Consider the following 144,179-nt stretch of genomic DNA (forward strand, 5'->3'; position numbering starts at 1 on the left):
AATAGTTCCAAGTCAATCAAAAACTATGAGTTTTATTTACTCAAAACATAATGCGGTTTTCAGTCTGTATCTACTTAATTATCTTAAGTTGTACTTAAGTTATGCTTTTACATTATACTTACTTAATAAGTGAATAGTTCCAAGTCAATCAAAAACTATGAGTTTTATTTACTCAAAACATAATGCGGTTTACAGTCTGTATCTACTTAATTATCTTAAGTTGTACTTAAGTTATGCTTTTACATTATACTTACTTAATAAGTGAATAATTCCAAGTCAATCAAAAACTATGAGTTTTATTTACTCAAAACATAATGCGGTTTAGAGTCTGTATCTACTTAATTATCTTAAGTTGTACTTAAGTTATGCTTTTACATTATACTTACTTAATAAGTGAATAATTCCAAGTCAATCAAAAACTATGAGTTTTATTTACTCAAAACATAATGCGGTTTAGAGTCTGTATCTACTTAATTATCTTAAGTTGTACTTAAGTTATGCTTTTACATTATACTTACTTAATAAGTGAATAGTTCCAAGTCAATCAAAAAAGATGAGTTTTATTTACTCAAAACATAATGCGGTTTACACTCTGTATCTACTTAATTATCTTAAGTTGTACTTAAGTTATGCTTTTACATTATACTTACTTAATAAGTGAATAGTTCCAAGTCAATAAAAAACTATGAGTTTTATTTACTCAAAACATAATGCGGTTTACAGTCTGTATCTATTTAATTATCTTAAGTTGTACTTAAGTTATGCTTTTACATTATACTTAATTAATAAGTGAATAATTCCAAGTCAATCAAAAACTATGAGTTTTATTTACTCAAAACATAATGCGGTTTTCAGTCTGTATCTACTTAATTATCTTAAGTTGTACTTAAGTTATGCTTTTACATTATACTTACTTAATAAGTGAATAGTTCCAAGTCAATCAAAAACTATGAGTTTTATTTACTCAAAACATAATGCGGTTTACAGTCTGTATCTACTTAATTATCTTAAGTTGTACTTAAGTTATGCTTTTACATTATACTTACTTAATAAGTGAATAATTCCAAGTCAATCAAAAACTATGAGTTTTATTTACTCAAAACATAATGCGGTTTAGAGTCTGTATCTACTTAATTATCTTAAGTTGTACTTAAGTTATGCTTTTACATTATACTTACTTAAGGGGAGACACTGCAGGTGAATAGGGTAAAATAATTAACTAATAGATATCACAATGAAACTTCCCCAGTTGATTACTTATATTAAGACAAGACTTTTTTGTATTACAAGTTTTCTGAAATTGTATGTTTAAATATGCAAATGAGGCATGATCTACTTAAATATGCACTAATTTGCATATAATTCCAGGACAGAAATCTGAACATTGGATAAAGCCATTTTCAAAATTATAGTTTAATTTTGTTGACATATTAGAGCCAAAGGTTATTACAGAGGGGATTTTGGATATCTCTTTTTATCACTCCATAAATCAGAAAATACTCCATTCAGTCCATTTTTATGGTAAAATTCCATATTTCGCCATGTTTTTAGGAATAAAATGTGATATAAATCAGGGTATGCATGCGATATCAACAAACCCTTCTGTAAATACCTTCAGAACATAGATATGAATAGAACTGGAAGGTTTGGTGTATGTGAGTGCTACTGAAGTGGAGATTTCTGGCTCAGAGTATGAGGAAAAACTCTTAAAACTCATTTTTGGGAAAACGCCTTCAAAGTTCTGTATTGTAAAATGCCATACTTTTTTTTTTAAACAGATATTTACAAACACAATACCTAATCAAACCATTAGTAATAGACAACCTAAACACATGCCTGATAACTGAATAATAATAATAATAATGATGTTATTGAACTGAACAGAACTACACACAGGCTACAAACAGTGTAGTACAGTGTAGTACCCCCTAATAGGCAAAACATATTTGAATAGATATCACTATGAAACTTTCCCAATTTGTTATGTACATATAAACTAAGAAAAAATATATTGCAAGTTTTCTGAAATTTATGTTTATATATGCAAATGAGGCACTTCCCCATTAAATATGTGCACATTTATGGATGCAATAAGGCAAAATGATGTAAAATAAACAACTAAATGTGTGTTATTGATGTTTTATTGTCACTAGTTTCATAGAAGACATGTTTAGGAAGCAAAATATAACAAAATCTCAAAATCAACAAAAAAAGTATATTTGACTATTCACCTGCAGTGTCTCGCCTTAATAAGTGAATAGTTCCAAGTCAATCAAAAACTATGAGTTTTATTTACTCAAAACATAAGAACACGTCACACGAACTCAAGACATTCAAGTTAGTAGAACTTTCATAGAATATTGAGTATACCCTACTCAAACTAATTGATTATTTTGAACGTGCAGGTTTACAGTGAGGCGGAGTAATAGAAATTACAATAAAATATAGAGTAGAGGTAAAGAACAAGAGGAAATATTAATACAAAATAAAGGTGAGGGAATGAGTCTATGGCTGAACGTGCTCCTCATCTTGGCTAGCTCCTAACAATAAGAATTTGTTCTTAATTCACCTGCCTGGTTAAATAAAGGTTAGATACGAAAATAAAAGAATACACCTAGTCCAACAGGTGCTGGATGCAACCTGTATTCCAGCAAGAAGGATTCTGGAACACTTCCGATATCCCTTGCACAGGTATGGGAAGAACAACACAAAGATGCCAAGATTGAGACCATCTTTAAGGCTCTGGCAGAGGAAGGAAGTTCTGTGGAAAAGGACTAAGCAGTCCTGGAAGATAAGGTGTACCGAAAAACTCAAGGACAAGATGGACAGTTTCATTATCGGGTCCCTGCAACCCTGATTCCGCAAGTCCTCCAGGCTTACCATGAGAACCCGCTATGTGGACATGGGGGTATCTTCAAAACCTACAAGAGGCTTCAGGAAGTGGCATTCTGGCCAGGAATGTGGACAGATGTCAAGGCACATGTTAATTGCTGTGTGAAGTGTCAGAGCCTGAAGTCCGACAACAGGAAGCCTGCAGGAAGGATTCAGCAACACTCAGTAAGGGGACCAAATTAGTTGCTAGGAGTGGATATAATGGGACCTGTAGCTAAGGGGCTACACAACCCTGACTGTATTAAAGATTGTTTAGATTAAACCACTACTAAAGATTATTAATAGCCAGACAGTACAGTTAGAGAAAATGGCGGACAGTCAATTGACTGCGCGGGGACAGGGATACCAAGTTAACAGCATTTTAATAGTCATAGCAACATACATATTATTGATTACGGTTCTCCTTTAATAATAGAATGTCAGTGCAACAAAGTCAGCGGTAATGAATAGTTCCTAGATTACGGATACTCGACCGGAGCTCTGAAGGGAGTGAGACGAAACGAGGCGATACAGGGAAAAGCAAATGGTGGCTGGAGACGATGGTTTCTCTCTAGAGCTCCTGCTCCGGAGGAACTGTAGACTGGCCGGATAATCCTGTCGCCGCTGGAAGAAGGGGTCTCGTACGGAACCGGTCCTTGTAATCCTAGCGCCCGATGGCAGGGTTAATAGCTATTAATCCAAAAGCCTGTTGGCATAGATGGTAGCTAGCTAGCTTCGTTTGTACTTGAAGCTAACCCGCAGACGGTCTCCAATGAGTAGTTATATCCAAACGGCGCTGGGTTTAACTATAAGTCTCTCCACGTTACTTCGCTTACACGAGTCACTATACTGTGCCAATAATGGCTCGACAATATTATAGTCGTATCTAAGTAGCCATTAGCTCTCTATAACGATACACCGCTGTCGGTCTGTGTACAACTGTACCGGACGTCTTACACTCTCGCTCTGCTAGTTTTCCTGTTATGTTACTGCCGCTGCTGCCGCTTGCACCGTCTACACAATATACTCAAACTGATCCCTATTGGGCTCAGCCTATTCACCTGTACAGAATCAATGCGCTTGCTCTGGGCTTGTCTGAACGTGTCTGAACATGTCTAGAAACCATGTCTAGGGGGCGCGTCTCTGGCGCCTACAACGTCAAGGATGAGACCCAATAAGGCGAGCGAATAATACTGTTATGCAAACAGATGACGTAACGATATATATCTTATATATATAAACAATATATAAGTTATACAAAATAATAAACGCAGACTTTCAGTGTTAATCTGGACCTTCAGAACAGGACCCCTTCCACGCAGTCCAGGACAGAATGAGTATCTTCTTGTCCTAGTGGACTATTTCACAAAATGGGTGGAATTCTTCCCTATGCGACAAGCAAACTCACAGACCATCGCCCGCATCCTGAGGAAAGAAATCTTTACGAGATGGGGTGTGCCAGATTTTATACTGTCGGACAGAGGATCACAGTTTGTGTCATCTTTATTCAAGGAACTCTGTGAGAAATGGACAGTGACACCCAAACTTAACGGAACGTAGACCAATCTCGGTCACTCTCTTTGTCTGGGAATGCCCAAAACCAAATTCTGTCACGCCCGCTTTTTTTTACTGTCAGCATTTGGGAATTTCATGTCGACATAGGTGAAGTGAAATTATACTTATTTTAGAATATATATATCAAATTTCATGAGTATTCATCTATATTTAGTCATCTAAAGACTATTAGATATGAACGTATGTACCAGTAAAAAGTGGGAATCTCTAGAATGTGTTTTGCGACGGTGTTTACAAGTGCGGTGTAATCAACTTGACGTTATACACAACACTTTCTGTTGTCAGTAGATGGCAGCATTGGTTTAAAAGGTGAAAATGTTATGACTACAAAATGACTACAAATCCCAAGACTTTTAGCACCTAGTTCACAGGTCAGCACCGGATTAGGAAAACGTGATCTGAGGAGCGTTAAACTATTAATGCGACCTGAATATAGTGACTGAGAATGGTCACCTAATTATCTTAACAAAAGTGCATCATTAGCATTATGTTTGTTGTCTAAAGGGGTAACATAATGGTACAATTTAAGATTTTAATGTTATCCGCATATAAAGGACAAATAAAACATTGTTAATGTGTAAGAAACCTCAATGAAAACGGTGCAGGGTAAGTTATATTGGCTATTGTTATGAAAATGTGATAGAATCCTATAAAAATGTGGACGCATTTGGTCACCGTGACGCTACAGCCTATCACCCACAGACAAACATGACCGAATGGGTGAATCGCACTCTGAAGTGTATGATCTCCTCCTACGTGGAAGACAACCACAGGAAGTGGGACCAGTACTTATCGGAGTTCAGATTTGCCTTGAATTCGGCAGTTCAGGAAACCACAGGAGTTACCCCTGCAGAGTTGCAGCTTGGAAGGAAACTGAACAGTCCAATGGATAAGGTCCTGAGAGGCAAGACTCTTCCTCCTGATGCTCAAGCATATGATGTGGTTCATCAGCTGAAGACTCTCCACGCCAAAGCAGAGGAAAGTAGCAGGAAGGCTCGTGTGAGACAACTACGGAACTACAACAAGAACAGGAGGGATGTCAGTTTCAAGTTTCAAGTCCCAAGCAAGGGTGTGGGTAAGGACCTTTCCACAGTCCAGTGCAGCCAAGAACTTTGCTGCCAAGCTGGCCAGCAAGTGGAAAGGACCCTATTGCGTAGTAACACAAACTGGTCCCGTCAACTACCAAGTTGTACGAGAGGACACTGGTGAAGATGTGAGGACAGTACATGTCTGTAACCTCAAACCCTTCTACCCTACGGCCGAGGATTTGGAAGAACAGGGGAAAAAAAGTCCTGGAAATACTGAATGAAGATAGCTCGGAAGACGAGTTCCTAGGATTTGAGTAACTGATGGACAAAGGTGGTTTTTCACAATGGGGGGGGGGGGGGGGGGGGGGGGTGTAACAGAGCAGCTTTAACCTGCCTGGTAAAAGTGCGCGTGTCCCTTTATGGCTGTCAATTACTGATGCGCTCATATGGGCTCTGATAGCGGATAGGAGAGAGACGTGACGCTCGGAAGAGAGAGAGGCGAGTTTGGATGTTAAATGAAGGAAGACGTGCAGCCGAGATAGAGAATAGTGAGAAAGTGAACTGTGATCTAGATAATGTTGAAAACGCGTGTGGTAACCATATTCAGCTCGTCCCATGAAGTATAGTATTATATTAATTGTAGAGTACTTTGCCGTTGTTCTGTACCTATGTTGCTTGCTGTCTTACCCATAAGAGAATAGTGAGGTGATGGAAGAATCATCAAGCAGGATGCGGCGTCTCGTCAGAAGGGTTGCATTTATTGCATATAAACACAACGTATTTCTATACTAAAAGGGTTGAAATCTAACAAAGCTCAAGCATGAGTCTTTGTTGAAAAGAGTCTATATCCAAATCAATGATGTTCAGAACAGCGTTGAATATATCTAGCTAACTCAAGTTCTTTGTCTGCTGAAAACCAGGAAGTTCTGTATCGTATTAGCTCTCACTCGGCGTCACTCTCTGCACTGTCCTCGCACACGTGCACACGCACTGAATAAAGACCACAATGTACCTTTAATCCCAATATTTGTCTGACCACACCCCTATCAGCTTACCCATATACGCAGGGGTGGGGCCACCCACTCGCCTCCGAACCGCAACGTGACAGGAACCTTGAAGGACAGGGGGTTTAACACTGACAAACAGAAAAAAAGGGGGAGGAAAGGTTACCAGTTCACCCCTTTACGACCCCACACCCATGATACGATGTAATGACAAAAAGAGAGTATGACACAGTCATAGTCAGCTCCATGAAGTGTCTGACAGCTTCACACAGCGCATGAGCTAACCTGCTCTCTGATTTTTACTAAGGAAAAAACACAGAATAGAGAGGGCTCTTCAAGAGCCCCGGTACCAAACTTACACATGTGCTTCTGTGGCCAGTCCAACCCAGTTGTAGGTCACATGACACACACAACCCATCATCACCTACAAAAAATGGCAAAAACACTCTACAGAGGAACGTCGTTTTTCATAATGAGAGAATACATAATTCTCGATTAGTATCGGCCACAGGCCTTGCTAAGCACACACGAAAGCGACCAAACAATCTTTTCTTTTAGGAAAATAAAGTTTCTCCAGCAGTTGTAGCACAACCTCAGCAATCAAGCTAAGGGTTACATCGCATCCCTACCACACAGTGACACAATGTAGTGCAACAACATGTCTGATAGGAGGATGAAGAAGTCCCCAGGGAACCGGGGGGAAACACAATCCTCCTACTTTACCCTTAATACGGCCAGTTAAAACAGGAAAACCTGTTAATATGTGAACACACTGTTCATTGTCATTACAGGCTGAGAAAAGAATCATTCTTTACTCATTTGTCACTAAGCATAGCTTTATAGGTTAGTTAACCCCCTTAGTTGTGAGTACACGGTACATATAAACACACATGATGTTTCTCAACACAACAAACCAGATCATTTTCACATCTGTAACAACAACCCGATTTGCATGGAGAAGCTAAATACCAGTGACAAGACAATTCACACATAACTCGCGTCGTATCCTAAATGTAGTGCAACAACACTCGTTTTGGAAAACATCGTTATTTACAAAACATTTAGAAGGGAAAGCCAGAAGAAGTGTATACGGTCTGGCCAAACCTTGCCTACCCGGAGCGTAGATCAACGAAGTGCAGTCTCAAGGCACCGTAGTAAACACAGCCATTCTGTGTTGCCGACCCGGCCAGCGTCGCCGCTCCAACCCGTCGCTACGGTCCCCTTTGTTGACGCAATCCTTGCCGTCCTGGCTCAGGGCAGGGTCGACGAACATCCTCTGTCAAAGATGACGTCGTAGTCAAGAGTGTTAAAACATGTTATAATCAAAGCACGTTCAACAGAGTAGCATTAAGCTAACGGCCGCTCCAACCGTCGGTCGCTACGCTACGGCGCACGCGACCAGAGGGGAGCCGAATGCCCCCCGCCTCTCCCCGTGAGGGAGAGGGGAGTTGGGAACCACGGCGGCGCGCGAGGAGCCGGAGCCACCCCGCGCTGGGCCTCGGCCGATAGCAGCAAGCTAACGTTTCCTAGCCTAGCCAGGTAGGCCACCTACTCACCTAGTGATCACAGCAGGCTAGCGCCGCAGCTAACAGCTGACTGGCTAACAGTAGGCCACCACTAGCACGTAAGCTAAGCAGCGATAGCAGCAAGCTAACGTTTCCTAGCCTAACCTAGATAGGCCACCTAGTGATCACAGCAGGCTAGCGCCGCAGCTAACAGCTGACTGGCTAACAGTAGGCCACCATTAGCACGTAAGCTAAGCAGCTATCACCTGAACTTGTACACAATGATATAACACTCACCCAGACAGGCCGCCGTTCTGAAACCCTCCTCACTTTTTAAGAGAAAAGAGAAACAAGATGTTAACACAGTTTTACAACGGTGATTTTACCAACACCCGACGGAGCCAGCACAATACCCAACTGGCCTGTGTAGCTGACTTTGAACACAGATCTTCCGCTAATGAACATCTATGCCCATATCTCCTCGTGAGGGAATACTCTCATTTGGATATGAAAGATGGGGCCTAACACGGTGACAGAGAGACATCCACTCGTCCAGAAAACACAGGGATCACCAGTGTTAATGGTCGTGGCCCACTAGTTAAACTATAATGGGCTTCAGATCAAGGTCTTCCGCTGCTGCCTAAGAGGCTGAACAAAAGACCTTAATCTGGGGCCGGTGTTCGTAAACATTGTCAGTTAGCCCCCATAGCTCTAACAGACAAGTGGAGCCGCAAGCAAACAGTACTCACCCAACCTGAAACCCACCGCTTCTCACAACAGCGGCGTGTCCTACAGTTCAGCTGTGTCCTGAAAGGTTTCACCCCAACCAACACAGCAAGGAACTGCAGTTGAGAGGCATGCAGCGGCGTGCTCCCAATACGAAAACCGGTGGAGGATTTTAGAATGATCACCATCTTCCAAACACTCCAGTGACGAAGACAATATCGCCGTATTTTCTCGAAAATAGTGAGAGAGAAAATAAAGATATGATGTCAACGTATCTCCTTGTTCTTCCTTTCCTCGTAAACATTGCTCTTCCAGCCAATATTTTTCTCCACGTCAAGTGGGCATATGAGCAACACGTTGCTTGTGATGAAATTTGAGAAGGAGATAAGTGTGTGGCACCACCCCTGCTTATATAGGTAAGCGGATGGGGGTGTGGCCAGATGAATGCTGGCATTTAAAGGTACATTTTTTAAATGTATTCAGTGTATATATGCTGAAGCGAGATATATGCAATGAGACGCTGAGCGGGAGCTAGTGTGATACAGAACTCTCTCCCTCAGTCTCCTGCAGAGATCTGTGCTTTCTTGATCTCGCTTCAAAGTTTCCTCAATGGAAAATTGGCCAGGTTATTTTAGCCAGTTGATTGATAGTATGTGCAATGCAATTCTCGTGTGTCACAGTTCCGGTTCTCCATATGTTTCCATCCATACGTTCCCATGGCGATGGGAAATTGAATGGGTTACATAGAATCTCGTGGAGGTCTGACGTGCTTGTTTCTTTCACATAAAACCATGTGAAGTTGTGAACATAAAAAGAGAGATAGACATCTTACTATCAGACTGGATTTGTCAATGGATGAAACTATCGAAGATTTGGAATCGTATATTGACGTGTTTTATCATAATATGTCAGCCAAAAAGGGCGCTGGACGGGACAAAACTTAGCAGGAAACAGCTTGGCTCTAGCGCTACGGAGGACCCGCTTCTAAAAGAAATGTGTGAGTCTATGACAAACATGCTGGAGAAGTTAGATCTTTTGAAGAAGCTAAGTGACGACGTGGAGGAGTTAAAGCAATCGGTGGAATTCAACAACTAGCTGTTCGAAGTCTTAAAGAAGGACAATGCTTCTCTCAGGGCTGACGTTATCAGACTACAGCAAGTCACAGAGGAGGTCCAAGAAGACCACTTTAATCTACAGAACCAAAGCATGAGAGATAATATACTTATACATGGGCTTCATGAACAAGATGGTGACGCAAGGGGAGGTAAGGAAGCTCACTTAAAGACGGAGCAGATCGTTCGGTCTTTCTTGGTGGACAGTCTGAAGATAAAAACGCCGGACGCGGACGCAATCCGCTTCTGCAGAGTGCACCGTCTTGGGCAATACAAGCCAGGGGTCCAGAAGTCTCGTCCCATAGTGGCGAGGGTCAATGAGTCCAGCATGAAGCATGCCATCATGGAGAAAGACAGACAGTTGAAAGGCTCTGTCTTCTCGATGACGGATCAATATCCACCGGAGATCATGAGGAGACGGCGTCTACTCTATCCAATTATGACGGACCCCATCACCAGCAAGAAAAAGACCTGTCTGGTCCTAGATAAACTCTTCATTGATGGGCAGTTGTATCGCAACTCCGAAATTACATATTGGCTGACGGACGGTGATGAAAAAGCACAGGCAGTGGGGTCTGGCAGCTAATGTGTTTCTCACTGCAGTAAACAATGGCGCATGCTTGTGACACACATGGTTGCTATGGTAACTATCCTCATTGACAGTAACATCCAGTTCCTAGGAAATGTCTTTTGTGGCGTCTGTAACAGTATAAGTTGATTTATGTTCTGTATTTATTTGTATTATTGCTAATGTCAATATTACTGTTGTGGTATTGTGAGGTCTCGTTATTATTACTGTATTTGCCTTGTTTTGTGTATAAAATAAATAATAAATAAATAAAAAAAAGAATATAATCAATTTCTTTGGTTCCATCAATGACCATAGATGCATCTCACACCAACATGTGCACTCACCGGTAGATACGGTCCCTTGTGATGCTGCCAGCAGGTCCTCCAATCACATCGTAGGATGCAGACATGACGTCCTCGTACAACAGCGTCCCTTCATCCATCTGAAAATAAAAATCATTGTTACTTATGGGCCTTTATGCCACGCTTTATGCTGGTGGGGGTAACATCAACTCAAGGGACGACAACAAACTGAATAAGCTGGTGACGAAGGCTAGCTCCGTAATGGGAGTTGAGCGGATCAAACTAGGTGTATTCTTTTATTTTCTTATCTAACCTTTATTTAACCAGGCAGGTGAATTAAGAACAAATTCTTATTGTTAAGAGCTATAGCCAAGATGAGGAGCATGTTCAGCCATAGACTCATTCCCTCACCTTTATTTTGTATTCATATTTCCTCTTGTTCCATACCTCTACTCTATATTTTATTGTAATTTATATTACTCCGCCTGTACCGCTCCCCCATGCTGCCATGACACCCGAATTTCCCCAAGGGGATTAATTAAGGAATATCTTATCCCTCATCTTTTGCTCAACCTGTTAAAACAAGATCCTGATCTTGGATTATACGATTCTACCTGACATTGTGGTAAATAATTGTATTAAATTATTAAAACTGTCAAAGGTTTGTCATATCATGTATGTGTGTTTTTTTTTTTTTTTTATATTTAAGTAGGTTAAAATATTCAATAGCTTATTATGTTGTATGGGGTTAGAAAACTTTAAAAGCTCGCAGATTCACGGTGTTCCGACACACTGGACACTAGTGGACACAGCCAAAGTGGATTTAAAGCAGGGATCACCTGCACCCGAGTGCCACAGTCACTGACAGGGAACTGGTAGATGACATAGGTCTCTGTGGTGCCGACTGGAACACATGGCCCATCGGACCCGTCCAGGAGACTGATTCTGGACAGGTCCAGTCAAGGTTTGGTTACATCTCTGGCAGCCACCACCACAAACTCACCGCTCTTCGTACAATGAACGGCCACTGAGAGGAATGGGTTGAGGTGGTAAAACGGAAGACTTAGGGCTAGATCCACAAAGAATGGATTGCATGGTGCTAATTGCACCCTTACTTACAATTCATTATGAATTGAAAATGGGGGACCCTGATGTAAACAAGACGAAAGTCTTCTGGTCTGCATCCCCTTAACAATTGTGTGTATTGAGCTGTACTGTATTGTACCCATTCTGCAATCTGTTAATAAAACTTTCATTCAACCAATCACCTGCGCTGAGATTGATTGAATGAAAAATGTGACAATTTATCGCTTCATTGTTATTCATAGTATTCCTATGACGTGTTTTGCCACGATACAATATGGTACAATGCCACAGCGTATTGGCCACGGTTGTCATTTAATGATAATCACCTGTTGTTTGCAACCACAATTCTGTATTTGAATGCTATGCCAAATAATGTAGCAGAACATTTGAGAGCTCTTGTGAATTAGCTGTGCCAATATAGTCTGCCAATAAACAAGTCCAGAATAGTTTCATTATAATTTAGTCCAATCACAGTTATACACGAACGAGTACAAAACATTAGGATCGCCTGCTTTTTTTCACAAATCCTCATTGATTTTACTTTACTTTTATAAGTAAAATCATGTATTACTTATATTATGGCATGTACATATCTTAATATACCTGCATATAACCCACATAATACTGTATATATCCACATTTGTCTGTACATCTGTAGATAGTGATACTATATATCATTCTGTACATATCCCTTACTAACTGCTGACCAGTATGATTTACTACCAGTGTCTTCATACCTGTATCACTGTACATATTAATACAACTCTGTGTACCAGTGGAGGTTATTGCATGGCAACTAGTGAGGCAGTACTTCACTAGTATTTTAATATATATATTATTATTAATATACATATATTTTTTTTTTTTTTTTTTTTTTTTTTATTATTATTGGAAATGTTTTCATCTGTGAACAATGCCAGTGAATTTGAACAAAAACAATGCCAGTGAATTATTCTTTTCTTCAGAAATGTCCAAGTGACAGCTCTGAGCTCACTGACCTGACTGCAGTAATGGCCAGCTGTCAATCACTTACTGCTAAAATAGTTGCACAGGTTGGGCTTAAGAATATAATTATCCAATCAAAATAGGCTATTTGAGTTTAAAAAAGCCGGGTAAGTCAAGAGTTTTTATTTGTCACGGCATACAAGTACAGATGAAGCTTTTAGTATTCCTGGGCGCTTTGCCGCAACTCGCGCACGGTTATATCACGTCGTTTTAATTAATTGTGACCCAGGCTGCTGTTCTGTTTTATGCCGCCAGGAGGCGCAAAGTCGCCCGGCGCGGCGGCGGTCTATTGATTCCTCATTCAACACTGCCTTTGTGTCAATAACACGAGCCACTGTCAACGTTGGGACTGCGCGAGACAGAGAGACTTTATTGTGAATTTAAAATATGCTGGTAAAGTGGGGAGGGAGATTGTTCATTCAAGTAAGCTATAATATATTATGAAATTCGTATTTTTATGAAACATGAAACACCTCGAACTTATCTCACTACGATTCAACCTATTGCGTGGCACAACAGAGAGACGTGGTAGTATCCGCGTCTGTGATTTGCCTAAACGTTATTATTTTGGTAACGTTTATTTCTGACTACAGTACAGTATGTATTACTATCTATTACTACCTACTATGGGCCAGCCGTGTATAGGTGTAACAGAGTTATAATAGTTCAATGGTTGTGATGGCGGAGTTACTGTACAGTAGCGATGCGTCAGGTACTACTTTGTATCACAAACAGTACTGTATTTGCAAAACTGATATGTCATAAATGTATAGATGTACAGTAGCAGTACTGTCTACCTGTATGTCATGTATGTCATTATGAATTGAAAATGGGGGACCCTGATGTAAACAAGACGAAAGTATTTTGCACTGTACAGTATGTCACAGGTGAGCTTGCTAGCCATTTGATTGTTAACGTGATATAAAAAAAATAATCAATACTTGATTGATTGATTGAAAAGTTTATTAACAGATTGCAGAATGGGTACATTACAGTACAGCTCAATACATACAATTGTTAAGGGGATGCAGACCAGAGAAAGACTTTCGTCTTGTTTACATCAGGGTCCCCCATTTTCAATTCATCATAACATATATGACATACAGATAGACAGTACTGCTACATCTATACATTTATGACATATCAGATTTGCAAATACAGTACTGTTTGTGATACAAAAGTGTCCAGAAAAGGAGTGTATATACATTTGGTTGGGTAGGGGACACACACACATTTTACACTGTACATTGGAATACTGACAAAGCCTTACTTGGTCATTTACTGTACAACTAGGTTAGGACATTTGTAGGGTTTGTACATTACAAAATGCAATGGGCCTGGTCTACAAGATACACTACACGACCAAAGTACCCATGTACATGTCAAAATACTTCCCACTTTCAAAAACACTCTCAAAAAACACCTACGGGAGACTGCAATTCTAAACTGGCCCCTGTGAATGTCCTAACACACCCCCCCCCCCAATGTACAGTAAATTACCAAGTATAATAATAATAATAATAATAACTTCGTTTTATATAGCGCCTTTCAGAGGACCCAAGGTCGCTTTACATAGGGGGGGGGGGGGGAGATGACAAATTAACAACATAGTGGACAGACACAACATATACATATAAAGTGAGAAAGTTAGGGGTTGAAGGCCAAGTTGAAGAGGTGGGTTTTGAGCAGTTTTTTAAATTAGTCCAGAGTTGGGGCGGTGCAGAGTTCTGCTGGGAGGGAGTCAATATTCCAATGTACAGTTTTGCTTGTTCAGTTGTACAGTGTCCCCCACCCACTCTTCCTACCCAACCCCCCCCCCCAACATCCTCCAATGTACAGTTTCTATGTCAAATGTATATACTCTCTTTTCTGGACTCTTTTCGTATCACAAACAGTACTGTATTTGCAAATCTGGTATGTCATAGATGTAGCAGTACTGTCTATCTGTATGTCATGTATGTCATATATGTTATGATGAATTGAAAATGGGGGACCCTGATGTAAACAAGATGAAAGTCTTTCTCTGGTCTGCATCCCCTTAGCAATTGTATGTATTGAGCTGTACTGTACTGTACCCATTCTGCAATCTGTTAATAAAATGTTCAATCAATCAATCAATCTCCCCGTACTGTGGTTTCTTCTCAACCTTGGGGGGAATGGAAATGCCCCAACAATTAGCATTTCAATGGTGTGTTTGTGTGGGGGCCGCATTCCATGTCACACCTACAGTTCATACAGTATAGTCACTCTACTACCCCCACTACTAAAGCACTTTGGATAAAAGCTCTATATAAATGCTGTACTCTGTCGTCTACTCTAAGCCATCCTAGGTTGTCAAAGTGGGCAGGGGTGAGGTGGGTTCTAGGGGTAAGGTCAAGTAGAAGTTTGACCAGTTTGTTTTGTGATGTTTGTAATCTTGTTTTTAGCACCTTTGAGGTGCTTTGGTACCATGAGGTGCAAGCATAGTCGTAGTACCCTTGAATGAGTGCTCCTGCCAGAGTCTTCAGGGTATTCTTGTTTACCAGAGAGGAGATCCGGTACAAGAATCTAGTTCATTGGTTGACTTTTTGTATTACCTTGGATGCCATTTTGTCACAGGAAAGACGACAAGCACAACACCAGCCTCTGCCACAGCGAGTTATGTTATGTAAATGAGAGATATTGTTGTTAATGCTGCTATTTATGCAATTTTTATTGGTGTGTTTTGTTATTGTTATTAAACACAACGTTACATACAAAACTGTCTCTTCTGTTATTCAAGTGTTCTGATGGGAATGGTGTATTGTACCACACATAAAAATATGGAAACAATGTCCAGGCACGCACTCCAGGTTTTTCCAAATTTATTGGCAGCCTGAAATCATATCATGACGTAAAAAAAATTATTCTGATTGGACAAGAGATAACAATTATTTGCATCTTTATTGTAAGTACAGTAACAGCAGTTGTCAGTCAAGTCAAGAGTTCAGAATTGTATTAAAACACACACACACAAATTACAAGATACAAGGTTACACGTTAACTGGCTTATTTACCACTTTGACCTCCATTATTTGCTATGACTAGTGGCAACACTTTTGCCTGCCCTCTCGCTCCTTGTGCCACAGTGGACATGCAGCCTGTCCCGTCATTTGCAGTTGTAGTTGTCTTGGTTCCTCAAGATCAAAGCTCTGGATGTGCAGGCAGGGATGTTGTTGGGTTGGTCTGTGGTCGCTGCAACAGTGGGAGCTGCAGCGAAAGAAAAAAGAAATAGATTAGAAATAATTTGTCTCATTTCTTTCTCTCCCCCTCATCCCTCTCCCCTTATCCATCCAAACAATGAATAAAAAAAAATATATATTACAGAGGTGTTCCATAGACTCACAGGAATTGTGTAAAAGTGCCCAAATAGTGAAAGAAATAGTAAAATAGTTCCCCTTTAATATGATCTGTCTCTAATTCTCATATTGGCGCATTCTTCCAATTCTCCTCTCAAAATATTCACCCTCACTGAACTGAGTCATCTGAAAATGTGCTGATTTGTGATGTCAGAGACTCAGCTGCATGTTGAGACTCACACACTAAGCACAGTGAGCATTGACTGCATTCGGACTCGGAAGGTGCAGACAAGGACTTGTGAATTGATACAATTATTTTAGTTTTTATTTTGTTATTTATTTAGTTATTTTTTGGTAATAGGCCCTAATCATTTGTAATAAGATATTGATGGCTAGTGCATTTGTTTGGCTATTTACATTTACATTTAGTCATTTAGCTGACGCTTTTATCCAAAGCGACTTACAAGTTCTGTACGACAAGTCATCAGGAAGGGTACAACTCTATCAGCTGAGTAACAATGTTCATCAAAGTGTTGAGTGCTACAGTGTAGGTTAGTTTATTAGGACAAGTGCATGACAGTAAGGTTAGTTAGGGTTAGATTTCTTTATTGTGTATATTTATTGTGGCTATTGTGTCACAAAGTAAATAAACTCCATTTTAAATGGTGAACGCTGTGTCATTTATGTTTAATGTAAACCTTTTTTTATTTGTATGTCAGCTCTTCGACTGCCAGAGTGGAGTGGACTCAACCTTGATGACTTGGACTCGGACTCGGGTAATGGGGACTCGACTTGGGCTCTTCTTTGGTGACTTGGACTTGGACTCTGACTCAAACACTGGGGACTCGACACTCGACTCAGACTCGATATTTAGTGACTCGACTACAACACTGAAGTAGTGATGTACTGACTGTACACAGTACCAACGGAACAACATACTGTATGAAGTAGTGATGTTTTAATGATTACTCTACATAAAGCAACTTTGATATTTCAATTCTTACATTTTCCATCTCCTTACCTGCACAACCATAAATTCTTTCTTTTCAAAATCCAGCTCCAAGGGTTTTTGGACCATGAGTTGAACTTGAGTTGCGCTTTCTGCAACGGTAAACACAGGAACTACGGCGAACACATCCTTGTCGTCTCCAGCCAGGGTTAGCTTGATTTGTCCTCCCTGCACAATAAACATAATGATTCATACTTAATCACAAGTAACCACTCAGGTCTTGTTATGTGTCATACAGTTGGACAGTACAACAGGACAACATGGTCTCTGCTTTTTTCATTGAAGTGTTTTGAAACAGTGATAATAATTATATTATACAGTATATATATGCATCTATAATTTCGGACTTGACTGATATTTCTCCATTATCTTGGTTGATTTCAAAAAGGCATGTATTGTGTTCAATTACACTTGCTTGACTTGCTCACAATATAAATATGGACACATGGAACGTAAAAAACACTATTATTAGTACAATTAGTACAACACATAAGTACACACACACACAGATTGCTATCTGAGAAAGTAACGTAACGTTAGTCTAACAAAAACGTACTGCATATAAACGGCTGATGACTCATAACTTCCTATCACGTTTGAATAATGCTGTAAAGTTAAGTAAAAATGCATTTCAATAGTATATTAAGAGCTTACCGATTGAGAGCTAAATCCACTGCCAACAGACGAGACGCGATATTTATTTACTTCCTCTGCCTCTCTCTCAGTTTGCCGAGGGAGGGCGGAGCTCGTCCAGCACGTTGTCACCAGCTGTATGAGAGCGCCCCCGCTGGTCATTGTTAACATTAACCACACCAAAACGGCGACAAACCGGCCGGCAAACAGCTGTACCAGGACTTTTCCCGGCTGTATCTGTATACAATGAAATGCGGGTGGTCTTGCCCGCAACGATGTGCAATACAGTAGTACAACATATAATAGAATCCAATAAAACAACATTGTGCAATAAACAGGTAACATAGTAGGGCATATCGGTATTTGTACATTGCTATTTACAGAGCATGGAGGACATGCTAGGTCCTTTGGTAGTGCAATACACTGTTACTGTTGCTATACTATTTTTAAAGTGACCTTTCCTTTGTGGCCATAAGTGTGGGCGTGCGCAGCATGAGTGTGTGCCTGCTCATGTTAAAGTGGCTGCTAGTGTGCGGGCGTGTATGTTGTGTGTGTACTCATGTGTGCTTGTGTGTGGAGAGTTCAGTGTTCTGTGGCACTCAGTGTTCAAGGCTCTGATGGCCTGGGGGAAGAAGCTGAGCCAAAGCCTCTCTGTCCTAGTAGCTGGGGTTCGCAGGCGTCTGACTGACCTCAGCAGCTGGAACAGGCTGTTGTTGGGGTGGTGAGGGTCTTTCATTATTCTGCAGGCTCTGGATTTGCACCTCTTGTTGTATAGAACCTGCAGGGGAGGTAGTGCAATACCCGTGGTACGCTCGGCTGAGCGCACCACTCTCTGTAGGGCCTTCTTGTCCTGTGCCGTGCTGTTTCCATACCAGGCAGTGATGTTTCCAGTCAAGATGCTCTCTACAGCTCCGGAGTAGAAGGACTGGAGTATCTTCCCAGATACTCTGAACTTCCTTAACTGTCTCAGGTGGTAGAGGCGCTGCTTCGCCTTTTTTACGACTGAGTCTATGTGTGTTGACCATGTCAGATCCTCTGAGATGTGGACCCCCAGGTACTTAAAGCTGCTCACCCTGTCCACGGTAGCCCCGTTTATCCTCAGTGGTGTGTGTGTCTCCTGCTGTCCTCTCCTATAATTCACGATCAGCTCCTTGGTTTTACCAATGTTCAGGAGCAGGCTGTTGTCCTGGCACCAGCGTTCCAGTACCTCAACCTCCTCCCGGTAGACCTTCTCGTCGTTGTCCGAGATCAGCCCCACCACCACTGTGTCGTCTGCAAACTTCACTATGGAGTTGGAGCTGAACTTGGCCACACAATCGTGTGTGTAGAGTGAGTACAGCAGGGGGCTCAGAACACAGCCCTGGGGGGACCCGATGCTCAAGGTGATGGTGTTGGAGGTCTGACCCCCCACCCTCACCGCCTGGTAGTGAGACGGAGCGCACTTGATTGATTGGCGTTCACATCGTACCACATTGTGTTGACAGCCTAGAGATCCAATCAGAGAATGGTGCCAGCTAATGCTACGGAACTTGGAGCTAGACCCTATTGACTGTGGCGTCAATAGCCATCTAATGTTCTAGATTTTTCTGTCATCTCACCACTGAGACTGACTGTGTGCAATTTGCCTTGAAAGAGACTGACATCGAGAATAAGATCTGTATTCAATTGTTCATGAACTTATTGTGCATCGTTTTATGATATATATATATTTTTTTATCTCAGTTGAAGTAGTGTAATTGACATGAACGTGCCGTCTTGGACTCTGTAAGCTAACTTGAGCTAATAGCTAAGTCATTGAAACGTTCACCCAGAGGAAGAAGAAGATGGGATAGGTGCCCACAGCTTTGATGAGTGCACTGCTTTGGCAATCGCTTAGGTGACTGTCTGAGTGACCACCTGTCGGAGCCGGAGTCCCGAAAATGGAACGTGTGTCACGCATCAACAGAACAATGTTTAGTGGATTTCGACAGCATCCACACGCAAATGAAGGATCGATTAGATCACAGAAGACTGCCGTTTGTTGCATTGCCTGATTTGCAACTGTTTGCAAGCAGGCGAGGTCATTGAACGTTTCATAAGAAAATATCGAAGGATGGATTAAGTGATCAGATGGGAGGGACACTCCTCGTAAATAAGTACATCAAATGGTGAGTGGATTTAAAATATATATATATATATATTGGGCCACTGCGTCCAGTGTGTCAGTGACGTGTGTGTGGCTGAAATGCATGCGTTTACTTTCGAATTACCCACGTAATTGTCCTTGTGTTACATAAAACCCATCCTAAAATGCAGCCTCGTGCAGAGGAAGGTGGTAAATACATGTTAGATATTCCAATGTACAGTTTTGCTTGTACAGTTGTACAAGCATGTACCATTGACTCAGAATGGTCTGTTTTATTGATATCGTCACAGCAGTATAGTTTGTTTATACTTCAGAAGTATGATATTTAAACATGGCCCCAAAAATGAATGGAAGCGAATGAGGAGCCTGACACCTGGGAGGAATGGGGGAGTTGCAGCCTTGGGGATGTTTTCAAGTTCAAGTTCTTTAATAGTTGTCATACAGAAGTACAGAATACTTTCATACAAAATGCTTCTTACTGTTACGCTCCAGAGACTGTGCTAGACAAGATAGTATCAAATAACATAATAACATAATATAGCATGAATTTAGAAGAAGAAAATGAGGTCACAGTGTTCGGTATAGACATATGTACAATGTTCTGAGTTACCATATAATATACAATACACAATACTATGCAGTGTACTAATGTACAGTACTATCTAGTGCAAAGCAGAAATGGGATGAGGTACAATTTTAGGTACAATTTACAGTAAGGTGTACAAGTTGTAGTGCAATCCTTCATCCATAAATATAAAGTGTGGGGAGTGGGTGCTACAGTGTGTTTGTTTAAAGTGGGTGTGTGCTATAAGTGTGTGGAGTGGGTGCTACAGTGTGTTTGTTTAAAGTGAGTGTGTGCGTGTGGATGTGTGTGCTATGTGCGTTTGGTGGTTGTTGTTGTGTAGTGTTCATTCATTGTTCGTTTAGCAGCCTGATGGCCTGGGGATAGAAGCTTCTTCTGAGTCTTTCTGTGCTCGCCTTGAGACTCCTGTATCGCTTGCCTGACCGCAGCAGTTCAAAGAGGCAGTTGTTCGGGTGACTGGAGTCTTTAATGATTCTCTTAGCCTTGCCCTTGCAACGCTTGTAGTAAATGTTCTGGAGGGTGGGGAGCCCCCCTCCAATTGTGCGTTCGGCTGAACGTGTCACTCTTTGTAGTCTGCTTTGGTCTTGTGCAGTGCTATTCCCAAACCAGGAGGTGATGTTGCCGGTCAAGATGCTCTCTATTGTACATGAGTAGAAGTTCTTAAGGATCTTCTGGCTGACTTGGAACTTCCTTAGGCGCCTGAAAATATAATTGAATATATAATATAATAATTTGTGCTTCACCAAGAAATTTGGTCAGCAGCCGCCACTGCTGTGTACATACATCTGATTAGCACTATACTCAGTACTAATTTATATATTGTATACCCAGTTTAATCACCTGTACATTGTATGTTACTTTACTGTTACATTTGCACTCTGGTTGGATGCCAAACTTCTTTTCGTTGTACTGTACTTGTGTTGTATAATGCCAATACTTTTTCTTTGGTTTTTTTTATCCACTTTTTCTCCCATTTTCTATATTTTCTCCCATCCAAATTTCGTATCATCCAATTCAACCCTCCCCTGTTTCTTGCCTCCCACAAGCCGGCTGCAATGTGGACTAAGTCATACATAGCACAAGTCCCCTCCGGTACTTGAGGTAACAGCAGTCGCATCTTTTCACCTGCGCAGCTCGATCTCTCAGTGGCGAGGAGTAACGCGTGGGAGGCTCACGCTGCCCCCGACACTTCCTGATTCTACTGCGCAGGCGCACCAACCGACCTGTAGGAGTCGCTGTCCACAACGCCCGATCCCCACCCATCAGTTTCCCACCCCCTAATACGGCCAATGTGTATTAGTATGAACGACCAGCTAAACTGAAAGCAATGTGGAGCGCTGGGCTCGAACAGGCGAGCCCAGCGTCTCCGCATTCGTGGCGAGCGCCTTGCCCACTACGCCACGTAGCCGCCCTATAATGACAATACTTTTGAATCTAAGGGATTTTGATCAGTGTTTTATTGTGAAATAATAGTTAAATGCTGTGAAATCCCAAGGATACAGTCCTTTTTACATGTATTTGTTGGGATATTACAGGGAGCCTTGATTACAATATGTCACTGTAAGATAATACTGTTAAATGTTGTGAAATGCTGGTAATTGTTTACAGTGCTAAAAACTCACTTCAGTGCTGAAGAGGAAGTGTAGATTTTAATAGTGTATTTATTTATAGTTTAAATAAAAGTCTATTTCCTGTTGTAACATTTGCTAATTAATACAATAGCTGATCCAAACTGTTCCCTAGCAACATAATTCCAATGAAAACATCTATAGGTGTTCCTAATGATTTAGACACTTGAGTGTACAGTACTTCACAGCAGGATAATGCTTCTCAAAATAAACAAGCGTGAGCAAGTCAACACCATCTTTATTAAAACACCCATCACTTCAAAAGGTACGGAGATTGCCAGGGGAGAAATATGAACGGTCCCAGGGTGCTCTCTTTCTGGAACTCTGAAACGAGAGAAAATACATGTTTTAGGGCATCATTCTTTCCTAAAGCAAAGAGGCCTAGAAGCGTGGCTAACGCTAATGGCGCACATAACAGAGAGGCTAACTGCCTAAGAAAACAGGCACAGAGGCACTGAAAGAGGATTTCACCCATCTAATGAACACACTAGACTAGACAAATATCAAGATGTATCCCATCAGTGGACCAATTGCATGCTTTTGCAGAGGACAAGAAGCCTTCAGTTGACTCCTTCAGACATTAAGCACCCCCACAGCCCAAATAAAAAAATATAAATATTTTAATCTTTTTATTTTTTTGCATTGGGGGGGTAGTCGACTATCGGCAAATCAAAGTAGACTATACAAATCCTTAGTCGAGGTCAGCGCTGTTTATAATCTCACCAACTTGATTAAAAAGGTGCTATAGATAACATCCAGCCACTAGATGTCGCACTAGGGCACCAGCATTATTCAATCAGGTGTATTCCACAAGGGGAAATGGGAAGTAGAAGGGGGGGGGCAATACTTTTATTCCACGCCTTTCTAGAAGTTCTGTGGATATATTCTTTTTTAAGAATGATTACTCTACATATACATTTGAGCTATAGCACTTTTTTTTTTTATTGGTCTTTTTCCCCCTCCATTTTCCTCCGATTTTTCTCCCATCCCAATGTTAGTCGTATGCCAATTCCCAATCCCTTCCTGGTCGCTGCGCACTTACCCCCCACAGTCAGATCATCTGGGAGAGTGGAGGCTACCACGTGCTTCCTCCGACACACGTCCAGCCAATCACCGCTTATTTTCACCTGGCAGCGCAGATTCTCACTGAGAGGGCGTAGCGTGTGGGAGGATCACACTATCCCCCTCAGGTCCTATCCGCGCTTAGCAGGCGCCCCGACCGAACTGTAGGAGTCGCTGTTTACAACGACCCGGACCCACCCCGCCAGCTTCTCCCACCCTCTAATACAGCCAATTGTATTAGTGTGAACGGCCAGCCAAGCTGGTGACAACCCCGGAGCTCCAGCTCACAGCTCCGGGGTTGGTGACGAACGCAATCTCCGCTCGGCCACCTAACCGCCTAGCTATGGCACCTTTAACTGAAGCGCACAAATGATAATGTAACTACTTTAATAACGGAAAGCAACAGCTGTGATTGGAGGATCAAGAAAAGAGTGCAGGGTTCGAGATATGCAAATGTTCAAGTTATCTCAAATCACTCCTCAAATATAATAGTGCTGAATCAGAGTAGACCAAATTGAACATCTTATTACTCTCTGGAACCATTTGACAGGCCAAAAAGAATTATAAAAAATAAAAAGGTGCTCCAAGTGGCATTTTCTTTGTTAAAATAAGTGGTCTACATGTTAAAATAATAGCTGTACATTCTGACAGCCATCACTGATAGTGTTTGGTCAGTAACATGGGTCTCCCAGTCCCTCCGCTCTGCAGTAAATACATTTTCTGGTATCCCGTTCCTATTTTATCCAATCAGGAGAGAGAACTACACAGTGCAAAAATGGTCTGACGAAAATAAGAAATAAAAACAAATATGTTCTTGAAACAAGTAAAATAATCTGCCAGCACATTTAGCTTGACAAGATTTCTTGAAATAAGTTAAAAAATATATATATCTAGGGTTCCCTCTCCTGATTGGAAAAAGTGAGGACGGGATGCGTGTAGCCTTTTTACAACGCATCCGCGTTTCCGGCGCTCTGATTGGCCAGGTCATGTGACATGTGCGCCCAATAGCGTGTTTGCCCATTTCCGCGTCGAACAGCCTGCAAACTACCTGGCGTTCTATCGCCATGCTCTAAGACAAACTCTAACCTTAACCAACTTCGAAGAGTGCCTAAGCTTAACCAGTGTAGAAACTTGCCGTCCCACGATTGGCGCTCATGTCACATGACCTGGCCAATCAGAGCGCAAAACGGGAACCCGGAAGCGTTGTAAAAAGGCTTCAAGCAGATGGGATACCAGAAAATCTATTTTGCGTTTACTGCAGAGCAGAGGGACTACTCAACACTTAATTTAACAAGAAAATACCACTTACAGCACCTTTTAACACTTTGAGAGCCAGTCCGTGTTTTCCTTTTTACCCCCTTGAATGCCCAAATCCACTCCAATGTTAACGTTAATATCGCCTAATCTATGTTTTAAATTATGGCTATGTGTCTAATCTGCCCGTCGCTTATCAAAGACTCATTTTCCAGTCAACACTGTCAAAGCAGATTGTTTTATCGCTTCATTTCCGTTTGATAGCATTTTGAAAATCACTCGTTTGAGGAAAAAAACACCCCATTCTATGATAATCGCCTTTTACTGGAATATTCTAGAACGTTGTCATTTGTCAGCCTATTTATGAATCGTTTTCAAATAAACGCTAGATAATCGATAGTATATGTGTGCGCACGCACGCACGCACGCACGCTCGTGCCGCACGCTGATAATCGCTGCTCTTATTTCCTGATGGCTTTTACAGTCAAAACAGCTATATCACATATAGGGGAAACGCTTATATATCCGTGAAAACGAGTCTGATTATCCTAAGACTGATAACATAGATTCCTTACCTGAGATCAGATGGTATCCAAATGGATTATTCCAATTCCTGATCACCATTAGAAAAAATCGATCATTGTATTGATCAACCGTGTATACAGTAGAACACATAATCCCTGCTGCTCTTCAGGCTCCGGAGTGATGCCGGTCGATGCCGGCTGCGTGAGTGAGAAGTAAAATGTGGAGTCAGAAATCCTTTCTCCCATTCACTTTCATTGAGTCCAATCCAAAAGGGTGATTTACCATCTGGGAGACGATAGGGGGCGCTTTTTTCACATCCGAGAGCCTGGGGTGACTGGATCTCCAACGGTAGGCTCGCTTGATGCAATATGATTTCAGATCGCTAATAAAAAAAAAACGAATAAAACGAATATTCTCGTGATGGGCATTCAACCCGCGGGGGGTAAACCCGAGAAAAGCAGTGAGTGGCATTCAAAGTGTTAAGGGCCTAATTTGACCCCCTACTTTTGCCATCCCTGATTATATTCAATATGTTGAATTTCAGGTATAATACCGTTCCTCATATCATTGGTGTCGCTTCTAGATGTTCTCTTGTGGATACGGTGGTAGTCAGGCGGTTCAATGCTGCCGGTGGGAACGCCCTCTTCATCCTCCCCACAGCTCTGACACACATCGTCATCATCACCGTCCACCGAGCTCCATCTAGAAACATTCAGTATCATTGTCCGTATGACTTTCCAACATGTACACAGTATGCTTTTGTTTTGAACGTTTATTTTTATGGCACAAAAGGATCCACGAAAAACACGCGCCATCATTTAATGATCACTTGTTTGCAACCAAGATTCTGCATTTGAATACTATGCCAAATAATGTAGCAGGCCATTTGTGAATTAGCTGTGCCAATGTCGGCCAATAAACAAACACAACTCCAGAATATTCTTTACTTATATAAACCCACTTTAGTCCTGAAGAGGAAGTGCAGATTTTATAATAGTTCATTCATAGTTGAAATAAGTGTATTTCCTGTTGCAATGTTTGCTAATACAATAGGTTAATAACTCACTTCGGTTTAATTTTTTACTTTATGGCAAAGACCTTCTTCAGAGCATAATGTTTTCCATGGTGTTTCTACTTTATTGGACAGATCATGAGACGTGACTTGCATTGGCATCCGTTTCTGTATAACGCCATTATTGGTGATCTTCCACCATACATCACTTCATTGCTGGATTGGAGCTCTGGACCTTATCACACTCACTCTGGTGATTGACTTATACACTTAAAGTTCCTAGAGTTTGCACTGAATTAGGAAAATCTGCTTTTAGCTTCTGTGCCCCAGAAACATGAAATGTCTTGAAATGCACTTTAAAACTTAATTCATTAGTATCTATTGGTCAGTTAAAATCTTTAATAGCAAACCACTTCACCAGTCGATTAAAATTATTTTAAATGTTTAATTGATTTTTTTCTTTTTTCTACGTCGTTTTGTATTTATTATGAGTCGTATTTCTCTACGTCGTTGTAAATGAGCGCTCTCAATGATCCTTCCAGATTAAATAAAGGTTGACTGAACGAACAAGCCGGGGTTCAAACCTGTGGCGTTGCAGGTGCACGTTGCTCTACAGCTTCCCAGTTATTTGGTAAAAGATAAATAAAGTGGATAAACCTTGCATCATGAAACTCACCTCCCACTGATAAAAGAACAGGCCTTTTTCACTGGGCCCATCTTGGATATGGGCAATGCTTCCAGGTAACATGTTATATAGATCTAGAGAATGTAACAGATATAGAGTAGTGAGATCACAAAGAATCATATGACGTTACTGAAAAGTGTCTGCATGGACTAAAGAGTGTTGATTTTAACATATGACATTCATCATGTCCTTTCATTACACGGCCATGTGATATGTATATAAAAAGGTCAGGGGTTCAGGTAACTAACACATCATAATAGTCTAAATAGTGCGTCTAACTCGATTGTCTTAGAGCAGCATGCTGTGGTGAGCGGATCTACTTTTCCATCCCACCAACAACATAGAACTCTAAAGATGTTGGAAGATAAAAAGAATGTCTAGGCTAAAAACACTAAAGGTGATCAGGACTTTAAGAATCTACCTTGAGGAGAGAGATTTAAAACATGATAATGAACTCCAAATGCTCCGCTTCGGACAGCGGGAGATACTAGGAGCACATGCCCCAAACAGTTTTTTATGATTTAGATTTATTAAAAACAAGGGACACCGAGACGTGTTGAGAAGACCAGGGCCTCAGCCAACGCAGGAAGCTTGGCCCCGGAAACTGTTTATTGGAAGGTCGATACGTTGTGACTCAACTACTGAAATAACCATATTCACACGGCGGCCATTTTGCTTATTATGTTGTACTCAGGTTAGGATTCCTTTCCACATGGATCTTATCATGTCAAGATGGCCATGAATATGGCTAAGGCACCCTAGTTAAGTTGGAACGCCCTGCCAGGAGGAGTTCAGCCAAATCATCATCATGTTTTATTAAGTCTCTCCTTGGGTCATTTCTTTCGTTCCATTTCTGCTGTACTTTTGTTTTCACAAATGTGTAATTCGTCCAGAGCTCTTGCTCCCTTCTTGCTCGATTGTTGAACCACGATCCCCCCCCCCCCCCACTGGTCTTTTGAGTTTGTGACTACTTTCCTGAAGTGCTTTGTAAACCTTGTTTTGATAAATGCTATGCAAATACAGTTTAATTACTGACATTATCATCATTATTATTATTATAAGATAAAGAAAGCTCTGGAGCGGGTGCTGACAGCGTGTTAGCCCCTTTCGGGTCTGTGATGCACGCCAACAAGGTTGGACAATTGAATACACAGTCCCATATACCTTCATAGAAAAATCCCACAATTAACTCTGTCTCGCCTTTCTCTATCAAAATGCTGGTCGTACAAGTATCGCAGAGACATTTCAAAGGTACTCAGAGTTGCACGAGGGTTTTCGGACAGACAAACGGTAGGGTTTGAAAGCTCGGCATTGCTAATAAACATTTAAAATAATTTTTATAAACTGGTCAACGCGGCTGAAAACGGCTTTGGGTGCCTGATGCGCCTCCGCTGTGCTCTGGCGTGTCGACCACGTTTATAAAAATTTTAGTGCAGTCAATAGATTAAAAAAGATTAACTAATTAATCTCACAATTTTCTGTAATTAATCTGGATAAGAAAATCGCATTTTTCTACTTAAGACCGAAGCTTGTAACAGATATTTACTTGAGTAAAATCATGGAATTAATGTAAAAAACACAAAGAAAGTATATTTAGATTCAAATACTATTTTAATAGCTTTCTTTGAATACAGTTTCTCTCCTGTGAAATACAAATGTTCAACAAAACCATCAACATTGACTCAGCTTTAAAGACTGCATTCTTATATCCGCGGCGCTAACAGAAATAAAAACAACCCAGGCCTACTGTATGTTAAAGAGCAGATTATCTTAGAGCAGCGGTTAACAAACTTTTTTGGCCGTGCACCCCCTGTCACCTCCCGACCTAGCTGACGCACCCCCCAATGGGTTTCTGTTAGGAAAAATTGTTGCTGGTGTCCGTGCACAGATTTTATTTTTTATTTTATCTCTTCCTACGGCGACTATGGATAGGGATTTCTTTATTTAATTAAAATGTTCACGACAACATGGATGCATGTACTCTGCCAGCATGTTTAATATCCATAATACTAAAGGTTTGACTAAGATTTTTATGACATTTTATTGTTTATTTTTACCACCATTAGCCTTTTCATGTCACGCACCACCTAGAGGGCGCTCGCGCACCACAAGGGGTGCGCGCACCACAGTTTGAGAACCAATGGCTTAGAGGACTTGTATGAACTACCAGTAATATAAATCATATTAACAACAAAAATGTGTTTCCATCTTCATGTCAGATGATTTAAAAAAAGGTGCATGAGTCAATGCAAAAAAAGAACAAGCAAATATACTGCTGAAAGTTCAGAACGTTGAAAAATGTTCACTCCATAGATTAATCTAGATACATTTTTAAATAATTTAAATTAGGCGACTGGGTGGCGTAGCAGAGATTGCGCTCGTCACCAATGCAAGAGACTCCGGTCTCGACTCCCCAAGTCAGCATTGCCTGCGGCTTGGGCCAGTCGTCATACTATCTCAATTGACAGAGGTAGCGGGTGGAAAGTCGATGGGTGGGGATTGGACGTTGTGGACAGCGACTCCTACAGGTCGGTTGGGTGATGCCTGTACAGCAGAAACAGGAAGTATCGGGGGCAGCGTGAGCCTCCCACGCGTTACACCTCGCCACTGAGAGTCCGCGCTGTCTGGTGAAATGATGCGACAGGCTGCCTCCTCGTGTACCGGAGGGGACACGTGATGCAAGGCTTCTATCCTCACTACAGCCGACCAGTGGGAGGCATAGTCTAGCAACGTGAAAGACAGGGGAGAATTGAAGGGGAGAATTGGCAATGCGAAATTGGGATGGGAGAAAAATGAGAAAAAGTGGATACATTTTTTTTTTATTTTAATTAATCTCCAGAGTTAAAGCATTCATTTTGACAGCCCTAAAATGTTTTAAATGTTTATTAGCAACACCAAGCTTTCAAACCCCATCGTTGGTCTGTCCGAAACCCTCGTGCAACTGTGAGTACCTTTGAAATTTCTCTGCGATACTTGTACAAGGAGCATTTTGATAGTTAATTGTGGGATTTTTCTATGAAGGTATAAGGGACTGTGTATTCACTCGTCCAACCTTGTTGGCGTGCATCACAGACCCGAAAGGGGCCGACAGCGTGTCCGTTCTCCTGGTGGAAGAGGAAGGGCTGAAGCTGCATCTGCAGGAGACTGTCCTGTCTGCGGGGGAGGAAGCGGGAGCTGGAGCGGGTCAGCAGGGCGTCTGTAAAACACCTGGGAGGGGGGGGGGGGGGACACATGTGACATGCAGTATAAATATTATTAATAATGCTTAGATTCGACTCGTGTCCTGGACGTGCAGTGGGTCAGCAACGATTGGGTCGTCTACCGTGTGCGAACATAATTTTTTTTGGTAGATCACCGCCTTGTGTGATGTTTAGAGTGTGTACGCTCTCCTAGCAGACTATATGTAACGGATGATACCGTGAAGCGCAGTCACGAAGGACTGGGGTGAGTGCTATGGGTTAAACTCACTCTCATCCTCAAAAAGACACACGTTGCAAAGCAGTGAATTCACCTCTCGTTATAGCGGTCTGTGCTGTTGCCCGTGGCGTGGGAGACCCGGGTTCGAAACTCCCTTGGGGCATCGAAATTTAAGGTGACAATGTCACAACCGTTACATATATAGACAGGTTTATATGTAAAACCGACAGGAGAGAGATTTTTCCAGAGTTTTTCCACTGCCCCACTTTAAGTATTAAGAATCCCACTGCTAAACTGAATCCACGGAATATAAAAATGACTGTAGATTTGAAAGCATACAGGACAGGTTGGTGTAAGCAGCCCAGTATGGCAGCTGAACCAAGTAGTGATATAACTTTTATATATTTAAAAAAGGAACATTGTAACATTATGGGAAATATCCAGTCAGACAAGAAGATGGATACCAATTTCCTCTCTGTGCATTCAGTAGAAAGGCTACACGAAAGAATCTGGCTACAAGCTAGCCTAGCTTAGTACAAATTAATGGAAGCGGATGCGTAGCGGCTAGCCTAGGCCAAAAACACCTCTCCCGGAGTTTTAGGCTAGCCGCTAGTGCTACGCATCGGTTTCCATTCATTTGTGCTAAGCTAGGCTAGTGCACAGCCAAATAGCTTTCTACTGAATGCACAGAGAGGAAATTGGCATTTATTAATCTTCTTGTCTGACGCCATATAATGTGGGCGTGTTCCTTTAAGATCTATGAAGCTCTATACCTGCCAGGTGATTGTATTGTACTCACCCCTCCCGGTCTATGAATGGATATCTGGGCTGAGATCTTACGTCGGGCGTCAGAGTTGCCACACAGGTGTTCACATAAAGACGGAGAGGAGGAAGCTGATTGGCTACATCTACAGAGGCCTCGATGTTGATCATGTCACCCAGGAAGTAAACAGATGATTGTCGCTCATCCTCCCAGTCGTCTGAGAACAGATTGAAAACTTTATTAACAGATTGCAGAATGGGTACAATACAGTACAGCTCAATACAAACAACTGCTAAGAGGATGAAGACCAGAATAATACTTTTGTCTTGTTTACATAAGGGTCTTCCATTTTCAATTCATCAAGACATACAAATATAATGGTACTATGTAAGAAAGAGAGATCATAAACAATTTGAAATCAGAAGGGGAGGATAATGTACATTACGATTCCCACTCCTCCCGGGCAGCGTGTCGAAGTGTCCTTGAGTGAGACACTTAAAACCCGGCCTGAAATTAGCCCCTTTCGGGACTGTGATGCACCTACACAGTCCCTTTTGCCACCATGTAAAAATCCTACAATTAAGTCTGTCTCGCTATTCTCTATCAAAACGCTCGTTGTACAAGTATCGCAGAGAAATTTCAAAGGTACACAGTTGCACGAGGGTTTCGGACAGACAAGCGCTAGGGTTTGAAAGCTCGGTGTTACTAATAAACATTAAAAAAAATTATAAACTGGTCAACACAGCTTTATTTCCGGCTGTGGGTGCCTAATGGCAGTGCAGTGATCACAGCGCAGGCGCATCACTGCATCAGGCACCCACAGCCGGAAATAAAGCCGTTTTGAGCCGTGTTGACCAGTTTATGAAATTTATTTAAAATGTTTATTAGCAACGCCAAGCTTTCACACCCTAGCGTTCGTCTGTCCGAAACCCTCGTGCAACTGTGAGTACCTTTGAAATTTCTCTGCGATACTTGTACAACGAGCGTTTTGATAAGAGAAAAGCGAGACAGACTTAATTGTAGGATTTTTACATGGTGGCATAAGGGACTGTATTCACTCGGTGCATCAGTCCCGAAAGGGGCTATCGGATTTCAAGCTTTTGGCGAGAGCAGCGCGTGTTGTTTGCCGATAATATGAACCATCCTCGGGAGCGGGAATGACTTTGTAAACCAAATGACTTTGTAAACCAAATGACTTTGTAAACCCGGCCTGAAATGAACTCACTTGTCATGAGTTTGAGGCGGAATTCCAAGCGGAGGAGAGTGGACCGGGTGGAGAGGAGGGGGCTCCAGGTCGGCCTGAGGGCACCGGTGCTCACGCTGTACCTCCTGGAGGGGGAGAGAGGGGTCTCAACCTGGCAGCCCAGACCACCGCAGAGCAAGCACACTAGAACGCAACGAGAATCCATAATAGAATAGTGTAGATTCAACTGCAAAATACACAATAGAAAAAAATAAATGGGGCAATCGAATTGATTGCACTGTATTCCATCGCAGACATTTTGATGATCGTAATAAAATAAACAAACAGCTGATTACCCATCAATTACTGTGGCCAACAAATTGTGGCATAGACCACTGCACTTCCGCGCTACATTGAGCTCATGGAGGAGAGAGTGGGGGGAGAAAATGAATGAATGTGGATGAGAGCCTTGACATTAAGTGGTTGTAGCTACGGCTGTGGGGGTGCTGGAGACATGATCCAATAGACTTGTGTATACGCCTGCGTCTCCTGAACACGGCGCGACCAATCCCAAGTCGATCTGCACTTTCTCGGCCGAGCTATAGTCGCTTTTTCGCACCTACTCCCGAACTATGCATGCACAGATTGAATCTCTGTGGGCAATTTGAGTAGGTGCGGAAAAATGACTATAGCTCGGCAGAGAAAGTGCCGATCGACTTGGAATTGGTCCCTCCAATCAACTGTGTGTAGGTCTACTGGATTGGCAGCGCACGCAGCAAAACGACTTCACCTTTTATATTTACAAAGGATTAGAACGGCAACACCCTCCATTCGAAAGACGTCTCCGGGTGAAGCAGGTGGAGGAGTGTACACGAGCAGGTTACTGAAGACCACGGAATCCTCTGTCACCTGGGACGGGACACAAAAGCAATTATACAAATATGTCACTAGGTGGCAGCATTGGGCACTTATTGTATTCCATCACATAATATTAATAGATTTCATTTATATAGCACACTTTAAACTCTGAGCTCTCAAGGTGCTTCACAACAGAAGGAAAATAAAACAAAAGGTTTAAAACATGAACACATTGAACTGAATAAAATAAAAACATAAGAATAAAAAGGTTTAAAACATGAAAACATTTATGTCTCTCCCTTTATCACTCCATGCCTCATTAGACAGTGTAGGTCTACTAACTGGCCGTTACAACACTTTCAGAGTGTCTACTTTAGCATGTTGTACAAACAACTGGCAGGGTATTGTACAGTTAAAGGGGCACTTGACAATGCAGATTTATTTTGCATAATCTCACACAACTCTAAAGTATATGGCCACCGGTGATGTCATCGGGGACACAGAATCCTTGTGTTAATTACAGCACCATAAAATGATGTAAATGAAAGACATAGCAATACCTTGCCTTCTTATAGGGACTACTACCTGTTGTAATTAACACAACACAAGGATTCAGTGTCCCCGATGACATCACTGGTGGCCATATTCAAAGTAATCCACTCTCAATAACTGTCAAACAAAATTAATGTGTGCCAAACTGAGTTTTTGGATGTGTGCGAGATTACGTGCAAAATAAAACAGCGTTGTTTTTGTTGGTCAAGTGCCCCTTTAAGAAACCCCCACTAACCTTTAGCTTGGTTCCACACATGCTCAACGGGGCCACGATGGTGTACTCCCCGTGCCCAGACACCTGGGCCTTGCAGAGGAGATCTCCTGACGCACGGATAGGCCCAAGCCTCAGGTGTTCCGGCTCAACGGGCAAGCCGTGTCGAAAGAGATCGGCCTCCATCACCACCTCGATGGTGTCCTCGTGACATCTCACCACGACCGTCTCCACCGCATGCTCCCCGAGCACCCGTTCTCGGACAGGCTCAGGAGAAGCACCAAGGTCACCTGCTGGATGAGAGTTCAGTCCGTCCGTCTGATCCAGTGAGTTGGCTTCGAGGGCAGCCAAGTCAGAGAAAGACATAAAGAGAGGTTTGGATTGGTAGGTGTAACACCCAACGGACACTAATCTACACAATACGTAAAGAGGTAAGGCTAGTGAAATATAGGCCATTGTGGTGTTGCGTTGATAGGCGTTCCCCTGTAATCCTCTACCTCTATCAAGGGTTCCTTGACATGACTGTCAACCAAGGCTAATAAATGTAGGCTAACTCACCAGTCAGTCATCCAATGGGAGATGGGGGTATGGTGCGTGCTCAGATTGCGTCAATGGAGTGTTTGGGGATAACATTTATGAAAATGCAGCCGAATTGTAACCATGCATGTGTCATACTTCAATGTTTGACGCAAAGTGACATGTTTGGATCATCTCCTCGATTTTACTCTCCTTGCCGTCAACCGTGATACCTGAGCTGCGAGACCAAGGTGTCACATTAACAGATGACCAATGGGGTTCTTTCATTTGCTGAACACACCAGAGATGAATCACCTAATCCACCCCCTCTATGAGCACGTTCAGCCACTGACTCATAACCCCCCCGGACACTCCACTAACGCCTCTGCGAACCAACAGCTGCAGAACTGGAGAACTATTAGGAATGTCTGACTCTTAATGACTAAACACACTGCACAGACTACAACGTATGATGTACATCATGCCAGTTAGGGTACCTTGTGTATACTGCACCTTGTGTATACCCTTTACTTTACTCCTACTCATATATTCAGATTCAAATTATTTATTGCCTATATTTATTGTAACATATAATATAACCGATAGGGCATACAGACCCTCATCTGCACCTTTGTTTACGGTTTATCTTTCTCATATATTTATATTCAGAGTTTATATTGTTTACACTGTTTATTTTTTATAATATTTGTATTGCCTATATTTATGTCTTTCTACTATTACCCTGCCCATACTATCTCCCCTCCCCCATGCTGCTAGGACGGCAGAATTTTTCGCAAGGGGATCAATAAAGGAATATCTTATATGATCTATTCTATGATCCATCAGACATTGCATTATGTATGGTTTATTTTTTACAAGGTCAGATACAACCTCAATGACATATTTTGCACGCAGCTGCCCCTTGTGTTGTACAGTATTGAACTAATGTTACTATGTTAGCTAATATACTCGTTCCTTGGAGCAGGTTGGCAGGCGTATACATGGAAGGGGGGGGGGGGGGGGGGGGGTGTTAGGTGTCCTTGCTCAGGGGCACCTCGGTACCGTCGGCGGTGGGGATCAAAACAGCAACCCTTCCCACCATGCAAGGTGCCGACCTGCTCATCGGCAGTTAGGGGTTAAGTGTCTTTGCTCAAGGCACACTGCCGACACACTGCCGGGAGGAGCTGGAATCAAACCGGGAACCTTCCGATTAGGCGGCATCCTAACCGACCTGTCAAGAGAATACCACTGATCTTAGTGTCATAGAAAAGTATTTATTAAACATAAGATCTGTACATATTGCATTTTGGTACCATGGTTCAGGAAAACATGTTGATATGTGCCAGAAAATTACTGTGCATTTGTTATGTAAAAAGAGCCAAGGCACTCACAAATATAATACTGAAAATACATTTTCAATGGCAGTAACAGTTCATCCCTTTGTTTAGTATTTTTCAACAGCTTAGGTACTTTGTACAGTTGTAGTGTAGATTCAATGACCAATATTTTGTCAAAGGTGTGTGTGTGTGTATATATATATATATATATATATATATATATACATATATAAAAAGACCTTCATACAAAGTTTATACAAAGACATCTGACAATGACTTGTATAAAATGATTTGGGGGGGGGCTCGCTTCCATAAAGCATCATGGCACAAACATCACGTCATACGGGTCTCGATGTAATCTCTGCAGACACACTGCTAAGATTCGGCGGCCAAGAATAATGTAAACAGCACAAGTAACACTGTTCCGATCGTCCACGCGGAGAAAGATCCTTTCAGCTTTTATCCGTCGACAGACGACCCGACCCAGAGGTAGAAGAGAAGTCTCCCGTTCTCCCGGTGAGGTGTCCCTTTGTGCCCCCATGCCTCCTCACAGTTCCCCCGCGTCGTGTGTCCGTCCCCCGTCAGCGTTGTCCCTCGTAGCCTTGTCCTCCACCGCTCCCTTCGTCCCCGTGTCCCCCTTCCACACCTCCTTCAGACATTCTGAGACAGAGACAGAATCAATAGCGGGGACCCGAGGTACGTTCCGTAACACGACACCATATTTGAACTTGAACCCAATATGCCTAAGGTAGGTCTTCAGAGGAAGATGAGGTTAAGTTAAGGTTAACACATCACCCCCATCCTCCACGATCTCCACCGGCTCCCCATCATAATACAGGATTCAGTTCAAAATTCTACTCGTCACCTAGAAAGCCCTCAACAACCTGGCCCCCTCCTACCTCTCTGACCTCCTTCTCCACCACACGCCTACCCGCTGCCTCAGGTCCGCAGATGCTAACCTCCTCCAACCCATCAGGACTAAGCTCCGGACCTGGGGCGACAAGGCCTTCGCTGCAGCTGCCCCCACCCTCTGGAACGCCCCTTCCCAACCATATCCATCATGCAGACACTCTTTCATCATTCAAAACCCACCTTTTTACCCTTGCTTTCAACCCTTGAACCTTGAACTCCCTCCTCTCACACCTTTTTATATAATAAAAAAGAAAATGTCTACTAAAATTGTATTGTTTGTTTTATAAAGTGTCTTTGAGCATTAGGAAAAGGGCTATATAAATCTGATGTATTATTATTATTAAGTTTGGGAAGCCACATATTTTGCCTTTATTTACAGGTCGACTTAGCACACTTGCTTATCTTGCCCTGCTTCGCATTCATTCAGTTGGGCATCGACACCCGAGGCCTGCTCCAGTATGAGCCATTGTTGCTCAATGTGTAGATCCACTCCACTGAGCCACTGGGCTGTTACATGCCTTGCTCATGGGCACCTCGGCTGTAGCAATACCAAAGTCTGTCTAAAGAGAAGTCGGTCCACCCTGCCGCTATCTTGATAACTCATGAACTAACGAGACCTGACCCCTCTCTCCTTGAACGGGAGTGATCCGTATCTAAGAACCTGTCAGAACATTTAATTGTTTTTCTTTCATATTTGAAGTCACTTGCTGACAACACAGAATGGTTCATTTGGTCAAAAAGGACAATTTTGTGATAGAAAAATGCCATTTTCCCCCACTTAGACCAGCTTCTACACATGCGTCACCTGCCATACGTGACAAATAAAACAAAACTTGAACTTGAACTTGTGGACACTTTGCGATGTGCATCCTTGCAGATGCATATTTTGGAAGTGAGGTTTGGAAGCCAGAAGTAAGTATCTCTGGTCTTCGGATGAGATTGATTGAAGGATGAAGACAGGATAGGAAGAATACGCTTGACAATACTTTTCATTAGGGATGTCCGATATTATCGGCCTACCGATATTATCGGCCGATATCGGCATTAAAATGTGATATCGGAAAATATTGGTTTAAAAAAAATAATAAAAAAAATTAAACTTTATTTACCCAGGCAAGCAAGTAAGAACAAATTCTGATTTTATTTATTGTCAAAAGTATGCATAATGTTGTGTTAATTCCACAACAAGAGATATGTAATGTTAATTACATGCAGGGGGGGACCCTGCATATATCGGTATCGGTTGATATCGGTTGATATCGGTATCGGAAATTAAGAGTTGGACAATATCGGTATATCAGTATCGGTAAAAGCCAATATCGAGCATCCCTACTTTTCATATTCTGCAATGTAGTCTCTGGTTGTAGTTATTGGTTTAATTGGTTGTATTAATGCATTTGGGACGTTGGGCAGACAAAGTTAAACATCCAAAAACCCTAAACAGTTTTGCACACATTAATTTAGTTATTGAGTTACCGTAATTCCTCTAATAGTAACCGGGTCTCAAATACAAGCCGGGTCTCTATTAATGGCCGGGTGCGCTCTTGAGCTAAGCAATTATAAGCCGGCCTCCTAATACAAGCCGGGTTACGGCATACTGAGCTAGTTACTTGATTTCACTTTGAAAACGTTGAAATGACCAGTGACCACCTGTAATTGCACTGTTTACTATTTCATACAGTACTTGGTTTCAATAAATGAACCCAGTACATTTTACTGGGTTCAAACTGACACAAAATGTTGATTTATTCATTATGATCCGTTTGAAAATTTGAAATATAGGCCTCCCTCTTATACAGGCCTCCTCCTAATACAAGCCTGGTACCCGCTACAGTTGAAACAAATACAAGCCGGGGTTACTATTAGAGGAATTACGGTATTCATTATTGTGAGAGACTAAGATCCGCCAGTCACAAGACGGGGACGTCCAATATGGCACATCATTAGAGCTGTTGCTCCACTAAAGAAATTCTTATTCGACTAATAGTCATATTGTTGACTGATAGATTAGTTGATTTAATCAACAATCTGTAACATTTTATTTTCTACCAGGTGAGGTGAGTTGAGTAGGCTGTGTTGCGCTGCCTGTTTCCTCGACTGTAGTAGTAGTTTATAGACTGTGGATACAGCGCCACTGGTTAGAATTTATTTTTAAATGTATTCATTTTAATTATCCGCAATATCTAAAACAATACCGGTACTTGGCTCCATATTATTCCAATTATTATTTAAGGAATTCTAGCCAACTCTATTTTTCCATACCTACACTTTCAACTCCCTCAAAAGCAACAGCCAAGAAAGCCTTTTTGTTCAAAGCCCCTTCTGATTGGAATAACCTACCTGCAAATACTCGTTCCATTTAATCTTTTTATTTATTAAAAAATGCGCTGTCTTCTTACTATAAAAGTACATGTACATGTTTAGTTAATAATTTATATACTGCATACTATCATGACATTCATGACTGATCTCTTCCGAAGTAACGATCCATTCCTATCCTTGCTTGATTTGTGTTTAGTTTGTTTGTCGTATATTGGTTTACTTGTTTTGTATTGTTATTTCTTTTTGTTGTTGTAGATTATGTTTTGATGTCCAATGTTTGTTTGTTTGTTTTTTGAAAATGCGCATACATTGTATTGAGTTAGGAGCCCCTCGAAAACTAGATGCTACATCTCAAAAAGATAAAGAATTTCAATATAAAATAGTACAAAAGTGGGATGTCCGATATTATCGGCCTACCGATATTGGCATTAAAATGTGATATCGGAAAATATCGGTATCGGTTTAAAAAAAAAAATAATAATAAAAAAGATTGCATTTCTATAATCTTTATTTACCCAGGCATGCAAGTAAGAACAAATTCTGATTTTATTTATTGTCAAAAGTATGCATAATGTTGTGTTAATTCCACAACAAGAGATATGTAATGTTAATTACCTGAAATTACCCTGCATCGGTATCGGTTGATATCGGTATAGGAAATTAAGAGTTGGACAATATCGGAATATCGGTATCGGTAAAAAAGCCAATATCGAGCATCCCTATTTGAGACCATGCAAAGTTACCAATACTCCCGTCAAGGAAGTGCGGAATGTTATTATAGGCTGTAATTAGACATGCCACCTGTTAAGCTCTAGCCCTATTTTCAATCCGCCTGAAAGTACGTGCCCAAGTAAATGGAAGATTACTCCACTTCTACAAGGTCAATTAGCATGTTCTTGGTATCTAGGAACATCTATGGACCTCAGGGAATGTACTCCCATTGTCAGAAATATTGTGTACTATGCTTGAGTAAATTGTGATGAAACAGAGGAGAATATAAATTAGAATCTTTCTTTGCATCTTTGACGGTGAATAACACCAACATTTTTAAAACATCGGTAAACAAACGTAGTGCTGAAAATATACACTTTGACTGCTGTTTTGATAGGGTTATGGTCTTTACTCTTGGCTACATTTGAAAAAGAAACACAACAATAATTAATATGGCCTGTATTGATCGATTTAGGGTTAATTGGGGGACCCTAGGCCATAACAGGTTAACTGTAATAGAAAGATAAGCAACACCTAGGGATGCGCAAAACTCACAAAATTGCTATTCGATAGTCACTGGGACCTATTCAAATACTAATCAAAAACGCTACAATATAACATCTCCAGTCTCTCTTTCTTCATCTTTCTTTTCTGTTCTCCCAGCAACAGTTATGCTACCTGGCTAGTGAGCTATAGTGTAACAGTTAATAGGGTCCCCTCTCAATACAGTGTATTTTTTTTAAAAGATTTTGATCTGTATGTTTCTTCCATTTCATTGGTTGTTTTATAAATTTTAATTGTTTTTATTCATTTAATTTTTATCTTTATCTCCTGTAGCACGTTGAGATTGTCACAAATACAAATATAAATTTATTATTATTATTATTAAAAACGAAATAATTTTTTTTAGACTAAACAATATTTGGTCCAATTTAGTGTGTGTGTGTGTGTGTGTGTGTGTGTGTGTGTGTGTGTAGGTGTGTGTGTGTGTAGGTGTGTGTGTGTAGGTGTGTGTGTGTAGGTGTGTGTGTGTGTGTGTGTGTGTGTGTGTGTGTGTGTGTGTGTGTGTGTGTGTGTGTGTGTGTGTAGGTGTGTGTGTGTGTGTGTAGGTGTGTGTGTGTGTGTGTAGGTGTGTGTGTGTGTGTGTGTGTGTGTGTGTGTGTGTGTGTCCTACCTTGGTCTGAGTCCTTCAGGATGTGGGTTTCACAGAGGAACCTCTCCAGCCTCTGCTCCTGGTGATGGAAGTACCAGTCCTCCACCACCTCCTCATACTGCTCCAGCATGGTCTCACACTGCGCACACACACACGCACACGCACACACACACACACAGGTTAGTGTGTAGCCACATGGGTTGGACACATACTGTAGTCACAGTCCAACGCATCTCATTTCAGATGTGGTTTCCCTCGTGGAACAAGCGTCCGTCACGTAAACACACACTTAGATAATTAATCATACACCATCAGTAGGGTTGGGTACCGTTCATATTTGAACCGATACCGGTACCTTTTTTCTGTACTTTAGTCTAAAAAAAATTATCTACCCACCTCAGTTCACTTCAAATGATTTATTATCATTATTATTTTATTTAGAATAATTTGTTAATATATAATATTGCATCTAGCTTTGTAAAGTGTAACCACACTTGCGACCGTTTTCGGCTTGCCATTGCCCCGACTGCTTTGTTGTTGAATCAAGTCAAATCCTAGGTAAGCGTGTATTGTGCGTGTGTTACGACCCTGGCTCAAAGGCCCGCAACCTATGTGCAAACCAACACCAAAACCCTGTGCTCAAACTCAAAGTGCTACTATATCAAGGAATTACTAGTGTAAACTAAAGGATAAGGACTGGAAGAACGTGACTATCTATCTGTTAACCCACACTCTTCTAAACACAGACCCTGCATGTGTGTTACCAGGGCTGGTTTTAAAGCTCCCAGCAGGTAACCAATCAGCACTAATTAGCTAATTGGCAGCCCTCACCTGCATGCCCTGTGACACAGGAGTGATCAGCCTGCATGCACAGTGACCCAGGAGTGATCAGGCTCCTGGTACATAACACCTCCCCCACCAAACTGGTTGCCCCAGAGGCAACCACCACACAACAACCCATAAACAAAAACAAAAAAAACAACTGTGACCCATTAGTTGTCAGGGCCACTACCACAACAGCGATAGCGGGTCGGCCCCTGTCGAACACGACCACCAACCGTGTTGTATGCTCCCTTTCAACAGGCCCCTCCACCGATACCGACCTGTCAAAAATAGACTGCAAATCAACATCAATCTGAGAACTAATCTCACTGCGCTCAACAGAACAGAACACAGCAAAACAAAAACCATAGATCACTGATACCACCACCGCGCCCATATCCATCCCACCTGGCACTGGCAGTTCAGGATACTGCAACCTGTGAACATCCAGAGTAGGATGTACCGCCTCAGGTACAGCCCCACCATCCCTGGAACATGGCAGTACGTCAGTCACAAAAACGTCTGGAACACCATCTAAAATGGCGTCACCCAAAATAACATTGTCCTGATCAAAATCAAAATGGCTGCCACTCAACAGACCAGGTCGCGAAGACGCCTCCTGCTCCACAGGACACAGGTAACTAGGTTGACCATCACACCTAGTGCATGGCAGAGAATCAGTGTGGACATGTGGATCAATGTCAGAATCATCAACTGACATACTGGGACCATCCCTGCCCACAAGTGAAACATTAGGGACAAAAGAGCTACTGTGGGAAGGCTGGCAGCCTAAGTCAGGCTTAGTAGCCTCTCCAACTAGAACGGTGTCACATGAAACAACAGCACCTCTCATAGCATCCTTCCCACCCTCATCCTCCAATTCGTTCGTGGCCTCAGCCACCGTACAGGCTGGGAAGACCTTGAGACACTGCGCTGCCATATCATCTCCTGTCACATGCTTCTCCGGCACGCATGTCAACTCTGGTTTTACCACCGGGCCTAACACAAAGGCACAATCAAGAGAATCATTATGCAGAGGTACATCCACAGTGTGCTTTCCAAAATTCTCAACAGGTACACATTTTAATTCAACAAAGAATGTGTCACTAAGTGTAATGTCCCAAGTCGAAGTATCAGCAACATCACTTTTGTCCTTTGACATCTCCCGTGCCACAGCACACACAGGGAACACTCCTGGATGTTTCTGTGCCAGCTCATTAGGGACCTCAGAAACCACAGGAATGGGAGTTACAACCGGAGTAGCCAACACTTTGTCACCAGCCAAATAATTCCCTAGAATGAAGGACACCCCCTTTATGGGAATGTGAGAACATACCCCCACAACAACATTGCCTGATACTAAGGGAGAATTGAGCGTGACCTCATGCAAAGGTGCATCCACAAATCCACCCCCAAAGCCCCGAACAACGACACCGGAATGCAAAGAAGAGTTTTCTGAAAACGGCAAAACCCCCTCCAGAATGAGGGACTGAAAAGCACCGGTAGCTCTCCAAATTGTTATAGCCTGTTTGGACTCTAGTGCATTAGTCAGGGAAACAAATCCATCCATCATAAACCTTGAGGAACCCTCAATCTCTTTGTCCACACGTTTGATACTTCCCCCATCACCATCTAACGTTGGCATAGGCGTTCTGCATATGGTTTCTACCAGAGCCACGGTTCTGACATTTTTCTGCTCAAGCACCGGGCACCCAGCAACGATATGACCAGGTTCTTTACAATAGAAACAGATAATCCCTTCTGGGAATGCACCAGCAGAACCACCCCGCCTAGGAGGTGAAGTTAACTGACCAGCAGACACAGGTTTTGGGAAACGGCCCCCCTGAACAGGACGCCTATCCCCGGACTCAACACGGTAGTCCTCCAAAAACACGGACTTGTGTGTCAACACAAACTCATCAGCAAAGACAGCGGCGTCGCCTATCTTCGATACCTTACACTCATTTAGATGTGTGGAAACGGTATCAGGAACACATCTTTTAAATTCCTCTAGGAGAATCAACTGCCTAAGCTGCTCTCTTGACTCTGCCTTCTGAGAAGTGCACCACCTGTCAAACAGGTTCTCCTTCTCCCTTCCAAATTCAACATAAGACTGTCCCTCCGACCTGCGATAACCTCTAAAACGCTGACGACAGGCCTCGGGGACCAACTCATAAGCCCTCAATATGGAAGCTTTAACAAGCTCATAATCAGCGCTTTGTTCAAGGGACAGAGCAGTATAGGCTTCTTGTGCCCTACCAACTAAAACACATTGCAGCAGCAGTGTCCAGGCGGTATCAGGCCACTTCAATGTGGTTGCCACCCGTTCAAAAAGGGGAAAATATTTCTCCACGTCTTTCTCAAAAAATGGAGGCACCATCCTAATATTCCTGCCTACATCAAAACCGGAACGTGACTCTGAATGCAGAGCACCCGCCTGTAAGGCAGCATGCTTAAACTCAAGCTCCTTCTGCGCACGCTCGTGCACCAGCAACATTTGTCTCTCCTCCAGCAACATTTGTCTCTCCTTAAGCTCCCGCTCCTCTTTCCTCTCTTTAAGCTCACGCTCCTCTCTCCTCTCTCTCTCCTTAAGCTCATGCTCCTGTCCTCTCCTCACGCTCCCGCTTTAGCTGCCTTTCCCTAAACTCCAACTCCCTAATCCTCCACTCACCCTCTGCACCAGGTAATAGCGGAGACGCGTCAGACAAAGGAGGCTCCTCCACCCTCTCCTCAAGCACCTGCTCTCCAATGAGTAACACCCTTAAAGCACTCAAGGCAGTCGGCTTCAAACGTTTCTCACTTGCAGTAAGCTCTACCCTGTAGTGCACAGCAAGTTCTAGAAGTTGTTCCTTGGAAAACTTCCCCAACATATCATGAGACGGGTGATCAACAAAGTCCTTGATGGAAGCCATCGTTACTGTACCAGTCACCACAAGCTACTCACTATACTTTACAGTCACGAAGAACCACTAACGAACCACGAAGAACCACTAAAGAACCACTGAAAACCCCCCTAACGAACTACTGAAGAACCACGAAGAACCACTGAAGAACCATGAAGAACCACTGAAGAACCACTGAAGAATGCTAATGCCAATAAAAACAATAAAGGGACGCGGTGGAAATGTGTGCTCTACTAATGTGAGCGCACTTTTCTAATTTGCAAAAAAAAATAAAATAAAAAACAACCACCCTGAAATAAATAGACGTGTCATACACGCAGGGTGTCAGGTGCTAACAGGTATGTTAACCAAACACTCAAAACAAACAAAACAAATACAACAAACAAATTCAAACAGGTGGCCCTTCTAACCTGATATGACTACTTATGCTTCTACATCTAAACTGCAGTCACAACCGGCCCACCACATGTCTACCCTAAGAAACACCAAATCAGGCCCTACCACACTACCTGTGTTTTCTGGCCCCCTAATCTACCTACCCTTAAGCTAATGCCCTGTAGACCTAACCATCTTCAACCACACCTGCTACCAGCCAAAGATCATATTTGACCATCCACCCGTCCAGTACATGGTATGGTACCAGACAAGTAGATGGTGCTAATCCCTTCCCTGACTGCCCCAGGAGTATGTGGTGCACAGGAAGCTAACCAACAACCAGAAAATAATGTCCCTATCTACATGTGGTGCCCACTAAACTATATATTTTAACAGCATAAGTAGTCACATCAAATTACAAACAAATAAGGCATACTCACCTGTTTGATGAAACGGCTCAAGCCCCCACGTTACATAATATGTAACGAACACCACCCAAACCATAACACCATGACCCTGTGTAACACAAAAAAAAACACCAAACAAATTGCTAGGGGTAAATATCCCGGACGAGCCTCCAACTGTTACGACCCTGGCTCAAAAGCCCGCAACCTATGTGCAAACCAACACCAAAACCCCGTGCTCAAACTCAAAGTGCTACTATATCAAGGAATTACTAGTGTAAACTAAAGGATAAGGACTGGAAGAACGTGACTATCTGTTAACCCACACTCTTCTAAACACAGACCCTGCATGTGTGTTACCAGGGCTGGTTTTAAAGCTCCCAGCAGGTAACCAATCAGCACTAATTAGCTAATTGGCAGCCCTCACCTGCATGCCCCGTGACACAGGAGTGATCAGCCTGCATGCACAGTGACCCAGGAGTGATCAGGCTCCTGGTACATAACACGTGTGAACGTTGCCGTGAACGTGCGGCACACTTCATAGGTTTCATTTCGCGGTAAACAAAATGTTGATGTCATCGGAATAAAAAGAAATATATATATATTCTGTATATAATTTTTTATTTTTATTTTTTTAACAGTACAGAAATGTGGCACCGGTGGATCTCACGTGAATCGGTACTCTGTAGATTCGGTCGATACCCTTAAAAGTACCGGATTCTGTACCCATCCCTAACCGTCAGTCACAGAGACACACACATAGGACTGAGTGAAAGACGTCTTGTACAAATATCATAGCTCTTTTTATCCAAAGCGTGTTACAACTTATGACTCACATTCACCCATTCACTCACACACCGACGGCAGAAGCGACCATGCAAGGTGCCGACCTGCTCATCGGCGGTTAGGGGTTAAGTGTCTTTGCTCAAGGCACACTGGGGGAGGAGCTGAAATAGAACCGGGAACCTTCCGATTACCAGACGACCGCTCTACCTCCTGAGCCACTGTGCAGCACTCACTTGACATCCCGCCATGCGACACACAGGCACATAACATAAACACACACCTGCTTCTTCATGTCGGACACACAAACACACACCTGCTTCTTCATGTCGGACACACAAACACACACCTGCTTCTTCATGTCGGACACACAAACACACATCTGCTTCTTCATGTTGGACACACAAACACACACCTGCTTCTTCATGTCGGACACACAAACACACATCTGCTTCTTCATGTCGGACACACAAACACACATCTGCTTCTTCATGTCAGACACACAAACACACATCTGCTTCTTCATGTCGGACACATAAACGCACCTGCTTCTTCATGTCGGACACACAAACACACATCTGCTTCTTCATGTCAGACACACAAACACACACCTGCTTCTTCATGTCGGACACACAAACACACACCTGCTTCTTCATGTCAGACACACAAACACACACCTGCTTCTTCATGTCGGACACATAAACACACACCTGCTTCTTCATGTCGGACACATAAACACACACCTGCTTCTTCACGTCGGACACACAAACACACATCTGCTTCTTCATGTCGGACACATAAACACACACCTGCTTCTTCATGTCGGACACATAAACACACACCTGCTTCTTCATGTCGGACACATAAACACACACCTGCTTCTTCACGTCGGACACACAAACACACACCTGCTTCTTCATGTCGGACACATAAACACACACCTGCTTCTTCATGTCTGACACATAAACACACACCTGCTTCTTCATGTCTGACACACAAACACACACCTGCTTCTTCATGTCGGACACATAAACACACACCTGCTTCTTCATGTCGGACACACAAACACACATCTGCTTCTTCATGTCGGACACATAAACACACACCTGCTTCTTCATGTCTGACACATAAACACACACCTGCTTCTTCATGTCTGACACACAAACACACACCTGCTTCTTCATGTCGGACACACAAACACACACCTGCTTCTTTATGTCTGACACAAACACACACCTGCTTCTTCATGTTGGACACACAAACACACACCTGCTTCTTCATGTCGGACACACAAACACACACCTGCTTCTTCATGTCTGACACATAAACACACACCTGCTTCTTCATGTCTGACACACAAACACACACCTGCTTCTTCATGTTGGACACACACACAAACACACACCTGCTTCTTCATACCTGACACATAAACACACACCTGCTTCTTCATGTCGGACACATAAACACACACCTGCTTCTTCATGTCAGACACAAACACACACCTGCTTCTTCATGTCGGACACACAAACACACACCTGCTTCTTCATGTCAGACACATAAACACACACCTGCTTCTTCATGTCAGACACATAAACACACACCTGCTTCTTCATGTCGGACACCTCCACCGACGGCTCGTCCCACAGCTCGAAGGGCAGACCCAGCTCCACCTTCACCCCCTTCTGGACCAGGTCCTTCAGCGTGTTCATGGTCTGGCTGGTCCCCTGCAGCAGCAATTTACAAAGTAGTCGTTTAGCTGAACGTTTCTATTCAAAGCCACTTACAGATTAGATTGTGAACATTCACCTTCAACATTCACCTAGACACTTTCTAACACTACACCATATTTTATCTATTTATTACCAAAAGATTTGCACTGCATCTCTACCTCATTTCTGCATTTTGTACTGTCTTTAGTTTTGTATATTGTATATTTTGTATAGTGTTTGGTCTTTTAATTTTTTTTTGGTGTGAAGCACAATCTTAGAACATACAGAACATAAGGTAATGTACATGTATCTTATATGTGACAAATAAAACAAAACTTGAACTTGAACAACACGTCAGTGGCGTTGTTCAACAAATAGTGTCAAACTTGAGTGTTACACTCTGAGTGCATAGTAGTATAGACATATTAGCAAGATAGGTAATAGTATAAGTTTAGTAGCGTAGTATTATGGTACATAATAGTGAGAAGGAGGGTTAGTATATATCTTTTTTCCAGTCGTTTCAGCTGCCCTGACTGTGGTGGGGAGTTCGTTCCACCATTGTGGAACCCCCCCAGGAGTGGGTCTGAGAGTGTAGGGGTCTTGAGGGTGTGTAGTTAGAGCAGGGGTGGGCAATTATTTTTCCCAGGGGGCCAAATGAGCAACTGAAAATATTTTGGAGGGCCGGGCCAAAATTCCGAACTCAATTATGCATAATATACATTTTATTTCTATATAAAAAGCAGTAAATGGCATTTTTTGACCGCTGGTAAGAGTGTATGTTATTATTTGGCAATTAAAAGGCGAGGTTAGCTTTCAAAAATATCATTTATTCAAATAGAATTTCCAAAATTATAAACAAAATGTGAAACATTTAACTCATTTTCAGTCACATTAATAACAAAGGGCATTTTGAGTTTCATATACTATTGAAACAAGGATTTTCTTAGCTTTCTAAAGACATCACATCACCTTTGTAGCCAAAATAAACAAGACATGTGACTGAACTGTGTAACTGTGTAAAGAAAAGTGTCCCAGTTTTGTAGCCTTTTTGACTTTACATGCCTATATTAAACATTTAATGTTTTCAGAACTGTGCAAAAAAAAGTTAAAAATCATGTGTCCCATTTCACTTGTTATATTTCCACATTTTAGTGTTCTTCAGTTCTTTTCTTGAGGGTGTGTAGTTAGAGGATGCAGAGCGTAGGGGTCTTGAGGGTGTGTAGTTAGACAATGCAGAGGGTAGGGGTCTTGAGAGTGTGTAGTTAGAAGATGCAGAGGAGCGTAGGGGTCTTGAGGGTGTGTAGTTAGAGGATGCAGAGCGTAGTGGTCTTGAGGGTGTGTAGTTAGACAATGCAGAGGGTAGGGGTCTTGAGGGTGTGTAGTTAGAAGATGCAGATAGTAGGGGTCTTGAGAGTGTGTAGTTAGAAGATGCAGAGCATAGGGGTCTTGAGGGTGTGTAGTTAGAAGATGCAGAGCATAGGGGTCTTGAGGGTGTGTAGTTAGAAGATGCAGAGCGTAGGGGTCTTGAGGGTGTGTAGTTAGAAGATGCAGAGCATAGGGGTCTTGAGGGTGTGTAGTTAGACAATGCAGAGGGTAGGGGTCTTGAGGGTGTGTAGTTAGAAGATGCAGAGAGTAGGGGTCTTGAGGGTGTGTAGTTAGAAGATGCAGAGCGTAGGGGTCTTGAGGGTGTGTAGTTAGAAGATGCAGAGCGTAGGGGTCTTGAGAGTGCGTAGTTAGAAGATGCAGAGAGTAGGGGTCTTGAGAGTGTGTAGTTAGAAGATGCAGAGCATAGGGGTCTTGAGTGTGTGTAGTTAGACCATTGACGGTAGGTAGGAGGGAGCCATTCCCCTCCCTGCACAGTATGCCAGGTCAAGGATCTCGAAGTGGATTAGTGTGGCAGACATACTGTAAGTGGCTCTTCAGTCTATCATCATCATACATCACACACAGTTAAAAGTACCTTCAGATGGAACGCAGAGAGAAATACTGCCTCACTTTACTCACATCAAACATGGTGTGATGACATGCTGGTGCATTTTCATTTTTTTTTATAAACCGGTTTATTCAAATTGTTTTAATTGACAGACTATAGAAAATGTATAGAAAATTCAACATAAATTAAACACCCACAACACACAGGGCATTTGTAGCAGTCCAAGTCATATTCATCATGAAGATAGAACCACATTTGCTCCGTCATGGACTTGGCCGATAGAAGGAGCACATTCAGTGTCAGACTCCCAAGATGCAACACTGAACGTCACAGGAAGTCCTTCATTCCAACGGCCATCAGACTATATAACGCCTCACTGTGTCTCACTGAGCACAGAGTAACAGTATAAACTCTTATCTTCCTGGACATTTTAAATACAAATGTTTACTGTACATCTTACTGTATATTACTGTATATTTGTGGCTGCATATTTTAGAATGTATATACATATTTTAGAATGTATATCCTTAACTGTATTTTTATTCTAATTGTAGATTTTTTACTACCTTTTTGATTTGTTTATTATGAGTGATCTGTGGTGCTGAATTTCCCTCTGGATCAATAAAGTATGTCTATTCTATTCTAGTCATTCCTGGCGAATTTTTCCCTCGAGTTGAACATGTTTTCGTGCAGCATGTGTGTGCCTAGAGCGACGCTGCATCTGTTCGCCTGGTGGGCATCATATCTGTCACCAGTGATAAATCTGAGGGCTGAGTGATAGACAGAGTCCAGAGGTTCAAGAGTTGAAGTGGCAGCGTGTCTATAAATCACATCACCACATCTGAACATACTCAAAGGGGGTCTGCTAATGGACCGTTGCACCTGTCCATTTGATCTTACATTTTTATATTTAATTTTATCGTACTTCTTAGGGCTGTCCCCGACTATTTGGATAGTCTACTATGATTGCCCAAAATCCGGTATATAATTTGTTAAAAAAAATGTATAATTCCATTTGGGCTGTGGGGGGTGCTTAATGTCTGAAGGAGTCGACAGAAGGCTTCTTGTCCTCTGCAAAAGCATGCAATTGGTCCACTGATGGATACATCTTGATATTTGTCTAGTCTAGTGTGTTCATTAGATGGGTGAAATCCTCTTTCAGTGCCTCTGTGCCTGTTTTCTTAGGCAGTTAGCCTCTGGTATGCGTGCCATTAGTGTTAGCCACGCTTCTAGTCCTCTTTTCTTTTGGAAAGAATAATATATATATATATATTTTTTTTTTTATTATTATTTTTTTTATATTCGACTAAGAGGTTGGCAGTCGACTACAGCTCCTTTCGACCGATTAGTCGACTAATCGACTAATAGGGGTCAGCCCTAGTACTTCTACTACTTATTATTATTGGACACACACACACAAACACACACACACCCTGCACTGCACCTGAACATGCACATACACTACACGCAAGACACTTTCTGTAAATAATTGACTATTTTATCTTACCTCATCTTATATTTTATTTGATCTTCCTACTACTACTTATTGTTACCATTCTTATATTCATCGTTGTTGCACTCTTCTACCCGAGCGGTCCGCCGATGGACCGCAGATGACATCACTTCATAAATCTATCTCTACAGTGTATGAATCACAGTAGCGTTTTTCCCCCAAATGTATCTAAGAGTAAACACCCTAACCATGTCACAACAGCAGTCATAGTGTATATTTTCAGCAATACGTTTGTTTACCAAAAGGTTAAAGTGTTATTAATGAAATATCAGTTCAATAATAAACTAGCGTATTTTGCGTATTTTGACTGCGTTATTTTTTTCCGTAGCCGCAGAGGGCATCCAGAGCTCTCATTGAGCATTGAAATTTCGAAAAACTACATCTGCTAGCGATTTCCAGCTTCCTGCAAGCACTCATTGGAGCACAGTTAGTTTGTCTACCTTCTGTGAACATTTAGCAACCATCTGTGTTGAAATCCGTTACAAAATGGCGGACCTGTCGCAAGAATAAAAAGCTGACTAGTAGATTTCATTCTCGGTTCTTTATGCACGCCTGGTGATACTAAATCCAAATTGAACTCTGTCATTGGAACGAGTAGATTTGGCCCGATCCATAGATGTGCAACATGGCTATAATAAGGTAATTTATAGGCCTGCTATTCTATAATAATATTTCAAATTGCATGTGTCCGGATGGCAGAATTCAGTACTGTATCTACAAAACCTTCTGTTTAATCATCTTCCCTTTATTCATTTCCTTCGCTTTTTTGTACACGTGATCTCAAGAAGGTACTGAACAAGCTCAGTGGCATTTTTTCGCATTGGTGTTATTCACTGTCAAAGATGCAAAGAAAAATCATAATTCATATTCTCCTTTGTTTCATCACAATTTTCTACGCAAGCCTATGGTAAATGGTAAATAGCTGCTTTTTTATATAGTGCTTTATCCAAAGCACTTTACAATTTGTTACTCACATTTTACCCATACATGTATTCACTCATACATTCACATACCAATGGCGGAGGCAACCATGCAAGGTGCCAACCTGCTCATCGGGAGCAATTAGGGGTTAACTGTCTTGCTCAAGGACACGCTGCCCGGGAGGAGCGGGAATCGAACCGGGAACCTCCGGATTGCCAGACGACTGCTCTACCTCCCGAGCCACTGTCGAAAAAAAATGCTTCTGATGTACCGTTTGCCGGGAGATCTAAAGCATAGCGGTACACAATACCCTCGAGTATAGCACAACGACCACATCCCGTGACACACACGGGGGACTGGTATAACGACTCAATTGGGAGTTTTTATTTTTTTTTATTTGACTAATTTCTATTTCTTATTTCTGTCAGACTATTTTCGCAGGGTGGGGTTCTCTCTCTTAGGACATGTATTTATTTTCTGTTTACTGCAAAGCGGAGGCTGAACCCTTACCTTGGCGTAGCGGAGGCTGCCAGGCCTCTCTGCGTGGACGTGGTACTGCAGGATACCCTCACAGATGTTGTCTACCGCCTCCGTCAGCCGAGTCTCCCTGAAAGTAAGAACAGGGCTCTACGCTAACCTTTTTCACTAGGGGCACAGGTGCTCCTAAATGAAAAAATTTAGGAGCACACAAAGAAATTTAGGAGCACCCAAAAATATTTAGGAGCACAGTGAAAATATTTCAAGTACCGGTAACAGAGTTTATTTTTGTTTTCAAAAATAAATGTATATTTGTACTGTGCGTGCATGTGCAAACGGGAACGGGACACACATCTGTGCAATAGCACATACCACCAAAGTCACTGGCCCACTGTGTGCGTGTGTGTGTATCATCTGCGTGTGCAAACGGGAATGGGACACAGACATTTGAACTATTAATTAAGTGATTAATGCCTACTGTGGCAAAGTTGTAGCCAACAACTAGGCCTAATAAGAAAGGCAGTGACATTGAACAAAAGGGAGACACTGGCTTTACAACCAGGGCCATCAGTAGAGGGGGGAGCTAGTGTTGCTCTTCTAGAAAAATAATCCTTTCAGGGTTGCCTATTGAAATACTGTACACCTCCAGTACAGAAACATTGTTTATGAGTTTGCGTGTCAGGTAGACCATTGATTGACAGTCGATTCTGCCAATTACAACGTCACACTGCTTGCACTCTGGCCGTCCGGCGCTGCAGCTGGACCCTATTGCCACACCGCTTGCACTCTGGCCGTCCGGCGCTGCAGCTGGACCCTATTGCCACACCGCTTGCACTCTGGCCGTCCGGCGCTGCAGCTGGACCCTATTGCCCACCTCTGCGGTTGATAACGATAGCCAAGTTAGCTGTACACACACACAGTGGGCCAGTGGTAGGGGTGTAACAATGCATCGCAATGCATCGATCCTACTTTGCAATATTTACAAAACATGACATTGTTTTCGAACTCTAGCCATGGGAAAATGTTTAGCCAATTCACGTTAAATTTGTATGTCTTCCCTCCGGCTCCAGTGGGTGTAGCTTCGCTAGCTACAGTGGCTACATTGGGTGCTACAGTGGGGGTAGTAGTGGGTGTAGCCTCGCTAGCTTGGCCAACTTCGCTAGCATGCTGGCTAGCGTCAGTATCTTGGTTAACGTTAACTATCACCTCTGTAACATGAGCTGCCTCGCCTGACTTCTCATTCTCCGGTATCTTTCGCGCAAAATAAAAATGAATGGGCTTCGACATGGCTGTATTGTCTGACTCAAGGTGCTCCCATAGTCGAGCGGACCGTACACGGAGCAGACTCCCGCGGGCTCAAAGCTGACCCAAACGGTACTCAAAGTAGGGCTGGGCGATATGGATCTTTTCGATTTTCGATCTTTTGGCGCTTTTTTGGTGGACAAACCACCGCACATGTGCACTGTGACTCGTGACTGGAGTCTAGTTCTGCTAGCACACATAGCCTACTGTGTACAGACGGTTTCAAAATGTATTTTAAATTAGAAAGCAAACAAAATAAATGGATAAGAGAAAAAGAAATCTGAATTTGGTCAGTATTGTCATTTGGACAAGCAAAGCCATTACTTTAAGTTGCAGGCAAGAAAGACAAGTCTGTCCACTGTCTCTGGTTTTAAAACTGCCCTGTTGCAGGTAAAAAAAAAAAATTAAAAAAAAAAAAAAAAAAAAAAAAAAAACGATTTTTCGATTTTTTTTTATTTCGATATTCGATATCGATTATTAAAATATATCGCGATATTTATCGTTATCGTTATATCGCCCAGCCCTAACTCAAAGCGGACCCAAAGCAGAGTCCAAGTGCGAAGCTCCTATTTTCTGACGCGCGGACGTCCGCGGCGCCCACTTGGTGTCACACAAACTGGCGCGAGGTGTAAACTGGCGCGAGACATGTAGGAAATTGGTCCGCGGAGATCCGCTCGACTATGAAAGCTCAAAGAGTCCAGTGGACCTCCGCAGAGTCCAGTCCGTGTACAGTCCACTCGACTATGGGAGCACCTTCAGACAGTGACACTGATCGTTACTTTCAGTTTCCAGTCGCGTGACCACAGGAAACTCTTCTTCTTCTTGTAATTTCCGGCAGTCTAGACACCTTCCGGCGTATTGCTGCCTAACTGTTCGATCTTCTTCTTCTTTTTTTCCCCTTGGAAACATAATTATGACGGGTGTGCGACGGGTGTGCGACCCCAAAAGCCGCACACCGCCACCTACTGCACACACCATTCCACAATAACCTTCTTCTCCACTGGGTATAATGGCAGATTGCGACCACAAAAGGCGCATACCGCCACCTACTGTACAATCCATTCAACCCCATAACACACAAAACAACAAACCCATCCCTAACAACATCACCCTATCCAAACCTAATCTATGAGTCCCTCATTGCCTCCTGTGGCCTGACTCTGGACTACTCGATCACTCACACCCCCCTTCTCTAACTCTACTTGATCACCCACCCTCTTTAACTCCCTTATAACGTCCTCCACTGTCAACCCCTTCATACCCAAGTGTCCCACTGCTGCTTGAACTACCAACTTGGTCCTATCTGTCCTACCACTAACCATCGCCGTTGTAATCACTACTCCTGCAACAAAGGCCACTATATCCAACTTCTCCCCCCACACCCTCCTTTTCTCCTCCTGAACTTCATCTACTGTCAGATGCCTTTTTCTAAAACCCTGTTCCCTATCTTGCTTTCCCTGATCCTTCTGCACTATCCTCACTGCCAACTGCCCTTCCCTAAACCCCTGTCCCTTGCCTTGCTGTCCCTGTCCTACCTTCCTAGCTGCCTCCGCATATGAAATCCTACCTTCCCTTCTCACCTGCTGGACCACTACCTCTTGTTTCACCGCCTCACAACCCCAATACCCTACACTATGCTTCCCACCACAACTACAACACCTCGGCTCCACTCCCTGTTCACACTCCCCATACTTATGCTCCCCACTACATCTACCACATCTCTGTCCCTTCCTACACCACTTAGCTATATGTCCAAACTCCTGGCACCTGTAACACCTCAACGGATTCGGCACAAACTCCCTAACCCTATATGCCATAAACCCTAAAAATACCACTTTTGGACTAACCTCACCCTCAAACTGAATGACTATCGTCCCCGTCTCCTCCTTCTCTGCCCCTCTCTTCATCCTTTCTACACTCTTAACTTTCCCATTACGTTCGTCACTCCTCAAATCTCCTAACAGCTGATCCATACTAACCTTAATTGGAATTCCACTAATCACCCCCTTGCAACCACCATCCCTTTTCTCCCCTACTATCGCTACTTCACAGATAACCACTTTGCCAATGCTCTTCATTTCCCTTGCCCTCTCTACCTGCACTACACTTACACATCCTATAAACAAGTTCCCATCCTCCAACAACTTTCCGTACCTTACCTCTCCTAACTGCGCTTTAATGTGTCTCGACAGCTGTCTCGGCTCTATATCCCTAACTCCGTTTTCCCCCTCAAATCGCACCACTACATTCAACCCTACAAAACCCTTTCCTCTACCCTCAGCCTCTGACCCACTCAAGCTATCTCCCCTCTCTCTTCCTCCTACTCCCCCTCCCCTCACTTACCTCACTCTTTTCCTCCACCTTCGTCCACCCTTCCCCCCCACTCTCCTCCCCACTACACTCCATATCGTCACCACCCGACCCCTTACCCTTGCCCTGGCTATTCTCACCCCTATCGCCGTCGTTCTTCCCCTCCTTCAGAGTGCTCGCCATGGCGAATGCCAAGTTCCACTCCTCCACGCTCAAGTCCTCACTCCCCTTCATGTCACCGTCGCCAATCAATTCCTTCACTGACTCTGACTCTCTCGAATGAAGACTTCCTCTTCTTCTTAGTCATCTTGTTTGAGCAGATATTCCCCGATTCAATACGCTGGTTCCTGTCCATGTGTCAGCACCGTCGTTGCTCGTCCTCAGATTGGAAGCTCACTAGTGGAGCTCTCCACACAGGAAACTCTACTGTGATTGGAACGTTTATGTGGCTGTGAACTGTGGGACTTGTAGTTTTTTAACGATTCTCGCAGCTGAAAAAAAAAAAATAACGAATGAGGCTGTAATCTGCACTCGCACGCCGTGCGAGTAATTGATTTTTCAGGTTCGCACACACATATTTTTAGGGGCATATGCGAGCAATATGGTCACACTGTAGAGCCCTGAGAAGCGATTAGTGATGCACCGATGTGAAAATTGTGGCCGATACCGATAACCGATATTAATATTGCTGTTCTGGCCGATACCGATATTTACCGATGTCGATATCTCTGTATAGAAAACACTTTTTTATGATAATCAAATAAAGAGCTATTTTCCAAAACGCATTTTATTTTAACTTTTGTTACTTATTTTCAGAAATGACTGATAATTTGAAACTATTTAAGACTAAAACATGTAAAAAAGAAAATAAAAAAAAAACATTTAAATTTTTTACCGATGTGCAAAAAAATTACCATATCGGCTGGCGGCTAGGTGGTGTAGTGGGCAAGGCACTCGCCACCAGTGTGGAGACGCTAGGATTCGCGTGTTCGAATCCAGCTCTCCACATTGTTTTCAGTTTAGCTGGTCGTCCGCAGTAATACACATTGGCCGTATTACGGGGAGGGAAAACTGAAGGGTGGGGATCGAACGTTGTGAACAAGCGACTCCTACAAGTCGGTTGGTGCGCCTGCGCAGTAGAATCAGGAAGTGTCGGGGGCAGCGTGAGCCTCCCACGCGTTACTCCTCGACACTGAGAGATCGAGCTGCGCAGGTGAAAAGATGCGACTGCTGTTACCTCAAGTACCGGAGGGGACTTGTGCTATGTATGACTTAGTCCACATTGCAGCCGGCTTGTGGGAGGCAAGAAACAGCGTTCGTGACAGGGGAGGGTTGAATTGGATGATACGAAAAATTGGGATGGGAGAAAAATATAGAAAAATGGGAGAAAAAGTGGATCAAAAAAAAAAAAATTACCATATCGGCCGATATTATATCGGCAGCCAATATATCGTGCATCACTAGAAGCGATACATCAGCCTAGGGCTGGGCGATAAAACGATAACGATAACTATCGCGATAAATTATTTCCTCGAAATAAACATGAAACGTGGTCGCAAAGTTTCAATATCGATTTTCCAAGCTTGGCTCCGTTCAGCCTCGGCTCAGCACACTCACTAACAACAACCAACGTTACGTGATGACGTGCTTGCGCACAACAGCTAACAACCAATCAGGAGAAGGCCGAGAGCAAAGTACACCCGGAAGGAGGTAGGACTCACTCAACAACAAGGCTTGCTAGGCTAATTAGCTTGCACGGCGATGTTTTATATATTTACGTGCCGAGTATGTGTGTGGCGTGAATTCTGAGGCCACGTTTATAGTAGTGGGGGTATACAGTGGACGTCGTTTCAATATATTGTGGCGGAAGAGAGTATTTTCGTGTCATATTTAGCACATTGTCATGGAATACACTGCTTAGATACTACAGGCTTGCTAGGCTAATTAGCTTGCACGGCAATGTTTTATATATTTACGTGCCGAGTATGTGTGTGTTTTGAATTCTGAGGCCACGTTTATAGTAGTGTGGGGTATACAGTTCGTTTCAATATATTGTGGCGGAAGAGAGTATTTTAGTGTCATATTTATTGTCATGAGATACTCCGCTTGTCGGCTAACTGCTAACGTGCGCGGACTGATGACGACATCAACTCGACTTGAGACATTCGCAGCAGCATATTAAGAAGTTAATTAAACTTGACAGACATTATATCGACGATAATTATCGATATCGAATTATATGAAAATAATTTAATAATTTTATCGCGATAGCGTTTTTGGTCATATCGCCCAGCCCTACATCAGCCTGATACAAAACAGACTCAATGTAACACTAACCCATCCATCTACATTCATTGCACACACATCCACATGCACACACTCACTTTAAACAAACACTCACCTTAACACTCACTTAGACACTTTTAACACTACACCATATTTGATCTATTTATTACAAAAAGCACCACACACTACATTTGCACTACACCCATACCTCATTTCTGCATTTAGCAACAAAAAAAAAGGTTTTACGTTTGCATTTTTGTACCTCGTTGTCTGCCTTTTTTTTTACTTCATTGTACTTTAGTTTGTATATTTGTATAGTGTTGGCTGTTGGGACTTTATTCCTCTTTTAATGTACATGTATGAAGCACATTCTCAGGGGCTCATACAGAACCAAGCATTTCACTGTAATGTGCATGGAGAATCAACACCATGGCGATTGTGAAAAAAGGCACAGCAGAGACTCTACTTCCTGAGAATACTGAGACATTACCACCTCAGACAAGACCTGCTTGTGTCTTTTTACCGCTGCTCCGTGGAAAGCATCCTCACCTACTGTATCAACGTGTGGTTCCTCAGCTGCACAGCCGCAGAGAGGAAGGCGCTCCAGAGGGTCGTCAACTCGGCCCAGAAAATTATCGGTTGCCCTCTCCCCTCACTGGAAGGACTATACAACTCCCGCTGCCTTAAAAAAGCAGTAAAAATACTGAAAGACCCACACCACCCGGGCAACAAACACCTCGTACGGCTGCGCTCGGGCAGGCGTTTCAGCGTCATGCCCACGCGGACTAACAGACTGAAGTTTAGTTTTTATCCTAGGGCCATATGTGCACTAAACTCAGCTAAAATGTAAAACAACAGTCTCCCTTGCACCCCCCCCCCCCCCCCCCCCCCCACGCACACACAACATTAAGGGATAGTGCAATTCTCTTTTACACCCCCCTGTTTATGTTAATGTTATTTATGCCTTACTCCTGTTTTTATATTTAATACTGTGTTTAGGACTGTGTTTTTATATTTTTACTAGCACCTAGGGCTGCATTTTAAATTTCGTTGTAACAACTGTAACAATAACAATAAAGATCTATTCTATTCTATTCTATTCTATGTACTTTATTCTGTACATGACAAATATAACAAAACTTGAAACTTAAAACCAGAGACACTGCCAGCCTTGGTGATTCATTGCTCAGATCCGATTTTTTTGCTGTTCACATTTCTTGTTAAATGTGGCCAATTCCAGTGTGAACCGGTCACGCTCCTGAACTGACCCGCATGCGGAAATGAACAATAACTAAGATGGATGTAAACATGGAGAACACTGAAATAACAGTTTATGGTTTCATTTATAAGTTGAATTTAAAACAAATCAGACCTGTATCTGATTTAGGACCAGATCAGAATTTAAATGATCAGATTCCATGTGATTTGTGCTGTTCACACTGTCATGGAAATAAAACTGATCTGAGTCACATATTTGGGCCACTTTTGCCTGTTGTCTGAGCGTAGACTTTGGTGTAACCCAATACTCCTAAGGTAGGTCTTCAGAGGAAGATAAATAAATAAATGGCTGCATTTATGTAGCACTTTTATCCAATGCGCTTTACAATTTGTTCCTCACATTACCCATTCACTCACACACTGATGGCGGAGGCAACCATGCAAGGTGCCAACCTGCTCATCAGGAGCAGTTAGGGATTTAGTGTCTTGCTCAAGGACACTTTGACATGCTGCCCGGGAGGAGCGGGAATCGAACCGGGAACCTTCCGACTACCATATATATATATAATTTTTTTCTTCTTTCATATTTGAAGACACTGGTAAATGTACTGACATCACAGAATGGTTCATTTGGTCAAAAAGGACACTTTTGTGATAGAAAAATGCCCTTTTCCCCCACTTAGACCAGCTTCTAAACATGCACCTGCCACAGAGTCCTTAGTTACCATGGCAACAATTCCCTAGCAGAGATGGTGATTCATTTTAAGAAGTCACATTTAGCCTCAAGATTATGTAGATTATAGTTTTACTCCACATAAAATCGCATCACATTAAATTATTTTCTGAATATGTTAGTAGTTTCTTTAGTGTTATGGATTTCACCATTCAAAACCACCACACACTCTGTCTCCTCATCTAGGACTGTTTCACTGGAATTCCATTTCTAGGGCAACAGTTTGGACCCAAGTGTATTTCCTGTCAACCATTGCATTAGCAAACATTGCAATAGGAAATAAACATGGCTCCTTTTAGAATGTCATTGTTGTCACTATGGAACCACCTATAGACCGGTCTCTGGTCAATTCAGTAGGCCTACTGACTACATCATACCCGCCATGCAACTCCACTGAGTCATAACAACATAGACATATAAAGGCTAGATGACTCACCCGCGCTGCTGGCCAATGGAGACCGACAGTGCCACATGGCGGCCATCTTGCCACAGGCAGCATGCCCACTCATAAGATGAATGTCTATGGTGCATGTACTATTGAAATAACCATAGCTTGTTAAAATCAGTTGAAAATTGAGCAAGCTATGGTTATTTCAATAGTACATGCAGTCATGCACCATTAGGCGAGTCAATATATGGTTTAACCCCAAAAAAATTGATACAAAAGGTTTTTCAATGGATTCTGGTAGTATTGGGCGTGCTAAATAACATACTAAAAGTCGACCAAAATCGACCCCTCCGAAAACCGTCATTTCCAAGATGGCGTCCCAGATGGCGCCGGGGCGATTAAAATGGCTATATCTCAAATTAAGAAAATGGTGCAAAGGATTTCTCAACTGATTCTGGTACCTCTGGGCATGCTCACTAACATAATAAAAATCTAGGAAAATACACCTTCCAGAAAGGCTTCAGTTTCAAGATGGCGTCCAAAATTGCGGCTGGCCAAGCTTAAAATGGCTATATATATATATGTCAATATAAAAATTATATAAATGATTTTGTCATTTGATTCTGGTACCCCAAGTACCCCTAGACATACTTAGGAACATACTAAAGTTTTAGGGAAATACACCTTCCGAAGAGGCTTAATTTTCAAAATGGTGTCCAAAATGACGACTGGGAGCTTAGAATGCCTGTATCTCAAATGGGAAAACATTTCTAAAGGATTTATAAACTGATTCTGGCACCTCTATACATTAATAACGAGCAAAATATCTAGCTAAATATATCTGCTAGGAATGCATCATTTGCATCATCAAAATGGCTGCCTGTAGCTTATTTTGGCTAAAATTAAAATTGGTTATTATATTCAACTTAGAAAGCTGGCTTTGGTGTTGAACACAAAATAAATGACCCACTTATTGTGGTCTTTAGGCCTACTCATCATCATCTTCAGGATCCTCTGGGAGAAACTTGTTATGTGGATTGTCACATTCATGAAGTTGACATGGTCCACAGACAGTAGTACAAGGTAGTCCATATTTTCTGCATGAGCAGCGAAGTGTCTTGCAGGCAGTGGTACAGTTACAATGAATGACCTTCAAGAGACTGTCTGGAGCAGCATTCATTGTTGACATGAGTGGGACAAATCTATTGTCCTGCAGGTTCCAGCCCCAGTCTAGAGCATCTATACCATCATCTGTTCCCATCCAGACCATGACCTGGTAGTATGCTCTACGACAGTGGAATTTGGTAGCAGATTCAGTTGGTGGTAGACGTTCAGGCGTTACCGCTGATGAAGCTGAGACAACCTTCTTGCTGAAAATGTTATATCTCATTTTTGCAAGCGAATCTGTGCACTTTCCACCAAAAAAGACAGCCATTGCTTGGCACCCAAGGTCATCGATCACATCTGTTGTCTGGTTTGGTACAGTGAATGCATTGGCACAAGCCTGAAGGACAGGATCCCCTTTTACAAGTTTTTGGAACGCTGTCTTTTTGCCAACTCCGAAGATCCGGGAAGTTGTGTCACAGCCAGTCACAGCATGGATGAACAGCAACTGAGAACACACATCCTGTCCGAGTACTTCTTTCAAATGGTTTATGGCGTACACTTTAAAACTGCCATCAGCTTTCGACTTGTCTGATCTGAAATAAAGGCCCTTGCTATCTCTCTGTGCATAGTAAAGAAGTAAGACGAGGAGATCAGTATCTTCTCCAATCAGCGTCATGGTGTGAAGAAGAGATGATCCCACTGCGGCCCTTACTATGTCTACATCAGCATCTCCAAGTGAATTGACCACAGTGCAATCCCGTTCTTTCAGTTCATCACTTATCATGTGGATCAGTTTCTGTTTATTCAGATCTCCTGACAGGAACTCCTCCTTCTTACCTGAGAACTCTGTCTCAGCAGTGAAGTTGACAATGGGATGAATATTGTTTCCTCTTCTTTGATGTGTGTTGTCTTTAATGGATGGCCCATCCTCATAGCCATCAAACACAATGGTTGTAGCTGAGCCATAATGTTGGATGGTGAAGTCTGCATATGACTGTGCAATTTTACCATAGCTTTGTCCGTGCTTCCATTGTATTCGGTGAAGGAGTGAACCACCATCAAGAACATAATGCTCCGTTTCTGGTACAGAATCTAGGATTGCATCACTTGCATGATCACAGATCGCGTGCGCTAGTTGTAGTTTATCAGCTTTGCGGAAGACGTTTCCGGCTTCAAAGAGGGCAGGAGGGAAAGGACTGAGTTCGTAACGCATAACCTCCTCCAATGACAGCTCTCCAGTTTGGGAGACAATAAGGAAACGTTGAAAAAGAAGTGCAGAATCAATGATTCGATCAGGAGCAACCTTGATAGACGATTTTTGTCCAAGGGTTATGGCTTTATCCTTTCTACTAAATGAAAATGTGAATGCCGGCTGTCCAATCATTTTGTGCATGATGTTGCGTCCAACAGAGTCATAATCATGCACGTTCACTCCATCCTCAGCGACAACACCTGTAACAACATTCCTTAAAGAAGAGTCTGGAGAGAAAGGTGAACATATAGCAAGTTTTGAAGTGATCTTCTCCAGGTCAGCAGCATCCCTTTTCTTTTTTTAAAACGTTGACCAGTCAGCTGGTTCTTTTTGCGTTTATCGCTTTTTCTCTGGTCAAGTATGACTGACAGAAACAGGTTCAATGGGGGTACAGATGGGGGGAAAGACACTCTGAGAAAGTACGGCTTGTCCGGGAGTCGAACTCGCTACCCCAGATCCGTGACGTGCACGGTTGTCCCCGACGCCGAAATAGCGTTCGAGGTATGCGGTGAGCTACTGGAGCTCCCCTAGCAGCATCCCTTTTCATCCTTGCCTCTGTTGAATCCTTGTGCTGTTCTGATGTTGTGTATGTCTGGTTTGAGAACTCCTGCATTGCGGTGTTATACTCTGATGTTATGCCCTTTGACATTGTCCAAAGGGATCTCTGATTGTCGGTCATTCCATTTCCATGTGTCATCCCTCCTGTAGTCTTCAATGACCTCATCAATGTTGTTTCGATTACAAGATCTGAGCTGAGGCCTGCCCATGATTGGCTGCTGCGACGGATAACATGAAAACCCTTTTCAAATTGTCTGAAGACATCTGGGTGGTTGATGTGAAGCTGACTCATCTCTTGGACATAAAAGTGTGCCGATTTCAAGTAATTGTAATGCCCAGCCGCAGCGAATATCGGCATGCATTCAGAAACAGCGCGTAGGTGCAAAAGCCAGGAACCTGTGTGATCTGCTGTTATCAGTGACCTAGCAACTTCTAACATATGTTGGTACTTTAGCCACAACTGACTAGTTTTGGATCTAGCACACAGTTCCATCTTCCTTTTTCCCAGCTCTTCATTTATTGTAATGAGGGTCTCTGATGTGAACACTGTTTCCAATGGCATTTCACCATTAACTATTGAGGTATACATTGCTTCAGACTGTTCAACCATTGCTGCAAATTCATGACTATCATCTACCATTTCTGATATTATCATGCGGTTAAGACATTTGTCAACCAGAAGATGGCCACGGAATGCTCTCTGAACTGATTTGCCTGTCATCATATGGGCTACTGAGTTCTCCCCATAGACTACCCCTAGAATGTCCTTAAGTCCTGTACCGTCCATCAGTGTACCAATTGCTCCTAGCAAATTCATAAATGTGTGAAATCCTCCTAGGAGCAGGACAAAGGACTTGAGGTGACTGCACTGTGGTGAATCTAGGATTATCTCTGCTGCTTTCCAATATAGGGGTTGGTCAAATGTAACTACTGGGGCAAGGTGGTGTTTGGATGCCAGACCACAAATGAACTCCAGTGTTGACAGAATGCATGTTTTGTCTCCGGAGTACATGTCTATCATTGGTAAGTATCTCACTGAAGACTGCCCTGGATGTTCATCTCCCTTATGAATAATGTGCATCATCCCCTGCCAACCAGGTGCAGGCTGTTTGAAATTGAACGATAACTCCCAAAGCAGATCAACCATCTTGTTACATTCTGCGAGTCTTGGAAGTTCTTTAAATGTGGTGTCTCTGCAAGTGTTTGGCAAAGTGATAATCTATTATCACAACTTTTGACCTCTGCACAAGATTCAGTTCATTAATTCTGAACCTCGGAATCCTTTGGTATGTCTTCTGTCCTGGTGTCAAGGCAGCTATCATGCCCATCCCATGAAATGTCCCTTTCCCATCAATTGTTAGAATATTATGATCTACATTGTCTGCAGCAAATAAGACGGTCGTGTTCAACACATCAATATCCTTACCAAGCATGTTTGGTGCAGTACAATTTGCAGCATTCATTTCAAACCTCTGCAGTTCAGAATAGGAAGAGCAGAATCCCATCTTATTCAGCATATCTACAATGAACCGAGAACGGTTTAAGTGGTGCATTTGCACTGCTAGGCCAATTTGCAAAGGGGCAAGGACAGCTCGTGGTCGGACTGCCTGTATGATTGTGTGGCCAATACTAGCAATTTTCTGCTCTGTCTCTTTACCGACAAACAAAGCTTTTAACACAATGTGGAGTGATTGTGGAATATAATCAAGGGCATTCTGTAGTTTTAGTGTCTCTGTAGTCGGGTACTCATTAACAGGTGGAACATTAGTCATTATGTCACTTTTTATGAGTTTTGCAGCTGTTTCAAGTAAGTGTCTCTTCTCAGACTCTTCATCACTGTTTTGTTTTGTGTTGTTATAGTAGGATATGAGTATGTCTGATGTTTTCTCTCTTATTGTAACAATACAATCCAAGCCATCTCCTTCTGCAATAAATATGCTATTTGCATATCGTTGCATCAGCAATGTTTTTAGGTATTGATTACTATATGGGATGGAATCGGCCTTAGACAAATACTCTTGCATTTTACACCTAAGTGCAGAAACGGTCAGCTGTCCATCATCATTCGTTTCAAAGTAAGCACACATTTTTGAGAAGGCTTGTTCTTGGTCCTCATTCTTTGGCCTTCCAGACTTTCTAAGAAAGAAAGAAACTGATTCAGAAAAAGAAGGCTTCAACTATGGTAGTTTGGGAGCTGGAGAGTGCAAACACCTCTAACTATAACAACTATAATGGTCAAAAAGAAGGCTTCAACTATGCTAGCTTGAGAGCTGGAGAGTGCAAACACCTTTTTTAGTAAGCTATTTGTATTTGTATAGTCATTTTAAGCTCCTGGGCGCCAGTTTGGACGCCATCTTGAAAATGATGCCTTTCCGGAAGGTGTATTTTCCTAGATTTTTAGTATGTTCACAAGCATGTCTAGAGGTACCAGAATCAAGTGAAAAATCATAGTTATATATTTTTTTCTATTGAGATATATAGCCATTTTAAGCTTGGTCTGCCGCCATTTTGGACGCCATCTTGAAAATTAAGCCTTTCTGGAAGGTGTATTTTCCTAGATTTTTAGTATGTTAGTGAACATGCCCAGAGGTACCAGAATCAGTTGAGAAATACTTTGCACCATATTCTCAATTTGAGATATAGCCATTTTAATAGCTCCACCGCCATCTGGGACGCCATCTTGGAAATGGCGGCTTTCGGGGGGGTCGATTTTGGTCGACTTTTAGTATGTTATTTAGCACGCCCAATACTATCGGAATCCATCGAAAAACCTTTTGTATCAATTTTTTTGGGGTTAAGTGCTTTTTTTTCATAGATTGACTCGCCTACATAGACATTCATGTTATGAGTGGCCGTGCTGCCTGTGACAAGATGGCCGCCGATGAACTACGCTGGAGACTCTGCCTTCCACCATCTAGTTATATATCTATGCATAACAACAACCAGACGGAGGGAACTTACGAGGTGTTGTACTTGATTTTGCGCCGGCGCTTGCCCGTGTCCAGCACCTCCCCGAGCTCCAGCACCTCTTTAGAACGACCCGTCTTCTCCAGCGACGCCTGTAGTTCCACTGTCAGGAACTTACACACTGGACGACAGGAGGACATGGGACAATGAATGAAAACGTTTGAATGAAAACAGATTGCAGAATGGGTACAATACAGTACGGCTGAATACACACAATTGTTAACCGGCTGTTGTGTGGCAGTGAAAGGGTTAACCTTCTAGGGGTGGGAATCACCAGTTTCATCATGATACGATACGATATCGATTCTTTGGACAACGATACGATATTTGCCGATATCACAAAGTCTCTCACGATACAATACGATACGATTAGATTCGGGTGCCTGCGATCGATATGAGATGATATCATATGCCCATTTAACACAATCAGTAACATTTAGATCAACAAAAAAAAGGTAATGAAAATATCATTTGACATTTGTATTTTTGAGCTCTTCCAGACATTTAAAGGAAAATCAATCTATTGTTTTTAATACAAATAGACCTCCTGTTCACTGTAAAGTGCCACGTTTTTATATATTGAGCTTTAAACTTTAAGCTACATTTTTCGGAACTCAAAACTCACAACCTCCCTCTCCCAAACCGTTCCTACAACAATTTGTTGATGTTGCATGATCATGTATAGGCCTACATTTATTATGTATTATATTGTTTATGTTCAAATAACATTTAAACATCAAACTCCTCTGACCTCATCTGGTCTTTCCAAAGACGCGCGCACACACACACACACAGAAAGGGAGAATGCTATGCTGTAACATCTACACACACGGAGCTACTGCTGTTGTTCTTGGGCGGATATGAGACTCGCCACAGGATTTTCAAAATAAGAGTATCGATATGAATCGATTGTTGATAATTACATCGATGTATCGATCTGGATCGATGTATCGTCCCACCCCTATAACCTTCTGTGTATTGTCGCAGTGAAAGGGTTAACAGTTTGGTAGTGTGGCAGTGAAAGGGTTAATAATGGGATGCAAACCAGAGAAAGACGTTTGTCTTGTTTACATCAGGGTCCCCCATTTTCAATTCATAATGGTATTCACAATGTTGACATGATGCACGCATGCACACATATACTTCTCTCTCTCTCTCTCCCTCAAACTCTCTCTCTCACACATTATGCTACACAGGGAGAAAATAAATCATATTGTGATTATTTTGACGGATATTGCAATTGCGAGATAAGATAAAATATTCCTTTATTGATCCCCTTGGGGAAATGCGGGTGTCATAGCAGCATGGGGGAGGGGGGTACAGCTATGGACAGGGTAATAGTAGAAACTAGAAAGACATAAATACAGGGAATACAATTTGATCTGAATATAAAAATATGAGAAAAATAAACAATTAAATCTGAATATAAATATTAGAGAAAATGGCATTTTTGAGTCTCTATTTTCATTTTAATTGAAACACGTATTTATAAAAATGATGATGTGTGACTCAATTATATTTCAAATGGGCTTTATTGACATTGGAATCTCTCTCTCTCTCTCTCTCTCTCTCTCTCTCATGTTACAGGACCCTAGTTATGTAAACAAGACGAAAGTATTTTTCTGGTCTTCTTCATCCTCTTAGCAGTTGTTGCATTGAGCCGTACTGTACACTACCCCCCCCCCTCACAGTGAGCTGTGGTGTTCCACAAGGAAGCATACTAGGACCGCTACTATTCCTAATTTATGCAAATGACATGTCGTCAGCTTGTGACTGCAACTTGTTCCTGTTTGCGGACGACTCAGCCCTGCTGGTCTCTGACAAGAACAAGTTACAGGTTGAAAAAGCCCTCAGCTCGGAACTAGGCAAAATCTGCATATGGCTCGCCGACAACAAACTATCATTACACATGGGCAAAACAGAGTCCATTCTCTTCGGTTCAAATAACAAACTCAGCAAGACCGACGGCTTCTCGGTTACAGTGGGTGACAATATTATCACAAGGAAAGATGAAATTACCTACCTGGGTTCCATCCTAGAGGCTAATCTTTCCTGTGACAAAATGGCATCCAATGTAATAAAAAAAAGTCAACCAACGAACGCGATTCTTGTACCGGATCTCCTCTCTGGTAAACAAGAATACCCTGAAGACTCTAGCAGGAGCACTCATTCAAGGGTACTACGACTATGCTTGCACCTCATGGTACCAAAGCACCTCAAAGGCACTAAAAAACAAATTACAAACATCTCAAAACAAGCTAGTCAGACTACTACTTGACCTGACTCCTAGAACCCACCTCACCCCTGCCCACTTTGACAACCTAGGATGGCTTAGAGTAGACGACAGAGTACAGCAACTTGCAATGGGCCTGGTCTACAAGATACACTACGCGACCAAGGTACCCATGTACATGTCAAAATACGTCCCAAAGGTCAGTGAATACCACGATCACAACACCAGAGGGAGCTCCACAAATCATGTAAAACCCAGATTCGGATCAAACAAGGGACTAAACACGTTTCGCAATTATGCCACATCAATGTGGAACGCCCTGCCTAAAGCTGTAAAGGAATGTGAATCACTACCCACCTTCAAAAACACTCTCAAAAAACACCTACGTGAGACTGCAATTCGAAACTGGCCCCTACAAATGTCCTAACCTAGTTGTACAGTAAATGACCAAGTAAGGCTTTGTCAATATTCAAATGTACAGTGTAAAATGTGTGTGTGTCCCCTTCCCAACCCCCCCCCCCCCACCTCCAATGTACAGCCCTCACCCAACCCACCCAACCCCACCCCACCCAACCAACCTCCTCCAATGTACAGTTTCTATGCCAAATGTATATACACTCCTTTTCTGGACACTTTTGTATCACAAACAGTACTGTATTTGCAAATCTGATATGTCATAAATGTATAGATGTAGCAGTACTGTCTATCTGTATGTCATGTATGTCATATATGTTATGATGAATTGAAAATGGGGGACCCTGATGTAAACAAGTCGAAAGTCTTTCTCTGGTCTGCATCCCCTTAACAATTGTATGTATTGAGCTGTACTGTACTGTACCCATTCTGCAATCTGTTAATAAACTTTTCAATCAATCAATCAATTGTTTGTATCCATTCTGCAATCTGTTAATAAAGTTTTCAATCTCTCTCTCGTTATGTTCATGTGACTCTTTCTTGGCTATTATCTTCCTCGTATCAAATTAACTTTCCTACCTTCGCATTTATTGGGTAGCCTAGTGTCGTCCTGTTCTGCTGCTAAGGCGAGGCTGCAGACCCAGAACAAAGTACAAAATACTATTTCCATTTTGCGACAGGAAACTTTCCACCCAGTGTTTCCAGCTGAGCAGCCACCTCGCCTATTTACCAAAGGTAATCTCTGATTGGCCGACGCCAGTTTCTACACTGGTTAAGCTTAGGCACTCTTCGAAGTTGGTTAAGGTTAGGCAAGTTCTTTCGACGGTTAAGCTTAGGCACTCTTTCGAAGTTGGTTAAGGTTAGAGTTTGTCTTAGAGCATGGCGATAGAACGCCAGGTTACCAGGTAGTTTGTGTTCTATATATATCTATGGTTTGCAGGCTGTTTGACGTGGAAATGGGCAAAGACACAGCTCGTCACGCTATTGGGCGCACATGTCACATGACCAGAAACGTCTGCCAGAAACGCATGCGCAGACCGCACGTCCCCCTGGAGGGATTGTTTTCCGTAGCCTATGTGTGCGAAGACGCTCTCTGATTGGCTAGCCGCATACAGCGAAGACCCTCTCTGATTGGTTTAGCGCCGAAGGGTCTCTTCCGCCTTGTAATCGGGGAGGAGATTGCGGGGGAGCATATGAATGAATGTGGATCAGAGCCGTGATGTAAGTGGTTGCCGATACACAAATCATGTAAAACCCAGATTCGGCTCAAACAAGGGACTAAACACGGTTCGCAATTATGCCACATTGATTGATTGATTGATTGAATGAATGAATGAATGAAAACTTTATTTAACAGATTGCAGAATGGGTACAATACAGTACGGCTCAATACATACAATTGTTAAGGGGATGCAGACCTGAGAAAGACGTTTGTCTTGTTTCCATCAGGGTCCCCCATTTTCAATTCATATAGACATTTATGACATACACAACATACATGACATTTATGGCATAGGGACATATAGGTATTTAGTACTGATACATTTGTGACATAAACGGTATTCAAATATACAGTACTGTTACCCCTAGATCCTGACAGAGTATATACATATGATGGGGAGGGGACTGTACATTAGGAGGGGGTGGGTGGGTGGGAGAGAAATATACATACGGCGGGGAGGGAATATATACATGCGGTGGGGAGGAGACTGTCTATTAGGAGGTGGTGGGGGTTTTGGGCATTTACGGTGGCCAGTTTCGAATTGCAGCCTCCCGTAGGTGCTCTTTAAGAGCGGTTTTGAATGTGGGCAGGGATTCACATTCCTTTACAGCTTTGGGTAGGGCGTTCCACATTGTTGTGGCATAATTGCGAAACGTGTTTAGTCCCTTGTTTGAGCCGAATCTGGGTTTAACATGATTTGTTGAGCTTCCTCTGGTGTAGTGGTTGTGGTATTCACTGACCTTTGGGAAGTATTTTGACATGTACAATCATCATAGATCTAGCCTCTTTATTTTGCTCTCAAAGTGCACCAGATTGATGCATTTAACTTTAAAATGTAAAAAAATAAAAGTTACGGGGGGCATGCCCCCGGACCCCCCCTAGAGGCACCTTATTGATTGATTGATTGATTGAAAAGTTTATTAACAGATTGCCTACAAAAGGCCTTCGACACTGTCAATCACACCATTCTGATTGACAAGCTACTGTAAAAGCAATTGGTTTTGATAGTTTATCAGTGAGCTGGATACAATCCTACCTGGAGGGGAGGGAACAGATGGTGGAAGTAAACGGTACCCTATCCCCCCCCCTCACAGTGAGCTGTGGTGTTCCACAAGGAAGCATACTAGGACCGCTACTATTCCTAATTTATGCAAATGACATGTCGTCAGCTTGTGACTGCAACTTGTTCCTGTTTGCGGACGACTCAGCCCTGCTGGTCTCTGACAAGAACAAGTTACAGGTTGAAAAAGCCCTCAGCTCGGAACTAGGCAAAATCTGCATATGGCTCGCCGACAACAAACTATCATTACACATGGGCAAAACAGAGTCCATTCTCTTCGGTTCAAATAACAAACTCAGCAAGACCGACAGCTTCTCGGTTACAGTGGGTGACAATATTATCACAAGGAAAGATGAAATTACCTACCTGGGTTCCATCCTAGAGGCTAATCTTTATGTGACAAAATGGCATCCAATGTAATAAAAAAAGTCAACCAACGAACGCGATTCTTGTACTGGATCTCCTCTCTGGTAAACAAGAATACCCTGAAGACTCTAGCAGGAGCACTCATTCAAGGGTACTACGACTATGCTTGCACCTCATGGTACCAAAGCACCTCAAAGGCACTAAAAAACAAATTACAAACATCTCAAAACAAGCTAGTCAGACTACTACTTGACCTGACTCCTAGAACCCACCTCACCCCTGCCCACTTTGACAACCTAGGATGGCTTAGAGTAGACGACAGAGTACAGCAACTTGCAATGGGCCTGGTCTACAAGATACACTACGAGACCAAGGTACCCATGTACATGTCAAAATACTTCCCAAAGGTCAGTGAATACCACGATCACAACACCAGAGGGAGCTCCACAAATCATGTAAAACCCAGATTCGGCTCAAACAAGGGACTAAACACTTTTCGCAATTATGCCACATCAATGTGGAACGCCCTGCCTAAAGCTGTAAAGGAATGTGAATCACTACCCACTTTCAAAAACACTCTCAAAAAACACCTACGTGAGACTGCAATTCGAAACTGGCCCCTACAAATGTCCTAACCTAGTTGTACAGTAAATTACCAAGTAAGGCTTTGTCAGTATTCCAATGTACAGTGTAAAATGTGTGTGTACCATTTTCAATTCATAATGGTATTCACAATGTTGACATGATGCAACATTCCATCATCTGGACGACGCAAGATGACGCAGAGGGGGAGCTTCGGTGGCCAGTGTCCTTTCAGCCAAACAGGATAATGAAAAAATGATCCCACTAAATGGCCAGACGCGTCTTATGGCGACATCTACAATTACCTCATTGAGTCTCCAGGTAGACTAATGTTTATATTTAAGTGCAGCGGTCTGTAGCCACTCACATTACCACCGAAGCTCCGCCCTCTGATGGAACAGTCCACATTAATTTGTGCGTCATCTCGCGTCGTCCAGACTCTATGGGCACTCTGCGCATGTGCATGCGGAATAGGTGCTTTAAAATGGGCTTTTTCTCTGCCGATTTAGTTCTGATTGATTAGGAATGGGTCACGCCGTGTTCAGGAGATTGAGGCGCATAAACGTCTATTCGATCATGTTTCTAGCACCCCCACAGCCGTATCGGCAACCACTTACATCACGGCTCTGATCCACATTCATTCATATGCTCCCCCGCAATCTCCTCCCCGATTTCAATGTAACGCGGAAGTGTAGTGGTCTTAACCTCGTTCCCAGCTTTGCCTGGTAAAGCACTACGGCCGAAAGTGGGAATCGGGTAGGAGGTCCCGCCCCTGAAATCACGACAGGTGCTTGTGAAAATGCACTCCCCCCAGAAACAACCTCGTTATCGCCTCCCTCGAGATGTACGCACGCCTGCTTGTTGTTTGTTTCCCTGGGGACTATAAACAGATCAGGGGGTGCCCGGAAAGCCTGTAGCCGGTATTTCTGTATTTCCGATTAACACTTTAGGAATTGCTTTACCAGCCTAGCGTGTATACCAAACCAAGCCGCATTTCTCGGAGATGCTCTCTGATTGGCACTGACTGACGCTCTCTGATTGGCCACTGACGCGTTTGCCCAATCTGTGACGAGCTGTGTCTTTGCCCATTTCCACGTCAAACAGCCTGCAAACTACCTGGCGTTCTATCGCCATGCTCTAAGACAAACTCTAACCTTAACCAACTTCGAAAGAGTGCCTAAGCTTAACCGTCGAAAGAACTTGCCGTCACGCTCTAAGCCAAACTCTAACCTTAACCAACTTCGAAGAGTGCCTAAGCTTAACCAGTGTAGAAACAGGCGTCGGCCAATCAGAGAGCGTCTCCGAGAAATGCGGCTTGGTTTGGTATTCACGCATATATTCTCTGCTTCAAAGTGGTTATGCTTTGGACCTCTTTCGAAGTGGGTTATGCTTAGAGTTAGGGTTAGGCGGAAGAGACCCTTCGGCGTTAAACCAATCAGAGAGGGTCTTCGCTGTACGCGGCTAGCCAATCAGAGAGGGTCTTCGCTGAACGCGGCTAGCCAATCAGAGAGCGTCTTCGCACACATAAGCTACGGGAAAAAAATCACTTGGAGGAGAGATGTTGGGTCTCTCTCGATTACAGGGCAGACCGTCGATAGTAGAGAACGTCGACCTTCAGGAGGCGGAGCGGCCGCGTGTATGCTTTTACCAACGCAGTTGTGTTTCCGGGTTCTCGTTTTGCACTCTGATTGGCCACTGACCTACACGCGTACGCCCCCCCCCCCCCCCCCCCTCGCTATGAGTGACGCGCGAACAACTGTTTCCACGCTGTAACTGAGGGGTTACAAAACCCTGACTGTATTAAAGATTGTTTAGATTAAACCACTACTAAATATTATTACTTGCCAGACAGTACAGTTAGTTAAATATGGCAGACACTCAATAGACGGCACGGGGACAAAGAGATAACGTTTACAGTATTTTAATAGCAATATCAATATACAACTGAAATTAGTACGTTGCTCTTTTATGGCGAATGATAGTAGAATGTCAGAGTATCAAAGTCAGTGGGAATGAATAATTCCTAGGTTAATAATACTCGACCGGAACGCTGCATGGAGTGAGATGGCGATACAGGGCAAGCGAGGGGTATAGCTGGAGACTGGTGATTTCCCCCACGGAGTGGTAAGCTCCAGAGGAATTGAAGAATAGTCGGATACTCCTGCTGGTCACTGAAGAAAAGGGGTTCTCGTACGGATCCAGTCTTTGTAATCCAAGTGCTCGATAGCAGGGTAATAGCTCTTAATCCAAAGCCCGACGGCAGTGATGATAGCTAGCTAGCTTCGTCCTCGAAGCTAGCCCGATGCAGGTCTTCAGGTGTAGTTAAATCCAAACGCCAATGGTATTAACTATGCTCTTCTCCACGGTACTTCGCTTACACAATTCACTATAATACACCAACAATGGTTCTACAATATCAGGGTCGTATCTAAGGAGCTACTAGCTATCCGTAACGATACACCGCGGGTAGGCTTCCACTGCTCACATGTCCAATCGTTCTGCTGTTAGGTTACTCCACACTTCACCTCGTGTTCTGATACTCGTTACGTTAAGTTCACACACACTTGCTTGCTAGGTTAGGTTCGCACTTCACTTCACTTTTTCCTACGGTTCACGCGCGCACTGTTCACACTATATATACTCAGAGTGATTTCTAGAGCGCAACCGAATTCCTTGTCCGGAATCAATGCGCTGGCCAAGGGCATGTCTCAACTTGCCCGGACACGTCTTTGAACTTGTCTGGGGGGCGCGACCGCTGGCGCCGCCAGTGTCAAGGGCGGTGTCCACTGAGGCGAGCGAATAATGCTATGATTCAAACGGAGGCTTAAAGGTATATAGCTTATATATATAAATAATATACAAGTTATATAAAATAATAAACGTAGATTCTCAGTGTTAATCTGGCCCTTCAGAACAGCCGCCTCCTAATTAGTCCGCACCTAATTAGTAAATAAATGGGCACAGATTAATATTAATGTCAAGTCAACTTCTCCATACTGTGTTATGGGGAGTTGGAACAATCTACAAAGTCAGTGGGTCATGGTCGTCGTCGGGGGAGTCAGGGATCTCCGGCAGCTCTATCAACTTAGCTACAGGTCTGGTGTAGGTCCGCCCTTGGACGATGACTTCTGCCGCTCTGACCTTCCCATCAGAACCAGTAATCACTTTGCTCACACGGCCGGCCGGCCACGTAGCTCGGGGTAGTGACTGGTCTATTATCATTACGACGGTATCCACTTTCAGGTTGTCCCTGTCTTTTACCCACTTCTGACGGGCTTGAAGGGATGGTAGATAGTGTAGTAGGAAGCGGGTCCAAAACTGGTCGGCCAGTACTTGGCTGTGTCTCCACATTCTCCGGCCGTTCATCTCGTCTTGTCTGTACACCGCCTGAGGAAGGGCAGGGTCCAGCCGCGCCATCAAGAGGTAGTTTGGGGTGACGGGGTCGATGTCTGCTACGTCGCTTGAGACGTAACCGAGGGGCTTAGAGTTCAAGACGCCCTCGATCTCTGTGAGGACTGTCATCAGGACTTCCTCAACCACGGTCTGGGCCCCTAGTACGGTGTACATAGCAGTCTTTATGGAACGGACCTCTCTCTCACACGTTCCCCCGAAATGGTGTTCGGGGGGTTGAACTGGAATGTGATCTGAGCAGGAGCGAGGCGGGTCTTGAGTTCTTCACCCATAGCCAGGAAGCTCTCTCTCAGTTCTGTGTCTCCTCCTCTGAAGTTTGTCCCTTGGTCGGACAACAGCACTGATGGGGTTCCTCTCCGGGCTTGGAATCTCCGGAAGGACATTAGGAATGAGTCCGTACTCATGGTCTGGAGGATTTCAATGTGAACAGCTCGGGTGGTCATGCACTTGTACACGATGCCCCACCTCTTCTCTGTCCCTCTTCCTTTCTTGACGTTGAATGGGCCGAAGCAGTCCACGCCCGTGGAGTGGAAGGCCCGCTCGCCGAGTCGGAGGCGGCAGGGAGGCAGGTCGGCCATCATCGGAATACTAGGCTGTGCCCTCCACTTGCGACAGGTTGAGCAAGTCCGTTGGAAGTGACGTACAGCTTCTCTCCCTTGGAGTATCCAGAAGCTCCGTCGGATCTCCGCAAAGACTCTCTCGGCCCCCGCGTGGTGCACCACCTCGCCGTACTTCTGGATGATCAGCTCGGTTATCTTGTGTCGGCTGTTGAGGACGATGGGATGCTTAGCATCTTCGGTCACGTCCGGGGCCCGTCTCAATCGACCACCCACCCTGATGAGGTGCTGGGCGTCGAGCTCTGGGGCCAAGGTGAGGAGTCGACTTTCTGAGGGGACTGGCTTTTTCCCTGTCAGGCAATCTAGCTCTTCTGGGAATGAGTCTCTTTGGGCTCTCCTTAGCAGAAGAAGTTCGGCTTCTTTGTAGTTCGATGCGTTGAGGTCTGTGGTGGGGGGAGTCTCCGGGTGGTGCCATAAGAATGTCCTTTTCTGAGCACTCTCAAGAGTTAAACAGTCGTCTAGGTTCGGGTCCGTTGGAGCCGGGGCGTGCGTCAGCCCGCAGAACATAGACTTCTTGATCTCTGATTCATCTTGGCTCGCCTCCCGTGGTGTGGGGGTAGGCCACTTCTCCTCCGGGAGCTTGAGGAACTCAGGACCGTCACTGTAAGGGTTAGGACGTGTGAGGTCGTCTAAGGACATCCCCCGTGTGATGACATCCGCTGGGTTCTGCTTGGTGTCAACGTATCTCCAACATGCTGCTCCTACCAGGTCTTGGATCTCGGTGACTCGGACTCCGATGAAAACCTTGTACCGACAGGAGTCGGACTGGATCCAGGTGAGCACAGTCATAGAGTCTGACCACAGGATGGTCTCACGCACCGGTATGGTGAGTTCACTTTGTATCATTGTTGCGAGTTGCGCGCCTACCAGAGCTGCGCAGAGCTCTAGTCGCGGGATCGACTGCTGCTTGCGGGGAGCTATCCTCGAACGGGCTAGGACGAAGGTTACATGTACTTCTCCTCCCTCTTCTCGGGCTCTCAGGTAAGCCAGCGATCCGTACGCCACTTCGGAGGCGTCGCTGAAGACGTGCAGGTCTATCTGACACGTCTCCAGCCGCACTGTAGGGGGGAAGTAACTCCGTTGGATGGTCACCTCTCGGAGTGAGTCGAGTTCTCCCTCCCATTCTCTCCAGGTGGAAGCCAGGTGCTCGGGTATGGGGTCATCCCAGCCCTGCTCCTTGTCCCACAGTTCTCTCACCAGCATCTTCGCCCGAGTGGTGTAAGGTAGGATACATCCCATTGGGTCGTACTGGCTGGCGAGTGTTCGGTACACACTCCGCCGAGTGGTCGGTAGAGTCTTGGACCTTCCCTGATCCGTGGTCAGGGGTGTGTGTTTGTAATGAAGCGAGTCCGTTTTTAAACGCCAGACGAGGCCTAATGTCATTTCTTGCGCTTCACATGGGGTGGTCGCCATCCAGGTCTCGCTGCTTGCTGCCTTTGTCTCTGGGGGGAGGCTGCGGAGGACTTGAGGGTCACTGCTGGCCCATTGCCTGAGGTCGAATCCACCTTTGGCCAGTGAGGCTCGTAGCTTCAGTATGATGCTCTCGGCTTCTTCTGGCGTAGATACGCTCTGTAGGCAGTTGTCCACGTAGAAACTCTTTTCCACGCTGTGTCTGACCTCCTCGTCGGCTCCGGGGTCTTCGGCCACATGCTTTTGTAGCGCGAACGTGGCGCAGCACGGGCTGCAGGTGGTGCTGAATGGGAGTACCTCCCATTGGTATATCGAGGGTTGTTCGTCGTCGAGCCTCTCTCTCCACAGGAACCTCAGCAGAGGCTTGTCTTCCTCCATCAGTTGCACTTGTAGGAACATTCCCTTGATGTCGCCGCTGATGGCCACTTTGTCCTGGCGGAAACGTAGCAGTACACCGAGGAGGGAGGGGCCGAGTGTCGGGCCGGGCAGGAGCAGGTTATTCAGGTTCTGTAGTCCAATCTGATAACTGCAGTTGAATACGATGCGGTTCTTTCCGTTGTGGGTGACCTTGTGGTGGGGCACGTACCAGGACTCAGTCGTCTGGTCTGCCTCGTGGTCGTCGATTTTCTTTATTATGGCCAGCCGTGATCAGCTTTTCGATCTCGGCGCGATATATCGTTGCTTGAGGGGGGTCTTTGGCGAGACGCCGCTCGGTGTTCTGTAGATAGCGTTGAGTCACTTCCTTTGACGCGTGCAGGGTGGGCATCCCTTCCCGCCTCAAGAGTGGGGTCACGTATCTTAGCACTCTGTCGACCTCGACCCTCGTAGTCTTCTGCTCGAGTAGAACTATGGCGTACTTGTCCTCCTTTGAGCGAACCATTTTGCGTTCGTTCTTGAATGGCAGCAAGTCTAGTGTCCATAGTCTCTCAACGTGCTGCAAGAGGGTAGTGTCTTGGTCGCTCACCTTGGTGTAAAGGCAGCGTGTGGACGTTGGTCGGTTGGAAGGCCCGGAGAGAGGGCCCTGGAGCGTCCAGCCCAGTCGGGTCTTAACCGCGGCTGGGCAGCCTCTGGGTCCGATGTGGACCGCGTCCGTTGGGACGATGAGGTCTGCGTGGTCGGAGCCTATGAGCAGGGTCGGTGTAGCGCCGTCGATGAGCGGTATGGGCAGTCGGCGTAGGTGTACGTACTTCTCTCTCAGCTGTGGGATGGGGTAGTCATAGCGTGACAGACCTATGTCGTGGCTTGTGAACGCCTTGTTGATGCTGTACCGCTTCTCGGGCTGATCGATCGCTGCTATGGTGAACGAGACGTTTTCACCCTTTATTGTCTTTAAGTCTCGACGAATGGTACGGATTGTCATGGTCTCCTCTGGACCCCGCAGGCCCAACTGGGTCGCGGCGGAAGCGAGGAGGAGAGTCTTCTCCGACCCGTCGTCGAGGACGGCGTAGGTGTCGAGTACCTTGTCCCCGTAACTGAGGAGCACTCGCACCACCTTGAGGAGCACCCGGGAGCTCCCACTCTTCGCAGGGTCTATGTAGAGTACTTCTGCTCTCGAGCTGCTTTGTGGGGCGGGTCTCCGTTTGTTGCTCTCGTGTAGGGCTTCTAGGTGGGCGCCGTCACACTTGCCGCACTTTTTCTTGAGGCGGCACTCAGCTGCCATGTGGCTGCGCGCGCAGCGGAAGCAGCGGCGGTTCGCTTTAATCCACTGACTCACTTCTTCGGCGGTCAGTTTCTTAAATGCGTCGCATTGTGACAGCCAGTGTTCGTTGTCGCAATATTGGCATGCGATCTTCCATTTTCCCTTAGCGGGGGGGGGGGGGGGGGGGGGGTTATGGCTCTTTTGTCGCGGCACCGACTCGGCCTGGTGCATCACGGTGATGGGCCTGCTTTGGTCTTTAAACCTTCTCGGTCCCTCTTTCGAGTGGGCCTCAGAGTAGGGAGTCTGTGAATTAGAGTATGCCAGTGCTATGTTGTGCGCTCTGGTTACTTTGAGGTGCTTAAGGAGGATGGCATATTTGTAGGATTCGTCCTGTACTCCGGACATAATGGTCTCTAAACACATGCGCAGTTCGGTATACTGCGCTCTGTCTTCTCGCGTAAAGTCTGGGAATGTGGGTGTCCTAATGTAGGATGCCATGGATGGCTGTGACACTGATGCGCGTAGGGGGAGAGGCCTCTTTGGCGAGTCTCCCCGTACGTGGGGCCGTGGGTTCGTGCTGGGTGGGAACCAGAGGCCGGGCCCCCAGGTACTGCTCCTCGGTGCTGTCTGTTGCTCAAACTCACCCCTGGGACGGGTTGGGGGTTCGTAACGCAGCGTGTCGGGGCTGAGATCGGGGCTGTACTGTTCCTCCTGGTCTGAGATGGGTTCGTGCGTGTGGGCTTTATGTCCTCCCTCGTCCTCCGCTAGGCTTTGTAGTCGCTTGGTTAGTTTCTCGGCGACGTAAGCAGGTTCTTCCCGTTGGCTGGGTCCCGTGTAGCTTGGTCGGGGAGGGGAAGGTGCCCTCGACCCTTGTCGTGATGATCTCCGGGAGCTCCGGGTGGAGGAGTGGGGAGTCACCCTCTGGAGCGCTTGCTCCATCATTTGCGCCTGCAGACGGTCTCGTTCCGCCTCGCGCTGTGCGTTGGCGGCGTCGCACTGTGCATTGGCGCGGTCTCGCTCCATGGTTTCTTGAGCTTGGAGGCGCCTCTCTTCCAGTCTAGTATGTTCACGCTCACTCTGGAGGCGGTTACGCTCACTCTCTTGTTGCGCTTGGAGACGTTCTCTTTCCATTGAAGCGGTCAGCGTGGCGATCAGGACTTGCGCTAGCCTCTGGTCGGCCTCGCTTGGGGATGACACTGATGATGGTGATCTGGAGTTGACAGGGCTTGGCGGTGACCTTGTCTCCTTACGCGCTCCGAGGTCCATCTCGGGGGCGCTGTACTTTGTCTTCTCCCGCGCTCTGAGGTCCATCTCGGGGGCGCGGTGCTCTTTTCTTTGGTGCGCGCCGAGGTCCATCTCGGGGGCGCATTCTTTATCCTCTTGCGCTCCGAGGTCCATCTCGGGGGCGCGTTCTGTACCTTCTTGCGCTCCGAGGTCCATCTCGGAGGCGCGGCCTTTATCTTCTTGCGCTCCGAGGTCCATCTCGGGGCCGCGGTGGTCTATGGGCATAGTCAAGTCATGTCCCGCTTGTCCCCCCCCCCGTGAGCTAAGTCAGTTTCACTTAAACTAGCTTGGGTCTCTACCGGTGGGGGCGACAGGTCGATAAGGTTGGGCATACTTAAGCTACTAATTGTATCCTTGCTTAACGTTCTTTTAGATAAGCTAGGAGGTAGATCTACAGCGTAGTTCTCCAAGTGTGGAGGGGGCTGACGCTGGCGCCTAGGGCGCTCTAGTGTGGGAGAGCCGTTTGGAGAGTGTCCGCCGCTGGCCATATTATTATTAATATGATTATTATTACTGATACCCTCCGGCTCGAAGGACCAATTGTAACTGAGGGGTTACAAAACCCTAACTGTATTAAAGATTGTTTAGATTAAACCACTACTAAATATTATTACTTGCCAGACAGTACAGTTAGTTAAATATGGCAGACACTCAATATACGGCACGGGGACAAAGAGATAACGTTTACAGTATTTTAATAGCAATATCAATATACAACTGAAATTAGTACGTTGCTCTTTTATGGCGAATGATAGTAGAATGTCAGAGTATCAAAGTCAGTGGGAATGAATAATTCCTAGGTTAATAATACTCGACCGGAACGCTGCATGGAGTGAGATGGCGATACAGGGCAAGCGAGGGGTATAGCTGGAGACTGGTGATTTCCCCCATGGAGTGGTAAGCTCCAGAGGAATTGAAGAATAGTCGGATACTCCTGCTGGTCACTGAAGAAAAGTGGTTCTCGTACGGATGCAGTCTTTGTAATCCAAGTGCTCGATAGCAGGGTAATAGCTCTTAATCCGAAACCCAATGGCAGTGATGATAGCTAGCTAGCTTCGTCCTCGAAGCTAGCCCGATGCAGGTCTTCAGGTGTAGTTAAATCCAAACGCCAATGGTATTAACTATGCTCTTCTCCACGGTACTTCGCTTACACAATTCACTATAATACACCAACAATGGTTCTACAATATCAGGGTCGTATCTAAGGAGCTACTAGCTATCCGTAACGATACACTTCGGGTAGGCTTCCACTGCTCACATGTCCAATCGTTCTGCTGTTAGGTTACTCCACACTTCACCTCGTGTTCTGATACTCGTTACGTTAAGTTCACACACACTTGCTTGCTAGGTTAGGTTCGCACTTCACTTCACTTTTTCCTAAGGTTCACGTGCGCACTGTTCACACTATATATACTCAGAGTGATTTCTAGAGCGCAACCGAATTCCTTGTCCGGAATCAATGCGCTGGCCAAGGGCATGTCTCAACTTGCCCGGACACGTCTTTGAACTTGTCTGGGGGGCGCGACCGCTGGTGCCGCCAGTGTCAAGGGCGGTGTCCAATGAGGCGAGCGAATAATGCTATGATTCAAACGGAGGCTTAAAGGTATATAGCTTATATATATAAATAATATACAAGTTATATAAAATAATAAACGTAGATTCTCAGTGTTAATCTGGCCCTTCAGAACACACGCGCTACACGACTTTCGTCTTGTTTACATCGCGGTCCCCCATGCTAAAGTTCTCAGCGTGCTAAAGTCGAAATCGAACAGCGGAGACCATATAGTCATCGAAGATATCCCCCAATGTGTGTATGCCTTTCAAATGTTAAATGATAAATGATTAAATGATACACACTGAAATCTACGCTCTCTCATCCTGCTTTCCGCAACTCCTATACTTCCTGAGTAACTTGCCCAACACGGCTTAATGGTTTAAATATTTTACATGTTTTGATGTGAAAAGGGATGCTGCACTTAGCACTGACTGAGAAAGTAAACATTACAGTTCTGCTTTATAAAATGCTAATTGTAAATATGTTTAAGTCCACTCCACATTACAGTTCTACTTTTGTTTTGATGTGAAAAGTGATGCTGCATAAGATGACTGCTGAGAGCGTCGTTTCTTGACTCTCAGCTGAGAGCGTTGTCAAGCTACAATATTATAAAATACAATATTATAAAATCCTGTCAGGAAACGTGCCTCAAAGCATGAATGAACCGGCATTTACCGGGCATTTACCGGCATTTCTAAGCACTTTAAACGTGAACTTTAGCGCACATATAAAGTCACGCTTATTATGATGAATTGAAAATGGGGGACCCTAATGTAAACAAGACGAAAGTCTTTCTCTGGTCTGCATCCCCTTAACAATTGTATGTATTTGTTATGGTTTGTAACCGACCCCAATCGCACAACACAAGACAGGTATGAGAGTAAGCCAAAACAGGGCAATTATTTATTACATAACAAAAAGCGGCACAGTCCCTTTAAGGGAGAACACAAAAACACTAGAGTCAAAGAAATATGGAAAATGCGGCACTGTGCCTTTAAGAGGCGAGCAGGCTAAGGGACTAAGGCTAAGGGACAGGGCCAGGGCTAAATGTCAAGGACCAGGACCAGGGGCACTGGAGAGGGGGACAGGGACAGAGGCCCGGAGAGGCGGGCTGGAGACAGGGACAGAGAACAGGGTTAAGGCCTTGGACAGGGCGAGGGCCAGAGCTGCTTACAGGGATGAGGACAGGGTTCCGACAGCGGAGGCCTGGCACGGGAACAGGGGCCCGACGGCGGAGGCCTGGCACGGGAACAGGGGCCCGACGGCGGAGGCCTGGCACGGGAACAGGGGCCCGACAGCGGGGGCCTGAGCACGGAGATCCTCCTCGGATGCTGCAGACGGGCAGCGCAGAACAAAGGGGGTCCCAGGGGACCGGGATGGGAACACGCCGTCCTCCCGTGGAATACTAGGGAGCGACGACGAGCCTGGGTCCAAGGGGAACGGGATGGGCACACGCCGTCCTCCCGTGGAATACTAGGGAGCGACGACGAGCCTCACCCCCAGGAACGAGGATCACGAAGAGACGCCTTCCTCCCGTGGAATCGGGAGCGATGACGAGCCGGCTTGACGTCTGGAGTGGGAACACTGGAAAACCTCCCGTAGAGAATTAGAGAGCGAAGACGGTGTCCCACTCCAGGCAAACGGCGACAGGTGGTGATGGCTGGCACGTCGTCTCACGCCGGAGACGCGGCAGGTGATGGTAACGTACAGGATGGTAACGTACAGAACTCCATGAACACAGAGTGTACACAGATACAGATACAGAACGAACACAGAGTCCAGAACACAGAATCCAGAACACAGAATCCAGAACACAGAACGACCCGACCAGGACTGGAGGGGAGTCTGCAACCTAAGTACTCTCCAGCAGATTGCAAACTCCCAACAGGTGCGTGAGGGTAGAGGAACAGAATGTCCAAGGGTGGGGGCTGGTGAAGAGTAGGAGGCAGGCAAAAGTTCTCACAAGGGTGGGGGCTGGTGAAGAGAGTAGACAGGGAAAAGCTCAGGGAACAGGCGAATCCTCACAGTATTGAGCTGTACTGTACGCGTACTGTACTGTACGCGTGTAGCGTTTTTCAAAATGGTATAAAACGGAAATGAACCGATTAAAAAACAATCCGTTTCGACAATGTTGACTGCAAACAAGTCATTGATAAGCGACGGCCATATTAGACACATAGCCATAATTTAAGATATAGTTTATGCACGCAACAGGGTTCACCCTGATGTAAACAAGACGGCAGTCGTGTAGCGCGGAAACAGCTATTCGCGCGTCACTCATAGCGAGGGGGGCGTACGTGTGGAACGGGGGGCGTGCTTCAGCGGCCAATCAGAGCGCAAAACGGGAACCTGGAAACACAACTGCGTTGGTAAAAGCATACACGCGGAGCGGCCACAGATGTACTGTGAATGAATGAATGAATGAATTTATTTAACAGATTGCAGAATGGGTACTGTAAACTGTGTTAATATGTACCTCCGTTGAGTGTGGGTCAATGAACACACTTGGGTTTATCAAACTGTAGGTTTATTTAACATCTAGTTGTGACGTGACGGTGAGAACAGGTTCACATAGTAGCGAGGCAGTTTGTACGCAGTCGTAGTAGACAATAGTCAAACTGGATAATCATTTAGCCAATGATCTACATCCTTTCCCTTTAGCTCAAATCTCGTATAACAAAATACTGTAATGCAAAATACTGTAATGCACTCCTTACCGGCCTCCCGAAAAAATACGATGATAACTATTTTATTGCAATGCACTATTGCATTATTTTATTCTATTTTACTAACTATTTTATTGCACTGCACTATTTTACTTTGTATCAGTGATAATCAAACCGTAAACAAAGACGCCTATTAACACTTTCTGTTTACTGTTACTGTTGAAAGGCCAGCGCCTTTTAACATGGGGATACGTGGCTGTGTTTGCAGGCCTAAAGCTATATTATATATTATAGCTATGGATCTAATAATATAGTCGATTGTCATTGAGTTTCTTTCGGTCAAGATGCAAAAAACAGATAATTTTTCCATCCATACATTTCCGTTTTATACCGTCGTGAATATGAGTGTAGTTTCAGGGTGGTCTGGTGTCATTTCCAAAATGCTTCGTAATGGCCGGCAACGTGTATTCTAGTAAACGCGTTATCGTTTCTTCCCTGGACTAGCTACTGTTCTCAAATCAAATTTCGATTATCGGTATTATGTTTCATCATGGATGCATGAAGGGGGGGGGGCCTCCGTGCTTTGATCGCAACCAACGGAACACGCCACACACACACACCCGATCGGCATGAAGGAATTTTTGGATAAACGCAATATTGATACCATAGTCGTTACCTTGACCAGGATCTGTCCCGAAAAGAATATTCCAATTATCTGATCGCCATTCCAAGTACTGATGTCGATCAAGGTGCCAACGTAATCCAGCATTGAACATGAACCCGACCCTCGTCGATGCATGCGTTATAAGCGTTTGGCTTGACCGAGTAGTTAGACCCCGCCCGCAGGCCGCAGCTCGGCTCAGACACCAAGCCACATCGTTTCAAATGGAGTGCAATAGCGGCCGCAAGGCGTTAGGTGGCGGTATTGGACTTTTGAGATCTCAGACCCATCCCCAGTGATAACACAGGCTGCCGGCATGTCTTTATGAATGGAAATATCGAATAAAAGAAACAACGATGAAAACCCGATTATACTCTGGTTTTCGGGGGTCCTGGCACTCAACGAGTTAACCCTAGATCTTAGATTCTCATATGAAAAACAATGTGATTTAATGTTCTATGTCTTACCTTGACTTTGTCTATTTTGCTGCTATCTATTTTATGCTTTATGTCTGCACTTTATGCATTGCTCTTGATCTGCCAATGTTGTGCTCATTTTATGCCTGTCTTTTTTTACTGCTGTGAATTGGAATACTGACAAAGCCATACTTGGTAATTTACTGTACAACTGGGTTAGGACATTTGTAGTGGCCAGTTTCGAATTGCAGTTTCCCGTAGGTGTTTTTTGAGAGTGTTTTTGAAGGTGGGTATAGTGATTCACATTCCTTTACAGCTTTGGGTAGGGCGTTCCACATTGATGTGGCATAATTGCGAAACGTGTTTAGTCCCTTGTTTGAGCCGAATCTGGGTTTAACATGATTTGTGGAGCTCCCTCTGGTGTTGTGATCGTGGTATTCACTGACCTTTGGGAAGTATTTTGACATGTACATGGGTACCTTGGTCGTGTAGTGTATCTTGTAGACCAGGCCCATTGCAAGTTGCTGTACTCTGTCGTCTACTCTAAGCCATCCTAGGTTGTCAAAGTGGGCAGGGGTGAGGTGGGTTCTAGGAGTCAGGTCAAGCAGTAGTCTGACTAGTTTGTTTTGAGATGTTTGTAATTTGTTTTTTAGTGCCTTTGAGGTGCTTTGGTACCATGAGGTGCAAGCATAGTCGTAGTACCCTTGAATGAGTGCTCCTGCCAGAGTCTTCAGGGTATTCTTGTTTACCAGAGAGGAGATCCGATACAAGAATCAAGTTCGTTGGTTGACTTTTTTTTATTACATTGGATGCCATTTTGTCACAGGAAAGATTAGCCTCTAGGATGGAACCCAGGTAGGTAATTTCATCTTTCCTTGTGACACTATTGTCACCCACTGTAACTGAGAAGCCGTCGGTCTTGCTGAGTTTGTTATTTGAACGGAAGAGAATGGACTCTGTTTTGCCCATGTGTAATGATAGTTTGTTGTCGGTGAGCCATATGCAGATTTTGCCTAGTTCCGAGCTGAGGGCTTTTTCAACCTGTAACTTGTTCTTGTCAGAGACCAGCAGGGCTGAGTCGTCCGCAAACAGGAACAAGTTGCAGTCACAAGCTGACGACATGTCATTTGCATAAATTAGGAATAGTAGCGGTCCTAGTATGCTTCCTTGTGGAACACCACAGCTCACTGTGAGGGGGAGGGGGATAGGGTACCGTTTACCTCCACCATCTGTTCTCTCCCCTCCAGGTAGGATTGTATCCAGCTCACTGATAGACTATCAAAACCAATTGCTTTTAGCTTGTCAATCAGAATGGTGTGATTGACAGTGTCGAAGGCCTTTTGTAGGTCCAGCATGACCATGCCGCAGTATTTGCCCGCGTCCACCTCTTGTTTGATGTGGTCGTTCAAATAGAGAAGGCATTTGTCAGTGGAGTGGGATGTTCTGAAACCAGATTGGAATTCGTAGATTAGATTTTTTCCCGCGAGGTACTTTTCGACCTGTTCGTATACTATTTTTTCCATGACTTTCGAGATGGATGTAAGGATAGAAACAGGGCGGTAGTTGCCTGGGTCTAATTTGCTGCCCTTTTTGTGCAGGGGTGTTACTCTCGCAATTTTGAAGTCCTTGGGGACGTGTCCCTGTTTTATGGAGAGGTTTATTATGTGTGTGATGACTGGGGTGATGGCGGCTGCTGAGTCTCTGAGGAATTTGGAGGGGATGTTGTCATGGCCAGTGGCCCTGTTCGGTTGGAGGGCGCTCAGTTTTTTGAGTACCTCATCTGTAGTTACCATTTCCAGTTTGAAGTCATCTTTGTGGACGACTAGCAGCTGACGCGGTGGGGGGGGGGGGGGGGGTGAATGTGTCTTGTGTTGCCCATTTTACGCTCGACAAACGCTGAGAAACGACCACACTTACACACACAGTCACGCGCACGTAATCCCTCCACGAAGAGGTGTTCAACGTGTTGTGTCATTCGGTCACATGGTGGCGCCATTTACAAAACGTGCATGTGATAGTTTTAATTCATTGATCTGTTGTCAATATCTTATATATCTTCTGTACACTGACGTCAGATGTCTCTGTGTAAACACGGGACCCGATGAAACGGTCTCTGTGTAAACATAGGGCTCCATGAAACAGTTCTGGACACAGGTGCATGATGATATCAGAAGCATGCAAAAGCCCACACACACACCAGCACACACACTTTAACACACACACAAGCACACATCACATAGACATCAATGCATACACACAGAGAGATATACACACACCATTCTGATAAGATCCTTTGTCCTCAAACTGTGACATGACGGCTATCAATCACCAAGGCAGAGAAGAGGTTGGCCTATGTACCATACTGTATAAAATGTGAGGCGGTCTGTCGTCAAGTATCATTCTGCGGGTGTACTCGAGCAGGTGGTCCGGATTGAAGGGCTATCCTTCCTGTGTTCTCTGTGTACTTCGAGATAAAAACCTTGGCGGCACCAGACTTCAGACTCAACTTGTCTCACTGCTTCATTCAATAAAAGAACTATAAGGGTATTTCCTAACAAATGGGGGCTCGTCCGGGATTGGATTGATCGCGGTGAACCAGTTGTCGTCTGGAGTCCCAACCAAGGTGTCTCGTCTTCAGTGACAAAACAAGCGCTAAAAAATTGAAAAGGTGAGCAGGTTACACCTATTTAACTGAAATTCCTGCACATTGAAAACTCTAAATTTATGATTTGTTCTGAATATTGGTATATGTGAGAGCACAGGAATAATTGATCATAATCTGTATTTTTTTTTATTTTTTTGTTGTTGTTGTTTGTCTTCTTGTCCGTGTCGTGCATTTCGTCCCGGGACTGACTGACGAGTCATAAACGGTTGAGTGCATTGGTCCAGGTCGAAACGAGAGCCGGTGCTTTTTCTTCAAATGACGAGGTGAGCTGAAAACCCATTACTAAATGTTCAGCAAATTGGCAAATTCCAAATTTAGAATAGGTTTGTCATTTGAATGAAATATGCCTGCATAGGATTTCGTGCAGTTGTTGTTTTCTTTATCGAGTGAAGGTCTGATAAATAGGGTTTGAGGCCTAAGGTCTGATAAATAGGGTTTGAGGCCTAAGGTCTGATAAATAGGGTTTGAGGCCTAAGGTCTGATAAATAGGGTTTGAGGCCTAAGGTCTGATAAATAGGGTTTGAGGCCTAAGGTCTGATAAATAGGGTTTGAGGCCTAAGGTCTGATAAATAGGGTTTGAGGCCTAAGGTCTGATAAATAGGGTTTGAGGCCTTAGGTATGATAAATAGGGTTTGAGGCCTAAGGTCTGATAAATAGGGTTTGAGGCCTAAGGTCTGATAAATAGGGTTTGAGGCCTAAGGTCTGATAAATAGGGTTTGAGGCCTAAGGTCTGATAAATAGGGTTTGAGGCCTAAGGTCTGATAAATAGGGTTTGAGGCCTAAGGTCTGCTAAATAGGGTTTGAGGCCCTAAGGTCTGCTAAATAGGGTTTGAGACCCAGGGTTAAAGTTCCCACCGGAGGTTAAAGTCCTAAAAGAGGGGTTAAAGTCCCCGGGTTAACGTTCCCTGGTTGAAGTCCTCCGTGGTTAAGGGCCTGAGTAGCACCTTTCCATAGTGTGGGTTAAAGTCACTATTGAGTTGCCGTGATTAAAGGCATATTGGGTTGCTGTGGTTAAAGGCCTATAACGGCTGCATGTACAAGACCAGTGCGTTATGTTGTTGATAAGGGGGCCATTATCATTATATTAAAATGAATAGTGGTAGGGAGGCCAACCTATTATTATTAGGTTCAGACTATGCATTGACAACCTAGTTGATTAAATATAGGTGGGTATATATGCTCCGGGTCTGAGAAGGAGCGGGTGTTATATTATATTATTATATTATATGTATTATGTTGTGCTATGTGGTTAGTTTATTTGCATAAACCGCTCTGAACACCGCCGTGCACTCTGCGGCCGGTGGGACCGGCGCTTCGCTGTCCTCCCCCCACAGGCGCGCGGCTTGAGGGGTTGAAGCGCTTCAGAGGCGTGCATGTTCACAGAAATACACTCGATATCTGCGTTGTTACCACAAATATGGATGTTGGTAGAGGCGAGCATATTCACAGAAATACGGTATAGTGTTGTTAAGGGGATGCGGACCAGTGATGGAGCTTTCGTCATCAGGGTCCACATAATCATCACCATTATTATCATTATTATTTCGTTGGTGCCGCTTGCTGTAAATGGGTCTGCACTCTGCATTGCTATAGACACTTCACATTGATACAACATTTTATTGGAGCGACGCGCGCTCGGCCGAATTCTACTACAACTACAACTACAACAACACGGCAGTAGGAGCTACTCGCACGCTCTCTCCCTCCCTCTCCCTCTCTCTCTCTCGCTCCCTTTCTCTCTCTCTCTCGTTCTCTCTCTCTCTCTCCTTCTCTTTCTCACCCTCTCTCTCGTTCCTTCTCTCTCTCTTTCTCTCTCTCTCTCTCTTTCGCTCACGCACCCCGGACTGAAACTTTTCCTCACACGCTCTCTCTCTGACTCTCCCATTTTCTCTCACTAGCTCGCGCCCTCTCTCACCCCTTCTCCCCTGCTCTCTTTCTCTCTCTCTCTCTCTCTTTCACGTTCCCCCTCTCTCTCTCTAACCATCTCTCTCTCTTTCTCTCTTTCCCGCTCTCCCTCTCTCTCTCTCCCCCACTCTCTTTCTCTCTCTCTCATTCTCGCTCTAGCTCTCTCTCTAACCATCTCTCTCTCTTTCTCTCTCTCCAGCTCTCCCTCTCTCTCACTCTCGTTCACTCTCTCTCTTCTCCCTCTCTCTCTCAGACTAACTCACTCGCACTTTCACTGACTCTCTTTCTCTCTCTCTCTCTGAATACCTCTCTCAATCTATCTCTCTCTCTTACTTCTCTCTCTCCTCTTCTTTGTTCTCTCCCATCCCTCTTCAAGAAGAATGACTGGACAAATTATACGAAGGGGGAGGGGCGCGAGAGGCGTGCCTGATGAGCCGGGGTCGGGAAATTGTTTCTCGTGTTCTATGCCTGGTCATTGGTCCCGAGAATGTCCCAACAGGGCTCCGTACCTATCGCCCAGACAGTCAGGAAATTGTTTCTCGTGTTCTATGCCTGGTCATTGGTCCCGAGAATGTCCCAACAGGGCTCCGTACCTATCGCCCAGACAGTCAGGAAATTGTTTCTCGTGTTCTATGCCTGGTCATTGGTCCCGAGAATGTCCCAACAGGGCTCCGTACCTATCGCCCAGACAGGGTGAACCGGCGCACGACAAACCTGGGCCGAAGGGGGAGGGGCGCGAGAGGCGTGCCCCACTCAAGTGCCTTTGAGTGGGGCACTTAACATTTGCTTGACCTGTGGCCGTTGTCTGACCAGTGCCCCCTCTCCCTATTACATTCGCGCTCAACCTGACTATTCTCTCTCCCAAGCTCTCTCTCTCTCTCTCTCTCTCTCTCTCTCTGTCTCTCTCTCTCACTCTCTCGTTCTCTCTCTCTTCTCCCGCTCTCACAGGACCCATTCAGAGTGTCTTCTCCCCCACTCGCACGCTTTCTCCCTCCCTCTCCCTCTCTCTCTCTCGCTCCCTCTCTCTCTCTCTCTCTCGCTCTCTCTCTCTCTCTCCTTCTCTTTCTCACTCTCTCTCTCGTTCCTTCTCTCTCTCCCCACTCTCTCTCTCTCTTTAATATTCACGCACCCCGGACTGGCACTTTTCCTCACGCGCTCTCTCTCTGGCTTTCCCGTTTTCTCTCACTGGCTCGCGCCCTCTCTCTCCCCTTCTCCCCTGCTCGTTTTTTTTCTCTCTCTCTCTCTCTCTCTCTCTTTCAAGGTAAAAGTGGCTATGGAGAATAGCAGTGCCGAAGGGACTAATCGACGCGTACCACTGGGGGCTATGGGCCTTTACGTCTAGGTCAGGCATTATAGCTCAGCTACAATCGATGGGCGCAGAGAGATTTGTGTCAATGTCAATCCGTGACGTAGCATTCTTTAAAGGAGGTATGTTGCGAAATAGGGCAGGAGAAGGAAGGGTGATTATGTTTCCCCCCCTCAATCCCCATTAATCTATTTTGTGTTCCCTCTCTCTTAGGCCTAAGGGGGAGTGGGTGTAGACTGGAATTGGCTGAGATTGAGGGTAGAAAGGGAGGAAGCCGCCACTGTAGTAGGTGTAATGAGAAGGTATTAGTAGGTGTAATGAGAAGGTATTAGTAGGTGTAATGAGAAGGTATTAGTAGGTGGTATGAGAAGGTATTAGTAGGTGTAATGAGAGGTATGAGAAGGTGGTATGAGAAGGTATTAGAAGGTTGTATGAGGTGTGGTGGCGACACCTAGCGGGCAGATACTGTCACATCGCTCCCTGGTAGCGTCTGCTCCTCTGTGTCAGAAACTTTTCATTTCATCTTTATTTAATTTTTTCTTGTATCTTTTTAAAATGTAAAAACTTTTATTTTATGTTTTTTTTTTATGATACTTCATAACCAAAGATATTTTTGAAAATATAAGTATATTGTTTTAGGTGTTGCCTGGTGCAAAGACAAAAGAGGAAGGACAAATATATAGTTCAGAGCGTTTCAAAACACTGGGTAATATAATTAAGAGGATTATATAGTAGATTTTTAGTGTGCAGACAGTTTTCAGATGTTAAAAGTTGTTAGTGAACCTGCTAAACAACTTCTGCTGTTGAAGCACGTTCTAATATTGGGTTGTACCAGGTAGTAACAAGGCCCCCGTACATACACACACACACACACACACACACACTCACTCACTCACTCACTCACTCACTCACTCACTCACTCACTCACTCACTCACTCACTCACTCACTCACTCACTCACTCACTCACTCACTCACTCACTCACTCACTCACTCACTCACTCACTCACTCACTCACTCACTCACTCACACACTCTCACACACACACACACACACACACACACACACACACACACACACACACACACACACACACACACATATATACATGCACATATACACACATAACCACGCACATATACATAAAACACACATACATACATATACATACAAACACAGTCAATCAACCACACGGGAGGGCTTTGAAAGCAGACCAATTTGATCAATCTTAGAAAATGTCTGGGCGTGTTAACTCCTAAATCAGGGAAGACTGGTTAAATATATATGTTTGTTTTTCTCTCTCTGGTTTAATCAGACTGATTGTATTCAAACTTCCGCTCTTCTTGTTTTATGCTTTTTATTGTATTTAAGATACCCGCAGGGGGAGTTTTATTTCTAAAGATTTCTAATTTTATTTCCTCTCAATTCGTTGTTTCTATGGCGTAGGGAGGGGATTAGGCACCCCGAACCTCTAGGCGTCAACAGGCGGCAGTGGGCTCGCAAGAGTCTGGGCGCACGTTAAAAACAAGATATAGTGCGGGGGAGAAACTGAAGGCCCTCGTGTGTAACGAGGTATGAATTAACATACCACTGTGGTACCGTCTAGTCGGCCCAGGAAACGTCGCACGTAAGTTGGTGTCGGCACTGGGTGGTACGTGGACGACAGTTCACACCTAGGAGCAGGGCAGTGCACCGGAGGGGGCACAGCACCTGCCGTGAACAGGCTAGGCTGGCGAAAACGGTCAATATTTCCATGCCCGGAGCAAGCGGGGTAGGGACAAGACCGTCGGTTTCTAAACTGAGTGGCTGATAGGTACTACGGACAGTCAGCCGCTTGGGGTCCTGACTTGATGACGGACTATGAGGTCGCTATCGACTGGGTCGCCAGCCAGTTGGGAGAGCGTTATGGCAGAGACCATAAATGCACCTGGCTCAATGTACAGTCAGGCCACAGTAACCTTACTAGCCGATACAGGGTTAGTAGGCGAGTTGTGCTTCTGTGATCAGTGTTTTTGAAAAGAAAATGCTGGGAAGCAGAGGGATGAGGGGTGTCAATTCAGAGGAATCTGAATTGTCTCTCCTAAGATTGGAAAGGGACCCAGCCTTAAACTGCACCTGAAGGTAAAATAAGGGGACTTCTTCTGTTCATGTGAGGAGACCTTGGCCTGGAAGTGGAGGCCTGTATCCTTGGTTGGGTGAGAAGGGGTCCAGTGTAGGCGGCGATGCGGCCCTGTAGGGCCGGTCTCCCCACACGTGGCATCTCCTGATCCTGGCGGGGAGAGGTGCATCTAAGTAGGGCAAGCAGTGCGTCCGAACGGGAGGAGGGTACTCTTAACTGGAAGGAGGTTAAAAGGGTCAAAGTGTTCCCCACATGGACCGTCTGGTCGGTCACGACTCTAAAAAATCATAATCTCCATCATCACTTTAATCATGATGTAATTAGACGATACCAAAATACATAACAAGGTTGTTTTGTTACAGAGACTACATACACTGCAAGGGGAAGAGAATCCTCAACGTTCTCATGGTGTAACTAATAACAACTCTGACCAGGAAATATAATACAATTATATAAATGATACTGTCACGGTGTCCAATGAGCAGACTAGTATGAATGGAATCCAAGTGTGTTTCAAGTTGTTCGCATATTATTGTCTAATTACACTGTAAATACAGAAATGGAGGGGATGCTGGGTACCAGATGATGGTGAATGGAGGGGAGGCTGGGTGTGTAGGTGATGGAGAGGGTGGTATGTATGGTATGGACGAGTTGGAGGCCCTGTTGGGGGATGGAGAGGATGCCCACGAGGCGACTGCAGGATCCGTGCTCAAGGCACCGGCCTATGAGGAACCCTTGGAGGATGCACCGGCCGGCTCTCCTCCCCGTCTCTTTCCTGTCCAGCTGGGGTCCCCCGTGTCTGAGCCACCGGACTCTGCTGACATGATGGCATCCGGGGATGAGGATGTGGGGGAACCAACTGCAAGTTTCTATGAGGTCGTGGTAGGGTTGTGAGAATGGGGACAAGATTTTTTTTTTTTTTCTTTCTTTTCTTTTTATCATATACTCATTAGAATATTGTCTACTCATGGAATATTGTATACTCTGATGTGGGACAATGTGTGTTTTGTGTTGATTTGTTTTATGTGAATTTTAGTCTGATTTTCTAATGATCCTTCGGCATAGAGATTGCAACCATTGAAAATCATTGCATTATTTTTTTTCTTCTTTTTCATTTGTGAGTTTGGGTGATGGTGACGGAGTATGACGCTGATATGCCCCAACTGTGAATCTGAAAGTTGAGTGGTTCTTTACGCATTTTTTATGTATTTCAATCAATGGGTTTTCTCATAAATAAGTCTGGATGCATTGTACTGGTTGTTAAGTAAGCTATGTGGTGTTCTGTGTTCTGTGTTTCTTCCACGGGCTGTCGGGTTGGGGAGAGGCTGAGCGACCATGGACGCGATGGGGAACGGTCAGCTGTCATCCACTTCCTTGGGGACGCTGTGGTCATGCTGAGAACCGTACCGGGGCCCTTCTCCGCCGGTGGTGGGGTGGAAATGCAACCCCGACGATGTCACGAGCTGTCGCTCGCTGCTCGCCTGAAAATGTAGGGCTGATGCCGGATTGAGGGGGAGGGGCCGGCAACAGGACTTCGGCCTGAATTCAGTATGATGCAGTGTCCTCTGGGGGTGATGGCTGACTGACGGTGTCGGTCACCGCTCTCTGCCTGATGGCCTGCGGTGTTTGGACTCTGTGTGGACTCCACACAGCAACTGAATAAATTGAACTGAATTGGACTCCACACAACAACTGAATAAATTGAACTGAATTGGACTCCACACAACAACTGAATAAATTGAACTGAATAGTGGACTCAACAACTGAATAAATTACTGAATTTAAATAATTAATTGAAATAAGAATATTAGAATAATAGATGAGAAAGTATAAATTGATTGAAATTATGCAAAATGTGACTGAACTAAAACTGGACTGTCTTAAAATATGATTGAAATTATGCAAAATGTGACTGAACTAAAACTGAACTGTCTTGAAATATGATTGATATTGTGCAGAATAACACTGACCTGTCTGAACTGTCTTACATAGTATTTCAGGCATGTACATCATGCGAAAGCGGTCAAGCATCATTTCCATAGTTTACAGGTCCTGGTTGAGGTTAAATCAACGTCAGTTTATTGTTATTTTTTTGTGTTTTCATTCCTCTATGAATATACAGTGAATCTTGATGAGTGTATCCTCGTGTTCGTTTCCTGGGGTATATTGGGTTATATTGGGTAATTGTAATTAGTATTACACGTGTTTTGATCTATGGCCTGCCCATCTACGGCCCTGACGACACTGGACGCTACTGGATGACCACTGGACCATCTAATTGTCACATGTCTCTGCTATTCCATGCGCTTCGTGCTATGTTTGCCTCTGGGCCCCCGTATAGTTAAGCTTCACGCTTATATGATATACACGCCCTCTTGGATTAAGTGCAGGTCTGATGTATTGATGGCAGTATTGGTGGTCATCCGATATGTAGGTATATGTCCGGAAATGTACTCTATTTGTTCCTGACCTTGGCCTTTTGACAGGTCCATGCTTAGTGTATGTCTTGATGATTGATGGTTGTGTCATATTGTTGGGTGCACAATGAATTGTTGTGTTGACATATAGATTTATATGTCAAAAGGGGGATTGATAGTTTTAATTCATTGATCTGTTGTCAATATCTTATATATCTTCTGTACACTGACGTCAGATGTCTCTGTGTAAACACGGGACCCGATGAAACGGTCTCTGTGTAAACATAGGGCTCCATGAAACAGTTCTGGACACAGGTGCATGATGATATCAGAAGCATGCAAAAGCCCACACACACACCAGCACACACACTTTAACACACACACAAGCACACATCACATAGACATCAATGCATACACACAGAGAGATATACACACACCATTCTGATAAGATCCTTTGTCCTCAAACTGTGACATGACGGCTATCAATCACCAAGGCAGAGAAGAGGTTGGCCTATGTACCATACTGTATAAAATGTGAGGCGGTCTGTCGTCAAGTATCATTCTGCGGGTGTACTCGAGCAGGTGGTCCGGATTGAAGGGCTATCCTTCCTGTGTTCTCTGTGTACTTCGAGATAAAAACCTTGGCGGCACCAGACTTCAGACTCAACTTGTCTCACTGCTTCATTCAATAAAAGAACTATAAGGGTATTTCCTAACACATGACAGACACATGCGATTTGCCACGATGACAGTTCACACCACATATCTGGCCAGACCGTGGCGCTACCATCTAAGCTAAAAGAAATAGCATTTTGAAGAGCCATTACTTGGTACCTCTGACTTTGTCCACATATCCACCCATCCTGTCCATGCCTGCATCATCAAATACAGTGCTCAGGTTAAAGCACACATCCAGGCTGCAAGAACCAGTAGACAGTAAAGGTGCTGTATTAAATAGCTCTACATTCCAACAGTCATCACTGATTAGTAGTGTGTTTGGTCAGTAACATGGGTCTCCAAGTCCCTCCTCTCTGCAGTAAATACTAAAATGTTCTGATATCCCGTTCCCACTTCATCCAATCAGGAGAGAGAACCCTAGATATTTCTACAATCAAGAAATCTTACCAAGCCAAATTTGCTTACTGCACTGGCAGATTATTCTACTTGTTTCAAGTAGAGTTCTCTCTCCTGATTAGATAAAGTGCATTTTGTGTTTACTGCAGAGCGGAGGGACTGGGAGACCCATGTTACTGACTAAACAATCTATATCAGATTTTATTTTATTTTATTAAAATGTATTGTCATTATACATTGTACGTTTGGCATCCAACCAGAGTGCAAATGTAGCAGTAAAGTGCAACAGCAATATACAATGTACAGGTGGTTAAACTGGGTAAAAAATATACAAATTAGTACTACTGAGCGTAGTGCTAATCAGATGTATGTACAGAGTTGTAGTATAATAAATAAAGACAGTATGACTACTACTGGCCAGCAGCGTAACTAGTAGAGTAGGATATATAGATATAGTATAGTAGGCTATGTGCAGGTAAGTACAGACAGGTGAGGATAGGTATACAGTATGTGGTGAGAATAAATATTATATATATATATGGTACAATACAGCATTATTGTACATGCTTTCATACAGAGCTATGGGTTATATACAGGTGTGCAAGCAAGTATATATAGGGGTTATATTATCTTTGAACTGCTGCGGTCAGGCAAGCGATACCGGAGTCTCATGGCAAGCACAGAGAGACTCAGAAGAAGCTTCTATCCTCAGGCCATCAGAATGCTAAATGACAAAAACACTATGTAACAACCATCAAATGCACGCACAGCACACACATCCACACGCACACACTCACTTTAAACAAACAACTCACTGTGCAGCACCCACTTTACCCACTTTAGAACACCTAAACACACTTTATATTTATTGGTAAAGAATTTCCACTACAACCCATACCTCATTACACCGTACTGTAAATTGTACCTAAATTGTACCTCATCCCATTTCTGCTTTGCACTGTATAGTATATTGTATTGTAACTCAGTTACTTCTACTCTGCATTGTACATTGTATATATGTATATAAACTGAACACTTTTGTCCACGTACTTGACTTCTATTTTATACTTGCTATACTTATTTTATACTTATCTATTTTTGTCTAGCACAGTCTCTGGAGTCTGGAGTGTAACAGAAAGAAGCATTTTGTATAAAAGTATTCTGTACTTATGTATGACAACTAATAAAGAAACTTGAAACTTGAACTATATGCAGGTATATTCAGACAAATATGGGTAAATATAAAGCTATTAGGGGTGTAAAGGTACGCGTATCCGTACCGAGCCGTTCAGTACGGCTGTGTACCGAACGAATACAACGGTATGTTAACCACTAACAACCGGCCACCGGGGGCTGTTTTTTTCACAATCTAATATAGTTATTTTTTTATTTTTTATTTAACAAATCAATTATTAATTTCAATATAGAATATTCGTTGACAGCCCTACAAGTACAATTAGTTACTGCACACTACATCACCCGTAACGAACCGTGACTTCAAAACCGAGGTGTGTTGTTATTATAATACATAATATTGGTTCCGCCCTGTTGTTGTAGTACCCGGACCGAGGGACCGGGGTAGAGGAAACAGTACTTGATGTACGGATAGACAACGTGAATAAAAGCCAGTAAAGAAACCCTAGCCTAGCCTGTTTATTCCTAGTTAGGAATACTGGAAACAACTAACATAACATGGTGTCAGATAATGGAACTGGCGACGCGGAGTTGAATTGACCTCAAGAAGGAATGTGCTGGATTCCGAAGGCACACATGTGCGCACCGCTAGCGAGAGGATCAGCATGCGAGCATGTCTACTGGTGAAAGTGAAAGTGATCAAGCTAACGACGTGAGTGAAAACGTTTCAACCAATCAAGAAGGAGACCAAGAAAATCCTGCACCCGTAGTGTTCCCCGTCATGGATAAGCTCAGTCCTCCCACACCCATGCAGTTCAGCGGCAATCTTGCTGATAATTGGAAGAGATTTAACCTGTTCCACCCCAGGTGAAAATCTGCATAAAATGTATACCTAGGTAAATGGAATATTGCTCCACTTCTACAAGGGCTATTTGCATATTCTTGGTATCTAGGAACATCTATGGACCTCAATGAATGTATTCTCAGTGTCAGAAATATTGTGTCTATTACTAGGCTTGCTTAAATTGTGATGAAACAAAGGAAAATATGAATTATGATTTTTCTTTTCATCTTTGACAGTGAATAAAACCATGATAATAATGACCAAACTTAAGAAACTGCCACTGAGCTCATTCAGTACCCTCTTGAGATCATGTGTACAAAAGATCTAAGGAAATTAATAAAGGGAAGATGATCAAACTGAAGGTTATATACAGTACTGAATTCTCCCATCCGGACCAATGCAATTTGAAATATTATTATAGAATATATGCTTATACATTACCTTATTATAGCCAATTCGCACATTTATATATATATACATATAGTATCTTTCAAATGGCCGAGTTAAATTTGGATATAGTATCACCAGGCATGCATAATAACAGATACTGATATTTACTGTAATCGACTGTACTATTTTATTTCCCCCACAGTGTAACCATTTTGAAACTAATTTCAGATCTAATTCTTCCTACATGGTAACAATAGTGTGGGGAAACTGACTGCGTTTCAATATTTGTCAAAAACGTTACCTTTTGTAGCTTATTATCGCGAATCATAACAATTATTGACATAATTCATTCAGAACACTGAACTTTGAACCCCCATAGAACTTGCCAGGAAGTGTAGATCGGAGAAATTCCAACGCTGGCAGATAGCTAGCGACCTCCTCTACAAAATGGCCGCAAAAAAGCTTCAATTCCCATGGTTCAACATTTCCATTTCCGGTTCCGGGTCAAATTGGCAATCGCAAATAGAAAACTTAAAATGATACAAGTACACTTTTAACCTATTGCTAAACTATTGCCAACCTAACGTTTTACATTCTACATGTATTTGTGACATAGTAGTGATGATAATACTTGAAAACGGTTGATTTTAAAATCACAAATTATTTTGTATCTTCATAAAAATATGCATATAATTTAATAAGGTCAAAAGGGGTCGGTACCGACCCCGTCGAGTGGAACAGGTTGATTTAGTATTTACTTGGCTGCAAGTGGGGCGGGGGGAGGAGATGAGAACAGAAAAGCGTCTATATTTTTGCATGTAATAGGAGAAGATGCATTGGATATTTACAACAGCTTTCAGATAGATGAGGGAAATATAACATTGACTGAGCTAGTGACAAAGTTTGAGGAGTACTTTGTGCCCAGTAAAAATGTCACTTTTGAGAGATATACGTTTTTCTCCGCCAGTCAGAAAACAGGTGACAGTTTTGATCAGTACTTAACGGAACTACTTACGTTGAGCAAGTCATGTGAATTCGAAGATTTAAGAAACTCATTAGTCAGAGATAGAATAATATGTGGAATTCCTGATAATGGGCTCAGAGAAAGATTACTACGTGAACATGATTTAACACTAGAGAAAACAGTTCACATGTGCAGAGCAGCAGAAACCACTTGTGCACAAGCAAAGGAGCTGCGCACGGATGAGTCGGCAGCAGTGCATGCCGTGAAAAGAGAGGGACAGCGCCCAAAACAGTTTGTAAAACAAAAGCCTACAGAGCAAAGTCCCAGGAGTCCAAACAGTAGATGTGGAAGATGTGGAGGCAAGCATATGTCTAGGGCAATGTAGGGCATGCCCTGCTTATGGGAAAGTCTGCCACAAGTGTGGGAAGGATAACCACTTTGCGAAGTATTGCAGAGCTGAGGCTTCAGGGATGAAAGTGAACACAGTGGAAGAAGAGCCAGAGGAGTTCTTTGTGGACTCAGTAGTACAGTCTAGGACGGCAGAGGCGGCAGAATGGATAGTCCCATTAACTGTGAATGAGACCATAATTCCATTTAAGATAGACACTGGTGCACAGGTCAACCATGTTGTCCATAGACGATTACAGGACCCTCACAGTTAAGAGCAAAATACGCCCTGTGAAAGTAAAAATGACTGGTTATACAGGAGAGACTGTTCCAGTTAAGGGGTGTTGTGTAGTGACTCTAAAGCACAAGGGACAGCAGTTAAGGGCACAGGTGCTCATAGTAGAGAAGAGCGTACAGCCAATCCTAGGTCTGAGTACCTGTGAAAAGCTTGACTTAGTGAGGAGGGTGTTTGTAGTGAATTCCCAGACTAGCACAGACCACAAAGCAGTCATGCAGGAGTACAGCGATGTCTTTGAAGGACTAGGATGCTTGCCTGGTGAGCACAAGATATGTGTGGATGACACAGTGACTCCTGTAGTGCATGCGTGCAGAAAGATTCCATTTGCACTGAGAGACAAACTCAAAAAGGAGCTAGCCCGCATGGAGAAGATGGGCGTCATAAAGAAAATAGATGAGCCAACAGATTGGGTGAGCTCACTAGTAGTATTGACGAAGACAAATGGGTCTCTACGCACCTGTCTCGATCCACGGCTATAAAGCGTGAGCATTTCAAGCTTCCAACAAGAGAAGAGATCATGTCACAGTTTGCCGGTGCTAAATGGTTTAGCAAGCTGGATGCGTCAACAGGCTTCTGGCAGATGAATCTGGATGAGGCAAGCTCAAAACTGTGCACGTTCAATACACCAGAAGGAAGGTTTCGCTTTCTGCGTTTACCTTACTGTAACTGAGGGGTTACAAAACCCTGACTGTATTAAAGATTGTGATAGATTAAACCACTGCTAGTTATGTACTTTAATTACTGGCCAGACAGTACATCAAATATAGATGGTGAACACCCACAAGAATACGGCATTGACACAGAAATAGTATTTGAGGGTAATTTATTATTATTAGGCAACGTTAGGTTACAGAATGAGAATTAGGGTCGCGCTTGTATGGCGAAGAATATACGTAAAGTCAGTCAAGAGCATGAGTCACTAAGAATAGCAGGAATCCTACGATGGGTCTAAGTTGACACCACCTGTCGTATAGTAGCAACTAGATAGGGCAACACTGGTACCGACTGAGACAATGGGTTCCCTCCGGGGTGTAAGGCCTGGAGGGTAGAGGAATGTTCGGGTACTCCGTCTGATTCAATGAGGAATAAAGAGACTCCAGGTACAGGAGTCGGTCCTTGTAAACTCCCTTGATCAGCAGCAAAGTAATAATTGTAATCCAGATGCTCGACAGCATTGATGACAGCTAGCCAGCCCCGTCCACGAGGCAGGCCCGAGTTGTAATCCTCACAAGGTTGAATCCCAAACGATAGTGGAAATCAACGATACTCTTCTCCGGGTACCACGTTCCAAATCAATATAATCCAACCAGGAATGGTTCTGCAATCGCCGACGCCGATTCTCCTGTGTACATGTCCAATGGTTCTCCGCCTAGGACTCCTCGGGTGTGGGCGACGTATTTAGGCCACACAGCCTGGTTAAGTACACTAGCTAAAGACACGACGAACCGCTGGGTAATGTTACACACGAAAGAACTGTGGCCGCACGATATACAATAAATGAACGACTATTTACTTCACATTAGATTAAGTCGAACTCAACGTTACTTCATTAAACTCTGACACTTTTGCCATTCTATTCGCACGCGGTTCTCAATGCTCTGTTAGACGCAAGGTTGCTCACTTCACTGCACGTTGACTCGTGGTGAAGGTGGGTAAGGTACTGAACGTAACTGAATTGAACTAAGCGACTAAGCACGGTGTGCGCACCTTGCGCTGTATTTATACTTAAGTGAATATCTAGTCCCAACCTCAGTCCTTGTCTGGTATTACTACGCTGACTCCGGGCATGTTCCGACATGCCTGCAGTTGTCTTTGAACTTGCCGTTGGGGGCTTGCGCGCTGGCGCCTGGGGGCGCTGTCCAATAGGAGAGCGAATATTACTCTGGTCTGAACGCAGGTAAAGGGATATTCCGTGTATATATATAAATAATATACAAAGTATATCAAACAATAAAGGTATATTCTCAGTTTAATCTGGCCCTTCACAACAGCCGCCTCCTAATTAGTCCGCACCTAATTAGTTAAAGGAAGACAGATTAACAGTCCAGTCAACTGCTCAACGTCTGTTGTGGGGAGTAGGGCAATCTACAAAGTCAGTGGGTCATGATCGTCATCAGGGGGGTCAGGGAGCCTCGGCAACTCTATCAGCCTCGCCACGGGTCGGGTGTAACCGTGAGGCAGGTCGGCCATCCTGGGTATACTGGGCTGTGCTCGCCACTGGCGACAGTCTGGTCGAGTCCGCTGGAAGCGACGTACTGCTTCTCTTCCGTTCAGTATCCAATAGCGACGTCGGATCTCAGCGAAGACTCTCTCTGCCCCAGCGTGGTGCACATCCTCGTTGTATTTCTTTATGATGAGCTCAGTGACCTTGTGTCGGCTGTTGAGGACTATAGGAAACTTGACGTCATCCGTTAAGTCCGGGGCCCGTCTCAGACGACCACCCACCCTGATGAGGCCATGGGTGTCGCGCTCGGGGGCCAAGTGGAGCAGTCTGCTGTCTGACGGGATTGGCTTTGTTCCCTGCTGGCAGTCTAGCTCGTCAGGGAACGAGTCTCTTTGGGCTCGCTGTAGCAGAAGGAGTTCTGCCTCTTCGTAGTTCGCTGCGTTAATGTCGGTAGTGGGGGGAACCTCAGGGTGGTGCCACAGGAATGTCTTTAGCTGCGCACTCTCAAAGGTGAGGCAGTCGTCTATGTTAGGGTCAGTGGGGACTGGGGTGTGCGTCAACCCACAGAACATAGATTTCTTGATCTCTGCCTCCTCTTGACTAGCCTCCCGAGGGGTGGGGGTAGGCCACTCTTCCTCCGGGAGCTTGAGGAACTCAGGACCGTCACTGTAGATATTGTGACGTGTGAGGTCATCTAGGGACATCCCCCGTGTGATAACATCGGCTGGGTTCTGTTTCGTGTCCACGTACCTCCAGCACGCTGATCCTACTAGGTCTTGAATCTCTGTGATTCTGACTCCCACGAAGACCTTGTATCTACAAGAATCGGACTGGATCCATGTGAGTACGGTCATGGAGTCTGACCACAAGATTGTTCTTTGCACCGGGATGGTGAGTTCACGTTGGATTAACGTGGCGAGTTGCGCGCCTACCAGAGCTGCGCAGAGCTCTAGACGCGGGATCGATTGTTGCTTGCGGGGGGCTATCCTTGAGCGAGCCAGGATGAAGGCTGTGTGTATTTCTCCTCCCTCCTCTCAGGCCCGCAAGTAAGCCACCGAACCGTAGGCCACTTCTGAGGCGTCGCTGAAAATGTGCAGGTCCATCTGGCACGTCTCCAGCCGCACTGTGGGTGGGAAGTAGCTTCGGCGTATGTTCACATTTTGGAGCGAGTTGAGTTCTTTCTCCCACTCTCTCCAGGTGGAAGCTAGGTGGTCGGGTATGGGGTCGTCCCAGCCCTGTTCCTTGTCCCACAGCTCTCGTACAATCATTTTCGCCCGAGTGGTGTAAGGTAGGATACACCCCAGCGGGTCGTATTGACTTGCGAGTGTTCTGTATACGCTCCGTCTAGTGGTCGGTAGAGGGGTCGACCTTCCCTGCTCCGTGGTCAGGGGTGTGTATTTGTAATGGAGCGAGTCTGTTTTGAAGCGCCAGACTAGGCCCAATGTCATTTCCTGTGCTTCACCTGGGGTGGTCGCCATCCAGGTCTCGCTGCTTGCTGCCTTTGTCTCTGGGGAGAGGCTGCGAAGTAGTTGAGGGTCACTGCTGGCCCACTGCCGGAGATCAAAGCCGCCTTTGATCAGTGAGGCGCGGAGCTTGAGCAGGAGGGCTTCGGCTTCTTCTGGCGTCGAGACGCTTTGCAGACAGTTGTCCACGTAGAAACTCCTCTCTACACTTTGTCTGACCTCCTCCAGCTTCAGGGTCTTCTGTCACATGTTTTTGCAGTGCGAACGTAGCACAGCATGGGCTGCATGTAGTTCCGAAGGGGAGGACCTCCCATTGGTAGATGGATGGTTGCTCATCTTTGATCCTCTCTCTCCATAGGAACCGCAGCAAGGGCTTGTCCTCCTCCACTAGTCGCACCTGCAGGAACATCCCTTTGATGTCGCCGCTGATGGCCACCTTGTCTTGGCGGAAACGTAGTAGTACGCCGAGGAGAGAGGGGCCGAGTGTCGGGCCGGGCAAGAGTTCTTTATTCAGATTCTGTAGTCCGATCTGGTAGTTGCAGTTGAATACAATGCGATCCTTGCCGTTGTGGTGGACCTTGTGGTGGGGCACGTACCAAGATTCGATCGTCTGGTCGGCCTCTTGAATGTCAATTTTCTTTATGTGTCCCGCTGTGATCAGCTTGTCGATCTCAGCGCGGTACACAGTGGCTTGAGTGGGGTCTTTGGCTAGACGCCGCTCGGTGTTCAGTAGATATCGCTCTGTCACTTCTTTTGAGGCGTGGAGGGTGGGCATACCCTCTCGCCTCAAGAGTGGAGTTGCGTATCGCATCACTCCATTGACCTCGACTCTCTTTGTCCTCTGCTCGAGGAGGGCTATGGCATAAGTGTCTTCCTTTGAGCGAACGAGTTTCTTTTCATTCTTAAAGGGCATCGCGTCTAATGTCCATAGCCTCTCGACGTGCTGTAAGAGGGTGGTGTCTTCTTCGTTTATCCTCGAGTAGAGACAGCGAGTGGCTGTCGGTCAGTTGGAAGACCCAGAGAGGGGGCCTTGTAGTGTCCAACCCAGGCGGGTCTCGACCGCTGCTGGACAGCCTCTGGACCCGATGTGGACCCGGTCCATTGGGACGATGAGGTGTGCGTGGTCGGATCCTATAAGCAGGGTCGGGGTGGCGTCGTCGATGAGCGGTATAGGTAGTTGACGTAGGTGCACGTATTTTTCCATCAGCTTTGGGATGGGGTAGGTGTACTGTGACAGGCCTATGTAGTGGCTGGTGAAGGCGTTAGTGATGCTATACTGCTTCTCGGGCTGCCCGACCGCTGCTATCGTGAAGGAGACATTTTCACCCTTTATGGTCTTCAGGTCTCTTCTAATGGTACGGATTGTCATTGTTTCTTCGCTCCCCCGCAGACCCAGCCGGGCTGCGGCGGATGTGAGGAGGAGAGTCTTTTCTGACCCATCGTCTAGGACGGCGTAAGTGTCCATGACCTTGTCCTTGTAGCTTAAGATCACTCGGACCACCTTCAAGAGCACTCGGGAGCTCCCGCTCTTCGCAGGGTCTATGTACATGACGTTCACTCTCGAGCTGCTTGGGGGTACGGGTTTCTTCTTGTTGCTGTCGTGTAGGACCTCCAAGTGGGTGCCGTCGCACTTGCTGCATCTTTTCTTTAAGCGGCACTCAGCTGCCATATGGCTGCGCGCGCAGCGGAAGCAGCGGCGGTTGGCTTTGATCCACTGACTCACCTCGTCAGCGGTCAGCTTCTTGAAGGTGTCACATTGAGACAGCCAATGTTCCTTTTCACAGTACTGGCATACAATCTTCCACTTCCCCTTGGTCTGGGGGGTGCTGTGGTTCTTGTGCTGCGGCACTGACTCGGCCTGGTGCATAACAGTCACTGACCGGCGGTTATCGTTGGACCTCCGAGGTCCATCTCTTGGGCTAGATCCACTCCACACGAATGTGTCCAGTCGTAGGCTGCTAACTTCCCTTGCGAGGAAAGCGGCCAGGTCTAGGAGGGATGGCTCTGGGCCGTTGGGATCACGGTGGTCTCTCTGCCGCCGAAAACGCTCTTGGCGGGCTGGAGGGAGCTTCTCCAGTATTCGCTCCACATTAGAATTTGCATACAGTTCATATCTCCCTTTCTCCTTTTGGGACCCCAGCATCCCCACGAGGGATTGTACCTTGATAGAGAGGTCATCCAGTGCTCTATTGTCTTTGGCTGGGGGGAGGCGGTCGATATCCCGTATTTCTTGGATCACGTAATCCCATATGCGTCCATAACGCTGGTCGAGGGCCACCAGAGCCGCGGAGTATGGGGTGCTTGAGTTGGAATATGCCAGCGCTATGTTATGCGCTCTGGGCACCTTGAGATGCTTGAGGAGGATGGCATATTTGTACGACTCGTCGGGGACATCGGACATCATAGTCTCCAAACACATGCGTAATTCCGTGTACTGTGCTCTGTCCTCGCACGTAAAGTCTGGGAACGTCGGTGTGCCAAGGTACGATGCCATGGATGGCTGGTACATTGGTGAGCGTAGGGGAAGAGGCCTCCTGGGCGAGTCTCCCCGTACGTGTGGTCGTGGGTTAGTACTTGGTGGGTACCAGAGGCCGGGTCCCCAGGTGCTGTTCCTCGGTGCTGACTGTACGTCAAACTCACCCGTGAGTTGGGTCGGGGGTTTGTAGTGCAGTGACTCGGGGCTGAAGTCGGGGCTGTACTGGGCCTCCTGGTCCAGAGTACGTTCTTGCTGGTGGGCTTGATATTCCTCCTCTTCCTCTTCCTCTTCTAGGTCCTGGAGTCTTCTAGTCAGTCTCTCGGCGACGTAGGCCGGTTCTTCCCGTTGGCTGGGTCTCGTATGGACCGGTCGGGGAGGGGGCTCGGAGACGTAGACAGGTTCCTCCTGTTGGCCGGGTCCCGGTCGCTTTGTCGGGTAGGGGAAGGTGCCCTAGACCCTTGTCGTGATGATCTCCGGGAGCTCCGTGCGGAGAGAGGGGGTGTCGCCCTGGCGATCAATTGTTCTATCATCTGCGCCTGCAGCCGGTCGCGCTCTGCTTCGCGCTGGGCATTGGCGGCGTCGCGCTGTGCATTGGCGCGGTCTCGTTCGATGTTCTCTTCCGTCTGAAGGCGCCTCTCCTCCAGTCTTATGCGGTCGTCCTCACTCCTTTGTTGCGCCTGGAGGCGCTCTCGTTCAGTTGCAGAGTGGTCGCGCTCACTAAGGGCTTGCGCTTGGAGTTGCGAGTGAAGGCGCTCTCGTTCCGCTGCAGAGTGTTCGCGCTCGCTTAATTGTTGCGCCTGGAGGCGCTCTCGTTCCGCTGCAGAGTGTTCGCGCTCGCTTAATTGTTGCGCCTGGAGGCGCTCTCGTTGTTCGCGCTCGCTCATCTGTTGAGCCTGGAGGCGCTCTCGTTCCATGGCAGAGTGTTCGCGCTCACTTAATTGTTGCGCCCGGAGGCGCTCTCGTTCCACGGCAGAGTGTTTGCGCTCACTAAGGGCTTGCGCTTGGAGTTGCGCGTGGAGGCGCTCTCTTTCCGTGGCAGAGTGTTCGCGCTCACTAAGCGTCTTTGCTTGAAGCCGGTCGCGCTCACCCTGGAGTCGGTCTCTTTCGGTGGAGGCTGTCAGTGTGGCGATCAAGGCTTGCGCCAGTCTCTGGTCCGCCTCGCTGGGGGATGACACTGACGGAGGTGATCGGGTGCTGACAGGGCTTGTTGGAGATCTGTTCTCCTGGCGCGCTCCGAGGTCTATCTCCTGGGCGCGGTTCTCTTCTCTTGGTGGTGTGTCGGGTTCTATCCCTGGAGCGCGTTCTTTATCCTGGAGCGCTCCGGGGTCTATCCCGGTGACGCTGTCTGGAGGTATAGTCACGTCATGTCCCACCTGGTCCCCCCCGTGAGCTGAGTCAGTTTCGTTTGAACCCACTGAGGTCTCTACTGGCAGGGTCGCCAAGTCGATAGGATTGGACATGCTTAGACTATCCGATTTATCCGTATTTAACGTCTGTTTAGATAAGCTAGGGGGTAGAACGAAAGCGAATTCCTCCAGATATGGAGGTAGCTGACGTTTGCGCTGCGGGCGTTCTAGCTTAGGGGAGCCGCTTGGGGAGTGTTCACCGCTGGCCATGTTAATATTAATATTATATTAAATATTACACTGATACCCTCCGGCTCGAAGGACCAATTGTAACTGAGGGGTTACAAAACCCTGACTGTATTAAAGATTGTGATAGATTAAACCACTGCTAGTTATGTACTTTAATTACTGGCCAGACAGTACATCAAATATAGATGGTGAACACCCACAAGAATACGGCATTGACACAGAAATAGTATTTGAGGGTAATTTATTATTATTAGGCAACGTTAGGTTACAGAATGAGAATTAGGGTCGCGCTTGTATGGCGAAGAATATACGTAAAGTCAGTCAAGAGCATGAGTCACTAAGAATAGCAGGAATCCTATGATGGGTCTAAGTTGACACCACCTGTCGTATAGTAGCAACTAGATAGGGCAACACTGGTACCGACTGAGACAATGGGTTCCCTCCGGGGTGTAAGGCCTGGAGGGTAGAGGAATGTTCGGGTACTCCGTCTGATTCAATGAGGAATAAAGAGACTCCAGGTACAGGAATCGGTCCTTGTAAACTCCCTTGATCAGCAGCAAAGTAATAATTGTAATCCAGATGCTCGACAGCATTGATGACAGCTAGCCAGCCCCGTCCACGAGGCAGGCTCGAGTTGTAATCCTCACGAGGTTGAATCCCAAACGATAGTGGAAATCAACGATACTCTTCTCCGGGTACCACGTTCCAAATCAATATAATCCAACCAGGAATGGTTCTGCAATCGCCGACGCCGATTCTCCTGTGTACATGTCCAATGGTTCTCCGCCTAGGACTCCTCGGGTGTGGGCGACGTATTTAGGCCACACAGCCTGGTTAAGTACACTAGCTAAAGACACGACGAACCGCTGGGTAATGTTACACACGAAAGAACTGTGGCCGCACGATATACAATAAATGAACGACTATTTACTTCACATTAGATTAAGTCGAACTCAACGTTACTTCATTAAACTCTGACACTTTTGCCATTCTATTCGCACGCGGTTCTCAATGCTCTGTTAGACGCAAGGTTGCTCACTTCACTGCACGTTGACTCGTGGTGAAGGTGGGTAAGGTACTGAACGTAACTGAATTGAACTAAGCGACTAAGCACGGTGTGCGCACCTTGCGCTGTATTTATACTTAAGTGAATATCTAGTCCCAACCTCAGTCCTTGTCTGGTATTACTACGCTGACTCCGGGCATGTTCCGACATGCCTGCAGTTGTCTTTGAACTTGCCGTTGGGGGCTTGCGCGCTGGCGCCTGGGGGCGCTGTCCAATAGGAGAGCGAATATTACTCTGGTCTGAACGCAGGTAAAGGGATATTCCGTGTATATATATAAATAATATACAAAGTATATCAAACAATAAAGGTATATTCTCAGTTTAATCTGGCCCTTCACAACACTTACGGTATTTCTTTTTTTTGTATTGATCTTTTTCCCCCTCCATTTTCCTCCGATTTTTCTCCCATCCCAATGTTAGTCGTATGCCAATTCCCAATCCCCTTCCTGGTCGCTGCGCACTTACCCCCCACAGTCAGATCATCTGGGAGAGTGGAGGCTATCACGTGCTTCCTCCGACACACGTCCAGCCAATCAACCGCTTCTTTTCACCTGGCAGCGCGGATCCTCCCTGAGAGGGCGTAGCGTGTGGAAGGATCACACTATCCCACTCAGGTCCTATCCGCGCTTAGCAGGCGCCCCGACCGAACTGTAGGAGTCGCTGTTTACAACGACCCGGACCCACCCCGCCAGCTTCTCCCACCCTCTAATACAGCCAATTGTATTAGTGTGAACGGCCAGCCAAGCTGGTGACAACCCCGGAGCTGTGAGCTGGATTCGAACAGCCGAATCCAGCTCACAGCTCCGGGGGTTGGTGACAAACGCAATCTCCGCTACGCCACCTAACCGCCCCTTACCTTACGGTATTCTGTCTGCGCCCGAAGTTTACCACAAGACAATCCATATGATCTATGAGCACATAGAGGGAGTGGAGACCATGATGGATGACATCATCGTGTGGGGATCCACAAGAGAAGAACATGATGCACGGCTGAGGGAAGTACTGGATCTGACACGCAAGTCCAATCTGAAATTAAACCGAGACAAGTGTGAGTTTGCAGTGAAAAGCCTTACCTTTGTGGGAGATGTGATTTCAGAGCAAGGTGTCAAGCCGGATCCAAGGAAGACGTCAGCCATAGTGAACATGGAACGTCCACAGAGCAAAGAAGATGTGAGGAGATTTCTGGGAATGGTCACATACTTGGCTAAGTTTATCCCCCAGTTGTCTGCCCAGTCAGCACCACTCAGAGGGCTTCTAGAGCAGAAGAACGAGTGGGAATGGTCTCATGAGCAGGAAGAATGCTTCAAAATGCTGAAAGAGATCTTAACCAAGGAACCAGTGCTCAAGTTTTATGACCCAGAACGGAGCACTAGGATATCGGCAGATGCTTCTCAGTACGGCCTAGGAGCAGTACTGCTACAGATGTATGACAACAGCTGGCAGCCCGTAGCCTACGCATCTCGTGCATTGACAAGTGCTGAAGTTAGATATGCACAAATAGAAAAGGAACTTTTAGCCAGCACATATGCATGTGAACTTTTCCATCAGTACATATACGGAAAGGCTTTTGAAGTGGAAACAGACCACAAGCCCCTAGTATCAATAATGGCCAAGCCCCTCAATGATTGTCCTCTGAGGATTCAGCGACTGTCAATCAGACTGCAGAAATGTGAACATGGTCTATACACCAGGAAAATGCATGTTTGCTGCTGACACGCTCTCACGCGCAGTCAACTAAATGGAAAGTCCAAATGAACAGAAAAGCATAGAAATACAAGCCTATGTTGACATGATTGTCACATCACTTCCTGTGTCTGCTGAGCGAACAGAGAAGATCAGGAAAGCAACTGAACTAGACGACACAATGAAAGAGCTCAAGAAGACCATACTGAAAGGGTGGCCTGAGCAAAAGCGTGAATGCCCGGGTCAGATCACAGGAAGTCAAGTATCCAGTTGCACAGAGGGGTTGATGTCAAGTTCCTTGGCTTCCATAGGCGTCGCGTGGGTAAAATAACAGAGGATGCCCATTTTTATTTTTATTAAAAAAAGAAGTATTCAAAAATGTATTAATAAATTATTATATATATTTTATTTGTATACATTATTTTTTTTTATATTTAAGCCAAATAATATTGTGACAAAATACACATTTCAAGTGTAAACAATAGATACAGCTAGCTACTATAGTCCATGGGCCAGACCAGATATCGGTACCACTCAAGGTGACGAAACGTACATATAATTTCTTCAAATATCTATATCTGTAGATGATATTTTGGTATGATAGCCCTTCCGGAGTGGTAGCTTTATCATAATGATCAAGTCATGAAGTATACCCACCCCAGGGCCGTAGCCAGGGTTTAGAAATTAGGGAGGTCCATTTATTTTTTTGGCCCAGACCGGCCCACCATAATCGGTCGGACACCACCCACCAATACACCATCCTTGCGGTCCCCTTAAATATGCGTACCTACTGTACTATTCCCCCAAACCACTACAAAGCTGGGTAGTAAGTGCCATGGACAAGTGGACCAGTGTACTCACTTGCTCTTGGCTGAATCTTGTTTTCGGTGGTGATGTAAAAACACCTGCATCATAGCAGGCTCAGGACAGGCAAGTAGCCTGTTCATCCCTGTCTCTCTCCTCCACAACCTGGCTTGACTAGACATAAGGAGAGAGATGATTACAATTAACTGGTACATTCAGGTCCAGAATTGTTGGAATTCCCTGACAAAGATGTGCAAAAAGCATTTAAACAATACCATATTGGTAATGAGCAAATAGTTGTTTATTCAATTAATGCATGGAGCTGTTCCATCTTATTTCATTTGATACTAACTACTCAGTTCATACATATTTCAAGTATCCAAATATCAATGATGAATATTGCATAAGGTTTACACAGTTAATAGATCACCTTTTTGTTTTATATTCATGTTCAGAGAGGAGTAATAGTTAGATCTTTGTATGTGATTTATATGGCAATTAAATCAATGGTGTGCTTGTTTGTTTGGGGAGTTTGACCTACAGTTAATGTGCCTACCACGTGAAGGAGCTACCACAGATAGTAATAAGTTATAATAGTAAGTAATCCATACCATTATATCCTAATAGTTACCTTACCACACGATGATCATACTTGGTTGAAAATAAACTTTGCTGCCTGTTGTGAATGTGTTTTTCCCCTGTAGGCTAATACATAAGTGGCATACATTTTTGCAGTTGAGCAAAAATTAGCAGTTGAGTAGGCTATATGTGCTGTGTTTTTATGTCTTCCATCGAGGACCACCTTGAAAATAAGTGTTTTAATTAATGCTTTTATAGGTGATATCCTCAGGAATACAAATTGGTCATGATAATTTGTTTTTATGATGTGTAATTTCCAAATAAAAATATAATCAAATAAAATAATTACAGCCGGCCACTAGGGGGCAGCGTCTCGTTAGTAGTGCTGACCAGCTTAGTTTATGGACCTTGGTCACTCACAGTAACGTGGGCTTAGCTTAGCCAATGCGATGCTGACCAAATAACGTTATCATTCATATTATTATCGACATCATCATGGCAGTGATGGCACACACAAACTACCTCAGGCTCCTCCTCCTGCTTACTGTCCCTCCTCGGCCCTGTCAAGCTCACATGCTGCTCCACAGCTGCCCGTGTCTCTGCCTGGCATGGCTACCTGAGGCTGTTGCTGCTGCTGCACTACTGTCACTCTACGCCGCATCTGTGAGAGAGGAGGGGGGGGGGGGGGGGGCTTATTAAGAGATGTGATTGGGCGGCGGGCCAGCGTGATGGCCGGGGGGCGTGAATATTAAAGGCAACCAACTTGTGTTCGGCTTTTCTCTGATTGGCCGCGCCCCCCCCCGCCCCCACGCGCAAGCAAGCGCACGTCCCAAATGAAATCCAACGAGCAAGCGAGCGGCAGCGCGGCAACCTGCTGTTCCAAGTCCAACCAACTTGTGTTCAGCTGCGGTAGCAGTGGACATACAGTACACCTCCTATCTATGTTGGGATTATGTTTGGTCATGACAAAACAATAAAAATCGCTACTGTTAGTAATGCTGCCACCACCCACTTCAATGACAGAGCTCTCATATAGTTTATGCATTCGCAAAATATGAGAGCGCGCCGCTGTCATTGAAGGGCTTCTACAACAGAGCACCGCCGCTGGGCTGCTGCTGAAGCTGTATCAAGCCGGCGGCGGTGCACGGACGCCGGGGAAAAACCACCGCGTCGCCCCGCTGGCGCTTCAGGCTCAGCAGCCTCCACGGGCGAAATAACATATAACGTTACAGTTCCACACTGATGTACAGTGACTCGTGAGTGTCTAATATGGCTGTCGCAAAGTCATGCCTCTCCCTCTGAAAGCCGATCCACGCTGTGTATCATAGACTACCAGATTCACTCGTGTATAAAAGCCCACACAGTTATGAAATGCGCTGAACTAGAAAGCGTAATGTTATTATGTTTCGCGTTCCATTGATTAACGCCATTACCTGCTGTGCTGTAGGAAGCAGAGGTACAGTAAGTTACAGTAGGTGTAGGTTACATGTTTAATCAAAGCCCATAAAATTTTTTAGATGAATGATTGTGGATATAATATAGAAAACACATCATTATGATATTGTCAGAGGGAGAGGCATGACTTCGCGACAGCCATATTAGACACTCACTGTACATCAGTGTGGAACTGTAACGTTATATGTTATTTCGCCCGTGGAGGCTGCTGAGCCTGAAGCGCCAGCGGGGCGACGCGGTGGTTTTTCCCCGGCGTCCGTGCACCGCCGCCGGCTTGATACAGCTTCAGCAGCAGCGCAGCGGCGGTGCTCTGTTGTAGAAGCCCTTCAATGACAGCGGCGCGCTCTCATATTTTGCGAATGCATAAACTATATGAGAGCTCTGTCATTGAAGTGGGTGGTGGCAGCATTACTAACAGTAGCGATTTTTATTGTTTTGTCATGACCAAACATAATCCCAACATAGATAGGAGGTGTACTGACAGCGGCGCGCTCTCATATTTTGCGAATGCATAAACTATATGAGAGCTCTGTCATTGAAGTGGGTGGTGGCAGCATTACTAACAGTAGCGATTTTTATTGTTTTGTCATGACCAAACATAATCCCAACATAGATAGGAGGTGTACTGTATGTCAAATGTCGGTCATGTGGTGGAAGTGTTTAGTACAGTCACACAACAGAACACCGCTGTAGAGTACAGTCACACAACAGAACACCGCTGCTTTTGCCGCGTCTCTCTTTGCGCGAGGGCGTGTGCTAGTGGATTGATTGATTGGCCGTGTGGCCAATCAGAGAAACGCTGAACGAAAAGCTGAACACAAGTTGGTTGCCTTTAATATTCACGCGGCCGGGGGGGGGGGGGCTTAGTAAGAGATGTGATTATTGGGCCAGCCCAGTGTCAGTCAGTACCAAATGGGCCGCTGTCCCAGGCTAGTAGTGGGCGGCGGGGCCAGTGTTTATTTAAATTGTTTATAAATCAATTATAACGGCCCAAAGGAGCGTCGGCCCACTGAGAAAATGTCCAGATTACGAGTCCAGCCCACGGCACTGCTGTTCTGTCACAAGCACACGCATGCTTTGAACAAGTAACGTTAGTTCAAAACAAAGCCACCTGCATGTCCCTGGGCAGAAGCGACCAAGTATAGTGCTGTAGCCAGGGGTGCGTTACTCATGGGACGGGGTTGCACGCCGTGCAACCGGCTCTGTGAGCAGAAGCACGCGCACGCACATGCACGGATGTGCACCCGCGTGCACACAGGAATGCGCTGCACTCGACTGATGCGCCAACTCGCTAAGTACCCACCTGGCTACTTTGCATAACAATAGCGCAGGTCGTCAGGTGTGTTCAAATACGTTCTCAGATACATTCACACAAAACTTGTGAATGAAACGTGTTACATTCCATTCGTAGAGGCAATTAGGCATTGTCTTTAGTCTGTGCGTACGCGAGGGAACATTTATGCGTATGCGTGGGAGCGTGTGCCCGGGAGTGCGCGTGCACGTGGCGTCATTAAAACACTGTGCAACCAGCTTTGAAATCACCAACGCACCCCTGGCTGTAGCGATGCAGGGGGGAGTACCTTTGCCAAACATCAGACATTACCGGACATTTTCAACTTCCGACTGTACATTTATATTGTGATATTTCTATAATTTTTTTTTAAATAATATATATATATTTTTTTTAATAGTTACAAATAGTTACCTCATAGCTGGCTACGGCCATGACCCACCCCTCAGGAAATTGCATTTCAGATGCTGGTGCATATCCTGCTTTAGACTCGTAGAGGACATCTGTCAATGTTTCACCATATTGTCTTTGGTATCATTTTAAAGGGGACTATGTCATCTTTCATTCAGGCTAAGATGTGAATCTTTCTGACCAATATAGAGGTTGGATCTCTTTGAACAGTCAACAACAGATTTGTACACAATTGTAACAACCTATTAACACATTGGGCGCCAATAACGTCGTACAACGTGTTTCAAGGTCATGCGAATTCTGCCAAACCACGGCGTACGACGTTATTGATATCATATAAAAAAAATTCGCCATGGTATTCATAATTCCTTCACCCAGCCTCAGCTGATACAGTGGGAGCCTGCACAACTCTGCAACGCTTCAAATCTGCCGCCTGGTGGATGATCGGGCGAGTTACAACCGGAAATGGATCTCTGGTGATCTCCGTGCATCTGGGAAATGCGTCCGGCACTCACATATTGTTGCGGGACTCTAGACACACATCCGTGTATATGGATCGCTGCCATAACTCAATAATCGATATGATTTGGGCGTTTATTATTATTACACAAACCGGAAATGGATCTAGTAGATCGCCATCAAATAAGTGGGATCTTTTTCCTCCAGTCTCATTGGCGAACGGTAAGAGGACAGTAACGTTACTTTCAGCGTGTTTGTTTATTATTATTAATGCAAACTGCTCTGATCAATATATCACCCATACTACATAAAGCATTTACTGACGATCACAGAATTATAAACGACCCCCCCCCCGTTCATCCGCGCATGATGAGTCATAATGTTTAGGATCATGTACAGTTGAAATTTTTAATATAGCGTGTATCGGCAACAAACGGCAGTTGATAATCTATATATGCGTTTATGCCTATAACTCACGTTCTAGGAATTACTGCAGAAAACGATAAAAACATATTTATATTCTAGACAGTATTTTCGTATGAATCTATGAATGAAAAAGTATAACATTCCTACATCCTGAACGATAGATAATCGATGTTGAATGGGCCATAGTAATGTCAATTTAGCAATACAATTAAAAAAGTTATAGCCCTGCAAAGAAGGTGAACATCTCCATAGGCTTAGAGTGGTGGCAGAGAGTGGTATGAGACGGGCAAACTCCATGGCAGTTAATGTGTTAAACAGAATAACATTATAAACTAAATTAAGATTGAAAGTGAATTATACATTTAATCCCATAGTATACAGCATCGTTATTAATGGGAATACGCCTATGTCAAGATCTGATTATAGTCAGGCTATCACGATCTGTGTGTACTTAAGATCATAGGCGCCAATTTATGTTTCTGCCAGTGGGTGCTCAAAACAGTTGAATGCCCTACCCCCACGCCCAAGATAAACTTTCTGAAATAACCATAGCCTACATGATTTGTTGCTATACGGATTTGGAAAAAGTAGTCAAACGCACACATTTCAGCACCATAGGAAATGAACGGCGACCGACACACACGCGCAAACACACACACACACACACCTAGAATCGTAGCTGCTAGAACAAACACCCATTGCGAACGCAGCTCTGCCCGTTAAGACCAACCCATTGAATTAAGCTTGAATCTTATTGGCTAATAATATGGTAACTAGGACGCTTGAAAAAGACAACCAGGCCTAGCCTCAAAGCATCCAATGTCAATCAAAATAAGACAGACAGACAGACGTACCTGCCCTGGGCTCAGTGTGGGCTGCCTCAGTGACAGTGTTAGAGAGAGTGGGCGCAGTTTCGTTCGGTTAATTTCTCTAGGAGGGAGAAAATTATTATAACACAGAGATGAAAAATAATGTTTTTTTTTATTATTGTAAACTATAAAAATAATACAAAGTTCTACTGCCGGAGAGTGCTGTGGATACTGCACACGTTGCGTTTTAGCTAAAGTATAGGCGAAAGGACAGGGGGTCACACCGACCCACAGCTTAGATTCAAATAGGCCTAGTATCACAGTTTAGCTCGCGTGTCGCTCCACCTCTCCCAGCCCAGCAGCGGACACCGCAACGGACATCGCCGGACTGCACCCACCTCCAGCCTTCTCCTAGCCGACGACCTCCAGCAGTCACCTGCCTAACGTCAACCCAGCCCGCCTCCTGCTATCATGGGTGACAATCACGGGACTGTTCGACGGCCATCTCACCACACGGACGTTCGGTGTGAGAGCAGGCCAGCCCTTGGTTAGTACACTCAAGCCAGGTCCAGTTAGCGCTCCGAGCGCTGGAACTTTATCGGTGAACATTCTCTTTGTCGAGAGCGTGCCCTTTAAGGGTGAAGAGAATAAGTACTTTGAACCGACACTGGTAGCAGTGACTAGGGGCGCCCCGACGTTTATTATTTTGGGGAATGCCGGCTTAGATAGGACTTTTGTTTCGAGTATGGGCCCACTGTCTTTTGGTTAAATGTGTTGTGTGATAAACGTGTGTTCAATTATAAAATCCCATTGAGTAGCTCGCGGAGCTCGCCCTTACCCTCTCTCTCTCCCTCCCCCTCTCTCCCTACCTACGGGTGGATGGAAAAGTATCTTAACCCTTAAAGGGACTGGTTTCATTACTGTAGAGTGACAGATCTAAGTGAAAAGTACAAGTGCCTTGTATTGATTGCATGCTAAAAGAATATATAAAGAGAGGCGTACAAATGGGAGCACTGTGTGCGTCTGTTAATGTGTCTTCTGTCCCCCTTCCTTTCCGGGTAATGCACATTATTGTTTAACCCTTTCCCACCCCCTGCCTATGCATCATTGGGACAGGTCTCTGCTTGTCAACAAGGAAGGGTACTGCTTTGGGGAGAAAGTATGAATGAATGAATGAATGAATGAATGAATGAATGAATGAATGAATGAATTAATTAATTAATTAATGAATTAATGAAAACTTTATTTAACAGATTGCAGAATGGGTACAATACAGTACGGCTCAATACATACAATTGTTAAGGGGATGCAGACCTGAGAAAGACGTTTGTCTTGTTTCCATCAGGGTCCCCCATTTTCAATTCATATAGACATTTATGACATACACAACATACATGACATTTATGGCATAGGGACATATAGGTATTTAGTACTGATACATTTGTGACATAGGCGGCATTCAAATATACAGTACTGTTACCCCTAGATCCCAACAGAGTATATACATATGATGGGGAGGGGACTGTACATTAGGAGGGGGTGGGTGGGTGGGAGGGAAATATACATACGGCGGGGAGGGAATATATACATGCGGTGAGGAGGAGACTGTCTATTAGGAGGTGGTGGGGGTTTTGGGCATTTACGGTGGCCAGTTTCGAATTGCAGCCTCCCGTAGGTGCTCTTTAAGAGCGGTTTTGAATGTGGGCAGGGATTCACATTCCTTTACAGCTTTGGGTAGGGCGTTCCACATTGTTGTGGCATAATTGCGAAACGTGTTTAGTCCCTTGTTTGAGCCGAATCTGGGTTTAACATGATTTGTTGAGCTTCCTCTGGTGTAGTGGTTGTGGTATTCACTGACCTTTGGGAAGTATTTTGACATGTACATGGGCACCCCGGTCGTATAGTGTATCTTGTAGACCAGGCCCATTGCAAGTTGCTGTACTCTGCCGTCTACTCTAAGCCATCCTAGGTTGTCAAAGTGGGCAGGGGTGAGGTGGGTTCTGGGGTTCAGGTCAAGTAGTAGTCTGACCAGTTTGTTTTGTGATGTTTGTAATTTTGTTTTAAGCGCCTTTGAGGTGCTTTGGTACCATGAGGTGCACGCATAGTCATAGTACCCTTGAATGAGTGCTCCTGCCAGAATCTTCAGGGTATTCTTGTTTACCAGAGAGGAGATCCGGTACAAGAATCTAGTTCGTTGGTTGACTTTTTTTTATTACATTGGATGCCATTCTGTCACAGGAAAGATTTGCCTCTAGGATGGAACCCAGGTAGGTAATTTCGTCTTTCCTTGTGACAATATTGTCACCCACTGCAACTGAGAATCCGTCGGTCTTGCTGAGTTTGTTATTTGAACCGAAGAGAATGGACTCTGTTTTGCCCATGTGTAATGATAGTTTGTTATCAGCAAGCCATATGCAGATTTTGCCTAGTTCCGTGCTGAGGGATTTTTCAACCTGCAATTTGTTCTTGTCAGAGACCAGCAGGGCTGAGTCGTCCGCAAACAGGAATAAGTTGCAGTCACAGGCTGACGACATGTCATTTGCATAAATTAGGAAGAGTATATCATCCATCACTACTGTCATCGGGTGTGGGAGGGTGCGGGAAGTATTAGGGGAAGTGTGGGTGTGTGGGGAATTACTGCGAGTCGCCTTGAAGGGCAAGAAGGACCAGCGCACCACCCCTAGATTAGTAAATCCTAGGCCCCATCTCCCTCTGCTAAATCTCAACTCTAATACTCCTGCACTACAGTCGGGGACTCAGCCGGACCCAGATCTGCTGTGCTCCCACTACCTGGTGACAGTGTACATCCACTCCCATAAAGTAGGGATAATCCACCCTTCTACATATAGAAAGGTGGGATTTATAAATATATGGCAATTGGGTCACAGGAGGAGTGTTTTATTTCAAGGCGTTGATACCCTTGATTGAAAAAGTAGAGCAGCACGTCCACTCTGTGATCAGGAGATCAGGTGCAGGACAAACAGAGGTTCAGTTGAACTGTGAAACCTGCTCCCACTGTGTGTTTATTGAGAGATCAATGTTTCGATCACATACAGATCTTCATCATGACGATCCTTAGGTGATTCACAAAGATGTCATCGAAACATTGATCTCTCAATAAACACACAGTGGGAGCAAGTTTAATAGTTTAACTTGTAAGTTTAAGTTGATTTCCTACCATTTATTCTATTCTATTCTCTATTCTGTTCTACTCGACTCTATTCTATTTTACTCTATTCTATTCTGTTTTTATTCTATTCTGTTCTACTCTATTCTATTCTACTCTATTCGGATATACTATTCTGTTCTTCTCTATTATCTTATACTCTATTATATTCAACACCATTTTATTCTACTTTATTCTACTCTATTCTTTTCTAAATTATTCTATTCCACTCTATTCTATTATACACTTCTATTCTACTCTATTCTATACTATTATATTCTACTCTATTCTATTCTACACTATTCTACTTTATTCTATTCCATTGTATTTTATTCTATTCGTTTTTATTCTAGATCTATCGTGAAAGGTCTTGTAATAATAATTAGCATTATGTCTGTCATAGGTTGCATGTTAAACGTCTGCACATAAACCAGGGATACACCATGTAAATCAATCACACAGTAACACCTCACCAGGAGGCAGGGAGAGAGACAGGCCTCCTGGAGAGACACACTAAACCACAAGAGATACTGTGGGAGAAATGGAGATGGAGAGAGAGAGGAGGAGGGAGAGAGAGAGGGGGAGGGAGATAGAGGGAGGGAGAGATAGAGAGAGGAGGTAGAGAGAGAGGGAGGCGGAGAGAGGGGGAGATAGAGAGAGGGACGGAGAGATAGAGGGAGAGAGGGAGAGAGAGAGAGGGAGGGAGAGATAGAGAGAGGGGGAGGGAGGGAGAGAGAGGGATGGAGAGAGAGTGGGAGGGCGAGAGAGTGGGAGGGCGAGAAAGAGTGGGAGAGATAGAGAGAGGGAGAGGGCAGAGAGAGGATGGGGAGAGAAAGGAGGAGGGAGAGGAAGAGATAGGGAGGGAGATAGAGAGAGGGACAGAGAGATAGATGGAGATAGAGAGAGAGGGAGGGAGGGAGAGGGTGGGAGAGATAGAGAGAGGGAGTAGAGCGAGAGGGAGGGAGAGAGGGAGAGGGGAGGGAGAGAGAGTGGGAGGGAGAGAAAGAGAGTGGGATAGATAGAGAGAGGGAGGGGGCAGAGAGAGGATGGGGAGAGATAGAGAGGGAGGAGGAGGGACAGAGAGAGAGGGAGAGAGAGGAGAGGAGAGACCGACAAGACAGAAGCAGAGAGGACACTGGGTAATGTACTAAGGGCTTGCATGGGGGGGAAGTGTAGTAACACCATTGGAAGGAGGAAGAGACGTAGATATAGAGAGGAAGACGCAGCATATTGGTCTGTTGAAGGAGCAGTCCATGGAGTAGAGGAGTGGAAAGAAGAGAGGAGAGGGTTCAGAGAGAGGGCAGAGAGAGAGAGCTGACGAGAGAAGCAGACCTGGCAGTAAGGGATATGACCGCCACAGACAGACACACACACACACACACACACACACACACACACACACACACACACACACACACACACACACACACACACACACACACACACACACAAGGGTTGGACACGTACTGTAGTCACAGTCTGACGTTCTCTTGTTTCAGATGTGGTTTTCCTCAAGGAGCAAGGACTGTCACTCAACTTTAGAGCCTGTTGCGTAGACAAACACACACACACTGTTAGTCACAGAGACAGACACACATACATAGAGTAGGACTGAGTGACAACATTATACTGTCCAGCTGCACATCCAGTTTATACAACCATAGTTGCAATAATGGATGCTACTGTATTCTTAAATGTATATACATAGTCAGTATTCAATATTAAATTATGTTTCTTCTTTTTTCTTTCTTTCTTTCTTTCTTTCTTTCTTTCTTTCTTTCTTTCTTTCTTTCTTTCTTTCTTTCTTTCTTTCTTTCTTTCTTTCTTTCTTTCTTTCTTTCTTTCTTTCTTTCTTTCTTTCTTTCTTTCTTTCTTTCTTTCTTTCTTTCTTTCTTTTTTTCTTTCTTTAAGAAAACATTTAAATACTTTGGAGTAACTTTGGATATTAAACTTTATTGAAATAAATATATTTGTTTAATTAACCTTTTTTGTGTCATTTAAATAAAACATTTGTGATGCCAATGAATAAAATACTGTTCCTACAGGAAACCAACCGAGACGTCACCTCGAAGTAAAAGGAAAACGTTCTGCGTTTCCTCGGAACACCGCATGTTATCTGCCGGACCTTTTAGCAGTTGCCTTGGTGACAGAGAAGCCACAGCAGCCACAACAGGAGAGAGAGAGAGAGAGAGAGAGAGAGAGAGAGAGAGAGAGAGAGAGAGAGAGAGAGAGAGAGAGAGAGAGAGAGAGGGGACACCTGCAGCATGAATACACACCGCGTCTGTCTGTCTGGCGTTCACAGTGTCAGCCATGTGGCAATCCTTAAAATGAGGGATTTGATGGATTGTGGACCAAAGTGACTGGAACTTTTATACGTGACACATTGAATTCAAGGAATCTATATCAAAGAGTTTATAGTGAAGTGAAGTAACCCTGACTGAAAGTGGATCAGCCTCTATAGTTTCACATAAAGGTAAGAGTTTGGACTTTCTATTTGTATCAACCGTTGTCTTGTAATATTAAAGGAAAGCAGTACTAGCAAACAATGCATATCATCAATCCTAAGTGGTATTTCTGAGAAGTGAAAGTATAGTTGGGGACCGACAGAGAACTATGAATACCATTCGACTGAATAGGCTGATATGAGGCAAATTTGAATTACATTTTTCAATTTGAATATCAACGATATACAGATTGACATGTTTTTTTTTCACCACATCAGAGATTCATTCATTGTGTTGTATTTGTTTTTGTTAAGTTGTACTAATAGGAAGATACAAATATCTAACCCTAACTAACCTTACTGTCATGCACTTGTCCTAATAAACAAACCTACACTGTAGCACTCAACACTTTGATGAACATTGTTACTCAGCTGATGGAGTTGTGCCCTTTCTGATTTGTCGTACAGAACTTGTAAGACGCTTTGGATAAAAGCATCAGCTAAATGACTAAATGTAAATGTCATGGTGCTTCTACTACAGTATATCCGGTGGCATATTAAACGAGATCAAACTTTCCATTGACCTGTATGGTATTTAGAGCACCTGCAAGTGGTGTGTGTGTGTGCATGTGTGTGCGTGTGTGTGTGGGTGCGTGTTTTTCCTCTGCACGGTAGCTCCTGTGTGCCCCCACAACGGCACCTGGCATACTCCCTGACACAGAATCACACTGGCGCACACACACTGACATGCACACACACACACACGCACACATACACACATGCACACACACACACACACATACTGCTGAGTCAAGGGTCTTGGCAGGTCGTGTCTCTAATGACTAAAATGGTGCTATCACCTCACTGCTCCCCCTCTACCCCCCCCGCCCCCCCCCACCCTCCTGACCTCGTGTGACCTCCCATCTACCTTGAGCGCCATCAGTCAGTCCGTCAGGAGATCGGATAATTGCTTAGATGCACAACATACTATATACGGTATCAACAAGGTGATACGTCTAGTTGTAAAAGTACACGAGGCAATTGACATTATGTTTCACCATATCCCTCCTAGATGCCCGTATACAGGCCCCTCCCCCCTCCTGATGGTGAGCCTGTGGTTCTGTATCGTTAGGGCTCAGCTTGGCTTCGCCTTCTGCACTATCTCGCGTACGTGCACGCGTACTGAATAAACCACAAATGTACCTCTAATACCAGTATTAGTCTGACCACACCCCTCATCAGCTTACCTTCATAAGCAGGTGTGTGGTCACCTGCTCTCCTCCTTCTCGCTTTCACCACAAGGAAGAAGTGCCTCGGTAGATCCCCACACTTGACACCATGATGGAAGAAATTGGATTAGGAACAGCTTGGGAAACAAGGATACGTTGACATCATATCTTTATTTTCTCTCTCACTATTTTCGAGAAAATACGGCGATATTGTCTTCGTACTGGAGTGTCTAGAAGATGATGATCATTCTACAAACCCTCCACCGGTTTTCGTATTGGGAGCACGCCGCTGCATGCTTCTCAACTGCAGTTCCTTGCTGTGTTTGTTGGGGTGAAACCTGTCAAGCCACAGCTGAACTGTCGGACATGCCGCTGTTGTGAGGAGCGGTGCGTTCCAGGTTGGGTGAGTAGTGTTTGCTGGCGGGCTCCACTTGTCTGTTAGTGCTATGGGGGCTACTAGACGAAGTTTATGGAAACCGGCCCCAGGCTAGGGTCCTTTGTTTAGCCGTCTAGGCGACAGAAGGCCTTGGTCTGGCGACCATTATAGTTTTAACTAGTGGGCCGCGACCATTGACACTGGTGATCCCTGTGTGTTCTGGACGAGTGGATTCTCTCTGTCACCGTGTTAAGACCCCATCTTTCATATCCAAATGAGAGTATTCCTTCACGAGGGGATATGTGCATGTAATGTGCGATAGCGGCAGATTCATGTTCAAAGTCAGCTATACAGGCCAGTTGGTACTGTGCTGATTCCGCCGGACGTGTTATTATCACCGTTGTGAAGCGGTGTTGACGTCTTGTTTTTCCTTTTCTCTTAAAAAGTGAGGAGGGTTCAGAACGGCGGCCTGTCTGGGTGAGTGTTATGTCATTGTTTACATGTTCATAGCTTACGGTTAGCCGGTCGGTGGCCTGGCGCAGGGTGGCTTGGCTTCTCGCGCGCCGCCGGGAGCTCGCTCCTGATCGCGTGCGTCGTAGATCGGCGTCTCGCGAGCGGAAGCGATAGCACCCGAACGGCTGGAGCAGCCGTTAGCTTGATGCTATTCTGTTGAACGTGCTTTGATTTTTAACATGTTTTACACTTTTGACCACGACGTCATCCTTGACAGGGGATGTTCGTCAACCCTGCCCGAGCCTAGACGGGGATTGCGTCAACAAAGGGGACTGTAGCGACTGGTGGAGCGGCGACGCTGCCCGGATCGAACAACACGGGACGCTTGTGACTGCACTTCGCTGATCTGCGTTCCGGGCAGGTACGGGGTTGGCCAGACCCTCATAACACGTCTTCTGGTTTTACCTTGCTAAATGTATTGTGAATGACGGTGTTTTTTTTCCCAAAACGTGTGTTGTTGCAATGCATTTGAGATACGTTGCGGGTTGTGTGTGAGCTGTTTTTGTCACTGGCAGTAGCTTCTCCGTGCAGGTCGTGATGTATTGATCTGGTTGTTGTGTGAGAAACATCATGGTGTTTATGTGTACCGTGTACTCACTACTAAGGCAACTAACCTATGAAGCTATGCTTGGTGACGAGTGAGTAAAAGAATGTTCTTTCTCAGACTGTAATGACAATGAACAGTGAGTTCACACATTAACAGGTTTTCCTGTTTTAACTGGCCGTATTGAGGGTGAAATAGGAGGATTGTGTTTCCCCCCCCGGTTCCCTGGGGACTTTATCACCTCCTATCAGACATGTTGTGCATTAATTGTGTCTTTTGTGTGGTAGGGATACGATGTAACTCTCAGCTTGATTGCTGAGGTTGTGCTAAATCTGCTGGAGAAACTTATTTCCTAAAGGGAAATTGGTTTGGTTGCTGTCGTGTGCTTAGCAAGGCCTGTGGTCGATACTAATCAAGAATGATGTATTCTCTCATTGTGATGATGATGGGTTGTGTGTGTCATGTGACCTACAACTGGGTTGTACTGGCCACAGAAGCACATGTGTATGTTGGACCGGGGTTCTTAGAGCCCTCTCTATTCTGTGTTTTTCCTTAGTAAAAATCAGATAGCAGGTTAGCTCGTGCGCTGTGTGGAGCTGTGAAACGCTTCATAGAGCTGACTATGACTGTGTCATATTCTCTTTTTGTCGTTACGTCGTATCATGGGTGTGGGGTCGTAAAGGGGTGAACTGGTAACCTTTCCTCTCCCCATTGTTCTGTCGGTCAGGGGTACACCCCCTGTCCTTCAAGGTTCCCGTCACGTGGCGGTTCGGCACGTTACGGGGGGGGTGGGGGGGGGCTGGAGGGAGTTCCTGGTCCCACGGCCTGGTATATTGGGCGTGTGCACCGCAGGAATTCCCCCGCCATAGAGTACGTCACCGTGCGCGTCTCTGTTGGTAGGACTTCCGTGTGCTGTTCAGGTCCATGTGATGGATCTGTTTTCAGGGGGGGTGGTCAGGGCTCCTCCTCACCAAGCGCCTACTCAGGCCTTCTGTGAGTTCGGACTCCTTCTTCCATGTGATCCATGTGAGGAAGCCTCCATCAGAGTACAGAGCCTTCCTCCTCAGATTGTCAAAGTGAGTGGACCCTCTAGAAGGGTCCTTTTCTATTGTATGTATATTCGATTCAATTCGTTTATTGAGTGTGTATGGGTTCGGTGCCTCTTCCCCGGAGGCCCTAAAACCAGTTTTTTACATGGCTCAAGGTGCAATATATTCTTTTCAATCTGTACAGCTCGCGTGGGAAGTCTCTCTGGGGATCCCCGTCTCTTTCCTATGGGAGGGTGGTGGGATGTAAAAATGTGTACATTTTTTACCCCGGCTGTGTAGACTGGGATACATACTGTTGATGCTTCCTTCTTTCTATTCCAGAAGTGTTGGAGTTAGGGAGTGTCACACCCCTCTTGTCGTTCCCCTGGGCGCCTTGGGGATTCAATGGCAGGTCTAAATAGCCTGTTCATTGATGGGGGTGTGTCCCGACGCACGTATAGTGCTAGCTCGCTGTAAACAGGCGATTGACTGGCACGCCTTAGTTGCTTGTGGTTGAAACAGCGTTTTTATAAAGCAACTGAGATGGGGGTTTTTCCTCTTCCGGCGACCACATCCCATGACCTGGGTGGGTTGTCGACGGATCCTCGTTCATGTCTGGGGGATGATGACGGGATGGATCTGAACATATGTAGTGGGGTCTCACGCCCTTGGGGTGGGCCACCAGGCGCGGTTCGTCCCGACGTCTGGGTGGCGCCTTCTTTTCATGTTAAGATCAACACGCATATCTGCCCTTTTCCTGGGGCATGTCGGCGTGGTTAGGGCACGGGACTGGTTCTGGTCACGCTGGTCCAGATCAGTTGAACCCGTTGTCCGCCGGGGATGCAGATCTGCTGTTCTGGTACCCTGAGGGACTTGGGTTTTTTTCAGGGGGAAAAATGCCAGGTCGGTCTGGGTGTCACAGGGTTAAGCGCTATGGAGACCCTGGTTGGGTATGTTTTTACTCAGCACTGTCGTCATGGCTTACAGCCATGCCATTCTGTACGCGCTCGATCTCGTCGGATCTCGGCCGCTACACAGGTTGGTCCTGGTTAGTACTTGGTTGGGAGACCGCCGGGGAATACCAGGTACGGTGTGCTTAGGGGCTGGTTCTCCATTGTTTTTCGCTCCTCTCTCACGCATGGCGAAGAGGGGCCTGTGGGGGTGGTTTTTTGACCTCCTCTGGTGACCCTGTGCTTCCCGTACCGCCAGGCCCGGTCCGAAGTGATGTTTGCGACCCGTAGGCCTGGGTTAACCCTTTTTGGAAACTGAAACACTTGTACTGCGGTATAGCCGGTGTATACCCGCAGGTGTGTTTTGGAGTTTTTTCTTGAGGGGTTATAGGAACAACCACCGCATTGGGTAACACCGAGGTGGTTGATTCCCTGGTGTGTTGGAGCAGTGTCAACTCCCGGGTTCACCGGTTGAGGGTGCCCCTGCACGTTCATGACGTCTGCCAATCGTGTCAGCCTTCTCTGCCTCGACCCCTCTGGGTGGGGGTTGTTAAATGGAGGCTTGGTCATGCAACACCGCCAGCTTACGCTCCTTCCGCCGGGGCGGCTGTGTTCAGCTGTCCCCTCTGGCGCCTGTCTCGTCCGCAGTCTCCAGGCTAGGGTTAACAGCCTGTTGCCTGGTTTTTCCCCGGTGCGCTGCCTGCTTCCGTTGGTTAACCTTTTTTGTGTGCTTACGGCCATGCTGACTGCCTATTCTGCAGGGTCAGTGTGCCAGGCGGTGTACTATTGGGGGGACGGGGCCCGCTCGGCTTACTGGCCTGGTTGGTTCCGCCTGGGAATACCAGGTGCAGTAACTGAGGGGCCTTTGTCCGAATACGCTGGCGATGTGGGGGGCGGGGCACTACGTGCCCACCTGGTGGGGTCTTGATGCTGGCATCATGGACTTCTCCGGGCCCCCATTCCAGGGAGTCCAGTCCTTTTGGTGGGTCTGGGTCTTCCTTCGTGCTCCGCTGCTACGGCCTTGCCACGGGGTTGGGTTTGCCCTTGACCCCGTGATTCTGGGGGCAGTAACGAGGTTGTTCCTCCGTTCGTTCCCGGGTGGCATGCGGGTTGTGCGTGTGTGTAGTCGTGGGTCAAGCCACGGTCTGCTCACCCTGTGCGTTAAGTTGCTTGAGAGCTCTTCGCACGGTCGGGTCCGTCGCCTTCCCGTGAAGCCTCTAATAGGGGGGATACCCTCCATTAGGGGGGGTCGGGGGGGCTCGGCCCTCCCTGTTCTGATGGTTTTGGGGGGCTGTCAGCGGGGTGTATTTGTCAGCCAAGTGGCTCCGCTTGGCCTCCCTTGTGCAGAAGGCGAAGCCAAGCTGAGCCCTAACGATACAGAACGTTAGGTTATGACTATAACCAAGTTCTGTTAGTTAGGGCGATGCTTGGCTTCGGACGGCCGCTGCAGCCCTTGACCTCACCTTGTGGTGAAAGCTTGGGAAGGAGGAGAGCAGGTGACCACACACCTGCTTATGAAGGTAAGCTGATGAGGGGTGTGGTCAGACTAATACTGGTATTAGAGGTACATTTGTGGTTTATTCAGTACGCGTGCACGTACGCGAGATAGTGCAGAAGGCGAAGCCAAGCATCGCCCTAACTAACAGAACTTGGTTATAGTCATAACCTAACGTTATTGGTCTTCTAGACCTCTGTCCGTCACTGTCACCCACCATCCTACCACCCCAGGACGTGCTTTCATCAACAGCGTCTTCTTTGTCCATTAAAAGGTAGATTCTGCAATGCTGTCAAACAGCGACCCCTAGGCAAAATAGTCTCTCGTGGTACTGCACTTTGTTTATATTTATTTCGTTTTGGTCTAGTTGTGTGTGGGTTGGAGTTGAGTGGGGATAGGGGAAGAGGTTGCTATTGCTGGCCACATCTCAGGCTCTGCCAACAAAGGTCAGGAGAAATTCACACTATAAGATAAGATATTCCTTTATTGATCCCCTTGGGGGAAATTCATGCATCATAGCAGCATAGGGAGGGGGGGTACAGGTATATACGACATACAGGTCACAGAATTATAGTACAGTGGAGAAGTAAAAATAAAAATAGAATAAGAAGGCAGACTGGGTCTCATTCCCGAACATTTTTCAAAGATATATTCTGGAAGACTTATCTTGGAACCACTGAGACATAATCAATGACAAGTTCACTCTGAGTCCTGAACGTGCTGGTAATATGTCTTAAGTGGCTGAAAAGGTCGCACAAATTATATGATCTGATATCTGCTTGGAGAATGGCATTCTGTCTTAAACTCGAAAGCGCGTTCCCGTTCAGGTCATTTGCATACAAAACATCGCCTCCAGAGCTCCTTATAAGGCAACTAGTGACGCAGCTGTGTGCAAATGGAATGGCGGAAATGCTTTGCGAGTCTTGCGAGCCGTGTGATTACGAAACCTAGCGTTAGTCAGTGCCAATCAGAGAGCGTCTCCGAGAAATGCGGCTAGGTTTCGTAATCACGCTTGCGTGCCATCAAAACTAGATTAGATTAATGTATTGGCATCATATACAGCTCGCGGTACACCTGCCTCAGCCCGCGCGCACACACACACACATGCGCGTGCAGTACAGTATATGATTGAATGAATGAATGAAATATAATATATATAGCCTACGGCGGGCTTAATGAATGAACGCAGTATGGCTTATTATTCCATAATTAAGCCTATAGGCTACTGTTCATTCGTAGGCGCACACAAGACTTGTTATGGAATATTAATGCAGTCTATTTCCACCGATTAGCTTTAGTTCTTATTTATTTATCCACTGTCATTTCAGTGTTGGTGTATAGGCTATATAGTGTATTTCAATATAAGTTTAATTGATTAATGATATATTCGAAGGAATGCAGGTTTTTAGCTATATCAACCCCCTCCAATACAGTAAATTACCAAGTATGGTTTTGTCAATATTCCAATGTACAGTTTTGCTTGTACAGTGTAAGTCTATCCCCCACCCACCCCTTCTACCCAACCTCCTCCAACAGTTTCTACATCAAATGTACTCTCTTTTCTGGACTCTTTTTCTATCACAAACAGTACTGTATTTGCAAATCTGGTATGTCATAAATGTATAGATGTAGCAGTACTGTCTATCTGTGTCGTGTGTGTCATATGTTATGATGAATTGAAAATGGGGGACCCTGATGTAAACAAGACGACATTCTTTATCTGGTCTGCATCCCCTTATGTAATTGAGCTGTACTGTACTGTACCCATTCTGCAATCTGTTAATAAAGTTTTCAATCAATCAATCAATCAATCAATCAATCAATCAATCAATCAAACAAAGGTCTGTCCCATTGTATACCAATCAATGGGATACATTGCATGTTGACCTGCATTATTTCAAATGTATATAATTAATCATTAAAACAGATGTGTAACAAATAAGAAATACAAATTCCACAGAAGGCATTACATAATTATTATTTTCAATCATTTCACAATAATTGCATAATTGTGTTTGAATATCTGAGTAATTAAAGTAATTATACATTTGTCCGAAATAGCTGGTTCAGATATGGTTAAGCAGCTGCCCTGTGATCAGATGAATCCATATTATTTATTTTTCCGACATCAAATGTGTAATTTCTTATCGTACAAATATTGTCATATTTATTTTAATTATGATTAAGTAATTAATTCCAAGGAGGCCTGTAGCGTTGACGTGAGAACTATGAGAACACAGTCTGTCAAGTTATAATGCAATTTTTAATTAGTCAATCAATCATGAGATTTGATCGTGGCTGAGAGCAGATTTAAGAGTGCTCCTCAGCACTCTTAAATCTGCTCTCAGCCACGATCAAATCTGATCTCAGGAAAATTTGGGGACTCCCACTCCCAGCCCTAATATGTCTTAAATAGGATGACATTTTTTGTCGTAACTTCGTTTGGGAATGAGACCCAATGTAAACAATATACAATATAGTTAACTCTGGACATGCACATATGGGCAACAAGGTGCGAGATGAGGGTTAGGGTTAGGGTTAGGGTTATGTTAGGTATGTATGCCCTCTCAGTTATTTTGCCCTACAATAAATATGGTTACAAAAATATATAATCTAATAATCTAAATCTAGTCTAATATATAATCTAAAGAAACGAAATGCTTAAATGCTAAATATATGCAATGTATAATCTAGTAATCCAATATTCTAAATCTAATCTAATATATAATCTAAAAATGTTAAATGCTAAATATATGCAATATATAATCTGATAATCCAATAGTCTAAATCGAATCTAATATATAATCTAAGAATGCTAGATGCTAAAATGCTAAATGCTAAATACATGCTCTAGTATACACATAAGGTATGCATAAGGTAAGTATCTACATAATACATTACTATATAGCTATAATATATTTATTCACAATATATTCTATATAGTCACTTGATATAGCCTACTGTGCATTTCCGCAGACCTTTCTTGGCAGAGCCATGAGATGTGGCCAGCAATAGCAACCTCGTCCCCTATCCCCACTCTACTCCAACCCACACACACAAGACCAAAACAACAAATGTTTAAAGGGGCTATGTATTATAAATGTCATTTTTCAGTCTCTAGCATTGTATTATAGTAATAGGAGTTCGTATCAATGTGTTTTAGGGTCTAAATACCATATTGGCGGATTGCTCCGATTCAGCCCAGCCCTTTCGTCCTCTAGTAAATCGGGTCATTTTGATTTGAAGGCCTGAGTCACGTCATTCGGGCTGTGGGTAGCGCACAGTGATGCGATTGGCTCTGTGGTTGGAGCTAATGCCCGCCCCCATTCTACCTAGAATAGAGAGGTACCTACTACCTAGAAACAGGAGTGCAGTCACTTGCATATCTTCCACGATGAGCAAACCCCGCAGAACATGTTCTGTTCCTGGCTGTAAAGCTACTAATACGTCTTTGCACGCTTTTCCCGTGTATGCCGAACTTCGCCAGCAATGGACCAAGTTCGTTTTTGGGGACCCTCCTAGTTCTGTCGCAACGTCTCATACTCGGGTTTGTACTGTAAATTTTTCCACCGAAGACGTTGTCAATCAAGGTCTTTTTGATGCTGGGGTGGCATCCTGGATGGTGCTAAACAAAGGAGTTGTACCTACTATTCGGGACCCGACAGAAGTAGTAAGTAGATATGTCGTAATTAGCCAGCTAACTAACTAACTGTTGCTACGTTCACTGTGTGTGTGGGGGGGGAACCATTGTTTGGGGGGTGGGGTGAGGTATGTTATCATCAATACAATCTAACGTTACTGTGTGTGTTCGACGGTGGGGTATATAATAAATTTTTTGATGCTGGGGTGGCATCCTGGATGGTGCTAAACAAAGGAGTTGTACCTACTATTTGGGACGCGACAGAAGTACACTGTATATAACTGCTGCTCTTTATAAAGTAACGTTATAGCAAACTATTGAAGCAAGCTAGTCATAATTAAAAACTGCTCAATACAAACACAACTAGTCAGAGGTAAACAAGGTAACGTTACTTATAGCAAGCTATCGAAGCAAAAGCTGGCTGATCGATCAAGTAAGTAACGTTATTCGCTCTTTCGGCAAGCCATTATACTAACGGTGTAATCAACTTACCAATCGGAAACAATTTGCAAGCCTCGCTGTTGCAAATCGACTTCTTCTTCTGAATCATACTGTGGGTCGCTCTCTGGATCCCAAACATAATGTACAGCCATGTTGTATTAGTTAGTAAAATCGGTATATGTTTTGCGTGTCGAAATAAAAACCCTTCACCTGAGACCTGAGACCTGAGAGGGAAGGACGGGGAGATGGGCGGAGCTATTTGGTGGGTGGCTGTCACTCAAAGCATTCTGCTAGTATGGGTGGAGCCAAGCCAATAACGGCTTGAAATCCTAAAACAGAAAAATGCTGGTTTTGAGTACTTGATTAGAAATATAAAACAATGATTATTTTTGGAATAAACCTTACAGATGTGTTACATAGACTCACAGGAATTGTGTAAAGTTGCCCAAATAGTGCTAGGAATAGCAATGCATAGCCCCTTTAAAAAGAAAAGTGCAATACCAAGTGTAGCTCTTTTGCCAAGAGGTCGCCGTTTAATGGCATTACAGATTACACCTTTAACACGATATCAAATTTAAGTACAGAAACCCATACTAGAGGCATGTGGCCCCACAAGCAAAAATTATTACACAGTAATAATGACCCTGTAATCAGGGTTTAAGTTATCACCTGAGAGCTGACATCTTTTTTTTTTTACTCTTTTTTTCCTGAAATTGTGGCCGTTTTCGAAGTCATATTTAGAGGAATATCTCATTAGGATTAGAGTCTAATACTAATGAAAACTAATGAAACTGGCCCCCGTAAATGTCCAAACCCCCCTCCCACCCACCCCATGTACAGTTTCCTCCCCCTCGTATGTATATATTTTCTGTTAGGATCTCTGTTTAACAGTACTGTATATTTGTATACGTATGTCACAAATGTAACAGTACTATATCTGTATGTCATCATGTATGTCATTAATGTCATGATATATATCTGTTATCTGTGTGTTGTGTCTGTCATAAATGTCATTATGAATTGAAAATGAGGGACCCTGATGTAAACAAGACGAAAGTCTTTATTGAGCCGTACTGTATTGTACCCATTCTGCAATCTGTTACAGTTTTCAATCAATCAATCACATCACACAACAGCCTAATCATTAGACTATTGTGTGATGTCATTATTCAGTCTCATTATTAACCATCAATATTTGTTAATTTTCTTACTCACCTCTGATATATAATGCCATATTTACTTATTTGCATTTTGCATCCGATCAAATAATACAACAATTTAATTTGCACTTATAAATCAAAAACTAACAAAAAAATCGAATGGAAAATAAATAGTTGTATGGCACATAACAGCAGCATTTACCTCCATTTACCTCCTTGGCTAATAACCAGCTGTATTTAGTTTTCTAAAAGGTCCACTGACATTGTGGTGGTTGAGCAGCAGCGCAGTCTAGGTGGAGATTCTGGTCTGGCAGTGGCAGCCGCGGTAACATTAATTAACAGGAGCAGGGCTAACACTACAAGCAGTGTCAACCAGTAGCGCTGCTAGCTGCTGCGCTAACAGCATTAGTCAAAGTCTTTGACTAGTCTTTGGCCTTTTGGCCTTGCAGGACTTGAGGACCATGGGCAGCCTCCTGTTTACATAACGTTAAGCTTGCTGCTTCTTCTTCACCAATGGGTTGGAGGAGTAACGTTAAACCCGCTGATGGGCGACGCATAGGGGCTTGGAGGTGAAACGCAGCCTATTCTACAACATTAATTACTCGTTATTTTAAAAACTGAAAAGACTATTATCTATTAACAATTTATTTAGGTAACATAAATAATACTAATTCGTACATTGAAAAAAAATATATATAAAAAAAATGTAATATAAATTTTTTTGAGAGACCCCCACAGCTGTTGTTGACTATGGGGGCTCAGACTCTATCTATGGGGGCTGAGCCCCCATTGACCCCCACATAATTCGAACACTGCCTGCAATCTGCCCCATTCCCCCTGTCCTCCTGTCTAGTCTGTTTCTACATTTAGTCATTTAGTTGATGCTTGTATCCAAGTTCTGTACAACAAGTCATCAGGAAGGGTACAACTCTGGCAGCTACATTGTAAAAGTAAAAGACAGTGTAAGGGCAACCTAACAAGAAAAGCTGCCAGTGAGGGAATACTGGGTGAAGCTCTTTCCTACGCGTGAAGTGTTGGGACTAACGCGTTACAAAGTAACGCGTTACAGAAACGAAGTTACTTTTTGCCGCAACTAGTACTCTAACGCATTACTTTTGAAATTCAGTAACGCTACTTACGTTACTGAATGGTTTGTTAGTTCGTTACTGCGTTCTTTTTATGTAGATTCATAGCGAGCGTCCTTATTTCGCCTGCGTTTGTTTTGTTTACTGTAGACTGAAAGGCGCTATATAAAACGAAGTATTATTATTATTATTATTTCTTTCCGTAGCCTCATTCTGGTTTCGCACTTCTGATTGGCCACTGACGTTCTGAAAGAAATAGGCGCTCTCTACAGTAAACAACAAGAGGACGCTCGCTATGAATCTACATAATAAGAACGCAGTAATAATAACGAACTAACAAACCATTTAGCAACTACTTGGAGAGATAATTAATATACAACATGGAAACGAGATAAAGAACATGTTTGAAGGGCTGCTGGAGTCAACTGGACTAACGTTACATCTCGACCACCGCAGACTGGTGACGGTGAGTGCAATGTGTTCACTGAAACTCAAGATCAACGGATTTTGACTGTACTTAATCTGCCAGGGAATCTCATAATACTAATCAAACAATATAAATATAGTCCTTTCATGCACAATTGATATCCTAACTATTCTAACGTTGCAATGCTTTGATAACAACGCTGCAAGATGGTTATGAATGAATTAATGAATGGATGAATGAATGAATGAATGAAAACTTTATTTAACAGATTGCAGAATGGGTACAATACAGTACGGCTCAATACATACAATTGTTAAGGGGATGCAGACCTGAGAAAGACGTTTGTCTTGTTTCCATCAGGGTCCCCCATTTTCAATTCATATAGACATTTATGACATACACAACATACATGACATTTATGGCATAGGGACATATAGGTATTTAGTACTGATACATTTGTGACATAAGCGGTATTCAAATATACAGTACTGTTACCCCTAGATCCTGACAGAGTATATACATATGATGGGGAGGGGACTGTACATTAGGAGGGGGTGGGTGGGTGGGAGAGAAATATACATACAGCGGGGAGGGAATATATAATGAAACGCTCTAGACCACATTGCTTAGCAGAGTTCGGTGATGTGAATGGAAACTGTCAAGTTGATCAACCGATTTTGAGTATATGGGGCATGGGACTTGAGCAATTTATTTTTTTTATTTTTTTTTAAATAACTAAATAGTTACTTTTCACAGTAACTCATTACTTTTGGGTGTAAGTAACTAGTACAGTAACGAAGTTACTTTGAAATGAAGTAACTAGTAAAGTAACTGAGTTACTATTTTTCAGTAACTAGCACAACACTGCGCGTGATGCTTGTTGATAATAAAATGATGTCTTCTCCTTGGTTACTGTTGAGAGTTTTTATTACTACTTGCAGTGTGGACAAATATAAGCATACAAAATAAACTCAAAAAGTGACTCAATATAACTGAAAACAAACAAACGAGCACGGTAAAAAGATAGTGTGGCTTCCCTGTGATAATTACCCAAATTCCCTGCCGCTGCACACCTGTGAACACATACATATAGACTGCACCTAAGCGCACATGAGCCCCGCCTCCTGTGCCCACTGCCTGCTAATTGGTCAACACTTTCATGGTGACACGGTGCCTTCATACAATACCATAACGGCAGAAAATCATTAAATTGGCTACAACACCCCGGCCCCCAATTGATACTATATAAACATGTAACAATTCAATGCATGCAAGTGGTTGTAGCCAAGTGCGTAGTCCGCGTTGATATTTAATTCGTAATGTCCAAAGTTCATGTAGTCCGAATGAAAACAGATAATAATGTAATTAGCTTCCAAAAGAACACAGATCTTGGCGATAGTTCAAAATTCACGTAGTTTATAAAGTTCATGTAATCCAGTAGGGTTGGTAACCCCAGTAATAGAAAATTGGCTTCGGTCTACTCAGCGTCCAATAGAAAGTAGATCCTTATGATGGTTTGCTCCAGGACATTGTACTGGATCCAAACATTCAAACTGCACAAGTCCATGTCTGACAGGTTCCATGAGGTGCGTTAAAGTCCGATACCATGGAAACTGCTCCTATGTCCAAAGGAAAATGGATATTAATCTAGTCAGCTTCCAAAAGAAGGCAGATCTTGGTGATCGGTCGCTCCAGAGTGTTATACTTGGTTTGAACTTTCACGGATCGCACAAGTCCATGTCTGTCAGGAAAGGTCTGCAGTACCTTGCCCAACAGCCAGGATCCACGAGGGGCATTAGAGTCCGCAATCATGATGATGTCCCCTGTGGCAAAGTTCCTCTTGTCCTTTGTCCACCGTTGTCTCTCCTGCAACAGTGGTACATATTCTCGAATCCACCTGTGCCAAAAGAGGTTGGAGAGGAATTGAACTTGCCTCCATCAACGTTTAGAATAAGAGTCAATTTTGGTGAAGAGCCCTGGTGGTAGGGAAGGTTTGCCCTTTAACAGGAGAATGTGATTCGGGGTCAAAGGTTCAAGGTCATTTGGATCCTCTGAGGCGTTTGTAATGGGACGGTCGTTCAATATGGCCTCTACTTCACACAGGAATGTTTGCAATCCTTCGTCGTCTAGATGTTGTTGATGAAGAACAGAAGTCAGCACCTTCCTGACCATGCAAATGACCCTTTCCCACACTCCTCCATGATGAGATGCAGCTGGAGTGTTGAAACTCCACTTTACTCCAAGATGAAGTAGTGAGTTTGATATTTTCTCCTGGTTTAGGTGAGTTAGAGCTTCTCTCAGCTCACGTTCTGCCCCAACAAAGTTGGTGCCGTTGTCGGACTTAATGTGTGACACTTGACCTCTTCCAGAAATTAATCTGCGTATGGCGTTAATGCAAGAACTGGTGTCCAATGAGTAGGCCATTTCCAAATGGACTGCCCGGCTGGCCATGCATGTAAAAATAACTCCATATCGTTTGATGAGGCTACGGCCTCTCTTCACCTCAAATGGTCCAAAATAGTCTATGCCGACATTTGTGAATGGTGGAAGGTCAGCTTGCAACCTTTCCTTTGGTAAGTCTGCCATCTTTTGCTCACCCAGCTTTCCTCTGTTTCGTCGACAGACAACGCAGGAGTTGAGTACTTTTCTGGCAGCCGCATTTGCTTTGGTGATCCAGTACCGTCTGCGAAGTCCCGAAAGCAGGTGGTTCCTTCCACAGTGTCCCAGCTGTTCATGCACGTGGCGTAAGATGAGAGTGGTGATGTGTTGACCTTTAGCAAGAATGACTGGATGTTTTATATCATCGGGCATTGCTCCTTTGCTAAGTCTTCCTCCCACTCTCAAAAGTCCGTGATCCAGTACTGGATCAAGTTTGCAAATGTGGCTGCCTTTCTTTACTCCAGATGTTCCTTCCTTTAAAGCAGTGATTTCATCACTAAACTTGTCCATTTGACAGTATTGAATGATGGCTCTTTCGGCAGTGTCGATGTCTTCAGGACATAGGGTGTGACCACCCATTGTGGCTCTGAAACTCTTCATGTCCTCTTCCACTTTGTTCTTGTGAGTTATGTCAAACTCGGTGCTGGACAGAGCAGCTTGTAGTTCTTTTCTCCTTTGACGCAGCACCTGCAGCGTCTTCCTTAGCTGGAGAAACCACGCAACTGAGGTCTTAAGTCTGTTCCATGAGGAGAAGTAAGTTATCAGCTGATTTGTTGCTTCTGGTGCGTCGTTGATGATGACAGCATTAACTGAGGCCTCTCCTCTGACCTCTGGGTCATCGCTGTTGATGGAACTTGAATCCATAATGTTAGGAGGCCATTCTTCCTCACTTTTGGAAAGAAACTCCGGGCCGTGGATCCATCTACTGCAGGTGAGAATGTGTTCAACTTTCACCCCGCGGGAGGCCTCGTCTGCTGGGTTCCGCTTTGTGTCAACGTACCTCCATTGTGAGATATCTGTAGCTTCTCTGATAGCAGCAATCCGATTAGCAACAAATGTGTGAAAGCGCTTTGTTTCATTCCTGATGTATTTTAACACCGTTGTGCTGTCTGTCCAGAAGGTCGAGTTTTCCAGCTCCAGTTGTAACTCTGATATCAGGAGCTTGTCAACTCTTGCTGCCAGTACAGCAGCTGTCAGTTCCATCCTTGGAATTGTCACACTCTTTAGAGGAGCAACCCGTGCTTTTCCTAGAACAAAAGACAGATGGACCTTCTTATTGTTTTGCAGCCTCAAGTATGAAACTGTACCGTAGCCATTCTCGCTGGCGTCAGAGAAGTGGTGTAGTCTGGCACCTGTGAGCTGTCCAAAATCTTTGGGTTGAAAGCATCTTGGCACACTAAAGGTGCTGAGTCTTTTCAAGTCCTCTAGCCACCCCACCCATTGCAACTGATACTTTTGAGGAATACGCTCATCCCAACTGTAGTCCATTTTACATAGAGTTTGCAGCAGCATCTTGGCAGGTAAGGTGAAGGGTGATAGAAACCCAATAGGGTCGTAGACTGAGCTGACAACAGACAAAATACCTCGCCTTGTGAATGGTCTGTCCTGAACTGACATTTTGAACCTAAAGGTGTCAGTTTCTGCACACCATTGCAGTCCTAGGGTTCTCTCGACGGGAAGGCTGTCCCTGTCGAAGTCCAGTTCCTTTACGTTCTTGGCTCTTTTTTCTACATCAATGGTTTCCAACACAGATCTGCTGTTGCTCATCCACTTCAACAATTGGAAACCTCCCAACTGGCATACGGCTGTAAGGTCTGTAACCAAAGATATGGCTTCTGCCTCTGAGGACACAGATTTCAGGCAGTCATCCACATAGAAGTTGTGCTGGATGGTATCCGTTATGTGGACTGGGAAGTCTGCTTTGTTGTCTTCAGCCGTTTTCCTAAGGGCAAAGCTAGCACAGCTGGGTGATGATACTGCACCAAACAGATGGACAGTCATTCTGTACTCAGTGAGTGGCTGTGTTAGATCACCTCCTGGCCACCAGAGGAAGCGAAGGAAGTCCACGTCCCGTTTTGCCACGTGGACTTGATGGTACATAGCCTTTACATCAGCCATAACTGCTATAGAGTTTAGGCGAAACCTTGTGAGAACTCCAAGCAGGGAATTTGTCAAGTCGGGTCCCTGAAGTAGCTTGGTGTTGAGTGACACTCCCTTGTAGCTTGCTGTACAGTCGAAAACCACTCTCAAGTCTTTCTTTTTAGGATGGTGTACCCCGTGGTGAGGGATATACCACACCTTTCCCTCTTTTCCTTCCAACTGGTGCTCTGGCACTCTCTCTGCATAGCCGTTGCTTATGACGTTATTGAGAAAGTTAGTATATTCTTCTTTGAAGATAGGGTTTTTGTTTAATTTCTTTTTTAGGCAGAGGACTCTTTGCTCAGCAAGGTGGCGGTTGTTGGGCATGACAACGTTGTCCTCTCTAAAAGGCAATGGCAGGCAGTAATGTCCATTCTTTAGTTCGGCTGAAGTATTGACAATCTGCATGAACTTGAGGTCTTCTATGGACATTTCTGGCTTGTCTGCTGTTGATTTCTCATTGAAGTCATGGTTGTATTGTTCAACCAACAATACCTCTATCTGAGCAATGGAAATGCGGTTGGCTGTGACCGTGGGGCAGCCGATCCCACTGTCACCGCCTTCTCTCAACGGTCCGTTAACAACCCATCCCAACAGGGTTTTAACAGCGTAAGGTCCTTTACCCCTGCTGTTTATCACTTCCCATGGCTCCATTGCGTCTGGAGTGTTAGTTCCAATTAACAACTCCACGTCAGCGTCAATAGCAGGAATTTCCACAGTGTTTAAATATGGCCAAGCATACAAGTCCTTCTGTTGCGGGATTTTATGGCGAGTCATAGGCATCTTGTGTTGGGTGTACACATCAGGCAACTCAATGTAGGTGTCACTGTTTAGTGCCGCAACCTCTAGTCCCGAGATGACTTGACTGTTGACGAAGTTTTCTTGGTTCATCGTTTTCATTAGGAATCTAGTGCTCCTTCCTGTCACGTTGAGCTTCCTCATGAGTTGCTCAGAGCAGAAAGTGGATGAACTGCCGGGATCTAAGAATGCATACGTTTCTAAGACTGTGTTGCCTTTCTTTGCCTTGATCTTGACAGGCACAATAGACAAGACGCAATTCTGTGCTCCGGCCCCTATGTGGCCACAAGTTTTGGGAGTGGTGACTTGACTCATTCTGTTTTCATCTCGTGTGTCATCTTGTCGTGATCTTAGTTCTTTCCATTCCCTTTCGTGAATATGGAGAATGGTAGGATGTCTTAGGTTACATATTTTACAAAACAGCCTACTATGGCACTGTGAACTTATGTGCCCGACATATAGACATCCAAAGCAAGCGCCCTTTCTTTTTAGAAAGTCTATTTTTTCACCATGCCGCTTCTTCTCCATTTTAGTACATGTTTCCAAACTGTGGCCCTCTTCACATAGCAGGCAGGATTCTCTTATTGGTTTGTCTCTCTCCTCTTGATTGTCAAACTCAACAGGTGCCACAAATGTAGCGAAACTGCTTCCTCTCTCCTGCAGGCGCCCTTGTGAAGTTTTGTTTCCAATCTTTAACTTTGACATTGAGACAACAGTGTCTAGAATGTCCCCGTACAGTGGGTCAGATGCAATAGACACTTGTCTTTCAATGAAGGTGACAACTTCACTGAAACCTGCTTGACGATGGTGTCTCTCCTGGTATTCAAAAGCAATGTTTCTCCATCTGTCTCTGAGTTTGTAAGGTAGCTTCATGATTATTGCCCGTAGGTTTGATGGCATGTTCATCTCAGACATGTAGCTGATGTCTTCCATGGCATTACAGCAGATGCGTAGAAATAACGAAAATGCTTGTAAGGCCTTGATATCTTCTGATTTTACAGGTACCCATCCAAACGCTCTCTCCATATATGCAGTGGCTATTTTCTGCTCATTTCCAAAACCTTCATGCAGAAGCGTTCTAGCCTTGTGATACCCCCTGTCGGATGGCATATGTTGACAGCTCTTTACCAGCTCTTTAGGTTGCCCTCTAGTGTACTGCTCCAGGTAGTACAAGCAGTCCACACTGTTAGCAGCCTTTCCTTCCACGCCATGTTCAAAGGCTCTAATGAATGTGTTGTACTCAAAAGGGTTTCCATCAAAGATTGGTATATCCCTGGGGGGTAGTGATAAGGAAACTTGCTGTTGCACAAGTAATGCTGTAATGTCATTTTGCTTCTGCATGATCGTGAAGATATTGCCTTGATCCTCACTGCTTTGAATGGGTTGCTGCGGTGAATGTACAGCATGGGGTAGGTGTTGATATCGTTGTGGCATGCTTGCAGTGAGAGCACTTGGTTTTGTTTTGGTTCCTTGAGAAATGATTTCCTTGTGCCGGGTGGCTACAGTACTGAGCTGCTTGTATGGCTTTTGGTGTGATTGAGTTGGTCTTGCAGGTTTGCTGCCTCCTGTTGGTGGATAGTTGACATGACAGTCTGACATTGATGGAATGAATTGTACAGCAGAGGGGTTGAGAGCAGCCTTTTCTTTTGACGCATAAGAGTTTATTCCATCTGTAACTCTGCTTTCAATGTCAGACCCTCTGTTCCTGAGAACATTCACCTTAGCTGTCTGAGCAGCAATTTGACTTTGTATTTGAAGCAATTGTCTTTTTTTCCTTATTTGTGCCTCCTGGGCTTCCATTTCATGACTTTCTTTTAACGCCATTTCCAATTCCACGAGTGCCGCCACCTCGGCCTGTGCCAAGATGGATGCAGAAATGTTTGATGACATTGAGTGTCGGGTAGAACTACCACGTGACACCCTTGATTTACCCGTATTGGAAACACTGTCATCTGGCCCAATACTATTCACCTCCTCGTTTCCATTTGACACAAAGTTGAAATTTGAACCATCATTATCAAGACCCTCGTTTGTATATGACACAGCATTGTTATTTGAACCATTGTCATTCAGA

General features: G+C 44.6%; 2 protein-coding genes across 2 annotated transcripts in view; one reads left to right on the forward strand and one right to left on the reverse strand.

Annotated features, from left to right (window-relative positions):
- Positions 1-22,316: 22,316 nt before the first annotated feature.
- On the reverse strand, positions 22,317-70,070 carry LOC311226838 (zona pellucida sperm-binding protein 3-like). The gene is made up of 13 exons (XM_084312256.1): positions 69,741-70,070; positions 66,509-66,635; positions 52,427-52,523; positions 47,442-47,564; positions 40,575-40,692; positions 33,627-33,937; positions 32,772-32,890; positions 32,024-32,127; positions 30,835-31,015; positions 29,693-29,825; positions 26,610-26,692; positions 25,475-25,623; positions 22,317-22,404 (listed from the first exon to the last, which is right to left on the reverse strand). Exons 1-13 carry the CDS (start codon positions 69,829-69,831, stop codon positions 22,334-22,336), a joined length of 1,707 nt encoding a protein of 568 aa, XP_084168382.1. The 5' UTR covers positions 69,832-70,070; the 3' UTR covers positions 22,317-22,333.
- Positions 70,071-123,736: 53,666 nt separating this feature from the next.
- LOC311226366 (calpain-5) overlaps positions 123,737-144,179 on the forward strand; it is a gene marked incomplete at its 3' end in the record, with an annotated part of 219,655 nt that continues 199,212 nt past the window's right edge. Inside the window, 1 exon segment of the mRNA XM_084311795.1 lies at positions 123,737-123,871.

The sequence above is a fragment of the Notolepis coatsorum genome (assembly GCF_963971535.1).
Source record: "Notolepis coatsorum genome assembly, chromosome: 4".
NCBI lineage: Eukaryota > Metazoa > Chordata > Actinopteri > Aulopiformes > Paralepididae > Notolepis > Notolepis coatsorum.

Bases quoted from the DNA above. Each gene is read 5' to 3' on its own strand.
- LOC311226838 (XM_084312256.1), bottom strand. From the start codon at position 69,831: ATGGAAATAGTATTTTGTACTTTGTTCTGGGTCTGCAGCCTCGCCTTA. The intron at 40,693-47,441 runs GTGTGTGTTTAT...GTGTGTGCGCAG, and splicing joins TGTCCGACATGAAGAAGCAG to TGTGAGACCATGCTGGAGCA. The intron at 29,826-30,834 runs GTGAGTACAATA...CCCCCCTCCCAG, and splicing joins CCATTCATAGACCGGGAGGG to GTGTTTTACAGACGCCCTGC.